Consider the following 144,179-nt stretch of genomic DNA (forward strand, 5'->3'; position numbering starts at 1 on the left):
TCGGACATATTCAATTCACGCAACGGGTTTTGTGTTGCGTTAACAAAAATTGATTCGATCGCTATTGTTCAATGAAACAGGTGACTACAACAAAATATCAACAATGGTCACCTATCTTCGAAGGGTTGACTGAATAGTTATTTATAGGTCATTGTAGAGGATTTTTGAGTATTATGAACCACAAATTATGATAAAGTTCATTGAATTCAAAGAAATGCATTTAGTTTTCATTGATTTTCGATACCGCGAAATAATTGATAGAACTGTATTACAGTGATATGTTTATTGAATTTATTAAAACTGATGCCATAATGAAAGAGATTTGTGATAATTAAAATAAGATAGGGTGGAAAAAGCTTGGAACTATTTAAAATAATTTTTGAGCAAGTGAATTTATAATTGAAATCTACATTTTTATTTTTCGATATGAACTGATCTACCGAAAAATTTGTTAATATTATTCACATTTGATGTGAATAATGTGACAGAAATTATTTATTGGCCAGTTTCACAATTATTTCCAAATTTGAGACCTGAAATCTGTCTCATTATTCGAGATGTGGTACGCCAGTGAAAATGTATACGGTAATGGTCACGTCATCATGTGAGAGAATAGGCTTTTGAGTTCTTCAGTAGTCTCCAGAGTTCTTCAGAACTCCTCAGAATTCATCAGAAGTCTTCAGAGTTCCTCAGAAGTCTTCAGATGATTATAAGTTGGAGTATTTCAGCAGTCAGATTAGTTTTGCGTTGGGTACCACAGTGATCATTTGGTCATTTCAAGGTTAAAAGTGGTGGGGGGAGGTTTTGAAATCGGCTTAAACTAACTACTCTTATAGAAGCACAAATCCCTCCACTCCAATCCTAGGTGAAGCTACGATGTTTCATTTGAAGTCATGATGCGGCTCAAGGTCATCTATCAAGGACATATTCGTTCGTCAAGGTCAAACTCCGTGCTCAAGACCCTATAACATGCTCATAGCTTAATGCCGTTTTAGGTCTTTGAGGTCATATGACGTGCATATAGCTCAAGATCATGTGGCGTCCTTCAACGTCAAGATCGAGAGCTGAGGGGAAAATAAGAACCGTCATCAGCACTCTACACAAGTCTTTTCATTAGAGAGATCAAGCTAGATGAAGAGCTCTGATAACCACTAAGCATCACAATTAATCTGCATAAATAGCAGTGAAGCAGACCGCATGTCAGCTTTCCTATCAATCTAATCTACTGTCAGATTCAAACTGGTAGAGAAAAGCTTTTGTCGAAACAACTACTTTCATATAAACATTGAATTATACAAACGAAAGGGTACTTATATACTAGCATCGTGTCATAAGTAGATTTAACTCATCAGTGACATGAAGTCGTAAAGTTATGAATGAATTGAGTGCTTCATCTTGTGATGTTATCCAAATTGGTGCTGAAGAGGTAATAATACACGTGCCTTATTCCGAAACATCGATATTCGCTGTTGAGGATGATAGGGTGCCATGTAAATAAAATATTATCTTTTTCTTTGGCAAATACACTGAATAGAAAAAAGTCTTTTTGCATAGTTCGATGTTCATATAGTAGCTGTTTCAATAGTTTTCTTTCTTGCGTGTAATTGAATGTAGTTGTTTCGAAATAACTTTTTCTTCCAGTTTGTATTTGAAAATAGCTTTTATAGGTGATCTACATATCGTGCATTCTTCATTCTTTTCATTTGTATAATTATCGAGAAGTATAAAACCAAAACTTTTCCTATATTATCCTTTGTTTGCGAGAACCCCTTCTCATTCGAAAAACAAGTTATTATTTGGCCAAGAAAAAAAACCGACGGAAAAGAAAAAAAGGTGGAACGGAAAGATAGCACTACAGTTTTAGTCTGATGTTGCTAACTTGACTAACGAAACGCGTGGCGAGATATATTATTTTGTTCTGTAATTTTCGTTCAATTCAATGCTCATTTATATGATGGAATTGGCCGGTACTTGATGACAATCCATAGCTAACGTATTATAAAAACACTTTATTGTGAGATTTTTACCAATTGTATGGCGAAAAACGTGTTGCGTTTTTGTAAAACTGTTTGATGGAAATCTCACAATGAAGTGTTTTTTGAATACGTTCATTTTGAAATAGTTGAACAAATGCTATGTTGACATATCTGCTGTGTATTTTCATTTATTTGACAATAAAACAAGCCCTCTTCAGGACATACTTTCATTAAAAAATCTTGACTTCCATAAGCCAATTCTAAAACATCCCAGCCATGGAACACACACTCTCTCGAAAATCTTAAGGTAGGTTCACAACACTTCCTTCCTTCTTGAACAATAATGTTATACATAATTTACAGGTCTAATCGGCTGAGCTGTGCAACTAATCTACCAGATCGTGTAGTCAGAACCTTTTCAGGTTTCACAACTTCAGAAGGAGAACGGTCAGTACTAAGTGCCCTTTTTGGACTAGCACCAGCAACATTTATAGGGTCTATTTGAAGAGCTTCCAGCTAAGTTTGCGTAATTATTACAACTTGAGTTGCTCGATGGATTAGGGTCACGAACGTTAATATCTATAGGGATACAATTGGGTAAGATGGATCATTTCGTCATACTTGGTTGTGTTCCAGTGTTGGGAATATGAAAAGCTAAATTTTCTGTTGAAGCGAAATATGTCGAATGATTGAGAATTTTTACAATTTTTGCTTTTTCCCATAACTTTGTCTGAGTGTTCTTAATATAAACCTGTATAACATTTATTCTTTGGTTGTGGGTGGTTGAACGGTGAGGATGATATTGAATGGTGCGAAAATATTTTATTTGTGACAGACAAGGTTAAAATATTAATTGATACGCGTTCGGTGACTGCTTGCTCCTCCTCGTTCGTCCCTTTCCATGGGCAGCAGGTAAAAGGTCAGGTTGATTCCACATTCGGGATATTTGGATGGTTACAGACCCCTCCTCGTGTTCTGCTCACGACTCGGGAAGGAACTCGATGAATCTTTGAAAGATTGATTCTTTCGAGGTCTTCTCCTCTTACGTAGTCCTACGACGGGCTTATTCTCTTCGTGTCCATAATATGGTGTCAATGTCTTCATATGATAGGTCCCTAAAGGAGTGTCCAAGGAATCAGGGGCTGCAACCTGGTAGCTTAAGGGTGAATTAACTTTAGTTATTACATAGATCCGTCTCGACGTGGATTGAGCTTCTTAGTTGTTCTATTTGGTTTTGAACTTTGAGTATGGAGTGTTACCCAAACTTGAGCTCCTTCAATATAAGGTGTAGTCGCTGTTCGCCTTTTATCAGCATACCTTTTGTGTCGATCGTATTGTACATCATGATTACTCCTAGCGTCTTGCCAAGTAATGGCCATACGTTATAAGTATGGAGTAATCTGTGGGACAAAATTATCAGAGTTCACGACTACTCGTAAATCATTTTGAACTTCAAGGGTTCTCAATTCTCGACCAAATGTGAGATAAGCTGAAGTATATGCCAACTGGCAACATTTGAGACCATGTCTTGTGGTCGTTTTTCACAAGCATCGCGGGTCTTGGTTTTAAGTCTCTGTTATTTCGTTCTACCATATTGGCTGTGGGAAGATGGAATAAGGAATTGTTTCACATTCAATAGGAAACAAACTTGCTGCATCACCTCGGAGATGAACTGAACTCCATTGTCCGAGATAAGTTTGCGTGGAGGGCCATATCTCATGTATATTTCTTACAGAAGGACTTTAGCGGATCGCTCTCCAGTCGCAGTCTCGAGGGCGAACAATTGAACCCATTTAGTACAAGTGTCTTCGACTATGAAGATCCATTTCTTGCCATCTTCGGATTTTGGGAGGGGTCCAAAAAAGTCTATTGCCATGGTTTCGAATCTCTGGGCATAAATAGGCATTGTTAGCAAGCCCGCGGGTTTCTGATTGCTTGCTTTATATCTCTGGCAATCCGCACAGTTATGGATATAATCATACGGTAAAATAATATTTTTTGCTACTCTGGCATATGTCCTCCCTACGCCATAGTGGACAGCAGTGGGATCATCATGATACTCCTGCAATATTATTTTTCTCTTATGAGATACTACAACCAACTGAGCTGCTTCATGATCATCATCATCCCAAGAGTATATATACAGCGTTCCATTGAAAATTATGTAACCTCTGTTAGTCCACTGGGTAATAGTGTTATCATTGGGATCTTCGAAGCTCCTAATAATTTTTGCGACATCTGGGTCCTTGAGTTGTTCTTGTCGAATATCAATAGCTGATCGTCTAGGCATCTCAATGGCAACCATAAACACATCGCAATGAGTACAAAGGGGTATTGAAAGAAAATCGGCAAGGACATTCTGCTTTCCACACAGATATTTTATCTAGAGATTATGTCTTTGTATTTGCAAAGCCCTTCTTGCTAATCGTCCGGTTGGAGATTTAAGACTTAGGCTGCACCTATATTGAATCCGATCCTATGTGGGACGACCATCGGACGTTCCGCGATCCGATGCAGTCCGTTGTAACTGCCTACACTGGACTTGGTTCGACATGATAGGTTAACAGTTAAAGTTGTGTTTTGGGGGTAATTATGAGTGACTCTGAAGATGATTTTTTGTGGTGGCTTAAACAAGAAAAGAATGTTCTCCTTATGGGTGCATCAGTTTGATGAAGTTAAATCTGAAGGGGAAGGTGAAAAAAATCTCTTTCAACATTGAAATTGTTTCTTTAGCAGAAGTGCCGTTTGTCATGTATTTTATATCGAGCCATTTTGACTTTTGATGTAACAAAATCAAAAACGTTCGGCCGTTTTTCGTGAAGAAATCGATAAATACCCGATAAAAGTTAGTTGGAGAAAAAGGCAATGAAACAAGAGGATTAGTACTAATCAGGTTTTGATGTCGTTGGCAAACATCACAGCAACTAATGAAATTTTCAACATCACAACTAATGCCTGGCCACCAACAATATGATCTTATCAACATTTTTGTGCGAACTACTAGTCTAATCAACAAGTTCAAAAACATGAAACATAGAGATAAAGGTGCTAAAACCTTTATCTTCATCTTAAAACCTTCGGAATCACCTCTAGAAAAATGTTTTTGAAGGATTTTGGTGCAGGTAAAAAATTGCAATTGTTATTAACAAAATGAGATTTAAAAAAACTCAAAAAATATTATTATTTAAGAAATTTTTAAAAAAGCTCGTTGAAGAGGGGGAAATTTCCGATAAAAAAGTCCCGACTCCCGAAACTCTATCTCCATTATTTATAATTTTAATTTGACTTTTAGAATTGGGTTCCGCGTGGCTGTTACGGCATGCGCGCGCTGCCGCTAAAGAGAGTTCATCAAAAGAAATAATTTTTTTATAATATAAAATGTCATTTAAAAAATTTGAAAAAATTTTAGTATCTTCTTAACACTTGAATGAATCGAGTCCCGTAGAAAAAAAAGTTTTATCACCATTTTTCAAAAAGTTATTCAATTGTTAAATAAAAAATTTTGAATTTTTTCTCAATCTCCGTCTGCATAAATAATGGGATAAAACGTATAAATAATTGCCCTATAAATTTTAAAAGTCGTGGAGCCTTTTTGATATATATACTTCATACGATCCTGCGATAAAAGTTCATAAAAATTTATTGATTTGTTAATTATTAAAAAATTGTTGATAACATTTTTTTTTCAATTGATATTGAGCTATGTCTGTTTTCACATTAAACAATGGCAGTTATTAACATAGGATATGAATTTTTTACGTAATTTGTTTAATTGTTTTAAGCAAATAGTGAAATTCAATATTTTTGAAAAATTTTTCTTTGCTATTTTGTTGTCTAGAGATAATTATGATTAAAAAAATTCCTATTTTAATTTTTAATTGTTTAAAATCGATTTTTTTATATTCCGATTGTTTAAATAATCAGTTAAGAAATAATTCTGCTTTTAAAAATCATAATTTACACTTTTAAATAGTTTGGCAAAAAATATTTTTTTTATTAATTATTTAATTGTTTATTAGTTTAACAATTTGTTATATACAAATACTGACCAACGTTATATTTTTTTTCTGAAGCAGAAAAAAATTATAAAAACAGCTATATATAAAAAAGTACCATTAATTTTTTTTATTTATTATAATTCTTTCTAATAAATAAAAAAAAAATTATGACACTTTTTCATATAAGGCTGTTTTTATAATTTTTTTCTGCTTCAGAAAAAATATAACGTTGGTCAATATTTGTTTATAACAAATTGTTAAATTAATAAACAAATAATAAATGAAATTTATTTTTTTTCTCCAAATCATTCAAAAGTGTAAATTATGATTTTTAAAAGCAAAATTATTTCTCAACTAATTATTTGAACAATGGAAATATAAAAAAATCGATTTTTAACAATTGAAATTAAGAAAAATTTTTTTTTTGTGAAAATCATAATTATATCTAGACAACAAAATAGCAAAAAATATTTTTCAAAAATATTGAATTTCTCTATTTGTTCAAAACAATTTAATAAACAAATTACGTAAAAAATTCTTATCCTATGTTAATAACTGCCATTGTTCAATGTGAAAACAGACTTAGCTAAATATTAATTGAAAAAAAAAATTATCAACAATTTTTAGATATTTCATTTTGCAATAGTTATAAAAAATCATAATTAACAAATTAATACATATTTATGAATTTTCATTGCAGGATCGTATGAAGTATATATATATCAAAAGGGCTCCACGAAGTTTAAAATTTATAGGCCAATTATTTATACCTTTCATGCCATTATTTATTCCAACGGAGATTGGGAAAAAATTTTGTTAGTTAACAATTGAATAAATTTTTGAAAAATGGTGATAAAACTTTTTTTTCTACGGGACTCGATTCCGTCAAGTGTTAAGAAGATACTAGATTTTTTTCAAATTTTTAAAATGACATTTTTTGTTATGAAAAAATTATTTCTTCTGATAAACTCTTTAGCGGCAGCTCCCGCATGCTGTAACAGCCGCGCGGAACCCTATTTTCAACGTCAAATTAAAATCATAAATGATGGAGATAGAGTATCGAGAGTCGGGACTTTTTTATCGGAATTTTCCTCCTCTTTAACAAGCTTTTTTCAAAATTGCTTGAATATTATTATTTTTTGAGTTACTAAGTAAAAACTAAATACCATTTTTTTTATCTTATTTTATTAATAATAATTGCAATTTTTCACCTGCACCAAAATCCTTCGAAAACATTCTTCTAGAGGTGATTCCAATTCCAATGAGCTATCGCTAATATTTTTAGGACCTTGAAAATCTCTGTTTAAATCTTATCTCTATTTTTCAAGTTTTTGAACTTGTTGATTAGACTATATGCCAGTATGCTCTTCATGAAAAAGTTCCAGAACCCTGTTACGTATATTACTGGGATGACAATTCGACTACCCAACATTAGACAATTTTGTTCAATTGAGAGTTCTTGTCTTTTTCTAAAATAAGGTGTGAATTCATCTTCTACTTTGCTAGGAAACCCTAATCTGGTAAAATCTTAAATTTCAACTAAAATCCGGTCCTTCTTAGTCTCATAAGCAATATCACCTGCATAGAGGGGTATTTCATCTAACAAGTTGAAAGAGATCAGAGAATCTGTGATATCTGTATTTCTGTCCATAAGTAATCTGGACAACCCATCTGCGTTAGCTATTGAGGAACCTTTTCTGTACTCTATTGATCAAAGTTATAGTCCATCTATACTCCCAAAAATAAATTGAAGTGGCTGATGATCGGTAAATAAAACAAACTTCCTTACAAAAATATACGAGTTCGTTGCTTAAGTTGAAAGCCTTCTGACATTCTGCCGACCAGTTTGACTCAAAAATGACTCCTTCTTTACATAAATCATATAGCGGCCTAACCTGTGTGGATAGCATGGGTATGAATTTTATATAGTAATTAAGTATACCTAAATACGATTTGAGTTCTGTTACGTTGGTTGGTGTTGGCGCATTTTTTAAATATAAATTTTTTTCCATCAGTAGGGTGGATTTCATGTTGATCTATAAATATGCCCTAGAAACTCTACATGATCTTCAAAATATTTACATTTATCTTTATTAACCTTAACGTTATATTCTTGAAAACGCCTAAATACTTTAATGAATTTTTTTGTAACAGTGATCTAAAGTTTCTCCAAAAACCAGGAAATGGGCGCGGTGGTAGTGCGCCCGACTCACGATCGGAAGACCGTGGGTTCGATTCCTGCCTCGACCAGATATTTTTCTCGAGATAATTTATCTGGTTGAAGCTGGGATGATTCTGCAACCGTGTTAGGAATCACACGTTAAAAGATACGACCTCGTTGGTCCTTAGCTCGCACAAGTTTCTCAACTTCTGAGAGTTGTCGTTCGTATGGGGGAGACAGCTGATTAACGGTAAAATAGATTTTTAAACAGATTTTAAAACAGATAATCAAGATAAGCTTTACAATTTGGTAATCCTGTCTAGATGGTATCCAGGACATTCTGAAAAATTCCTGGGGCCGCACTAATACCATAGGTCAACCTGTTATAAGAATAGAGACCTACATGAGTGTTTAAAGTTAACAATTCTTTATATTTTTCACTGACTTGGAGCTGTTGAGAAGCTCCTTTGAGATCTATTACACAAAAACATTTTTGACCACTCAAACAAGCAAAACTGTCCTCAGGAATTGGTATTGTACAATGATCTGATTATGATCTTATGATGCACTGTTTGGAACCTTTGGTGTAGTAATGAATATTACTGGAGTTTTTTTCCCAACACCAAATCGTTATTTTTAACACCTCGACACGTGTTTCGATCACCAAGTGATCATCTTCAAAGAGGAAGATTAAAACTAGTTAGTGTCCTTTCAAAGTCTACACAAATTCTTATATCTTCCAAATTATTTTTAGGAATAATGACTATTGGTCTTGGCCAGTTACTAAAACTTACTTTTGAAATGACACATTGTTTTTCCATTATCAATAACTCAGCTTCCACTTTTGCACGCAAGGCAAATGACATGTTATAGGCCCGATGAAAAATAGGTTGGGTACCTTCCTTGACTTTTAGCTCTACTAAAAAGTTTTGTATATATGAATTAGGTTGCTCTTCAAACACTTCTGAAAATGTAATTTTGATGTCAGCAACTAATTCACAGCATATTTTACTCACTCGACTGGCACTGACCTGACTAATTTGTTTTTCAACTTTTATTGACTCATTTTTATTTTGGACTATAACTTCATCACTCTCAATTTTCATTTGACGTGTAACTGGTGGACAAAACCTATACTCACATACTTGGTCATCTTGACTGATATGCCTCAGATTAAACTTATATTTCCAATCGGGACTGATAATATCTAGCCAATTTCTACCTAATAATGGTGTGGTCTTGTGTGGTCTTCTTTGTAGCATTTGAAGCACTCTCATACTTTCGCTGGGCAATTTTCAGGGTCATGTTTCCTCCCACATCTGAAGCAAGGTTTTACTTCTGACTGACGAGGTATTGCTTGTGACTGTAAATTCTTTTCAAATTTGATAGGACCTTTGCTTTGTGCCTTTCTGTAACTCATTTTATTGATGTGTAGGTACTGTTCAATTGCCCATAGCTCTCATTTGTCCTTCAGCTAGTTCCGTATCTACCGCTGTTTTAAAAACATTTGCCTAGATTAATTCATGTTCTGACAATAATTTACGCTTTTTGGCCTCTGAACGCAAACCACATACAAATTCAACCCTCAATGACTCATTTAAAAAACTGTTAAATTCACAATCTTGTGATAAGTTCTTCAATTTTGTGGCGTAAGACTTGATATCCTCTTCTTTCTTCTGCGGGGCACTATGAAATCTAAATCGTTCTGCAATGAATAACTTTTTTGGGATGAAATGGCTAACTAACATTGTTTTCAATTCATCGAACGATTTAGAGCTGGGTAAATCCGGGAACAATAGATATTTCAAAGCACCATATGCTTCTGCACCAATTAAGATTAGGAACATTGCTCTTTTCTTTTCATCAGTAACACTGTTACATACAAAAAGTTGTTCCATCCTTTCCATATACGACGAAATATCTGACTCGCTAGGACTGAACTACTTCTCGAGGTCCCTGATCCCGAGTAATGACTATGAGGACTGAACTTACTGTTACTGACATGAAACTTCCGACTAGTGGATTCAATTTCCCTCGTCGCCAATAATGCTGTGTATTTTCATTTATTTGACAATAAAATATGCCTTCTTTAGGACATACTTTTATTAAAAAATCTTGACTTCCATAAGCCAGTTCTAAAACATCCCAGCCATGGAACATACACTCTCTCGAAAACTTTCAAGGTAGGTTCACAACAATATCAACAAATCGTATATAATCCAAATAAGGGTTTCCAATAGTTCTACATTTTTATCGACCTTTTATGGGTATTTGTTACCTTCCACAATCTGAAAAATATAAAAATTTTAATGGAGAACTTTATACAAGTGTAGAAGGGCAAACTTTTTAGTTTACCGCGATAAGTTACTGCGTGAAATCAAAGTATTTTTCACGAAGCAAAATCTATTCATGACAGTTGCTTTTTGTGATGTAATTTTCAATCATTGCTTGAGTTTTTTTTTTTCGTGGAACTTGACGAATTCAGTTACCCATTAGGTACCATACCATAGTCAAGCTTGTAAAAATAAACAAGTGGATTCCACACAAAGTTCGAAAATATTTGAAAAATTGGACAGAAGTGAATTAAATATTAGTTGGTGCTCTCACTTACAAATATCAGTGATATATTGAAATATGGTTTTGAAAAACGAACATTATATTGAACATTTCTCGAATTCCAAATCGTAAAAAATGAACATCCAGATAATTATATGTCGGTACCGATATCATCAGATGTTTTCCCTTTCTTACCATTACTCCAATGAATCTTTTATTCAGAGTTGTGAAAGAAAGGTGACCTACCTGTTACACTCATTTACCTTTAATCAATTTGAAAATGCAATTTCTCTACAGAACCCTGGGATGAATTGTATATAAATTTCAAACGTTGCCAAAACAATAGTAGTTCTCCACATCTAATATTAGTTTTGCTTCAACCCTTGTATTTCTAAGTGAATTTAATAAATTCAGCGCATGATCACTCCACTAATCGATATCTTCACGACAATATTAGATTTCATTCATGTAGAATCCAGGTTCCGTCCAATCGTCTCTGTTGCCCTTTTCCCGTAGATTGATTTGTGACCTTTTTTAAAGCATTCATTCATCAAACAACTCTGACCAAAAAACCTAATAAGAGAAAACTCCGAAATTATGCCAACAGAATATTTGAATGAGAAAAGTTATATATTAGACGGCGAAAGAAGAAATGTTTCCGAAGATCGGGTAAGTACCAATTATTTCTTTTATTTGGGTTACTATTTGTTCAGTTGATAGAGCCCGCTGAGATATAATTTCGATAAAAAACTGAGAGGATTACTTCCAAAAAATATTTTCCAAACGATATTTTACAAAATAATTCAGATTGCCTCATGCCTCTCCTCGATTTCCATAAATTCTATTCGTAATTTAATAAATTAGTTTTAGAGAATGAGTGTGCCAGGTTATTAACTTTGGTGAAATTTGAAATAAAACAGCTATAGATAGATTTATTTAACCGCATTGGTTATTGTTTAGGAATGGATTGATCATATGTGAAAGATCATTATAAACAGGTGTTGAAGAAGTTTTTGGTTATAACTTTTGTAAGGAATATCGGTTTTCTTCAAACTATTGATCAAATATTGCATTTCTGTTTGAAAATTCCCGAAAATATCATAGTCAATAAATTCTTCATAGTTGCAGAAAATCCAAGTTTGATTGACAAAACGAAATAGCGGAAAACATGTCTTAGGTTATCCTGTATAATATCAAAAATGAAATGTGATATACCCTTGGATTGTGAATTTATCGCTTTATCAATACCTGTAATAAAAAGGACAGGTCCATATTTAAAAAAAAAGTTGATGGTGGCCATGTTGATACGAAACGTTTTATCGAATATTTGTCATTACATCGTCATAGTAAAATTCGAATACAATAACATTTTCTTTTTCCATTTTTTCCTGGTATAACTTGAGAAGGGCGAGAGTCCCCGTAAATTTTTTTCGACCACTACCTGAATGCTGGTTATTGAAAGTACAAGCAACATGTCGATATGGTCTCATTCTCATTACCTACATAAAAGAACGATTTCCACTTTGTCTTATGTGGTAACATTGTACATAAAACTTATTTGTGAATTATACATGTACTAAAATCTGTACACAAAACAACTCGATTAATTAAACGCAATAATTTGACAATAACCAAAACTAAAATTCGTTTCAAAAGCCTACTGTGTGTAAATTTTATTTCGATTCGATCAGTACCTAGTATTTTCTCCCCGACATGTTGCATTAGTCTTGTAATGTTTAAAATCACTAAACTTCATATCATGTTTAGTAGAAGTCGCTAGAACGAAAGTCTTTTGAATAGTTATGAAACTGTAGGTCAATGTTCACTTTGTAGAAAAGTATGATATTTTGAGTTACAATTACAATTACAATTTACAATTGAATTATTGACCAGAAAAATAATTCAATTGGATAAAAATCTGTCAAAGGAAAGAATATAAGCGTAATAAGAATGAAGAAAAAGAAATACCTGAATTTCACTAGTTCGGACTTCCATTGTCTATTATATAAAATGATTTGAAATCCCTGAAACAAGTAAAAAAGAATAATTAAAAAAGAATAGTTGAAAATAACAATTATATTAAGCAACAATAAACCTGAAATGAAATGATAGTAAAATAACCTACAAGTAAAAATATAATAATTGAATAAATAAAAATTAAAGGAATGCAAAAAGAAAATAATAAAAATAAAAAAGTGTAGAGATTCCAAGTCACGTTAGTTCACGACGTTTCGATTGTTGGTATCTACAATCGTCTTCGGGTGATGACCGAAGACGATTGTAGATACCAACAATCGAAACGTCGTGAACTAACGTGACTTGGAATCTCTACACTTTTTTATTTTTATTATTTTCTTTTTGCATTCCTTTAATTTTTATTTATTCAATTATTATATTTTTACTTGTAGGTTATTTTACTATCATTTCATTTCAGGTTTATTGCTGCTTAATATAATTGTTATTTTCAACTATTCTTTTTTAATTATTCTTTTTTACTTGTTTCAGGGATTTCAAATCATTTTATATAATAGACAATGGAAGTCCGAACTAGTGAAATTCATCACGAAACATTGTCAATCACCTTCAAACAAAAAGAAATACGTTTATTCGATTACTGACATATTGATGTCAGTAATCGAATAAACACAGAAAATTCTGTGTTTTTTCATATCTAGCTTCATTTTCGAGAAAAAAATGTATGTCACTTTGCATATCAAGAACACTTGCTTTGAAGACCAGTTTACAGTGATAATGTCATAGTTGTCAATTAGCAGTGATTCGTGAACAATTGTACTAACTTTGAAATTGCCGACAAGCTCTTTATTTATGGATTAGTGAATGAAAATGCGAAAAAAGCACAGATAATTTACCAGGACAGATATCTCAACAGAGTAATCTCATCTGTTAGAACATTCAGAAAGCAACATGCAAAATTATGTGAAACTGAGAGTTTTAATAGAAATGCAGGTGGTGAAAGACCAGACACTGTAACAATGCCTGAACTGAAAGAAGCTAATTTTAATTCGATAAAAGAAGATCCTTCGAATAGTATCAGGAAAATTGCACTGCAGCTGGAATTCAGACCAAAAACCGTATTGTCAGTTCTGATAAGACACCTACTATACCCATATCACATACACCGGGTCCAAACTCTACTGTCCCGGGATTTTCAGCCAAGATTAATGTTTTGCAGGTGGTTGATTCATACGATGTTACACAATAATAGTTTTTTACCAAATATTTTATTCACAAACGGAGCAAATTTTTCACGAGATGCTTTTATGAACTTTCACAATGACCATTTTTGGGCAGACATAAGTCCCCACGTCCTTAGAGAAAGTCATTTTCAGAAACGATTTTTGTTGAACATTTGGTTAGAAATGATTGGTGACTACCTGATTGATAATTTTTTTACCAGCAAGAAGAACAGGTGAATCGTACACGGACTTTTTTCGATATCATTTAACCATTTTGTTTAAATAAGTACCGATACTTGTAGAAGGCAACATGTGGTTAATGCACGACGGGGCTCCAGCTCATTTTAGTGTTCTTGCATGTGGGCATCTTGACATCACCTACCCTAATCGTTGGATTGGACGTGCAGGAGTTAAAATTGGTCAGTTCGCACCCTGATATGAATCCACTGAATTGTTTATAAAACTCCAGTACCAGATGTGAATGAATTGAGGAATCGAATAATTGACAATTGCAATTCCATAAGGAATACTCCAGGTAGTTTTGAACGTGTCAGACAATCAACAACAAATCGATTGCAGTCGTGTATTTCATCAGAAGCTGAACATTTTGATCATTTACTTCAAGATCGAAATTGTTAATTTTTTTCTATTGATTTCTATTTTATGTTGTCTATGGATAGTTTTCAGAAATGTTTTTTATCAAAAACAAAGCTTGATTTGAAGAAAACACAAGCGTAAAAAAAGTTGTATTTTCAGTTGCTCAATCTGAACAACTGAAAAATACAAAAAGTAAGTGACGTTTTTTTTCTCAATATTGTTGGTCCTATATCGTTTCTGCGCCAATACATTGCATATTTACATATGATTCTGCATCTCCCAGCTTTCAGCATCCATATAGTCCATAGGACAGTTCAGTCAATACACGAAAAACTCTTCCATGATTTTGAATCTGAGGATATACAGGGTGTCCCTGGACTTCCTCTTTTCCTCTCGGGAATGTATAGATGGGGTCAAAATATCACCAGTACTTCATATAACTTTTTTTCCTAAAATCCTTCGTTACCAAGTAACGGGCCCTCGAAGTTACAAAATGAAAAACGTTTTTCTTTGATAACTTTTCAAGTGAATATTCAAAATCATCCAAATTTTGGTAATTGACTAAACAAATGAATTCCTTCGATGAGCTTTCATGCAGGAGTCAGTTGTTTTGCTACAAAGTCAGGAACGGACTACCCCCGATGGTCCACACTCCAAAACTTTGAAGTGACAGATATTTTTCAATATTTTTCAACAAATTAAGGTTACTTGGACAATTTTATGAATAAAAGTACTCGTGTGGAAAGTCGATCGGAGCAACGAGTCTTGATAAAAATGTAGTTTCACTCGACGACATCAAACCCGCTCGTCCACCATTATTTGAAATGAATAATTATCAAAGCAGAAATAATAATGATAACGTTAATTCAACAACATTTATCCTGAGATGTCTACCATTATTCGAAAATATTAGTTTTTAAGGAAAATGGAAATGATAGGTAAAATGTTCATAACGAATTTTTATAATGCAAACACGTTTAACTAACGAAACTCAAGAGCCTCAAGAGCAAACAGAAATGAAAAATCCGCTACAGAAACTGCTCGATATGACCACCTTCTCTCTCTATACATTTTCTTAGTCTACGAAGACACCCTCTCTGTACTTGAAATAGCATTCCAGGGTCGTTTCGTATGGCTTCACAATGTAATGTTATTCTATTCAACAATGCATCTCTTGTGTGAATAGGTGTAGCGTAAACAAGGCTTTTTAGATGTCCCCACAGAAAGAAATCCAATGGATTTAAATCCGGAGACCGCGATGGCCATGAATATGGCCCACCTCTACCAATCCATCTATTGTGGAAAATATGGTTCAGATGGTCACGCACAATCAAATTAAAATGAGGAGGAGCGCCATCATGCATAAACCACATATCTCTTCGGGTTTGCAATGGAACATGTTTCAAAAGTCCATTCAAATCGTTCTGAATGAACTCCAAATAACGTTCTCCATTCAATCGGTCCTGTAGAACGAATGGTCCTATAAGATGGTTTCCTATGATACCAGCCCAAACATTCACGTTGAATTTCCGTTGGTGTTTGGTTTGCAATATCCCATGGGGATTTTCTTCGGCCCATATATGGAGATTATGAGAGTTGATAACTCCATCTCTACTGAAACCTGCTTCATCAGTGAATAAAACTCGATTAATAAAAGTCATATCCCCTCTTTGCCTATTCATGAACCAATTGGCATATTCCAGTCGTGCTGGAAAATCTTGAGGTGTCATGGCATGTACCTTCTGGATGTGAAATGAGTGGAGCAGTTGTTCCCTGATTATTCTATGAATAGTGGACTTGGATGTATGGAACTGTTCTGATAGATTTCTGATGCTCATTGAAAGATCATCAGCGACGGCTTCCAAAATATTTTTCTCCAATACAACGGTACGTACAGTCCTAGGAGCGCCCTCACCACCTCGTTTTGGCAAAACTGTACCTACAATAATATCGAAATAAAACAACGTGCTCAAATTAATTATCAATTATTACATACCTGTCTCCCTCAAGCTGCGATCGACACGCTCGAATGTTTCTCTTGACGGTACCGTTCGATTGGAAAAATGCTCGGAATACAGACGACGAGCTTCTGCAGCATTACAAAATGCTCGTCCATAAAATACATGCATATCTGCATATTCATTGAATGTAAACTGTTCGGCCATATCAAAAAAATTCAAAATATCCTATAGAATATTGACAATACAATGATAGTCATATGACAACGCACCACTCAACAAAACAAAATCGCATTCCAGTTTCTCATTTTTTATCAAAACTTTCTAAAAGGTTTTTTTGTCAACATCTGTGAAAGAAATATTATTCCCTGGATATTTTTCACCTGATCATGTGCAGCCGTTTTTGTAGTTCATTCGTTTGCTTTTTATTAGTATAGTAAATATTTTTTCCGTTGTGCGTTTTTTCAGCTGAATTTAGATTCGTGTTAAAGAATTTCTCCCATAAAATTATAATTATCAGTGAAACTCCTCAACAGTTTAGCTGTGAAGAAGAATTTGAAACATTCGAATGTTGAGTTTCATGAGATTCAGATAACTGATCAACACGAAATGTGATTATTCCACACGTATTATGTACATACAAAATATGGAATGAATTCGATATTTCATAGTAGAGTAGCTTGTTAGTTTAAAAACACCACGAATATACAGAACTTGATATTTCTTTTGAAAAAATATCTGCTATCACAATTGTGACTTAAACTTCCATATAGGTACTGTACTTTTTGTTTACGACTTCATTTTAGCATACTTTGTATTATTCCTGTTATAAATGTTGTTGAATTAACGTTATCATTATTATTTCTGCTTTGATAATTATTCATTTCAAATAATGGTGGACGAGCGGGTTTGATGTCGTCGAGTAGAACTACATTTTTATCAAGACTCGTTACTCCGATCGACTTTCCACACGAGTACTTTTATTCATAAAATTGTCCAAGTAACCTTATTTTGTTGAAAAATATTGAAAAATATCTGTCATTTCAAAGTTTTGGGGTGTGGACCATCGGGGGTAGTCCGTTCCTGACTTTGTAGCAAAACAACTGACTCCTGCATGAAAGCTCATCGACGGAAGTCATTTATTTAGTCAATTACCAAAATTTGGATGATTTTGAATATTCACTTGAAAAGTTATCAAAGAAAAACATTTTTCATTTTGTAACTTCGAAGGCCCGTAACTTGGTTACGAAGAATTTTAGGAAAAAAAGTTATATGTAGTACTGGTGATATTTTAACCCCATCTATACATTCACGAGAGGAAAAGAGGAAGTCCAGGGACACCTGTATATTTAACAAAAGAAATTGTCAAAAACCCCGAGTTCCTTCCTATTGAAGGGTATGCCAGGACGTAAAAAATTGGTAATATGTACAGCCTTTTCCTTTCATTTGTCTTCATTGGGGACAGAATAAGTATTGGAATATGATATTTCAATGATAAAAATGATATCGATAATAATGAAAGATCTCAAGAATGGCTGGACCAATTTTTATAATTTTTGTGTTTTTGGGTTTGACTATATCGTGAATAGGATGATAATAAGTATTGAAATATGATAATTCATCAATGGAAATGATTATTATAATGATAATGAATGAACTCAAGATCGACTGAAACAATTTTTATGGTTTTTGTGTTTATGAATTTGTCTACGTCTAAAAGAGGATTATAAGTATTGAAATATGATTTTTTATCAATCAAAATGATAATGATAATAATAATATTTAAAGAAGTCAAAAACGGACGGACCAATTTTTATGATATTTGTGTTTCTGGATTTGTCTTTATTGAAAATAGAACAAAGAGTATTGAAATATGATATTTTAATAATGAAAATAATGATAATGATAATGGAAGAACCCAAGAGTAGCGGAACCATTTTTTATGATTTTTGTATTTTTGGATGTATCAACGTCGGGAATAGAATAATAAGTATATGGGTATGATTTTTATCAATGAAATTGATAACAATGATAATAAATATTGATAATAAAAATAAAATTCAAGAAACGCCGGAACCAATTTTTATGATTTTTTGTTTTTTGATTTGTCTTCATCGAGAATAGAAAAATAAGTATTGAAATATAATATTTCATCAACGAAAATGATAATAAAAGAGGCAAAATATCAGTGATAACCGTGACGTGTCACAATGAAACGGAACTAACAGTTCACGTTCATTCTGGCAGTTCACGTACATTGTTTATTTGTTATAACAAAACGAAATAGTTCACGTTATATGGTTATATGATTTATTTCAGATCAGAGTTTACCGGTAATGAATTCGTTTCGTGAAAGAATTAATTCAATATAAATTCCCATTTATTTTATTATATACACCTACCATTTATTTTACTTCACTTAATAATTTTGTATCAATTTTAAAATCCTAAATCTGCTCATTCATTGACTGTTAGGCGAAAGAAAGTTTGCCAGGTCTGCTAGAATATGATAAAAGTGTAACTGATCGATGTATATGGAAGATATTTCAGAAAAACTATTATAAGCGGTCTCAATCAACGAAATATAACTGAAAACGATAATTTCGGAAATTTTTATCTGCTGTCAATGTGTTTCTGCGGGGGATTGTTTTTGTCAATAATGAAGTGTACTGTCGGCATCGGCAGGCGGAAAGATCAAAAGTGTCAATGTTTTTGTTCGCTATGTGGAAACGCTTTGTGGCTTCATTCGAAGTGTTAATCTGTGGTAGGTATAACATTTGGATTATCGGTACTACATAGTGCGAGAGATTCATGAATGAAAAAGGTATTTTAATTCGAAAAATAGAGTACAACATTTCTTGATACACTTGTATAGTCGAAGTAACTGGTATTGTGCCTACTTGAAGTGTCGGCGCACTCAAAGGCCAAAAAAACAATACAGAGAAATAAAACCGCTGTCAACTAGTCTACGTGGGCTGAAGAATTGGCGGCTCGTATTGGATGATTTTTACTAAACGAGTTTTATGATTGGCTGAAGAGTCATAAAATTAAATTAGAAGTCATGTTACGGTGACGAATAGAATTCAAGCCGTCTTTTTGTCAATGTTCAGTTCAGGAACTGATCACTATGCGAGTGTTGAAATTTGATTTCGGATACATTTCAATATTGAACACAGAGAGTATGTTTCAGTGTATATAAGAATACACATTTCAAGTTTGGTTTCGAGGGAAACAAACTATTACAAGCAACATCAGATTTGACCGAAATTCCTTTCTCAACAATACGTAAAATAGTCAAAAATGAACCTAATGAAAGAAGCGATGTGATACGGGATTACCAAAATCTTTAGATGTTCACCTAATAAAATCATTGAAAAAAAACAATATAGGACTTTTACAAAAGCAACGAGATTCCTACAACTGAAATCATAAGGAAGAAATTGAATACTTCCGGCCATAACGTGAGCTGCTGTGACAAAACTCTTCAGAATTGGATAAAGAAACTAGGATTTATATTTAAAATAATAAACAAACGTCTAGCAGTTATGGAAAGCAGAAAAATAATGGAATTGCCTAACAAATACTTAGAACAAATAACTAAATATAGAGAAGAATAACGGCAAATTTTCTATTTGGACGAAACTCTAACACTCATGACACACGACATAGTTACGAAAGGGTGGACTGATGGTTCGAATATGTACGCCTAATATGCCTGCAAACAAAGGATCGCGACTATTCATTGTGCATTGCGGAGAAAGTAAATAGTGCGTTCTGAATTCTTTGAAATTATTTGAAAGACAACTTGACGACTGCAATAATGACTATCATAAGAACATGGAAAGTAATATTTTTGATCCCAAATTTGGAAGCGAATAGTAAAATAGTTCTTGACAACGCTTCCCATTATTCGCGACAGCTCATCAAAGTACCAAAAAAAAAATCGAGGAAAGATGAAATACAAAGTTTTTCAATGGATATCAATTTGTATTTTGAAGATTACTATACCAAAAACCAACTACTTGAAGTTTTACAGAAAAAAACATTTTGTAAAAGTGTATTCTCTTGAGAGTATTGCTGAAACGTATGTACACACCATACTGAGACTTCCAATCTATTTTTGTGTTTTCAATTCCATCGAGTTGATTTGGGGAAATCATCAGGCGTAAAAATTATTTTCTAAAATTTGATCAGAAGTTAATAGAGCTAATAAACATTCATTTTCCATTGTCTAATATAATATGAATTGATTATATTGAAGACAACAGCAGTAAAAATAAAAATAACAGTAAAAATTTATTGGCGCTCCGGGGCGACTTCATCGATTACAGCGGCGCATTTGCTTTTTCAGCTGCAGGAAAACCCGGAAAAACCTGCAGCACCACATCATCTGAAGATTTTGATCTACCAATGTCCTCTCTCTCATAAAACAAAATGTAGGGTGTCTCCAGAGGCTCCAATAGATTCAATACATCGGCAGAACATTCATTTTTGATTCAAATGACGACAGTGATAATGAAACAGAGAATAAGGAAGAGAAATTATCAGAAGCTTTCGAGGAAAGTTAGTGAAGTGTTTTTCAAGCGATCGATTGTTTATATATGTGAGTAAGTAGTATTCAGGAGTATTTTCAATTATCACCCTGTTATTTGAATCCCTACTTTTCCATTCACCTATATAAACGAAATATTTATTAAATATAGTATTATAGTTGTTTCGTGGTTCTTGGGTTTTGGTTTCTCTTGGAAAATGGAAAGTTTTCTTTTATTTATGTATCAAGACGTTTCGCCCCTGGTTAGGGACTTTTTCAATTGTTTATTCAAAAAGTTTGTTGTAACACATTGGATATTTGACTGGTTTCCTGAAATGAAATACAATTTTCATTTCTATTGCCTTTCCTTCAAATTGGTACATTTGTTGAATGTTTATAATCATTCGTTTTGTACGTACCTTGGGTAACGAATTAACGAATCAACTGTCTTAAACAAATTTATTTTTAACAATATTTCACTATCACAACTAATTTATATACAACACTTACTAACTAAAGCTTAATTTATCTTCACAGTTGGATTCCTTTCTTTAAACGTCCCGTTTCGCCCCGAAATGTCATCCTTAGCGTGTGTCGATACCTGAAGAACTCTCCATATTTACACTGTGAAGTTCGATGGAAGTAACACTCTACAGTCTTTATGCTCGGTCGTGGAAGATGGTTACCACACACTGGATGCCGCTGGATCTGAAGATCGTTTCCAACATGCTTCTCACACTTCTCCAGTCCAGCCTGTCGAGCCCAGAGGCTAATTTCGGGATTGCCAACTCCACGAGATTCTGGTCGAGGATCGTCTCCTTCAGTCTAGTAAGACTCCTCCAGACATCTTCATAGGACGGTTTGTCTCGAGAATGCTTTTTGGTCACCAAGTGGAAGATGTTTCTCTGATCCTTCTTTAACTGTAGCACTCCTCCGACTTCTGGATTCTGTTTTCGTAATGTTTGGAGCTGACCGAATTTTTTGTTGAATACCACAGCGATACCCTTTGACATTTGGAGATCCTCTGCCACGCAGTGAGCTAGTGCGTAATCGACTGGAACCATGATAAGGTCTCGTGGCTATTCTCGAGTTACCCCATGTACGACCTTCTGTCCGTTCGAGTTTAAGGACATGAATTATTGGAACGTTATTCCATCCTCTGGTGGTCTGAGGGCGCGAACTTGGTCGTGGTTTCCAGCATAAGGAGCCAATCTATTAAAATGGACGACCCTAGGCTTTCCTCGAGGTGGCTTATGGATACGGTAGACGACGTCATAATTCTTTTTCATGATTTTGTACGGACCTTCCCACGAGTTCCGCAACTTCGGTGATAAACCACGGCGTCGCTTAGGGTTGTACAGCCAAACTAGGTCACCAGTTTTGAATTCTTCAGCATTCGCCTTGATGTCATAGGCCCCCTTCATCCTATCGCTGGCACTCCGGATGTTCAGACGGACTTGTTCATGAATGTCGTCCATTCTCTGCCGAAGCTTGCTGACATAGTCTTCCCCCGCAGTGTCTTGTTCTAGAGACGTCCCAAATTTTAGGTAGCAAGGAAGCCGTAGCTCTCGTCCTATTATAATACTGGCAGGGGTTTGGCCAGTTGACTCATGCACTGCCGAACGATAAGCCAGCAGCAACAGGTGGAGGTATTGGTCCCAGTCTCTTTGATGGTCAGAGACTACCTTGGACAAGGGGCGGTTTATAGTCTTATTCATTCGTTACACCATTCCATCGGACTGTGGATGTAAGGCTGTGGTTCTGGTCTTTCGAATGTCCAACAGTTTACATATTTCTTGGAACAGGTTGGACTCAAAATTTCTGCCCTGGTCCGAATGCAGCTCCAATGGGACACCGAATCGACTTATACATTCCTTTACCAGGACGTCAGCGACGGTAAAGGCTTCCTGGTTGGGCAGGGCATAGACTTCTGCCCACTTGCTGAAGTAGTCCATGGCTACCAGGATGTATTTGTTCCCATAGTGGGACTCTGGGAACGGGTCGGCGATATCGATGGCGATTCTCTCGAAAGGAATACCCACGTTATACTGGCGCATTGGAGCTTTCGGTCGTATCCTAGGTCCGTTACTGGCAGTGCATACAGCATACTTTCTGCACCAGTCCTTGACGTCGGCTTGACAATTAACCCAGTAAAACCGTAGTCTTACTTTCTGGAGGGTCTTCGTTACTCCCAGATGTCCTCCAGTGACTCCATCATGGATTTCTTTGAGCACCTCCCGTCGTCTGCTCCGGGGTACCACTGTCTGGTGCCTTTCTTCTGCACCGTCTTCAGACTCCAACACCTGCTTCAGAACCCCGTTTTCCAAAGTAAGGGAGTTCCATTGTGCCCAATAGGACTTGACCGCTGGCGAATAACCTGCTACCTCCTGCCACTTCTGATCACCAATTCTAACGAATTAACGAATTAACTGACTTAAAAAAATTATTTTTATCAATATTTCACTATCACGACTAATTTATATACAACACTTAGTAACTAAAGCTTAATTTATCTTCACAGTTAGATCCCTTTCTTTAAACGCACGATTCACTTTCTAAGTACAGACAACTTTTCGGGACGGAGAGCGACCTTTTTATATCGTCAACGGACGCTTCGGATCTCTCTGCGGATTTCGGGACACATCCACACCTCTCGCGCTGTTTCGCGATGCGACATGCGTTTGCTGACTGGGACATCGGTCAGGGCCGGCTTCAGATTCATTACACTTGCTCAAAATCATTATTCAAAATGTAAATAATATTAATGTGCTGTTGTTCTTCTTATTTGATAGTGATCGACAGGGAAACTTCTGGTTATGTTTTTAATGTTTTTTTGAGAGATTGGAATGAGCGTTGTTTTCTTGAAAATTAAAGGTGGAGGGTTGAGGGATCTTCTATGTGTGTCGTTTCGGTGATTGATAGAGATGAGGACGGAAATGACGTAATTATGTGTTGGGATTTGTGTATTTGGTTTTGTTTTGGGGATATGGGTGTTATTGTGTAAAGTGTGGGTGGTGCAGGTGCTTATAGGATGGTATGGTAAATTTGATTTAAGTTGTTTATGTCCCGTCTGTCATTTATTGTGTTTTGGTTTATTTTAATGTAAATCATTTCTTTTACGATTCTTCTGTTCAGTTTTGGTTCATAGGCTATAATTTTGGTTTCTGCAAAATTTGAGTTGTGGTCGTCTTATATGAAATGTTTGTTTAACGCGGTACTTGATTTTTTCATATATTTGTGTCCATGTATTCTGTTCTGTTCTGTTCCCCGGTATATATATATATATATATATATATATATATATATATATATATATATATATATATACCTGTCCCACATTTTATGTGACAGGCAATATCTGGTTTGTTGAAGGAGATACACAAAAATGTTTCATACAAAAGTTTTAGGAGTTCATGAGAGCTATATTTTGATATAATTTTTAAATATACAGGGTGTTTGGTGTCAGGTGCTACAGACCAAAATTCCATTTTTTAAAATAGAACGCCCTGTGTATCATTACATATTCAGATGCTACGTTAAATTCTGATATCATTTCATGTTTTGTTTTTGAAATTCGGTTACGGCGTTGTTGAGTTATTGCACTTTTCCTTAAATATAAAGTTTCAAAAAACGTATTTACTCGTACACGAATCCAGTCTTTATCTTTCATTAAATTGAACTAGACTACTACTGAATACAAAACATTATTCTCACCTCTACGATACGATATCGATATCAGTTGAATATAATATTGAATTTCTTGAGAATGTGACTAACTTGAGGGTGAATTGCTTTATTTTGCACAATTTCATCAAGTAGCTTATGCTTGTTGATGCCATAGTAACAAATGTTGTTGAAATGTATCTACTTGTTAGTTCGATTCAGTGATTCTTTGCAAAACAGTAACTGTGTTCTTTGTGCGAAAACTCCAGTATGCCTTTCGCGTTTAGTCCAAGTGATTGCATTGATATGTTATTAATTTTTGGGGAATGTCAGAAAAACTGCCGTCAAGCACAACGTCTATACCAAGAACGTTTTCCAGACAGACCCATTCCGTCACGAATGACTTTTTAGAGAGTTGTAGAAAAATTGCGAACTGGGTCATTTCCTTCTACTATAAAGCATCGTCATCATACGAGATCTGTTAGAACTGAAGATTTAGAGACCAATGTGTTCGCTTATATTATCATTCATCCACATGTTCCTATCCGTACTCTTGCAGATGAAGACGTTGTGAGTAAATCTAATGTACAGAGAATTCTGAAAGAAAATAAATACCACCCATTCAAAATTCAGTTGGTACAAGGTTTGAAACCCACGGACTTTGAACGACGACTTGAATTCATTGCTTGTATTCAAGTAATATTACATGAAAGTCCTAACATATTCAGTCAAATTTTGTGGAGCGATGAATCGCGATTCCACAATAATGGAGTTGTGAATCGACATAACAGTCACTATTGGTCTCAAGAAAATCCCCACTGGGTCCGCGAAAGTAATTTTCAAACTACTTGGGGTATTAATGTATGGTGTGGATTGTTCAATGGCCGCATCATAGGACCTTACTTTTTCAATGAAAATCTCAATGGATTGCGATATTTACATTTTCTAGAAAATGATTTGATCCAGTTGATAGAAGATATTCCCATAGCAGAACGACAAGGAATTTGGTGGCAACAAGATGGTGCTCCTCCTCACAATTCACAGGTTGTTACTGAATATCTGGATAGAACGTACCCAAATAGATGGATTGGTAATAAGGGTCAAATTCGGTGGCCGGCTCGTTCCCCAGATTTATCACCGCTTGATTTTTTCCTATGGGGTTATTTAAAAGATATTGTTTTCACTACTCCCCCTTTGAATGTGGATGATCTGAAAATAAAAATTCGACTAGCGTGCAGTGATATTACGCCTGATATTATAAGAGCGACTTGTACGAGAGAAGTGATTCGACGTTTCGAAGCCTGTATAATATCTAATGGGCATCACTTTGAACAATTTTTATGACTTATTTCTAGGTAAATACCATTCTTATGAAATGATTTATCAAGTTATATTATTTACATTGTTATTCATTAAAGATTTGTTTTCGAATACACCTCTTTCAATTTCGCAATTGTTTCATATTCAAAATGATTCCTGACTGAATTCCACAACTCAAAATTGAAACTATTACTTCGAACACCCAAAATTTTGACTAGTTTTCATGTGATCTGATGCAGAGAGAATAATTGTATGAGATATTTAAAAAAATAATAGGTCGTTCTCAAGACTTTACATTTTAAGCAATAACTCAACAAGGCCGTAACCGAATTTCAAAAACAAAACATGAAATGATATCAGAATTCAACGTAGCATCTGAATATGTAATGATATACAGGGCGTTCTATTTTAAAAAATGGAATTTTGGTCTGTAGCACCTACACCAAGCACCCTGTATATTTAAAAATTATATCAAAATATAGCTCTCATGAACTCCTGAAACTTTTGTATGAAACATTTTTTTGTATCTCCTTCAACAAACCAGATATTGCCTGTCACATAAAATGTGGGACACCCGGTATATATATAAATATATATATATATATATATATATATATATATATATATATATATATATATATATATATATATATATATATATATATATATATATATATATATATATATATATATACAGGGTCCTGCAACAGTGGCGCGGTGTTCCATATCTCTATATAGGAAGCAGATAGGAATCTAATTTTCTATAATATTACCTTATTGCTCGAGCTCGACAAAATAAAAATATTGGCGGTCACACCGCGTGTTCGTTTTTTTCTGGGCGGATCCCAACTGTGTCTTTTTAAACGGCAACCTATATTTTTTATCGCTTTTTCGGTTTCTTCATAGAAAATAAAATAAACTTTATGTATATCTGCACTTCGAAAATATTGACGGTTTTCGAGATATCTAGCATGACAGGTTTTTTTTCCAATATTCGTCACTCAGAATATTTGAAATTATAAAGTGGTGCCAAGTCCAGTTGAAATTTTTTTTTGGTCGAATATTCTACATTGGTAACTTTCTCAAACGATATATCTGAAATCGACCTGTGATATACAGGGTATGAAAAACCGCTTGCCAAATATTGTAAATGAAAATTTGCAAAATCTTCCTTAGATTAAATGGAACACCCTGTATATTATTGATCCATAAGAAGCGCCAACGAAACCTCTACAAATTTCATTAAGTATTCCCTATGGCTAAGTTCAATAGTTTTTCTTAAATGAGCATTTCTTTCGAAAAATGGTCATTTTTTCAAAGCGAAATCCATTTGACGACTGATAAAAATATACGAAAGATATCTTGTTTCAATTTTGTACATTAGAAGGTGTCCAAACAAATATTTTTTAACGAAATAAATGTATGTAGGTACCTATCACTTTTTGCTAAATGGAAAATTATTTTTTCATTGGATGCAGAATTTTCATAAATCGTGCAATATCAAACCAAACAAGTTAAAAGAAAGAAACATTATAAATAACTATTTTTTTCATTCATTCAGAGCTTGAGTTCTAGATATTCAAATTTGTCAACTGGCAAATTACAAAACTACAAAAGGGAGAGTTTAATTAAGGTTGATAATGAAACTTTTATAAAATATGTTCAACATGTCTTCCATTTTCTTGAATGCAGAGCTGAAGTCTATGTTTGAAAGACTGTTCTACCCTGCGCAAGACAGCTGGTGTAATGCTGCGAAAAGCATTCGTTATTCTAAGTCGCATATTTTCGGGAGAAGTTGGTGGCTCAACGTAAACCATATTTTTTATGTATCCCCATAAGAAAAAATCTAGTTTCGTCAAATCTGGTGATCTAGCGGGCCACCGTACAGGCCCATTCCGTCCTATCCATTTATTGGGAAATACTTCATTTAGATGATCTCTCACTTCTGCCGAATAGTGAGCAGGTGCACCATCATGTTGTAACCACATTCTATTGCGGAGGTCAAGAGGAATATCATCTAACAAACCTGGTAAATCATTTCGTAAGAAATTGAGATACATTGCACCATTCATATGTCCCTCAAAAAAGTATGGACCAATTACATATTCTCCAATGATGCCTCCTCAGACATTTATCGACCACCTATGTTGATAATCCACCTGTCTCAATAAGTGAGGATTTTCTGTCGCATAATAATGGTAATTATGTCGATTTACAAATCAATTTTTATGGAATGTCGATTCATCCGACCATAAAATATTATTGAAAAAATATTCGTTTCGACGAATTTTGTTCATGGCCCAATTGCAAAATCTCACTCTTTTCTCGAAATCAGCATACAGTAGTTCTTGATGTAACTGAACGTGGTATGGATGCAAGCGATGTTTCTTCAATACTCGTTGCACTGATCTCTCACTTATATCCACTATTTCCCCAATTTGTCGTTGACTCCTACTAGGATCTTCTTCAACAGCAAGAAGAACTTGCAATTCATTATCTTCATTAGTAGCTGGCTTGATGCGCTCATGTTTGGAATAATTAATAGATCCAGTTTCAACGAATCGTCCCAATACCTTTCGGAAAGATCTTTCATCTGGATGCCTTCTATCTGGATACCGTTGAGAATAAATTCTACTTGCCAATAAACAATTCCTGTCTGATTCACCTAATATGAAAATCATATCAATCAAATCACTTTTTGATAACAACATTCTGATGAAATTATACCGACAGTTCAACTTCACGATTGACTAAAAATTTCAATATTCATTTGCAGCCAAATATTTTGTTCTGTCATTTGCCACACTACTTGATTTCCAATAAATATTTCATTCGCTGAAAGGTTGTTTTAGACCGAAAGAATATGGCACAAATTCCGAGATTTTTGAAATTATTGTAACTATTCAAGAACGTCCATTTTGTGGTGTAATTCGCAACTTGTTTATCTAGCAACAGGTAATTTTAGGAATGGGCGATATTTTGAGGAAAGGGTATTTTTTGTATATTCTTATCAGTCGTCAAATGGATTTCGCTTTGAAAAAATGACCATTTTTCGAAAGAAATGCTCATTTAAGGAAAACTATTGAACTTAGCCATAGGGAATACTTAATGAAATTTGTAGAGGTTTCGTTGGCGCTTCTTATGAATCAATAATATACAGGGTGTTCCATTTAATATAAGGAAGATTTTGCAAATTTTCATTTACAATATTTGGCAAGCGGTTTTTCATACCCTGTATATCACAGGTCGATTTCAGATATATCGTTCGAGAGAGTTACCAATGTAGAATATTCGACCAAAAAAAAATTTCAACTGGACTTGGCACCACTTTATAATTTCAAATATTCTGAGTGACGAATATTGGAAAAAAAAAACCTGTCATGCTAGATATCTCGAAAACCGTCAATATTTTCGAAGTGTAGATATACATAAAGTTTATTTTATTTTCTATGAAGAAACCGAAAAAGCGATAAAAAATATAGGTTGCCATTTAAAAAGACACAGTTGGGATCCGCCCAGAAAAAATCGAACACCCTGTGTGTCCGCCAATATTTTTATTGTGTCGAGCTCGAGCAATGAGGTAATATTATAGAAAATTAGATTCCTATCTGCTTCCTATATAGAGATATGGAACACCGCGCCACTGTTGCAGGACCCTGTATATATATATATATATATATATATATATATATATATATATATATATATATAGTATATATATATATATATATATATATATATATATATATATATATATATATATATATATATATATATATAGCATTCTGTCATCTGAATTTGTTAGTCTTATAGAGATTTTAGTGTTTTTTAAGAGAAAATTCAGAGAAATAAGCATTTTAAGGTATGTATCAATCTGTAATATAGAGTACACAATCATTTTGTACAAATTTTGACTAAACTGAACCATACCATTTCAAATAATTGATTAATAATTATTTTTGATAACCTCAAATTTTATCTTAATAATAGATCTAAATCAAGAGCATTTCGAATCTAGACTTTCCTGATTTGAATTTGTTTATATTTTGAATGTATTGTGCAACGAAATCAATAATAATTGATATTAAATATTTTTTTACAGACAATGGTACATTGTTGGGCACCCGACTGTAAGCATTAAAATGTTTGAGAAACATGTAGATTTTTTAGCTTTCCCAAGGATTCAAAAACTAGAAACCGCTGGATTTACAAGGTTAGTAGTTAGGCTTGAGATGATTATATATTATTTTTTAAGTTGGCTAACAATCTAAAATTTGCCATAGACGAACTATACAACCAAGCCCTGGTACATTTTTGTGTATTTGCCACTTTGTTGATGGAAACAAAAATAATGGATCCACATTGTTTTCACACAATACTGGAAAACAATTTAAGTTTTCTTCTCCAGAAAAGAGAACAAGAAAAAGGAAAGTGTTGGATATGGAAGAAACTTCTGAAAATCCTACGTAAGTATTGCCAATAATCAATTTCAAATGTTTTCTTAGAATGTTGTTATTTCAGATATGAAACGGAACTGACTGATCCACAACCATCCACCTCAAAAGAAACCATACCCCCAGGACCTATGTCTGCAGAAATTGTTGCTGAAAATTATTTTCTCAAGCAAGATCTGCAGCAAGCATTACATAAACTGACCCATTTATCAGAACATTTTTCTTTTGAAAACATAAGGGGCAACAACAAATTGATACTATTGTATACAGGCATACCTACAGAAAATATATTTATGTCCCTATTCAATTTATTAAAAAACATAGATATAAATTGGTATTATAGTTGGAAAGTACAAAAATTGAACAAAGTGGATCAGTTATTGATGACTTTGATGAAAGTAAGACAAAATTTTCCCCATGAGGATTTAGCCGTTCGATTTAATGTGTCACGTTCATCACTATCGAATGTGGTAACAACATGGCTTCATGTGTTACATGAAATTATTTTCAAACAAATGATGTCAAAAATTTCACCGAGAAGAAAAAATAAACTTTGTTTGCCAAATTGTTTTAGCAGTTTCACGAACTGAAGAATCATTTTAGATTGTACCGAAGTGTATGCAAGTAAATTGAAGGGGTGTTTCTTGATCTAGCATGAAGGTTCAGAAACTAATATTTAGTTCATACAAGCATAGAAACATATGCAAGGGTTTGATAGGTGTAGCTCCAAATAGAGTAGATACTTATGTGTCATGCCTATATCCAGGATCAACATCAGATAAGAAGATAGTGAAAGATTGTGGAATCTCAGATCAATTTGAAGCAGGCGATTTAGTGTTGGCAGACAAAGGTTTTTTGATCAAAGACATTATGCCTGCAGGAGTTCATATTAATATTCCTCTGTTTTAACGATATCCCAGTTTACCCCAGAACAAGTGAGACAAACAGAATGTATTGCAAGAGCGAGAATACACGTGGAAAGAGCTATTCGAAAAATGAAAATATATAATATTTCAAACTTTATTTCCCAATTCACTATTACCGCATGCTGATGCTGTTTTTCAGGTTATAAGTGCTTTGACCAATTTACAATATCCTTTAATCAAGGAGGTAGAACAGTATCTTACTGAGAGTGAGACAAAATCTTAGTTTCATGTATTATTACCTAATTATAAGTATCTATCAATTATATTATGAATAATATTCAAATTTTTTTCAATCTTTTGTTCTAAAGTCAACATAAAACAATGCAATATACTGAATTATTTGTATGCTTTCGTATAATATACAGTTATTTTACTTATAGAAAATGATGTTAAATAAGAGTAAATTTATTTTGTATGGATAATCACAAAACGAGAAATCATCAAATCTCATCTAATAGTATTCTTCTCACAGATTGAATCTTCCATATACAATACATCATCATCCTTTTTCATTATTATTGTTTAATATAAAATCCATTGGGATAAGTTTTCTCAAAAATTGTTCCAGATATTGTTTAAATACATAATTACTTGGCTTTAAAATGAAATGAAATCTAAACATGCGATGTCTACAGCCAGACATTGCCCGAAAATCTTTTTGCAACAATGTTAAGGTTTTATGCCACAGATCAAACAATTTTGTTGATGTCGAATGTCAATTCGTTTTGAGCCCCGTAATTGGCTTATACAGCGCATGCTAATTTGGATTACATGTCATATGTCCCTTTTTTTGAATCATGCACGTGGTTTCCTCTTCAAGGAACAGGTGGTTTTATAATTTGTTAATATAATGATATATCATTAAATCTACTATATATTCTTTGTCTGTAACGTCCTGAGTGACATCATAGTAATTTTTCATATATATATATATATATATATATATATATATATATATATATATATATATATATATATATATATATATATATATATATATATATATATGAATTCCACGTGCACAAAATCGCAAGCATTAGCTAGTTTTTCAATTTTATTATATTTGGTATGTAATGACAAATTGCCTCAGAAGGAAAATAATTTGATGAAATCGAATGATGTCTCAAATAGTCTTAAGTTCACCCAAGACACACGTGATCCTTTACCAAATGTTACACTCATATCGTTTCGGTTTTTTCAATTTGCACATGACTAATGAGTTCAATCTAAACAGTTATCTTACCTAAATCATTGTCATAAAGTTTCTCTTCTGAACGATATGATATTTTATTGATTGGTACAATGTTTATATGCTGAAGCTTTTGAACTTGAAATTACCATAAGAGAGCTAGTTGCTTCGGATGCTAGTTGCTTCGGATACATCATTTGAATGTTCATGAGTGTATCAAATGATATGATTATTAGATGATAATGTAAGAAGTTATCAATAAGCCGCTCGAGAATTCAAAAGGAGAAATCCTGATAGTAGAGCTATTTCACATATTTATCTGTGGTAAATGAGATCAACAGGATTACAAATGAGGTGGGCCAAATAGAAATAGTAATAACATACCACAAGGATCCATGATAAAGTATGTAGTGAAAGGAATTAATTGAACCAATTAGATTTGCGTGACAGAAAAGTATACTGTTGTTTGATAAACACAAATTGAAACCATGCAAGCCAGAGTTTTCACCAGTAGGGTTTTGCTTTTGACTACAAGGTGGAAGTTCAAATGACGAAATATTCCGTCAACGATGAGCCGATATTCACACGAACTGTATGGTTTCATCTCAAAATGTGCGACATTGGGCTCGTGAAAATCTAAATTTCAGTATATATTGCAATATTGCATATTTGGAATTGGTCGCGGTGGTAATGCGCCCGACTCACGATCAGAAGGCTATGGGTTCGATTCCCGCCTCAAACAGATATTTTCCTCGGGAGAATTTATCTGGTTGAACCTGGAATGATTCTGCAACCGTGTTAGGAATCACACGTTAAAAGGTGAGACCTCGTTAGTCCTTAGCTCGCACAAGTTTCTCAACTTCTGAGAGTTGTTCGTATGGGGGCGACAGCTGTATAGTTGATTAACAGAAAAACAGATTTTGAAACAGATTTTTTTTCCATAACACACTGTGGTACACAGAATAATTAAATAACTGAGTCTTTCGTTTTACAAAATACCAATTAGAAAAGGTTTTTTGAATTTTTTGGAAGTGACGAGAGAAAATGAAAGTAAAAAATTTGGTCTGATGAAAATAATATATTATATAGATGAACGTGCCTGAAATATAATAATAATATGTTGAATTATTGATTAGTCACAAAAGCTACGAATGAGATAGTAGTGACCAAAACGAAGCCAATTTCCATTTGAAAAAACGGAACGCAAAAGTGCATTTTTCCACAAGTTCTGAGAATTTCAATTCTTATACGACAAAAAAATTCTCAAGCACTAGCGTTTGGCAAATCCGACATTTCGATTTCTCTCTCTGCTTCCTACGGATTCTATGAATCAAGTTCAAGTATCCACTTTCTCTTCACCTAATTCAATCCGATATTTGAAAAAAAGGAACTGATAAGTAAATTATACTCGGCAAACAGTGAAACCTCATAAATACGACAATCTTAGGTGTTCCGCTCTGCACCCACTTGGCCTTTGAGTTTTGACCTGTGGCTAGAATTCCGAAGTCAGTTATACGAACAATTCACGACTTTCAACGAAAATCAAGTCAACTTAAACCGAATATGAGATTAAATTCATTTTGAACCGTTACAAAATTCAAAAAACAAAAATCATAACAATTGGTCCGATTGTTCTTGAGTTCTTTTATTATTATTTTTTTATAACCGTAGTTTGCACTGGTCAGACTCTATCCCCCGAAGCCCCGATACATTCAGGAGGGCGCGCCAGCATTATCAACCAACGACCACTCCCCACACCGTAGGGTAAGTGATCATTGGGTTCCAACATCATGTGCCCTGAGCAAGCGCAGTGTGCCAAGAATGACAGACTTCTGCATCTGTCCGGCCTAAGGTTTTTGCCTTAGTCGGTATGATCTTAAGATTAGAGAGTAGAGAGGGCACCTTTCCACCAAGAACTCAAATAATCAGAACAACCATTTTGACAGAGTGGTCTGGATAGAGTCTTGCGGAGTTCAAAAAGAAAATTTTGATATTTTATTCTCCTCTTTTCGGAAGATATTCGTCCAGCCAGGAGCTGAAAACTCCACGATAAATATCGTTTGCTGTGGTGGTCGAGAAGGACTACATCAGGCTTATTAGCTTGTATGGGCCTGAGGGTGGGAAACGAATAGTAATAAATCGACTCTTCCCGTTTCCCACAACGGATTTAATATCCCACGGAGTGTGGGACAACACCGTAATAGTGCCGTAGATGGTAATATAGCACTCTTAGGGCCTCGTTATGTCGATGGATATAGGTTATTATTATTATTATCAATATCATTAATGATATATAATTTTCTAATACTCATTATTCTATTTCCGGCGAAGATAAATCCAAGAATATGAAAATTGTTACAGTCGCTCTGGAGTTTTTTTATTATTACGATTTTTATTTTTGAAATATCATATTTCAATACTTATTATCCCAATCCCGACAAATACATATCCAATAACACAAAAATCATAAAAATTGGTCCAGCCGTTTCTGAGTTTTTTATTGATATTGTTATCATTATTATCGATAGCATATCATATTTCAATACTCATCATTTTATTTCCGATGAAGACTAACCCAAAAACATAAAATTCATAAAAATTGATTCTAGACGTTCTTATAATAAATATTGTCATTGATGAAATATCATATTGTGATACTCATTATCCTATTCCCGACAAAGACAAATACAACAATTATAAAAAGTGGTTCAACCGTTTTTGAGTTTTTTTTTCCACCGTAGTGTGCGCTTGTTAGGCCCTATCCCCCGAATCCCCGATACATTCGAGAGGGCGCGCCAGCATTATCAATCAATAACCACTCCCCACACCGTGGGGTAAGTGATCATTGGGTCCGAGAATCATGTGCCCTGAGTAAGCGCAGTGAGCCAAGAATGACAGCCTTCTGTATCTTTGCGGCTAAAAATTCTGCCTTAGTGCGGCAAGCCGGTATGATTTCAAGATTCGAGAGTAGAGATGATATTATTCCACCAATGACTCCAATAATCAGAACAACCATCTTGACAGAGTGATCTGGAAAGAGTAAGCGGTGTTCGTAGAGAAAATCTCGATATTTCACCCGTTTTTCCTCCTCTTTTCTGACAATATTCGTCTCGCCAGGAGCTGAAAACTCCACGACAAATATCGTTCTGCTCTGGCGGTCGAGAAGGACCATATCAGGCTACGTCCCGGAGCGTAGGGCAACACCGGTGTCTCAATACCGTAAAAGATGGCACTCTCAGGGTCGCCTTATGTCGATGGATATAGGCGTAGACCGCATATGCTGGATATGCTTGCTGATAGCAAGTGCATTAGGGCCAGGGCGCCTCGCGGCAGGCCCTGCACCTTGTGTCACTGCAGTTATCTCTTGTGAGTGGCGTTGTTCCACCCCGAGGTAAGTATACGTCTCTCCGGCATCCAGATGGTGTAGGATGCTTCTATCTACGAGCTGCACATCCTCTCCGTAGTCCCCGCATCGTCCTCTTTTGAGATGTACCATTGTACATTTGTCTATCCAGAATTTCATACCGATAGCATGCGTGTACTCTTCCACCATCCTCAAGGACTGATGGAGATCCTTCTCTCCAGAGGCATAATGTTCAAGATCATCCATATAAAACAAATGGGTGACCTTGTGCCTCCGGTTTCCGGGAGTGTCACAGTTATACCCTCGAGTATTTCTGAGCGCAACAGATAAAGGCAATAGTGAGATGCAGAAGAGAAGGGGACTGAGGGAATCACCCTGAAATACACCCCTTCTGAAAGTGACCCACCCTGTTTCGACTCTTGCTTGGCCAGATGTTATGGTAAAGCGAGTTCGCCAAAGTGGTATCAGTTGTTCAATGCATCTCACTATTTTGTCGGGTACCGCAAGGCATCTGAGCAAATGCAAGATGAGCTTATGCGAAATTATATCAAATGCCTTACGGTAATCGATCCAGGCCATAGAGAGGTTACGCATATATTGTATCGAGTCCTGCGTTACACATCTATCGATGAGCAGATTCTCTTTACATCCAGCGACTCCTCTCTTCGACCCTCTCTGCTCATATATCCGTTCGAACACTCGGTCAACTGCGGTGAGTATTCGTGTGTATAAGATGCTTGTAAACAACTTATAACACGAATTCAAGCATGTTATCGGTCTGTAATTCTTAGGAATCGACAAATCTCCGCTTTTGGGGATAAGAACGGTCCGCCCCTCGACAAACCAATCCGGAATCGGCTGCTCTTCGTCCAGCCATGAGTTGAGAACTCTGGCCAGATGGCGGTGGGTGCTTGGTAGTTAGTGGGTGCTTGGTTATTATCATTATAATAATATTTTTCACCGTAGTGTGCGCTGGTCAGGCCCTATCCCCCGAAGACCCGATACATTCGGGAGAGCACGCCAGCATTATCAACCAATGACCACTCCCCACACCGTGGGGTAAGTGATCATTGGGTCCGAGAATCATATGCCATGAGCAAACGCAGTGAGCCAAGAATAACAGCCTTTTGCATCTGTGCGGCTAAGACTTCTGCCTTAGTGCGGCAAGCCGGTATGATTTTAAGATTCGAGAGTAGAGGAGACATCATTCCACCAAGGACACCAATAATCAGAACAACCATCTTGACAGAGTCTGCGGAGTTCGAAGAGAAAATCTCGATATCTTATCCGTTTTTCCTATTCTTTTCTGACGATATTCATCTCGCCAGGAGCTGAAAACTCCACGACAAATATCGTCTTGGTCTGTTGGTCGAGGACTACATCAGGCTCATTAGCTTGTATGAGCCTGAGGGTGGGGAACAAATAGTTCCAATAAATTCGGCACTTCTCGTTGCTCACAACGGATTCAATATCGTAGGGCAACACCGGTGTCTCGTCAATACCGTAAGAGTGCCGTAGATTGTAGTATAGCACTCTTAGGGCCGCGTTATGTCGATGAATATTGGCCGAGACCGCATATGCTGGACATGCTGATAGCAAGTGCATTAGAGTCTCGGGCGCCTCGCGGCAGGCCCTGCACCTTGTGTCAGGAACCTCTATACCCATCACGCGACTGCGGTAGACTGAGGTGTTGAAGACACCATCCCGGTAAGCCATGATGAACCCCTCAGTTTCCGACTTCAGCCCACTCGACCTGAGAAAAGCGAAGGTCAGCCGCTTTGATTAGCCAAGGTCTCCAATGTTATTGAAGAAGACCCCATGCATTGGCTTATCCTTGTGTTTCCGCAGAAGTTAGGTGATATCTGCGGCTTTTATCTGAGCTTTTTGCTGAACAGGTTCTAACTCGGTGACAGAATTGTGGTCACCTCGTTCAATGTCGAAAACTATACCAAGTTCATCAGCTGCTCGAGCAGCTGCCCTAGAGAGAAATGCTCCAATTCGTTCTCTCTCATGGCCATGGACCATGCAGAGAAGGGGATCCGAACTCCTGACGACTTTACAGGCTGTATCCAGCCCCATTCTGTCATGTAGACACTCCAAACTCAAAAGTCCACGGCCTCCCTGTTGTCGGGGGAAGTACAACCGTGAAACGGACGATTTGGGATGCAAACTCCTATCGAGATGCATCATTTTTCGGGTCTTTACGTCGAGTTGATACAGCTCCTCCCGAGTCCACTTCACTACTCCAAACGAGAAGAGTGAGATTGGAACGGCAAGCATATTTGTTGCACCAACTTTGTTCTTCCCCGACAGTTCCGATGACCAGATATGTCGAAGTTTGTGCTGATACTTGCCGCGGAGAGAGTTTTTCACTGCTGTTACCTCACTGCTGTTTAAGATCATCTATATAAAACAAATAGGTGACCTTGTGCCTCCGGTTTCTGTTGTGCCTCCGGTTTCTGGGGGTACCACAGTTATACCCTCGAGTGTTTCTGAGCGCAACGGATAATGACAATAGTGAGATGAGGAAGAGAAGGGAGATACAAAGATGTTATTATTATCATTATTATAATTTTCATTAATAAAATATATTTCATTACTCATTATCCCTTTTTCGTTTTCGTTCGCGCGCTCTCAGCCACGTCATGCCTGGGTTATGGCTACCAGCGGCGGCCGGCGTTATTTTCTTTCGGGCATGATTTACAACACTACCCCCTTTCCTGAGGTTGTTCGCCCGAACAACTTTCCAAGAGGAGACATCACGACCCATGTAAGGACTCAGCCTCTCTATGTGGGCCACTTTAGGCTTGCTTCTGGATGACAATTGGATTATGTACACCAAAGCGTTTATCTTTTTGGTTACCAAGTAAGGTCCTTGCCATGGTCTCTGCAACTTGGGACACAAACCTTTCCGACGTTGGGTTCGGTAGAGCCACACTGCATCGACCTCCTTGAAGTTGACTAGCAGCGACTTTCTGTCATGTCTTATCTTCATTCTGTCGCTGGAAAGCTGTAATTTCGTCCTGGCAAATTCGTGAACAATTTCCAGTCTCTCCTTTAGGTTATTCACATACTCTGAAAGATGTACATTTTGGGATTCATCGAAAAGACTGCCATACAATACATCTATCGGAACCTTCAGTTCCCTACCAGTTAACAACATGGATGGTGTGTAACCTGTCGTGTCATGTTAAGAGCTTCTCTATGCCAACAGAAAAAAAAGAACCTATTCATCCCAGTTTCTTTTGTTTTCGGAGACAAACATCAAGAGGTAGTTATTGATGGTGCGATTATGCCTCTCGACCAGTCCATTGGATTGTGGGTAAAGAGCAGGTGTTCTTGTCTTCTTTATTCCCAACAGAATCATCATGAATCCATAAATCCGATTCGAAGTTGCGGCCCTGATCCGTGTCTGGTAATTACATCCTACAACAGGGCTTCTGCCAACATTTTAGCCTCTTGGTTGGGTAAGGCTACTACTTCAGGCTTCTCGAAAAAATAGTCCATCACAACCATAAGGTACTTGTTGCCGGATGTGGTCATAGGGAGTGGTCGCAAAATATCAACTGCGATTCTCTCGAAAGGGTACCCACTGAGGTACTGCTTCAACTTTTCCTTCTGCCTTTTTCTCGAAGAGCACAGGTCACAGCGCTCACATCACTCTTCCACGTTTGGACGGCAATTGATCCAATAGTACCTCACGCATTCTCGGTAGAGTTCTATTTACTCCGAAATGCCCCCATGGAGTCCCATTGGAGCCTGTTATCCATTTCCTGCTGGCCGTGCTAGGAAATCTCTTGCCATTTCGGCCTCACTCCTTTGGCAATCCATTCTCGAACAGTTTTCAAGACGGCATTCTCCTTCTGCGCTATGATGATCTCTTGCCTAGCCAGGCTGTTAAGGACCGTACCACCCTATGGTCAGGTGATTCCTCAAACTGGCTGTCCATATACCTTGACAAGGGACCCTTACATGTTGCTACCCACCGGGTCAGAGGGAACCTGAAGCGGCGGGAGGTAGGAGAGCTTATCTCCCTATCAAAGCTGTCCATAAAGGAGTCTCTTTCCGCTACCTCATCACGTCTGGTGGCAAATTTCACTTCTGATAGCTAGGTATCCTTGTCCTCCTGGCGTTGGCAAAATTTGCATCCAGATGTCAGGCATGGTGTTCTTGAGAGGCTATCTGCGGTTTCGTGACTCTTTCCTTTCCGATGTTGAATTTCAAATCGTAAGTTTGTAACTTTTCGATCCACCTAGCTACTTGTCCTGATGTGTTCTGAAGTTGAAGAGCCATCGAAGTGCTGAGTGGTCCGATCTGATCAAAAATTTACGGCCCTATAAAAAGGGGTGGTAGTGATCCACCGCTTTGACCACTGCGATGAATTATTTTCTAGTAACGCTGTAAAATAGCTAATGACGACTTCTGCTCCCTCTTGTACCTGAGAAAATACTGCTCCTATCCCATGTTGGGATGCATCCGTGCATAGTATAAACAAGCCCTCCTCCTTTGGGTATGCAAGGACCGATGCGCTGGTCAAATGTATCTTCAGAGTAGCAAATGCTTGCTGGTGGTCTGGAGACCAAACGAAAGCTGTTCTTTTTTTAGCTAAGCTATGCAGCGATCTGCCGACTTTTCCAAAGTCCTTCACGAAACGCCGGTAATAGCTACAGAGTCCAAGGAAGCTTCCTACGTCGTGCTTGCTCTTTGGTGTTGGCCATTCTTGCACTGCCTTGCTTTTCTCCGGATCTGTTGCAACTTCTTGAAATTGATATGTGAATGTGCATTCCGCAGCCTCGTGAAAACACCTCAAAAGTTTGATAGATGTTCGTCAAAACTTTTTCCGGTGACTATAATATCATCAAAATAGACCAGGCTTGTTTTTCAGGTAAGTCTTCCCAACATCAACTCCATCAAGCGTTCAAATGTTGTGGGTGCGTTGCATAACCCGAACGGCATAAACTCAAACTGATATAATCCAAACTGATATAATGCCAATAAGGCAATCTTCTCTTTATTCTCGGGGCGCACGACCACCTGCTAATACCCGCTTTTCATATCTAATGTTGAGAACCATCTGCATTTGGCCAAGATGTTCGGGGTGTCATCTATTCTAGGAAGAGGGTAACTGCCCTTTCTAGTGACATCATTAAGCTTCCTGTAGTCTACGCAAAATCTCGTAGATCCATATTTCGTAGTAACTAACACAACAGGTGACGACTAGGGACTGTTTGATTCCTCGATTACTCCTTTCTCCAACATGTCCTTAACAATGGATGCAGATTCGTCTTGCTTTGCGAAAAAAAGACGTCTCGGTGGTTGACGTATGGGCTTGGCATCGCCAGTATCGATGCGATGTAGAACGAAATCCGTTCGACCAATAATTTTGCCCTTCACAAACATATCATTCTCTTCTTCGACGAATCTGGTGGCCTTTAATAGTTCGTCTTCAGACAGATGGTTCCACGTCTTCTTGGAAAAGTCTATGAGTTCCTTCACGAGTTATTGAGCACGCTGTAGAGAGACTTCTTCTTCTTAGATCCTGGCGATTTTCACGTTCGGTTCGCAAGTGCCTATTATTTGCCCTTTCTTGAGAGTCACCCTGTTATTATTAGTGTTATTCTTACTGGGATGGTCTGATTGTTAATACTCACCAGGGATTTGACCACGATAATTCCTGATTAAGAGCCGTTGGGTGGCTCTATCGATACTGTACTCAAGCCGCCAGGTCCAGCAATTTCCACTTGAATAATTTTCTCGGTGTTAGGAGAGATTCGCTGTTATAAGGCTGGGAGGGTACGTCGAACAAAATTTCACCATTTCCGACTTTCAGCAGTTTATTCCTTACATACACCACGAATCCGTAGAGGGACATAATGTCTAGTCCCAGAATGAACTCGTCGACAATGTTGGCCACTAATACGTAGTTTCTATTTCGGAATCTCCAAGCCTCAGTCTCACTTCAGCTTCTCCATAAACTGTCGATCTATCTCTAGTGGCTGTTTCCAGAACAAGTACCACTGATAATTTCTTCAAACTGCTTCCGTTGACATTACTGACCTCGTTGCTCCAGTATCGATGGTGAAACGGCACTGATGATTATTCAGAAATCCATCGATAATTAAGCTGTTACTGTTGCGTTCAATCATGGAAATCGAATACCGGGGGGCTTGGGATGAACCCAATGTAACGCAGGCTGAATTTGGTTTTTCCAAACCACGACACTCCAGTTCAGGTGATCTCGAACGCCTGTCTCTTCTTTTGTCGGATGTTGGACGTGATTGACCGTCCCTCCTTAAATGTCCGTCTCTGCCGCAGTTTTACCATTTAAGCCGTCCTCTGGCCTAGGGTGCAGTTCCATTCATCATATATTTCTTAAGGAGTTCTTCAAGACCTATCATGAGTCGATCTGTTCTTTCGTCTTCCTTTTCATTGATGGCCCTCACTAAAACTTCATTGTTATTGTGAAGCATTTTTAGCAGTTCCAAATAAATTCTACGGCATAAATGATGGCTTCATTCAATTTTTTATGACGTGCCATCCTCAATGACTGCTGTAGCTCTGTGTCACGAACCCCGTCGATGAAATTATGAACACTAATCCACTGGGTGAAGTTATCGAGTGCTTCTGGGTACACAAGTTTTACTAACCTTCAGCCTCAAACTCTTGCAATTTTTCTGATGGTCCTTGAGTTATCACCTTCAGTTGAGCTTGGTAGACTTGTTGAAGGTAGTCACTACCATATCTGACCTTCAAAGCTGATACGACTGCTTCATAATCCTTTTGCCGGTTCACTGGAATATTTTGCAGAATTTCCTCCAATATGAGAGCTGTTGCTTTCTCCTCATCTCTCCACCTATTATTTTCTGCAGCGGCCTCAAATTGTTTCCGATAAAATGTCCATGAAGATTTACCATCGAAAATTGAAGTTTTATTAAAACTACTGCTAGAAGGGCAAGATCTCGTTTTCGATATGCATTTTTCCACAGTAATCCTTTTCGATTTCGATAATTTTCCTGTAATTTTCCATATTCCTGTACTTCCCCTTAGTCATTTGGAAATATTTTAAATCTTCCAATAAATGAAGGTACACCTCATTGTCTTTTTCCAGGTTTTTCCTGAATATTCAGTAGTAATTCACGATCTTCATTTCTGCCTAACTTTTCTTCATCTCTTTTGCGTTCATCTTCCTCTCTTTTGCGTTCATCTTCTTCTCTTTTGCGTTCATCTTCTTCCCTTTTACGTTCATCTTCTTCTTTTTTGGGTTCATCTTCCTCTCTTCTGCGTTTTTCATTGTCCGCCAGGCTCGCTTGCAAAGCTCCAAACATTTTCTCAAGCTTTTCCATTCTGTCGTAATCGACACTCCTTGATTTCACCATAAAACAGTAAAATTTCAGTCAATTATCCCACTTCTGACACCAGATGTTACGTTTTCCCCGTTGGTTCACCAATAATTGATAATCAAAAATAAAATGTTTTTGGGGCGATTTATTTGAACATTGCGGACATTTGCAAATAAGAGAATCAATACTTTTTTTTTTAATTTAAGGACGATTATTAGTGCGGGTGTTCGAAAAATAAGAAATACTGTTTTGTTTGAAACTCTCAGCGGAAACATTTTTTATCAAACGGTTGATTGCCTACTACTTGCAGAAGCTATTGTTTCGTTAGCGATACATTGTTTTTTTTTCTAGAAATTGAATAATTTCCTTAAGCTGGACATATCACTTGAACTATGGTTCAGTTCAAAACGAACTATTAAGATTGGATCTAAACACTTGAGTATTTGTGTGGGAATTATCAAAGCGGCTATATTTTTCGTAAATGTATCAATGGTTTCCTGTATGAATTATATGCAACAACATAATTGGAAGCAGTAAGTGGACAGCATCTCATCAAATTTTTCGAGGGACACTCCAAACAGACATAAAGATCAGAACATTTTCCAAAATTCGTCAGCTGATCACTGTTATGTATAAATACATTGTGATTTTTTTGCCAAGCAGCACTACAGGAAAATCCTCAAGGCGCTATGAGAGTGGTGCCTGTGCAGAAGTAGCGATTCACATTGGATTTGTATCGCTGTAGATTAAGTCCATTTGGAAAAACGTTCTCAGGTAGTGTATTCCACATAAGCGAAGTTCCCCAAATGGAAGAGTTTTCGAACAGTGGACTTCAAGGTGTACTGACTTGAACCTCAAAACGATGAGCAGCCACAGTTCGTTGCGTATTTCTGGTATGTACCACTGTTGGTGGAATCAAATGTGCAATGTCACTAGAACACTTTTCGTGGAAGTATCTATAGAAACGAGACAGATCCCCAACCTTCGTTCGATGTTCCAGGCTATCAAGGTTGCAAGTGATGTTCGTGTCTCCAATCAGCCGGATGTCTCCTTTCTGGATGGAATCCATCATCTTCAGGGTATGCTTAGGGGTGGAGCTCCATACATAAGAACAATACTCCAAAGAATGTCTGATCTGAGCTTTACATCAAAATTTATATCAAAAGTTGTTGAGGTGTGTATAGTTCTCTGGTTCGGAACAGTGTTCCAAGTTTTTGAAAAGCAGCCTTTGCAATTCCAGCGACATGATCATGTCAAAACATATTGATGTCCATTTTAACCCTCAACAAACTCGGAGACATTTATCATTTTGGAGAAAACCGATGCCTGGGTTTTTGTGGCATTGAATTGAACCTGAAGTTTTACTCCAATTAGAAATCACTTCTAGATTCTCATTGAGATATGCAACCTCCTGCTACCGGTGAAGATAAGCATTTGCAGCCAATGTCCTGGAATCGAAATGGAATAGTGCTGTACTCAGCAAAGCAATATATTGGATCCTCCCTTTTTTCCAATGGGTCGTTGATATACAATAAAAAAAGGTTATAGACAATATGGATTCCCGGGGAACACCATCGTTGATAGTAAAAGTATTCGTGAGATATTCATCGATGCTCACTTGCAGAGAACGTTCTTTCAGGAAGCTGACGAGCCATAAAACAAAAATGATCTGACAAGCCATAGCATCAGAGTTTGGCTAGTAAACAGTCATGCCACACATGGTCAAAGGCCTCAAAAATATCGGGCGCAACAGCTCTTCACTCTTCATGCTTCTCGATAGCGTTAATCAAAATATGGGTGACATACAATAGAAAGTCGTCCGTTGATTATTGCTTTCGAAAGCCATATTGACGATCGCTCGAGATGTTGAAGCCTTCCAAATATATAAGGATATGTTTGTTCACGTCTTTCTCTATGATTTTCAATACCCCTCTTAGCGAAGCGATTGGTCTAAAGTTATTCGAAGGATTTTTCTTGCTTTTTTGGAAAAAGGCTGAACGCGAACAGTTTTCCAACAAAAAGAAAAAATCCCTTCTTCGTAAAACAAATTGAAAAGTCCTGAAACTACTGTTACGAGTTCATTTGCGCATTTTTTGTGTATGATAACGGACATTTGTATATGATGACGGACACTTCATCAGGACACGACGCCTTCTTGATTTTGAGTTGTTTCAAAATTTGTTTGACTAGACGTTGTCGAAAACATTATAGATTCTAGTGTGGGAATAGAAAATTGACTGTGGAGTGGGACGCCAATTTTGCTTCCAGTAGATTTGCTTTTTTATGGCTGCTGTCGCAATTGAAACATCCGCTTGTATTAGTGGTGAAATTGTAGACCGATCAGAAGGATCAAGACCCGTTGGAAGTGGCAAGCAGTTCATCCCTAATTCTCCGATTGTGAAATTTTTTCTTTGACTTATTCTAATTTTGCAGCATCAACAGACCTAGTTCATTTTTGGGCATTGGGATTATTGCGCCACTGCCGGTAGGCGAGATTTTTGGAGGCGACAGCTTGCCCACAATTTGTGTTGAACCAAGGTTTGCCTTCAGATGTTCGTTTGATTGAAGAAGGAATATATGCATCCATGGATGATAAAACAACTTCCGTGACTGCAGAAGCAAAAGTTGATGGATCATTAGAGCTGAAACAAGCATTCAGCCAGGGGAAATTCTGGAAATGGTTTCGAAGATCTATCTTTGCACGCAGCATATCTGTAATGCAAAACTTTGCTCGGCTCAGATCGTTCCTCAATATTCATCGATAATCAACTCAACACTGAAATGGAAACCTACGTTGACTATGTAAATTTTTGGATGATTTGTTAGGTATAAATCCATAAGACTAGCATATTCTCCATCACGGCCGGGAACCCTCGTTAGTTCATTATTGCTTATTGCAAAAGCTTCAGCTCCGCGACTTTTTTCATCGGTAATATTTGAAAATTTGAGCCATTCGATATTATGGACATTCAAGTCATCGAATATGGAAAGTTAGGAACTGAGATGATGTATCTGCATATATTCAATGGTGTTTATAAGTAATGAAAATAGTGACCTATATTGTGTCTTGCTTGGTGGTCGATAAACACAGCCTATGAATTTAGTGATCTATTGTGATATTATTTTAAACCACATTACATCGAAGTTTTGAGGTTTGAGTATTTCCTCTCTTCGACAGGAGATATTGCTTCGGGTAAAAATAGATATTCCAAAGATACACCTCAATCGGGAGTGGAAATCATAACCAGGATATAGAAAATTGACGGGATTTGTTGAAACACTGACTTTGGTTTCTATAAGTGCAAGAATATAAGGACTTTTTCGTCCTCCAAAAAAATAGGGTAACTAGGCCTGTGTCCGGCCGTTTTCGTATCTCATTTGCCGTAGCGGCTAGCTGGCCTCCCAGACCTGAGCTCCAGCAATTTCAGAGCTCAGATCCTGTCTGATGATCGTGGTCTCTTTGTTTGGTTTGGAAACTGGCGCCGCTATGAAGTCTGTTACGTCGTTCAACGGGGGTGGAAGAGAAATTTGGTTTTGGAATGAAAGTTAAACCCCCCTTCGGTATATTCCAAAACCGTATTGGTAACAAAAATATTTTTTTTGGTCACTGAAAAGTTTACTCAAATGACCACTCGGATAGCTCAGTAATTCGGGGGTGAGTATGGAGAATAAATCCACCAAAGGGTGCTGTTCTTGATATTTTACAAAAACTTTATTGAATCTTTAACAGGTTTCAAATAACATACAATGACAAATATCAAGAGAGAATATGCAGTGTTTGTATCAACCCAAAGTGGTTTTGAGGGGTATTTCTCAAAGCAGATTAATGTATATATACATATATATATATATATATATATATATATATATATATATATATATATATATATATATATATATATATATATATATATATATATATATATATATATATATAACAGAAATGCTTCCGTGCCTGTGTGATCATACCTGATTTGAGCACGTTACTTAACAGGAAACAAGTTCAATAAATCTATCAATAATAATTCTATTCTAACACCGAATCAATTACAAAACTCAGTTATCACAAATTTGCTACAAATCAAAGTCACACTGAATGATAAGGGCAAAATAACAGTTTGATGCAGCACTTCCTATGAATTAGAGGCGGCAAATCATGTTAAGGCAAGTCTCTAGTACTCGTAAAGCGTTAAGGATGCTAATGATTACGCAATGTGTTGTTAAACAAACTGAATCGGTGTCAAGCACAGCTGCGGCAAGCTTTAGGCATTCATAAAACTATAATAATTGATGCCGCGGAATGTGGCAGGATACAGCGGAATGCAACAGGATGCAGCGTGCATGCAAGCTCACGATGGTATTTCCCAGGTTGTGACATGTATTGCACCAGTTAGGCCATAGCAAAAAGAAGCGGACTCACCCGAATAAATCAAATGAATAATGCTACTGCTACTTATCATGCGGCTCCGTGATGTCCAACTTAAATGCAATATCTAACAATGGCGGCTGGTGGTCTGAAGCGGCCGTTTCGAGAGGCTAGGGCAAAACACCAAATCCGACCTCTTGTCGGGATCCCGTACCAGCAAACTCCTTGTACTCGTACTCGGGACTCTCGAGTCTTTCCCTTACGAAACCCAAAATACTTTGGAATGCAACAATTTCTCCAAATTGTTAACAAAATTAGGAAAGACCTCTTGTTTCTTCCTCGTCTCCACGAACCAACCTCTCTTCTCCTCTTTTTTATCCCCTCCTCTCATAACCTATTTCCGCCTTTCGAATTCCTATTTATTGAAATTCTTCATATAACACTTTTTCTTGCCTTTAGACTCCCTATAATTGATCAAGGTGATTGTTTGAATGTTCATAACGGTCACCTTTTACGTAACACAGCTGCAGCTATTTTATAATTCGCCTGAATCAAATTTTACCGCCAGGAAGTAAACCTGACTAGTTCGGTAGTCGATCTTTCTCGACCGGCTTGCGAACTACGAAGGCAGCAAATGACACCTATGACAAAGGCAACATCTAGGTTTTGTTTACTTTTCCAAATGCGTCAATTGAATATCAAAACAGGAATGCCAAGTAAGTATTGACAATTGTAACATATTGGCCTTCCCTCTACACTCATAATTTTCATCTCTTTATATAAATGAATGAAGATATTTTGACTTTCCTTCCTTTCCTGCAGTACCAAGTTTGTTTATAATAATAAATTCCTTCAAAATGTTCTTAATCAAAGGTAGACAACCAACCCTACTTGGCAGTTGTAGTGTGGGCTGCCTATCTGAACTGATATTAGTGTATTTACATAGAATAAAATAGCCCAATGTTACTTGGCGGGAAACCGGCACGTAACAAGTCACTACCAAGTTCCTGCTGTCCTAGCGCCTGGCGCCCTAGTCCTCACACTAGGGCGCCAGTTCTGGTCGCGTTCTAACCACATGGCGCGTCTGTGCGTTGTGCATTCGTTCTGTCCTTCGTCGATTGAATTTCCATCTTCATGTTCCATATCGTTATATCGTCGCCTATTTGTCGGAATTGATAATGGTGTATTTGCTCGACATTTTTCTGTATTCACAGAATGACTATACACCATGTATACTTGAATGTTTGGTGTGTCTATTACATAAGTAGACAACACTTTTTCGTGCACAATCTCTCAGCTCCTCACGATTGGACAGAAAGGCCGGTACAGGAGGTGGAAAACTGTTAGTTTGCCTTTTTCGGGAGTGTTCTCTGCATGAGTTTTCGAGCGCTGTTTCGTCGCCGCGGCCGATTTTGGTATCAACGCCTTTGCTCTAAATTCCACATCACGCGAAGCCCTAATTCGCTCTTTATCCTGGTATTCATTTCTCGTAGATGATGTCCAGTCTTATTCCTTGGCGTCTCCTAACGATCCCTTCGTTGATTTTTCAAGTCCATTATTTGTGTATTTGGAGTATTTAACGCCTTAAATCGCTTTAGCACAAGTAACCTATTTCGTGACGAGTTTTGCGAATTGAGGACCGGCTCGTCTTTTTTGACATTACAGTTTCACTAGCTTTACGTCTTCTAGGAAATTCATCAGTGCTTGGAGTTTGTCGCTGTGCGACCAGCGAATAGGCATCTATGGCCTCGAACACAAGGATGACATGATTTGCAGGAGACAGCCCCAGACTAGCTGCTCCCACTGGAGTTCGTGGAATACTAATTCTGCTGAGCACAGATTCCTAGAGGGTTCCACGTCGCTCCGTTGAAGTTGCACTCAGGCAACTGAAAATGTTTCATTTAGGATTCATTTGGTCGAAACTTATGACCTCGCGATTTGGTACTATTGTATGACGTAGGAGTTGCGCTCGCGCTTACCTGACCCTAGTCTGCATTTCGGTTTCCAAATATTACCTAAAATGACTCTAACGAGGAAAGAGTCAGGAGAAAGGATCCAAGTTAGGCTAATTTTCAATTTCAACTGTGAATCGCGAAATCTACTTTCTCAGCCAAGGCCTACAGGGTGAACCGAACTGAAATGTGAAGGATCGCGGAAACTAATTCGTTGAACTGCACCCTAGATTGAGGGCGTCTCGCAGGAATGTTAAAAAAAATTTGTTGCCATGTTAGAGGTCCAAACGGTCAAGTTGAGTCACTAGTCCGACGGACTGATCTCATGATGGTTTCACCCTCTTGGAATTTAAGCCTACCTTCAGACCACGGCTAGGGTGTCACCGTTAGGTTTCAGCACAGGGTCAACATGCTCGAGCAACTTTAGTAAGGATCTGCTTTTGCTTTGCAAGGTTTGGTGGAACTATTTCCAATGACGGAGTGCCAAAAGAAAACATAAACGCTTAAAGACCTTGAAACTCAAAAATATTACTGCGACTGAACTGGTATACTGAAAATAAAAACAAATTGTAGCGCTCAAAATTCTCCTCAAATATATTTGTTCCAAATCATAAACAATAAAAAAAAATAAAAAAACAACTCGTTACCTCGTAGATCAATTACCAATTATTTGGACAATTGCCGCTAACCTTCAACCAGTGGAGAAGGGAGTGGTTCAATCAATCTTTTATAATGGGCGCCACATGATTTTTTAATTGTCCAAAAAAAAGTTCTTAGAAGTTCATCACACTCAAATCATGAAACAATGGGATGGATCAGGCGAGTAATTGACAACATGGATAGAGCAATATCTATTGTAGTAATACTAATAAACAACATACACCTGGTAATATGAGATTGAAAATAAAAGTTCATATTCTCACATCCAAAAGCAAAATCTCGAATATAATAGTTAGCAGAGATCAACCGTCTTCTGTTATTGACTGCTTTTATCTTCCGACCGTAGCTTAAGCTACGGCATACAATAATATGAATTAATAATACAATTAGAGAAATTTCCCGCTTATTTCTAGGTACTTGCGTTCCAACTTGACAGGTCCTTTGGTGCCTGTGAGATTCCAAAATAGGTACCAAACTTGCCAGTCACGTCAAAATTTCTATGCTTGGTCAGTAAAACCAAATTAGGCTAGGCAGACAAGATCATGATTTTCTGATTAGTTGACGAGTTTCCAAACCCAACCATAAAACCCTTCAGAAAGAATAGAAATCAGTTATATTTCGTTAAATAAAAACATGAATTAATGAATATTATCTTATAGTCAAACTTCTGATTGTGTGCGCTTATTTATTCTAATTTTTCACCCTGTAACCTGGTGGCTATTGTACTAATGATTTACTATCTGACTCAAACTAAAACCTTTATTTTTATTATCTCCGGGTATATCACAAACATTTGGCAAATGAAAACTGAATGCAAAATTATTAATCGATATCAAAAATGAAATAAAAAAAATTGCCATTTTCCACCCCTGATTTATTATAATTCATTTCCCGACAACTAACTGTAGAGAAATCAGTCTCCCTCAAAACAGAAAAAAAAAATAAATCACATCACTATAAGTCATGATCGCAAAAATGATACTACCTGTATAAAGTAAAATTAAAAAAATAAATAAATATCTCTCTGCTATCGAATTATTTCAATTTCAAATAATTCTAGTACGAAATAGTTATTTCCTTTGACAATTTTTTTGTAAAGATTCTTATTATCTATATTTTCTCCTACAAACTAGTTACAACCCCGTATATATAAAAGTGTGCTTGCTGACATCATTTAGACTCAGAAGCAATAGAATAATTTAAAAAAATATGATGATAACCCTCTATAATTGATTGTTTCCAACTTCAGTTCTATAAAATCCCTCATTCCAAAACCCAACTGGTCCAAGCAAGTTTCAAGGTATACCTTTTAGTGTGTTTTCCGGAGCTTTTTGATAATTCGGTGAATACATGAAATCATGGTAAATACATATGTAATGGAATATGCAATGAGTATTTAGATCAATTATTTCGATCAAATTCCGAATGAAACTATAATTTCAAGTATTTGCAAGTGAAACCTACATATTCAAAAAAATCAAAATTATTTTTCAGGGAAGCAGCTTCGACTCCAATGAGCATGCCTTTGATGACATGAAACAACTGATTTCAGTGAGTTCATGAAAATGAGAAAAAATAATAGCGAATTGACGGCATTTTTTCCAGGAAGAAGAGAATGAGAAAACGAATACACTTCCCTGGGCTAGTTTCAATTTCATTAATTCTATATTGGGCAGTGGGGTTATAGGTAAATTCAACTTTAATTTTGAATGTATATTTATTTTACATTGTATAGGTTGTTAGTTCCCCCAAGTCAATGGAAGGTCAGACATAAGTAATAATAAAAAATAAACGTGGTATTATGTTGTTTCAAAAGGTTTTTCCGATTTTAAGAGTCTTCTTTCAACTGTAGCATCTCAGTGGATAATTATTCAATTTAATCGAAAGAAGCACCATTTGAATCAGTTCACTTTTTTCAACGTAACATGAGTCGACTAACTGCACCAGATTGAAAATTGGGTGTTTGGGGTCCAATAAAGTCGACGAAGACCGTTTTTGTCGGGTCCTGAATGGCGAAAGTTCTACCGGTGGAAAGTTATCGAAATATTCGAGAAAATGGTAGTCGGTAGTGGGATCTGGGAATAATGATGGGTGAGGCTGAACTTCGACGCTCAATTTGTTCAACTTTTGAACGTTTATGTTATTCGTGAACTGTGCGGATGGTCGTTGCCGTGGAGCAGGATCGAATATCTTCTGTTGACCAGAGCCGGCTGCTGTTGTTACAATTTTCGATATATTTCTTCTATTTCTCCACAATAGGACTTTGGTGTGATGATTTGGCACTGTTACAGAAATCTATAGTGAGTCACACTAGCTGCTGACCACCATACAGTAACAATGATCGTCTTTACTTGGTGACCTTTTGCCCTTAGGAAGTGCTAGGGTGGCTAATTAGTGGTGGCTTGAGGCCGGTCAAGGACTTCTCCCTACTACTCGATTTTGACCTTGGATGTCGTTATACAACCTTCAGCTATGTAAAAGGCCATATGACCTTGAACATGAAATTTGACACTGGGATTCGAGACTGTCTTGGGTACTTGACCTTAGGATTCCACCTTGGAGGACGTCACACGACCTTGAGATATGTGCATGAAAAATGACCTTGGGACTCGACTCTGTCATCGACATGAAGTCGAAGTGGGTATGAGCTTCCATAAAGAGTTTGGTCTGAGTGTTTTAGTCAGTTCATATTCTCCTAATAATCTCTTGATTCATATAATTTCATTGAGAATGTATATTTGCAACGAATGTGGAAAAGAAGTTTCACTCGTAGAGACAACCTACGTAGTCAACAGTGGAATTCCTGTACGTTAGTGAATTATGGTGGACCACCAACCAGAAATGATGGAGAGCTATCAACATCTAAGAGGAGGAGGTTAACTCCTAATACACCTCCAGCAATGCAGACGACGATTATATCTAAAAAAAATAGTTCTGGATGTTACGATTCTTGAATATGATTGAAAAACCTGACGCTTTTCTCAGCATCTTTTCAAAAACTACACCTCACGATTTGATATCCACAAATTCCACAAAGTTTGTGAAGATCAAATAGTGAAGTGTAGTTTTTGAAATTACTATGGATATTCATCAAGTAACGGCCAAATCAATCAGAAAAAAAATTCTCAGCATCCTTCATTCACTTGGAATATGATTTCAACTATATTTTAAATTCCAAATAATTGTTGTATTTCTTGTATCTTGAAAAATTGTTGTTATACCTGATTCTCCGCACATGGTGCGGAAACACATTGAGAAGCGTATGGATAAAGCGGCGCTGTGGTGAAATATTTTGATTGTTTTGGTAATTTTTCCCAATCAATAATATCACATGTGCTCAAACCTAGTTTGGTGTGGTGATTTGTGTCTGAAATTTCTCCTGAACAAGATATGGAGATAACACCAATGTAGGATCGAGAGCAAAAAAGCATTCATTGATTGCATATTTCAGAGTATGCATATTGCGAAAAATGAGTGGAGAACAACAGTCCGATATACCAAAAGAGGTGTATCACATGAAATTGCATCTGTTTGGGATAAGCTACCACAAAGCATAGAAAATAATTTGAGGGTTTGGAATATTAACACTATCAAAAGCAAGAGTCCAACGACAGCAGTATTTACAATGCCAATGCTGATTCACTATCAAGGAATATACTTGGTAGGTAAAATAGCTCATCAATCAAATCTCCGGGTGGGAGCTGATTCGAGGGCATCATCCTGCAGGAGTTATTCGAAAACTACAGTTCACTGGTAAATATCTTGGTAACTGCAGTTGCTAAGAGAACCACTAGCAACTTGAAAATATATTTCTGCAACATCAGAGGACGTAACTCATATATAAACAAATAGTCTCCATATTCTTGCACTCACAGATACCAAAGTCAGTTCTTCAACAAACCCTGTCAAATTTATATATCCTGACTATGATTTTCACTCTCGATTCAGACGTTACTTTGGAAAATTTCATTTCATCTGGAACGATCTCTCTTATCAACGAGAGGAAATGCTGGAACCCCAAAACATTAATGTTATGTGGTTTGAAATAATATCACATAAGATCACAAAATCCATATGCTGCGTTTAACGAATACCAAGTGATGCACAATATAGGGCATTGATTTCTTTACTTTGAAACACCATTGACCGTCTGCAATGTCCACAATATAGAATAGCTCAAATTTTCTCTCAAACCAGGCGTGAGGCTTCTGCAATAAGCAGCAGATTCACTCACATTATAAATGAGCCAACCTGGATTCCTGAACATGATGGAGAATATGCTAGTCTTCTGGATCTATACCTAACAACCAATCCAAATATATACATAGTCCTCGTATGGTATCTGTTAGGATCTTTTGGTCACAAACTCATTTCTGTGTTGAGTGAATCACCAATAAATGTTGGGAAACAATCTAAGCCGTGCAAAGTTTGGCATTACAGATCTGCTGGGTGGGAGGATCTTCAAAACTATTTTCGAAATTTCCCCTAGCTAGATGTTCGTTTCAGCTCTAATGATCCATCAACTTGTGCCTTTGAAGTCACGGAAGTTATTCTATCATCCATGAATGATAGTATATTTTTCCAGTGAAACGGAATTTCAACGGAAAAACTTAATTCAACAAAGATTGCTAGCAAACTGTTGCTTCCAAAAAGCTTGCCTACCGTTAGGGGTGCAAAAATTCTAGTACCGAAAACCAAACCAGGTTTGTTGATCCTTGCTGAGCTGATACTTGCAATAGTTGCAAACTCACAATGAATGAAGGCGAAGAACTTCACAATCAGAGAATTAGGGAGAAACTGCTTGCGAAACCCTACAGGTCTAGGTCCTGCTGGTCGGTAGCTAAAGCTGTCAATCGAAACTTGAGAGAATTCACAATTCCACCACTGACACAAACGGATGGTTTAATTGCAATAATACCCATAGAAAAAGCAAATCTACTAGCTGAACAATTTGAGTACCATTCAACAGTTGATTTTTTGGGAAAGAATATATATATATATATATATATATATATATATATATTATATATATATATATATATATATATATATATATATATATTGAGGAGTGCCTAGAAGATGACAGTACTACCAACTATCGAAAGCGCTCGCAGATAATTAATAGAAGATATAAAGCTTCAAATCCTTTTTGTAGAATATATAGCTTTTCCCCAGCCTGCTAACGAAGTGGTAGAAGTGACACTTCTACCACTGGAGAAGTGTCACTTCTACCCATTGGCACGGCTGGAGAGGAGACTCGCATCATGCATCCAATGGAGTCAATCAGAACACGCAGGGCGCTTCACAGGATTAGGCCCCTAAAGCCACAAGAACTGGCTTGTTTGGATGCGGAGGTTCATAGTGTTCTAACAGAAGAGACTGACTTCTGGCAAATCAATACCGCCGTGTATAACGTCGTCCAATCGCTTTTCGAATCGGAAGGACGAAATCCCAGCCTTGTGGTTCGGAAGATTGAACGGCGTGTGCACAAGATGGAGGCTAAGATCACGTCGGCGAGATAACACGTCTCGTATCCAATGTGTGATGGATTTCAGGGCGGCCAATAGGCCTTTCACGAACGCAATGCGGAAATAGCCGCCAATCTACGACGTATCTATCACACTTTGAGTCAAGGCGTACTGCTGACCACCAAACAGCACTGCATTGATAGGATACGAATGCTAGTGGCTGCTAAGAAGTCACTAGTGAGACGAGTGAGAGGTATAGCGGAAAACCTTAGGTTCCGCGAGAAACCTCGCTTATTCCAAGAGCCTCCACGTGTTGTGGATAATCTGCCGACCGCTAATCAGGTGGAATCCTTCTGGAAGAATATCTATGAACACCCGCAGCCACTCAACTCACACTCCAGCTCTAGCGCAGTTCGAAACTTTCAACAGAGAATTTCGACAGCCTGAGCTCAATGAACTGCGCAACCCGATAACCCCTGATGACGTTCAATGAGCCCTTGTGGGTTCCAAGAACTTTGCTGCTCCAGGCCCAGATGTGCTGAATACTTATTGATGAAAAAAACTACCAAGCACCCACCGCCATCTGGCCAGAGTTTTCAACTCATGGCTGGACGGAGAGCAGCCGATTCCGGATTGTTTTGTCGAGGGGTGGACCGTTCTTATTCCCAAAAGCGGAGATTCGTCGATTCCTAAGAATTACAGACCAATAATATGCTTGAGTTCGTGTTATAAGTTGTTATCGATAGATGTATAACGCAGGACACGATACAATATAAGCGTACCCTCTCTATGGCCTGGATTGATTACCGTAAGGCATTTGATACAATTTCACATGAGCTCATCTTGCATTTGCTCAGATGCCCTGCGGTACCCGACAAAATAGTTAGATGCATCGTACAACTGATACCACTTTGGCGAACTCGCTTCACCATAACATCTGGTCTAGCAAAAATTCAAACAGGGTGGGTCACTTTCAGAAGGGGTGTATTTCAGGGTGATTCCCTCAGTCCCCTTCTCTTCTGCATCTCACTATTACCATCATCCATTGCGCTCAGAAATACTCGAGGATACAACTGTGGCACCCCCGGAAACCGGAGGTACAAGGTCACCCATTTGTTTTATATGGATGATCTCAAACTTTATGCCTCTGGAGAGAAGGATATCCATCAGTCCTTGAGGGTGGTGAAAGAGTACACGCATGCTTTCGGTATGAAATTCGGGATAGACAAATGTGCATTGGTCCATCTCAAAAGAGGACGATGCGGGGATTACGGAGAGCATGTGCAGCTCGTAGATGCAAGCATACTACACCATATGGATGCTGGAGAGACTTATACTTACCTCGGGGTGGAACAACGCCACTCACAAGAGGTTACAACAGTGAAAAACTCTTTTGAGTTTGGAGTGTCTACATGACAGAATGGTACTGGATACAGCCTATAAAGTTGTCAGGAGTTCCGATCCCCTTCTCTGCATGGTCCGTGACCATGAGAGAGCAGGAATTGGAGCATTTCTCTTTAGGGCAGCTGCCTGAGCAGCTGATGAACTCGGTATAGTTTTCGACACTGAACGAGGTAACCACAACTCTGTCAACGAGTTGGAACCCGTTCAGCAAAAAGCTCAGATAAAAGTCGCAGATATCACCTTACTTCTGCGGAAACACAAGGATAAGCCAATGCATGGGGTCTTCTTCAATAACATTGGAGACATTGGCTTATCAAAGCGCCTGACGTTCGCTTTCCTCAGGTCGAGTGGGCTGACGTCGGAAACTGAGGGGTTCATCATGGCTTGCCAGGATGGTGTCTTCAACACCTTAGTCTACCGCAGTCGCGCGAATGGTAAAGAGGTTCCTGACACAAGGTGCAGGGCCTGCCGCGAGGCGCCCGAGACCCCAATGCACTTGCCATCAGCATGTCCAGCATATGCGGTTTTGGCCTGTATCCATCGACATAACGCGGCCCTAAGAGTGCTGTGTTATCATTTACGGCACTCTTACGGTATTGACGAGACACCGGTGTTGCCCCACGCTCCAGGTAATATTGAATCCGTTTTGGGGAACGTTCCCCACCCTCAGGCGTATACAAGCTAATAAGCCTGATGAAGTCCTTCTCGAACACAAGAGCAAAACGATATTTGTCGTGGAGTTTTCAGTTCCTGGCGAGATTAATATCGTCAAAAAAGAAGAGTCCTTGATTATTGGAGTCCTTGATGGAATGATGTCCTCTCTACTCTCGAATCTCAAAATCATACCGGCTTGCCGCACTAAGGCAGGAATCTTAGCCGCACAGATGCAGAAAGCAGTCATTCTTGGCTTACTGCGCTTGCTCAGGGCACATGATTCTCGGACCCAATGATCACTTACATCACGGTGTGGGGAGTGATCATTGGTTGATAATGCTGGCGCGCCCTCCCGAATGTATCGGGGCTTCGGGAGATAGGGCGTCAGAAGGACACTAAGTTGTATATTCGCTAATAATGATCAGGTCGTCACGGACATCACATCAAATGGAAGGGGAAGAAATGCAGCATTTATCAACAAAGATAAAACAAAGATGGAGTAATATGCTGGAAGGGCACTAAGTTGTATATTCGCTAATAATGTTTTGGTCATCACGTACAGCACGTCAAATGAGAGGGAAACGAATACAGAATGTATCGACGAAGAAAAAAACAAATATGGCGCCACGTTCCAGAAAGGCACTAAGTTGCATTTTCGTTAATGATGATAGGATTGTCACGTTTAGCACGTCGAATGAAAGGGAAACGAATGCAGACGTTTCAATCTGTCTTACAAAAAAAGGTGAATTATTGTTGGAAGATTGCTCACAAGTAAGGATAAGTGTTCCACAACATTTCGTTTAGGAGCCCGAAAATTCGCAAAATGAAATTTCATATGACAACGCATTGACTTTATTCATCTTCTGATGGTGCTTACTTGATTGCGTTAATTTATGTATTTGAGACACATTCAGGGATCGCACGTTAAAACGTTGCAGCCTCGTTGAGCTGTCTTGTTTTTTTCTCGAATAGTGTATTACGACGCACCCTGTACACTTCAACGCCATGTTTTTCTCTTCAATGATGTATTTCGAGACACATTGTATACATTGAGGTATACCACGTTGAAACGTTACAGCCTTGTTAAACTGCCATGTTTTTTACTCAAATGATGTTTTTTATTTCTTCTTTTTTACCTAACCTCACCGCCTAATAATAATATACGTTTAACAAAAAAAGAAAATGAAACGACAACTATAAGGAATAAATGCACGCAAACCGGTCGAAACGCACGCAAAACGCCCCAAACGCATGCAAAACGGTCAAAACGTACATGAAACAACGTATTTTGAAATGTCTTTGTCGAATACTCCGCTCCCCCCATTGGCCCCATGTTAACCCCACAACACGTAACTCCTTGACACCTTTGAATGCCATCTCCTGCTTCTCCTGATGATGCTAACTTGGTTAACAAAGATACCATTTAGTGTCCTTCTGTTGTTGGAATGTACGTTAAAATGTCCTCCTAGTCATCTCATTACCATACAATTTTTATCAAGTCGTATTCCTAACCGTTCATGCCTGATTTTGAAACCGGCAACGCTACGTCATCCCATAAACAACGATTTATTTTACAACCACCAACACCGAACCTGTCATGCTGACATTGGCGATGTATCACCTCGATACCATCTCCATCTCTCTTTGCGTCGATTACGTCACACGTGTCTCTCAATCTTACACACACACTTTCATATGAAACATCAATTCTTTCCCAAATCTAAATATATTTTCCTATCTTCTACAAGGAAATGACGTTACAATTTCCCTGAAATTCTACGGAAATCTAGAAATGAGGTTAAGTATAGAAAATTAGTCAGTTTCGGTCCCGACATAACAACCGCTATAAATATCAACAATTCGCAATTACATCCAATATTCTACCTTGATGTCGAGGCTAAGGACAACGTCTATCACGCCGACGACTTAGGTCCAATTTTTATGCCGATAAACTTTTTTCATTCGGATATCCCTCAGCTGCCAATGACTTGTGACTGGTATGTGACAAGGGGGCTCAGGGGGCGAACACCTATCTCGAGTTAGGTGTTCTACAAGGTTCTGCTCTGATGTCATGAAAATTGAAAAAAGTTTAGCTCCATAAGAAAATACATGGGTTCTCATGCTAGTAGGGCTTTGTTCATCTACTACATGGATTTCAATTTCCCACTGTACGCGTGGTAGCTTCTGATTGGTCGACTGTATAACGCCAAAAGTGGAAGAGTGGACTCTGAAAGTCTAAGGCCAATTCACACAGAATGGACGTCTGGCAGAGACGAGGCGTGGACCTTTGTCCCTTCCGTGTGAACTTGGTGTGAGGTGCAAAAATCGCCGGAATGAACCTGCTCAAATTTGCATGTGTTTTCCATAAGGAATGAGCCAGAACTCCTATTGCCATTTTATTAGCGAGATAAAAGCTCTTGGCTCCTACCGAGCAAGGTCCAAATTGGTAGCAAATTGCCAAAAACGATTCTCCCCAATAGTAAGACTTAAACTGTCTCTGGTGTGGATTCTTGGTCACACTGACCTGGTAGACAATGAGACTGCTGATTTCCTTGCGAATGAGAGTGCTGCAAGTAGCTTCATCGGACCAGAACCTGTCATCGGATGATAAGAATATTCAAAGACTTCTGTCAAAAGACAGAATTGGCTCACTCCAAGGCGTTCATTCACTCTCCAAAGTTTGAAACCAAATATTTGTTGGACTGAAGTAAGGATGAACTACGATGTCTAACAGACTTCCTCACAGGTTACTGTCGTCTGAATCATCATATGAGGAGACTTGGACTGTCAAAAGATAGTGTGTGTCGCCTCTGTTTGGAAAATGATGAAACAGCAAGCATATACTTTGTGCCTGCCCCGTTGCGGACCGAATCAGGTTTTCAGAGTTTCGTAGAACCACACTTCTACCATCTGACCTGAAAGATCACTCACCATATATACCAATCGGCTTCGTTAAAAAGCTGGGTTTATTTGGTCGAGTTTGAATAGGAGTGGGCCACAACAAACTTGCGGGTTGCGGTGTAGAGTTGAATAGACCCACAGACTTTTGACCTAACGTAACATAACCTATCTTTTGATGGCATTCGTGTTTCATTTTGTCCCACTCCTTCTGGTGGTTGTTATTTTTCTCTACTTCAAATATTGACACTTTCAAAACTAGAAAAACCTGAATACTGAACAAAATAATTTTTGTGGAAGAGAGTATATCGATATTCTTTGGATATTAACCTTCCACAATCTAAAAAATAGAAAAATTGGTATGTATAATTCCCTAGCACTATTATTGAATACTTCAAGTCACTGATGAATGAAACATTCTTCTTTGTGAAAAATACTTTGAATTTACGCAGTAACATATGGGAAATATAATGAAAATAATGACTACCCACAGCAAATTAATAAACTAATTATGTTTCACTGAAAAATAGTTGTGATTAAATTCAAAGTTCTTTCTCTTCGAATATTTCTTCCAGAATGAAATAATGAATACACTACACGCTCTTCTAAGTTTGAAAATTGCAGTGAACTCAGATCATTTTGCTTTTTTGGCACCTTCATGGTTGATATATTTTTTTTTCATGCGTTTCATAATACTAATATAGATTCTTTTGTTTTCAGGAATACCTTATGCACTTCACGAGGCAGGTTTTGGTTTTGGAATCCTTCTTTTGGTTCTTGTGGCTTTTGTTACTGATTATTCGCTGATTCTGATGGTGAGAAGTGGACATATTAGTGGAAAATTCTCCTATCAAGGTATTATGGAAGCTGCTTTCGGAAGACCAGGGTATTATCTGCTTGGTATTCTTCAGTTTGCCTATCCATTTGTTGGTGAGTACATCAGCTTGGAGGTTGAAGTTCGATATAGCCAGTGTAGTATCACTGCATATCATAAAACAAAGTTCCCCGCCACATCTGTTTATCTGTTTGAACACGTTAAACTCTAAAAGTACTAAACGATTTTTCATACGGTTTTTATCAATAAACGGAGTTTATGAATATAAATCATTGATACTGTATGAATTTCTTAACATATCATGATGTTATTCGTGGGAAGTCGGGGCAGTGATGTTACCCAGCAGCTTTCATCGCTTTCTCTCTTGATCTATAGCAATCATTTACAATACATATTGTTTTTCTTCCATAGGTCTAGATTAAGTAGAAGATGATATATGTATATTTCTCAAGGTCAGCTTTCTATATCCATTTTGATATTTGGAAAATTGAATTTTTATCAATTTGAAAACTATTTCACGATATTATGATCTATCAAATGAATACGTTAGTTATCTCAAACATTTCATGTACATTATAATTGCCCTTCATTCCGTTCTAGGAAGTTATTGCACTATCGCGGGAGAAAATAAATTCTAGTAGGTTCATAAATCGATACATAATGAATAAAGTTTCGTTTGTTTTACATTTTGAAGGCTGATGTCGCACTTTTGTTTTGTCTATTTCAAAATTTGAATCGATGACTGTGAATATTTTTTTCTAGTGGGTTTTATTAAAGCACCGATAATAATATTACTTACAAGCTGGTATGACAAAATTTAGTCATATTGATGGGTTAGAATCGCCAGTTATCAATAAATTCATATATCAATGAATGCTCGAATTCGATTCGAAAGTAATACCAGTAGACCTTAAAAGTTTATGGATTAATTTCCATTTTTAACGAAAACTTCATTATTGGGTAATACTATGAGAGCAACCAGCATATTAAAGCCACGAGTTCGTAAGACAAGTGGTTTCATCTATTGCTGATTGCTCAAAAATGAAGTTAGACTTTGGAAAATTGCACATTATTGTGAAATAACTTTTAGGTCGAGTAGCATTTTTAAAAGTTCATTTCTCACCCAATTTATAATACGTGAGTGAAATATTCGTGTTTTTGAAATATCCTTCAGAGAAATGAAACAGCTAAACAACAGTTAAACCAAGTTCATAGAATTTCTGTAATTATTATACGAGTGAAGTTTGGTACACATTTTTTTTTCAATCTGGAATTCGTATTCTGGACTGCACTTGATAGCTCATTATAAGGATTTGAACAATGTGTTTTTTGTGTATCATATTTTTTTCACACACTCTGATGGGAAATTCTCATTTTATTTTATATGACAACCCAACGGTTGAAAAGTTAGCGGCAATTGTTCAGAATAGAATACTGGAAGAAATATAGTACCGACCAATAAGATAATTGATCTTTTTAAAAACATCCGCTTGATATCAGTTCAGGGGAAATTGGCGCTCAACAAAAATTGTTTCTGAAAGCGTATTTTCAAGTATAATTTCAGTATTTCATTCAGTTTAATGTAATTTTTTATACCATAGATTCCAGATATTCAGACAATGAAATTCTAAACTTGTAACATTTACCAAGGATGTTCATATCTGAACGATAGTTAGTTACATTTTTTTTTTCTGAAAATATACTCTTGTAAATTTATAGAAAAACTTATTTTCAATAATTTTTCAAATTCAATTTTTTATGTTTATTACGAATAAATAGTGATATATTTTCTTGATTGATATAAAAGACACTTATATTGTTGTATAACTCCCTTTTTTCCATCAGTATACGTTTGTCGTTCATTTAAGGAAAAGGAAAATGATGTGCAAATGCCGTATTGGCTTACAAGAATAGTACAATACAATGAAATACAATTTATTCACCAAATATACAACTAGAGTATGAACGTAACTATTGCTAACAGTAAATGGTAGTAAATGAATACGAAGCACCCACATCAAATCAAAATCAAATCAAATCACTTTATTTCTTTAAGCCAACATATAGAGTTGTATAAGAAAGAGTCATGGTTACAACCGCATGGTAGTACGGTCGACATTTGAATGAAGAAATGTACAAAAGGAAAATAACGGTACCTACATTAAGGATTATATAACATCACGAAACATGTTTACATAATAAATATGCATATACATAGTACACAGAATATTTACTTTCATAAAAATACAGATTCACATTAAAGGAAAGTTCGAGTTGAAAGTATTCATTTAAAGAATATAGACATTTCTCAACCAGGTATCCTTTGAGTTTTTTTTAGAGTACGTTCATGTTTTAAACTTTTGATGGAGAAGGTAAGTTGTTGAAAATCTTTGCGCTGATTCGAGCTGGAGCTTTATAGGAAATATTGCGTTTAGAGAGTGGTAATCGTAAATAATCCTTACGACTTGTGTTGTATTCGTTATTTGTGAAAAACAAATTCATATTTTTGAACCCAAAACTGCAGACTCCAAATACGTAGAGGCATGTACAGGTCAGAATCTCGAATCTTTTGAAGATTTTGTGACAAGAGTGATTTTTTTCACACCAGCAATACACCAAATAATTTTTTTCTGAGATACGAGGACGTTATTCGACAATGTAGAGTCTCCCCATAGGCAAATATCACACCAGATGTAACATTATGAATTATATTATTTTGAAATAATGTTTCAGACACATTCTTAGAACGACATCTGATAAATGATTCTAACCATTCCAGACAAATACCTCTAATACCATAGTTATATAACTTTGATACAAGAATATCGTGGTCCACACAGACGAAAGCTCGACTGAGGTTACAGAAAATGCTCATTTGGACCTCTTCTTTTTCTACATGGTTTATGAGATTGTCGTAGAACTCATAGATTGCGCTAGTTGTTGATTTAGCAGGTCGAAAACCGTGCTGGCTATTCGTCAAAATATTATGCTCATAAATGAAATTCATCAGCCTGTCCAAAAATCTATATCTGAAAACTTTTAAGAAACAACTGCATATCGTTATTGGTCTATAATTTTCCAAGTAATCGGGATAGTATTTTTTATAAATAGGAATGACTTTTCTTTTCTTGAGGGTTGTGGAGAATTTCCCTGTTTCGAATGAAAGATTCAATAAAAATGTCAAAGGTGCTATTATAACATTCATAAGTTTTTTTAAAACGAAAATGGATATTTCACCTGAACCTGCGGATCTTTTATTTTTCATCCTATCACTAAGCAGATTGAATAATTCATTAGGTGAAAACGGTCTAGTGGGACATTCGAAAAAAAATTATTGAACAGAGCAGATGCAAACACTGGGTTTTCCACTTTTATATCATTGCGGGACACATTGAAATTTTTGTGTCCTGTTTTGTTTTTATTGTTCATTTCGGATATTACTTTCCAAGCAGTTTGATCTGGATCATCAGAGATGAGAATATCATTTTGAAAGTATTGTTTCTTTATAGATTTTAAAAGTCTAGAGTGTCGTTTTTGTGATTCTCTGTAAAATCAGCCAGCACCGGGTATTTGTTTTTCAATAAATGAAGATCCTTCAAATTACAACTAGAAATTTTGACATCTATGTCCACCCATTTTTAATGATAGGTTTACTACACACTCGTCGTAATGAATAACTAATGTTAAAACAATAGAAGACTATTTATATGAAAATATCATATGCATGGTCATCATCACTGCAGTTTCTATTTCGGAGTGCAGTTCTGAAATTCTTGTGAGATTCTTGTATGGAACGAGAACGAAGTATCTCGAGTGTTTTGGGTGGTTCCTGAAATTTCATGGAAAATATATCTGTGTATCTTTTTTCATCATATATAGGTTCTTTTAATGCAAAAATCTGGTATAGTTTTATCCTACTGATAATGAATATTTGTATTAATTTTATTAGGAATGTGAACATATGGGAGAAGTAATTTCAATCAATAAATTGAAGAATTTTGTTAAAAATTCAAGTATATCGCACCAGTTAATGTATTATCAAAACCAACAAGGTCTGATAATTTCAGAATGATATTTGTTCAATAGTGAGTATTTTACCAAATCGCGTATTGTATAAAAACTAATTTCAGGTAACACAAATAAGAACGATAAATAGAGCGCCCAGCACTGTAATAGTACTTGGTGCATTGGATTCAACAGGAACAATAACCCTAGCACCAGCCCGGGTATTGCGACCGTTACCACAGGGCCTTTGACAATGTCAACCGCAGCAGCAGACGAAACGTCAGGCATGAAAAGCTGCAAACTACGGCCAGAAAACGCAGAAAATAGATTTCATACAGTTATCTCCGTGAAAGTTCACATTCTTCGATAATTTACAAGGAGTAGATTAATGAAGTATCTTTGAAATGTAAAGGAGGTAACAAGTTTCAAATTGTATTTGTAGTTGTTGAATGAAGCTATTAAATATAATCAGGCACTTAAGTATACCATTGTTATTCACTAAGTCTAATGTAGTACACTGTATACAAATAGTTGTACTGAAAAAAAAGGAAGTGGAATCAGTAATATACAAGTAGGATATAATCGGGACAAGATAACGGCGAACGAAGACATAGGGAATCAATAAAAGTTGCTAAAACGATGAGAGTAGTGATTGATGATAATAAAAGTGGTGTTGAAAGTAACGAGGAGTAGTAAGAACAAAAGAAAGAGAAAAAATAATCACCAGATCCTTTGCTAAAACATTTAGACCTAAACGATGAAAAAAGTTTCATATGAAGCACAAATTGCTCATAGTTTATTACAATATTTATACAATATTTAATGAGTCGGTGAAATTTTATTTCATGATGTTTGAAAATTCAACATAGGTAAAATAAACTCAGATAAAATAAAATTATCATTCACTACGTAGTTATTATATAAATCAGGCATTAAAATAGTATGAAAAAGCTTGAAAGAGCTATTATATAGTGCGAGTCTCTAACATGGAACAAATTCACTAAATCAAAAGTGTTGTTTCTTTTGCTCGGACACTTCGATTAGTATTTCAAAGAACCCTTATTTTCATGCAAAAAAATTAAACAGTGTGTTTCAAATATGAGATATGATTTCATCGATAATTTGTTAAATGACAACCCTGTTTTTTTAATGACTTTTATTAAAGGGTTCAACAAGTTGCACATTCCTGCCAAATTTTAATTTTTTACTCCTTGTCCTTCAAAAGATATTTAAGAAACATTATCTAATTCAAAAAAATGAATTCAATTCAATAGTCTTCCTTCAATAAATGCTTAGAATGTCAGGGATACCTGACAGTGGCATTGTCATAAAAAAGTTATAAAAAAAAGTAAGGAGAGTAGTATCGCATTCCAATCATATTTGTGCACAAAAACTGTTAGTCGTTTCACAGTTTGTTGTTCGCCATTAGTAAAATGCCGTACTTAACTGAAACACATAAGATTGAAATTTTAATGATGATTGGCTACGGAGATAGGACAAGAACACAAAATGAAGTTATCCATTATTCAGAGAGAAGTATCCTGATTTACCACCCTTATCGCGAAGTACCGTAAGCAAGATCGAAAAACAGTTCCCGGAAAATGGGCATATAAGAAAAACAAATAATCATTGTCAGGGTGCGCTCAGTGAAGAGGTCAAAAAAATGTTCTTCTCTCTGTCGAAGAAAATCTCCATGTCCCCACTAAGCAGATAGCTAGGGAACTCGAAATTAGCCATTCTTCAGTGGAAAGAGTTCTTAAAGCTGAAAAATTTCATCCATATGAAATAACAATCTTCCAGGAACTCACCGAAGATGATCCACCAGATAGAAAACTTCAGTTTTGCGAACAAATGATGGATTTACTAGACATGAATGTTGTACAAACAGAAAACGTTTTATTTTCTGACGAATCAACGTTTATGTTGAATGGTGTAAATCGTCAAAATCGTCGTTATTGGGCAGACAGAAATCCACAGTGGATGAGCGAAGGCCACACGCAACATCCAGAAAAAATCAATGTTTGGGCAGGGATTAATGGTGATCGAGTTATAGGACCGATTTTCCAAGAAAATCTTACTGGAACAAGATATTTGGAATTCTTGCAGGAGGACCTAGTTCCGAATTTGGCTATTTTGTTCCCTTGTCCTATAGAACCTGACGTCCCGAATAGAAACATCTGGTTTCAACAGGACGGCGCGCCTTCTCATTTTACGCGACCTGCCCGTGTGTACCTGAATGATGTATTTCCAGGCAGATGGATTGGCAGAAGAGGACCCTATGAATGGCCACCTAGGTCTCCGGATTTAACACCTTTGGACTTTTGATTATGGGGTTACTTGAAGAGCAAACTTTCAAGACCAAACCGGCAAATATTGAGGATTTAAAAGAACAAATAAGACAGGAGTGTAGGCTAATTTCCGGCGAAGTAATCAGAAATGTTCAAAACGAGTTTCAGTTACGTTTAGGGTATTGTCAGTTAGTGAATGGACAATATTTTGAACACTGGTTAAAAAAAGACTATTGAATTGAATTCATTTTCTGAAGTAGATAATGTTTGTTAAATATCTTTTAAAGGACAAGGAGTAAAAAACTGAATTACGTTTTGCGGTTGATTACAGTTTCGTATTCTGTCCAATTCAAATCTCACGATGAAGTATTACTTGATTATAAAATGATTAATGAGAAATTTAGCGTCTTTTGATGAAAAAATCATGAAAGTGGCTCTTATTCTTCAGAAAATGTTTTAAATTCCCCAATTTTCTTTTTCAGCTATGGTTTCGTATAACATCGTGGTGGGGGATACTGTAACCAAAGTTATAATGAGGCTCCTAGGAATCGGATCTGATTCGTTCTTCGCAAAACGTGAAGTTATAGTTTTCATAGCTACTATATTTGTTTCTGTTCCACTCTGCCTCTACAGAGATGTTGCCAAGTTAGCCAAGATTTCTTTCCTCAGTCTCATCTGTATAGTCTTTATCCTATTTTCAATATTCGTCAGAATTGGATACATTAGTGACATAGTGTAAGTGAAACATTTTTTGAAAACAATCAGTTATAGAATATAAAATATCTTGAAGTACAATTGGGTATCTTTGGTAGAAAAACCTAAACTAACAAAAACGTGCAAGTACTCTAAGACGGAAACTGGAGTGTAATTGTTATTATATTACACTGATATGTAAAAATATTAGTGGATGCGCGGTTAACATTTTTTATAAGAAAACGTATTTTTTTTCTGAAATAACTTATGTCAAGATAAAGTTACATACATATTCTTATTAATCTCCACAGGTTAATCTCCGGACGTGCTTCTATTTCATATGCCTTGTGTAATGTAATAAATTGATGGTTTTGATTCAATTCAATGTTTATTTTCTTCTTTTCATTGCATATTGATGATCATTTGTTTTCTAAAATATTCTTTTGATATCAATTCGTTTTCTAGTTCTTTAGTTATCGCCGAATATGTTCCTTAGTCGGTTTATTTCATTTACTGCTCCATTACTGCATTCGTTCAAGCACCACCAAATTTTTTTTTACTGCTCAATATGTTTTTGAAATTTGTGTGACAGTCATTTTTTTCAAAACAATTATGATATATGATGGAATTGGCTGATACTTGATGAAGATCCATAACTAACGTATTCAAAACACACTTCATTGTGAGACTTTCACTAAACAGTTTTACAAGAAGCTGTTGTATGGCGAAACACGTGTTGCGTTTTTGTAAAACTGTTTAGTGAAAATCTCACAATAAAGTTTTTTTTGAATATCGGGCATTGATTCATTGGAACTTATTTCGGCTGCGACTTTTTTTGAAGTTGGGATTTTATTTCAAAAAAAGAACAGATGGAATTATCTACGAATAGCATAATTGGTGCAATCAAGTTGAATTTGTTTTTGTACTTTAGTTTCAATGTCTTCGAATATATTATCACATTTACCTTCAGGTTTTGAGAACACTGTAGAAGCTAGATATGAAGAAAACGCTAGCGAATAAAAAGTTGTATTTTGAGTTCAATAACATAAAAAAATGGAAAACTGCAATAACAAGTCAGTGGCGTACTTTGTTATCCCAATATTGTTGGCTGCGGTACCCACTGAGGCATCATTGGACCTATTAATTTCAATCTACTCAGGACTAAATAATTCACTTACAGGCCTTTTTACTTCAAATAACCGTAGCAGATTTCAACCAAATTGGTGTAAGGATATTTATGATATTTTATGAATTCGGTTTATTTTTATTCAACGCCCTGTGTTTCAGAAACGAAGCAACTCCGAATATATGTTCATGGGAACTTTTTTCTCAAAACGACCTAACGAATCACTTTCTGAAGTTTCGTACCGTAGTTGGGAAACACCCTGTATAGAATAGTGTAGTGCTCCATGATATCTGTTTAAATCCCATAACGAATGTTATGGGATTAAAACAGATACAAAATGGGAAAGGGTGATTTTCGTGTAATTCAAGGTTCATATGAAAGTAATTGTTTCGAGAGGATGTTTTTCATGTAATCTAATATTCATGTGAAAATACTCATCCTAAAAGGATTTTGTCTTCCATTTTGTATCTAAAAAGGAACCTCTATGTATGCACCCTGTGTATCCTTATAGAAAGTTTTCAATAGTTCTTCGTATTCTTCCATATTTTTTTGTTCAATGATGGAGAAGAACAAAGCCAAAAAATGTTTCCCAAAAAAGAAAACAGCGGAATATTTATTTTAATAGATAACGCTGTGTGATATTCGTTTTCTTATTTATTTCATGCCGATATTTTCAGTTAGGCAAAGTAGGGCCTAGTCCACGGTTATTTGCGACGTAACAGTGATACATCATAATGATTTTACGAATAATACAAAAATGAATCATAAATACGAAAAGGCTGAATTTAAATTCAAATAATGAGACCAATGTTCCACAAGCTTTTCCCAGAAGTAATGCGATTTCTTGTGGAAAATCCTGAAGAATTGTAGCTTCATGGAAAACAGAACAATCCATCAAAATATGCTTGACAGTGATATGAATATTACAAAAATAAAGTTTGAATTTTGAAATATTTATCGATTCAGACATCAAAATATTAAAAATTATTTATGCACTGATTCCCTTGATATTTTTTACATATGTCTCTTTTGTAAAACCCTCTATAGTGAAAATCATACAATAAACTGTATTATTGAGTTTAAATATGGACGTTTTTCAAGTATCGGCCAGTTCTATTCAAATTCTCAACAACTTATTAAAGATTTTGGTCTCAGTTACCTCAGCACCCTATATCAATTTTCAGTCCTCAACATCCAGATTCATGGAGGTTCATTAACAAGGATATTATTCCAGCAATTGGTATTATGGCTTTCGGTGAGTATTCTTAGTGCCTCATTTATGAAAGTATTGTTCATACATGATAACAACCAGAGCGTTCAGCTATTTTTGTTTGTTTCTGAGCTAATGTCAACACGATTTTTCCACTTGATATTCGGTTTTTGTACAAGTGAAGTGATATGAAGTGAAAGTCACCTTCAAATAATTCCACTTTGTTTATATGTTTCAGTATATCGTCAATTGAATTTGAATGAGTTTATTATTCAATTTCGGGTTTATTAAGGAAAGGTAGAAATTTTTTGATTGATTCGGCCGTTACTACGTTATAACTTTCAACTAACTAACTTCAACTAACTTGATGTAGGAGTAAGGTAATATGCTTCAGGTGATCATAATTGAAGAGGTACCTCACGTAGAGGTTTAGGTAATTGGTTGGAGGTAGTCAATTATGATTACCTGTAGTATATAAATATTAGTTTAAGAAGCAACTTGTAGTATTCAAACAACTGTTGATAAAGCTACTGTGTTAGCAAAACATGTGATATATTTTTCAAATGAAGATTGTGGAGATCAAATCGTGAGGTGTTATTTATGAGAAAGGTAGAAAGCGTTATTAACCATTCCTTATGGAAAAAACAAGTGCAAATTTGAGCAGGTCCATTCTGACCCTTTTTGGACCTCGGACCCAGTTCACACCGAATTAACAAAGGCCCGCGCCTCGTACCTGACAGACGTCCATTCTGTGTGAATCAGGCCTTAAACTTTCAGAGCCTATTCCTTCACTTTTGTCATCATTCAGTCAATCAATCAGCTACGCTACGCTACAGTGGAAAATTCAAACTATCAGAAGAGGAGCAAGGCCGGTTCTGGCCCACTTCAAGGTCATGCGTCGTTGGTAAGTATTTCAGAGAGACTTTAGTGAGTAGAAGAGAGAAACGTGTGACGTAATCGATGCAGAGAAGGATGGAATGAGTATCGTAGAGATTCAAAGAGCGTGGACCCCCTTGGAATTCCGCCCCACCCCTCGGGGCCCCTTGTCGCGTACCAGTCACGTGTCCTAATTAAAAAAGTTTATGGGTATGAGATTTGAACCCAGGACGTCGGCGTGGTAGGCTTTGTCTTTAGCCTCGACACCAACGTGGAATATTAAAAGTGATTGCGTATTGTTGACTGAAGTCAATGCTGTCATCGACAGAAAAAAAAACAAAGGTGGCGCAACATGTCAGAAGGACACTAAGCCATATCTCCGTTACTGATAGTTGGATCTTAACGTGTAGCACATCGAATGAAGTAGAAACTAATGCAGAATGTATCGACAAAGAAAAAACAAAGACGATGCCAGCAGGGCACCAATTTTCGTTAATAATAGTCGGATCCTCACGTACAGCACGTCAAATGAAAGGAAGACGAATGAAAGGAAAACGAATGTAGAATGTATCGAGAAATCAAAAGCGAAGATGATCGCAATATGTCAGGAGGGCACTCAGTTGTATGTTCGCTAATGATGACAAAGAAAAAAACAAACAAGATGCCAACGAGGCCCTGAGCCGCATCTGGTTTTCACTTCCGGTCGTTTGATTTCAATGACTTTGACATCAATGGATTTGTTTAGATGTTAAGAACTATAATTAATAATTTTCCAAAGCCAAAAGGACCTCATTCCTAACCGTTCGTGCCTAATTTTGAAACTGGCAACGCTACATCACCCCATGGTCAGCGAGTTATTTTACAACCTCGCCCTAGCGACGTATAACCTCGATACCATCTCCATCTCTCTTTGCATTGATTACGTCACATGTGTTTCTCACTCTAACACACACACACAACTTTATATGAAACATCAATCCTTTCCCAAATCTAATGAAAATTTTTCAATTTTCTACAAGGGAATGACGTTACAATTTTCCCAAAATTCCACGGAACCAAAAAAATGTGATCAGGTATAGAGAATAAAGTCAATTTCGGTCCCGACAAAACAAACGCTATGAATATCAACAATTCGCAATTACTTCCAATATTACGTCACACGTTTCTCTCTTCCACCCACTGAAGTCTCTGTCTGAAACACTTACCAACGACGCACGACCTTGAAGTGGGCCAGAACCCGCCTAGCTGATTGGTTGACTGAATGACGGCAAAAGTGAAGAAGTGGGCTCTGAAAGTCTGAGGCCTAATTTACACAGAATTGACGTCTGGCAGAGATGAGGCGCGGACCTTTGTCCATTCCATGTGAACTGGGCCTGTGGTCTGGCAGAATGGACCTGCTCAAATTTGCATGTTTTTCTATAAAGAATGGCTTAGAACTCTTGCAGCTATATTACTAAAGACCCATTCTGAAAATGTACTTTATTTGGGTTGAAGATGAAATTTCAAAATGAAAATTTTTCAGGAGATTCATCAAGATGCATGAAACATCAAAATCTGATTTTGATGTTTTTCTATGTATTTTTTATTAGGCGTTGAAAAAGAGGATGGCTCACCATTTTCAGTTGTTTTCAGTTTACGAACTATCGTTTTAATGCCGCCCAAACTCACACACGCAGCTTTCGCACAAAGCTATTGAACTTTTTTCAGATCCATGCTTATGCCATTATTAGCATCTCTTTGCATGAAATGAAGTTCATTAGCAATCATTTCTTTCGATCGACCACACAAAACTTATCGTTTCAATTTTGATTCGAATGTCATTTCCTTAGAACAAAGACTTCTGTCACGTTCTATACTTGTCGTTATGATCGAACTCCGATCGTCTTTAAGGGTTTTCTACCGTGCGCATCTTAGGGAAAGTCCTAAGTCAAAACGAAGTCGCTTTCTGGATTTGACAAGCTGTAACTATTTAAACATTTTGAAACATTTCAGGTGACTAAACTGATTTCTTCCACAGAATGTTCATCACATTAGATATTTGATCTAGCTAGACAATGAGTAATAATTTCATACACTACACCTCACGATTTGATCTCCACAAACTCCAAAAGTTTGTGGAGATTAGATGGTGAGTTGTAGTTTATGAAATTACCATGGATCTTCATCAAGTAACGGCCGAATCAATCAGAAAAAAAAAAAGAGTTTGATATATTTATTGACCTATTGTTGTTGAGTTCTATCACAATTGTGCTGGAGTTTTGGCATGTGTGAATATACTTGTAAAAATTTGTTTGATTAAAAAAAATCAACTGAAAATAATTTTCAGCATTCATGTGTCACCATAATACATTTCTGATATATGGATCTATCACAGATCCCAACCAGAAGAAATGGGAAGTAGTAACTCATGCTTCTATAGCCACCAGTTTATTTGTTGCTATTTTATTTGGTATAGCTGGATATACAACTTTCAAAGCATATTCTCAAGGTGAGTTTTTTTAATAGCGTGTTCACGTTAAGTTGTTACCCGGATTGTAAAGATTTATATTTGTAACTATTATATGATAACCAGTTCTATTCAAGTTAGTCAGAAAATTAAATGATCCCGATTCTAAAACAAAATAAAAAAAATGGGATAATGTTATGGATTTGATTTGAAAGGGTTATATTTTTAGGAGTGATTAATTTTTTGGGAAAGAAAGTTTTTGGCTTTCTACTACTCCATCTGATACAAAAAAATGGATGAGAGAATCTTCCAAAGAAAGGAAGGATTAATCAATTTGAAAATAAGTAACTCTATACATGAATGTGTAGATCACGCAAAGGAGTAACTTTCAGACACAAACTGAAAGAAAGTCCTCCTGAAACAGCTACTTTCATATAAACATTGAATTACACGAAAGAAAAAATTCTTTCGAAACAAATACTTCTATATGAACACTGAATTATACAGAAGATACTTTTCTCTATTCAGTTTGTATATCGAACATTCGTGGAGGAATAAGAATCAGATATCATTCACATGAGTTCTACTTTGAATGAATGGTAATAAATTGTACTCACATGGAACACTGTCACCCTAACTGGTATACACGTGTTTCGCCTTAAGACACTTGCCCTAAGGCTCTTCAGTACCAAATTGGATAACATTATAGAAAATACACACACTTCATTCATGAATTACGATTTTGAATGTCACGGAATAAGCTTGATCTGCTTATGTCATCGATGACATCGTAATGACATTCATTCACCTATTTGATTTAATCCCAGCCATGAGGAATCTTATTTGATTTGAAAGGGTTATATTTTTAGGAGTGATTAATTTTTTGGGAAAGAAAGTTTTTGGCTTTCAACTACTCCATCTGATACAAAAAAATGGATGAGGGAATCTTCCAAAGAAAGGAAGGATTAATCAATTTGAAAATAAGTAACTCTATACATGGATGTGTAGATCATGCAAAGAAGTAACTTTCAGACATAAACTGAAAGAAAGTCCTCCTGAAACAGCTACTTTCATATAAACATAAACTATAGTAACAATTTATTGGAAGATTTTCACCGGATAGTTCACAAAACCATAACATGTGTCGCATTACATTGGGTATGATCCACCCAAGAAAACGCTTGTGAAAGCTATTGGATGCGAAACACATGTTACGGTTCTCGTGGTTTTAAAAACTGTCCATTGAAAATTTCAAGAAAGTTTGGTAGATATCTGGTAGTAAACCAGTTGCAAAATTCTTCCCAATCTCAATCTTGCATCTTGAAATATATGCATATCAGCGGTATTCGATTATATTTCAAGCAGATCTTGTATAGTAAATCTATCCGACACTGATGGATAATTGGACAGTTTTTGACTAACTAATGTGGGTAATATATTAAGAAAATATTGAAGAGGGAAAATTGAATGAGAAAGGACTAGTAATCAAATGACATTTCATCCAAATCGACCATACTATGTAATCCTGTTCAACTTCGAGGGGAGAAACAATAAATGGCGGGTGTTGAATACCTAGGTATGATATAAGATCCAAGACTGTGCTGGAACCAACATTTACAGAGGAAACAAAAAAGACTCGGCTAGCACTGATGCTGGCCAGACGTACTTGAGGGAAGACACGAGAGTTGGAATCAGAGATATATTTTGTTATAATCGATAGTGGCTGAACCCATAATAAGAAATGCTTCTTTGATTTGGTAGCCAAAGATGAAACGAGCTACTGCTATTAACAAACTGAGCATGTTGCAAAGACTTGCATTCTGTAAATAAGTAGAGCAATGACGATTACACTAATGGGACCTAAACATATAAACTAGTAAAAAAATGGTTCAATGGTTGTCAGAAAACACAGTGAAACAATTAGGCTGTAGTGTCTTCCACAGAATAATTTCCAAATAGCAAATAAAAACAATAATTTGATTTACAAAAAAAAAACACTTTCATGAATTTTTGAATAACAATTTAATGAAATTAATTGCAAATATAATGAACAACCACATAGTCTGTCAGAATTATTGCTACATCCAAATGTTGAAGTGATGGATTAGTTTTCTTGGCTTTCATAACTCAATAAAAACAGGCAGAACAAATGCGACAGTGTGGACCTGTGGCATATTTTGCTATCGATGATGATGCAGATAGGTAGATGCGAAGTAGGAAATTTGAAGCGTTCTCAGTACAATACAACACTCTTGGCTATAGCACTTGTAGATATAACTTTTTTCAACATTATTTTTGCCTGATGTGATGTTTTTTATTTGCGATGCACCAGTCTATGAATTTCCATATTCTCGAACACTTTGCATTCACAACATTTTTATTAATTTTTCAGTATTCACCACTCTATAAAACATCCTAGACTCTGAGCACTCTAGGTTCATGAACTCACTTTCATTTTATTCCGCTGGAAATACGCTACATTAGTTCGCACTTTCCAACATATGCCAACAATAGAATGTTTTTAAAATTCATTCTTTGGTATTTTCACAGCACTCTCTATAACTTTTTAAATTTTCTATATTTCTCATGAAAATATATAATTTTCTCGATTCTGCATAAGAAAATTCGTTTTCAGTAATAACAGTTAATATTTCCAACATCCAATGTAACAACTTTTTAGATATTGCTCATTTATTATCTATTGATTTTCATGCTATAGTTGGAACACTGTGTCTTAAGCACCCTGGGCTCACACCTTTTCCTTTTTTTTTCAGCGTCTGAAAAAATACATTCAACACCCTAATTTTTTTATCAAGTAGACCAACACAGTATAATCATCATTTTCTGCCAGCTATAACGTGTCTCACAAAATTCATCAATTTATATACTGAACTTAAACACTCTGTATAACGTTCTAGATTCTCAAGTGAACACTCTAGATCTCACGAACTATTTTATTTCATTTCTATTTTCATCCAAAATTTGTACTCTGTATTAGATAACAAATAATTCAACACCCTTCATCCGTTATTTTCTGTCTGAAATGATTTTTCAATATTCCATGCACCAGATCAATAGAATTGTCATCCACGCCGTATTCACATGTTTTTAAATTTTCTCAGTATTCATCACTTTCCATAAGTTTCTAGATTATATGCTGTCTGAGTGCAAATCACCGGCATATCAACGTGTGATTATGGAGGCAAGTATATTACTAACGAATCACAACGACCGGAAGACGTAATAATGAAAAATGTACTATTTCCCATTCTCATATTCTTGATCTGATGGAATCCCTCAAGGAGAAAGCAATCTATAGATAATTTTTTTTATGAATATTATTATACATATTTCTTCTTTAATGGAGAATAATTGACGAAACTGAAACAAATCTTCTTCTTGGTTTACGATGAACTGGAATACTATGTTTACCAAAAAAATATCAAAAACAATATTTACATTAAGATAAACTATTCAAATGAGTTGATGTACCCCAAACATGGACATTTTTGAAAACTTAAACCCATACACAGCGCATCAACACCAGACAGACTGTGCTGTTTTGACCCGCCATAGGTCCCATCAGTGATGTTAGGCTGAACCACAAGTGCATTTCTTCGAAGGACAAACTTGAGTAAGAGAGGGCGATGATATCCCAAAGATGCTATCTATGGGATCGAAAAAAACTCAATTCCGGAATATTAAAAATAAACACAGCTTCCCAAATCTTTGCAACTGATCGACTACGCGAATCTAGTGTATTTTTGATATTCGTGAATTGAGTTATCTGACTGAATACAAACATCAGCAACTTTTGATGCTTCATAAAGCTCAGATCAGACCTTTATTGGAATATCGTTCACATGTATAGAGCTTAGCCCCTAGGCATACCCTGGAGAGTTTCTTCAAAATTGGCTTTATTGATCAACTTAATTTCCATCAAGAGTCACATAAACATTCCAGTGTCGCTCTAACATATCAATACCACTTTTTAGAACGATCAATTTTTTACCTCAAAATAAGCCTCAGTTTCAGCAATAACCTGAAAAAAATTTCTTACCGGTGAGTATTTTTTGAGGTCTGCAAACATAAAAAAGTCGCTGAAGGCCATACCTAAGGAATACGGTGGAGGCGGAAGCAATTTTAAGCCTAATTCATGAAATTTTGCCATTGTTTTGATTGACGGTGCGTTGTCTAGATGAAACAATCTTTGTTTCTTTGCCATATGAGGTCGTTCATTTGCAATTTCGGCCTCCAAACGCTCCAATAATATTCACTGTTGATGGTATCTCCCTTTTCAAGATAGTCGATGAATACAACATCACGCACATCTCAAAATACCAAGACCATAACCTTTCCAGCCGATTTTAATGCTATTTTATGTTTTTTGTTTCCTGGTGTTACTGCCTCATTTGAACGTCCACTGCGATTTGCATCATCGGTGTCTCTACGACCAAGTTTGAAGTCACCAAACCAACGTTTAATTGTTGTTTCTGATAAGGCGGAGTCCTTATAACACTATTCAGGCCATTGCTTCGCTTGTACAGTTTTTTTTTCATCAAGAAGCAGTTTGAAATCAAAACATGATTTTTTTTGATTCATTGTTTTGAAAATAACAAAAGTAGTGTCACTTTTAGCACGATTTATTATAAACCTATGAGTAGAATATGACGAAATTTCAATAGCTTTCTGTTAGGCCCGAGACTTTTCAGGTCAGGTAGAATACGAGTATGTCGAATATCTCCAGGCTGAGGGTTTTTCAGCCATTCGTGAAGAAAATTGTCGAAAAGCTGAAATTTTATCCGTATTCGGTACATTTACAAGACAAACGCCATCTACATTTTCCGGTAGTATATATGCTAGTCACGCATATATTCCAATATATATAAAAGAGTAAAAGTTAAGTTTATAAAAGAGAAGACATAAATAGTAACAACTTAGAAATAAATAAAGATAAAAAATATAAGTAAGTCAGTTAAAAGATATCGTTACTTTCACTCATGAATATCTTTTGAAAAAGAATGAGTCTAACAATGCATTTATGGTTCAGCCAAGCACCACTAAAGAGACCAATTATATGTCAAAACAGCGCTGTCTATTGATTTATTTTAGGTGCTGGTTTATATCTAGTCAGAAAAAGCACAAAAATGAAAAAAAATGATTTATTGCTTTCATGATGATTATTCTATAACTTACATTACTTTTAGTTCCTTAGCTGAAACTGTTAAATGTTTAGGGGATCTTTTGGAGAACTATTGTTGGGACGACGATCTCATGAATGTTAGCCGCTTGTTATTCAGCGTCCAAATTCTTCTTACTTTCCCGATTGAATGTTTTGTAACAAGAGAAGTCATTGAGACAACGATAATAGGAAGAGATCCCAATGTACCAATGTCGGAAAAGCTACATTACCTTCTCACTTTGAGCATTATCGCAATTACCTATGTTATTTCAATTACAACCTATTGCCTTGGTGTAGTACTGGAACTGAACGTGAGTATTATTTAATATTTTCAGGTGTGCTTTGGGTGTAGTGATATATTGAAGTAATGATAACAGAAGAATAGACACCGGCGTTGTCATATTCAAGATTTTAGTTTTTGTTTAGCAATCTTCAGGTAATTGATGGCAGTTATGCAAAATCAAAATTTTGAACAACTCGTCCTACGGTCTGTAGGCGATAGCAATTATCATTGAAAACTGGGTATACTACCTCGAATTGAACGGTATAATTTTTTTTTTATGAAAATCTGACAAAAATTTTCTAATACATATCATAATAAAAAAGTTTCGTTGTTATTGGTTGACTCTCATATTCAGTAAGAAGCGATATTTCATAAGTTAACTGAATTATTTGAATGATGATGTCTCTAAATCAAAGGAACACCAATAATTCACTTCGGATACAAATCGCTGTTGATTAAATTCATTTGGGAAAACCATGTCAGGAAGTTCATTTGACAATAAGGCCGTTTTGCAAATGAAAGAATTTCTAAAAAATGTAGTTCAAATGTGATAAGTTGGAACTGATATAGTTCAATGTGTGTTCAATTGGAATTCCAAACGCTAGGTAGCAGTACTAAGCTGAACGCTTCTCTGGGTGGAATCAAACGGATTAGGTCAGGAGTGAAAACACATGAATGCTGAGAAAAAATCACCTCATAGACAATATTCAGACAAGTGTTGCCATAAGATTTTTTTGTAATCATTTGGACAACTTCATTGAAAAAAGTATTATTATTGTTGGAAATATACGAAAATTTGTCCTAATTTGTTAATTGTTAGATTAAAAGTACAGTTATATCGTGCAACAACATAATTGAACAAAGAAAATCAGACGTTAAATGGTCCATTTTTTGTAAATGATATCCTGAGGCTCTAATTCAAAGTACGACTTCACATTGAAATTACTGGTGCAAATATGGGAATAATATATAACTTCTGGAGTAAAGGCTCCATGGAAGTGAATTGGCTTGTATGTCACTTTTAAATGAATCCATTTTATACAGAGATTACAGTTTACCCAATTCATATTTTCTGCACCTTTGAATTTGCTACATTTTGGGCACAAGTTAGAAATATCAGATGAAAATTGTAATAGTGAGAGTTGCGAATCGTAAACATATTTCTTTATATCGAAAGGTTCAGAAATTGGTTGGGTACTATGAGTTTCTGAGGAGAGTATATCCAGAAGGTATAATAGTAGAATATTTGCTTCAAAAGTAATTTGTACCGACCTCTACTTCCAATCTTTCCCTTCGAATTTTTTGTCTTATACAAAGCTTTTTTTATCTTTGTAAATTTGAAAGGACCTGGAAAACTTTCAAAATAATTCCTCATTTTCTATACTTGTTTTTCTATATGGGTCAAATATTTTCAAGGATTCATTAGCACAATTTATTTTGAGTGAAACATTTTTTTTCATGTAAGTGATAAAGATTGATTGTAGTTTTTTCAAAGGAAAAGGCTTAACCGAAAACGAGTCTTTTTTATGAATCAATAAAAAGTATACCTAGCTATGCATGATGCTACATCTACCTATTTTATTTTTTCCAATAATTATCATTCCTCAAATATTAGAAAAACTTTCAGTTATACTGTTTCGTTTCTTTCTTGAGTTTGACAATAATTGACTACGATGTACAATTGATCTCAACTTTATTTCACTCCTACATTGACAATACAACACAAACACTTTGAAAGAAACTTCAAAGTAATATTCAAATGTATACGACCTTATTAAATCACTTCGTACCGTACTTCCAACTAGACTTTTCGATTTGCATGTTGGTTGTATTCATATATGGTAATGAATATCTCTGGAAGCCGATAGGAAAATCCCTGGAAGTTTCTCGAAGCGACTTGAGCACGACCTTGACCAAGTCACAATCGATTGACGACAACCAGCGGCGGTCGATGTGATTCTTTTTTCAGGATATGATTTACAACAATACTTTGACACATGTTGTTGGTTTCCAGTATGTTGAAATCCTGAGAAATGACAAATTTATCACTTGTAACAAAATCATCTAACCTAACCAATAATAAAAACAGAATTCAGTGTACCTACGGTTTATTTTATCTTTAATTTCTCAAAATTGATGACAGATGGCGGTTTACTGAGAAGAAAATTAATTATTCGACATAGGGGGGTGATTTTTTTATGACTTCAATGATTTAAAAACGTTGAAATTTTTCATTGCCATTTTTCAATTTCTCGTAGTTAGGAACAAGTGACAGTATTCGTAGAAAAAAATCAATCACCTCATGATGGAAATTCTTTTTCTATAACCCCATTATTTTAAAGACTAGAAATGTATTCAGTATATCACTTCCTCATTAACATTTTCTACTAGGTCATATTCAGTGTTCAGTATATCATCTTCCGAAAAAAATGAATGATTTTCTTCCAAAAATTATTGATATTTTCAATACATAACTGTTGCAGTTGATAGGATACTCGCAGTCGTGAAAGAAAGCATTTGCATTGTAGCTGAGAAAAGATCGAGAAAGAAACCAGAAGACTGCTAGGCTCAATAACTGAACTGTAAATTCCAAATATCTTTTTTTTCCTAACGCCTCTATTCAAGAACTTTGGGAAAGTTAGAGTAGTGACTTTATATCTAACTGAATATTGGATATTGACATTACATTTACTTGCAAAATTAACTGACAATAAAAATATTTATAGTGATAAAGTTACTGCAGTTTTGTCCTATATGGACATTTTCAAACTTAAACAATAAACTAAGAATGATTCATTACATTCGCTAATATATACCATTGAGGTACTTGATTGAGTACATGAATTTACAGTTCACAATGCGCATGTGCCAATTTAAAAACCGGAGAGTAAATTAAATCGATTTGGTCATTTAACAGGTTGCACCCGCAATGTTTATGCTTGTGAATTTCCAATGATTCTAAATAATTGAGTTTGCAACCCTTCCTTGCATAGTGCAGAATTTCCGTATCGTTTAGATTCGGAAACTTGTGGTTGCATGCCAAGGAATGATTTGAAAACGTCGAATCATTTTTTCCCAGTCTGAAGGACCTTTCATGTTCAGCATACCGTTTTTGGAAATTTAGTCCGCATTGTCCCACATAAACAGTATTACATTCCGGACACTTAAGCTTATAAACTCCAGATTTTTCCAACTTGTCGACCTTATCTTTGGCATTGAAGGGATAACCTGGCATGTGGTCTGAATGCTACTTCCACATTGTTTTTTCTGAAGAAACCTGCGATAATTTCTGTTCTTTTTCCAAAATATGTTAGCGTTACCCATTTCTTGATTTCTGGTTGTTTGACCTGAGGATATATTAATCTGCAAGTGAATTTCCGACTTTGTTTCCTGACTAACTTCTGGATAGTATCTGCGTTGAAACCGTTATTATGACCTATCTGTGTAATTGTACCAATTTCCCTAGCTAGATTGTCTGCAAACAATAATAGAGATATAGGGGCATACAAGATAAATGTTATTCAGAACCATCCATTCTCTTTATTAAACAGCAGAGACACCGGCATAATGAAAACTATACAACAAAAATAAGAAATAATGATCTTGTTTTCACGAAAGCTGATAAATTGAATGCCATAGTTATCCTTGAACGAGAAGCTTATGTTCAGAAAATTGAGTCAGACATTCGAGATGAAAACCTTACAGTCATCAAGAAAGACCCGACGAAAAATAGTCAAAATGAACTAAAAAACTTTCTCTTGGGTACTAAAATTATTTTCACGGAATCAGAGAAACGGAGAATCACCAACATGAACATCTCTTGCCCTAAACTGTATGGCCTGATAAAAACACATAAAGAGGATAACCCCATAAGACCGGTAGTTTCGTATATAAATAGTCCGGTAAGAGAACTAGGAATTCGTCTTAACAAGTTATTCAAAAATATTACCAATTTCGTCCCACCTCACAGAATTAAAAATTCACTGACTTTAGTAGAAAACTTAAGGAACCAAACCACGCCACATTATTCAATTTGAGTTTTTTCGATGTAAAGAGTATGTTCTCCAACATACCGTATAAAGAGTGTAACCCCCTCATTTTAGACATATTAGATAAAGCCAAAGTGGACCATATCACTTCCTTTGAAGTTTCAACAGCTTTCGATGTGTGCCTAAATCAGAGTTACCTACAGTTCAACAACAAATTCTATAAACAGGATTCAGGTTTACCAATGGGCTCACCCCTCAGTCCACTTTTAGCAGACATATTTATGAACAACTTGGAGACCAAGATTGTAAACTCCGACCTGGGTAAAAAACATTCATTTTTGGTACAGATATGTAGACGATATTCTTGCCTGTTTCAGAGGTACTACACGACAGCTGAACCAATTTATGACATTCATGAACAATCTCAATAGCAACATTCAGTTCACACTCGAAACAGAGATAGATAGACAAATAAATTTCTTAGACCTGGTCATTACACACAATCAGAATAAATTCGAGTTCAATGTTTTCAGAAAACCTAGCTATACAGACATCAATATCCCAAGCGATTCTTTCCATCCAGACAGTCATAAATTAGCAGCCTACAATTCAATGCTGCACAGAGCATTCTCACTGCTTTTGTCTGCAGACAATCTAGCTAGAGAAATTGATACAAATACACAGATAGGTCATAATAACGGTTTCAACGCAGATACTATCCAGAAGTTAGTCAGGAAACAAAGTCAAAAATTCACTTGCAGATTAATATATCCTCAGGTCAAACAACCAGAAATCAAGAAATGGGTTATGCTAACATATTTTGGAAAAAGAACAGAAATTATCGTAGGTTATTTCAGAAAAAACAATGTGGAAGTAGCATTCAGACCACATGCCAGGTTATCTCATTTTCTTTTCAATGCCAAAGATAAGGTCGACAAGTTGGAAAAATCTGGAGTTTATAAGCTCAAGTGTCTATAGTGTAATAGTGTTTATGTGGGACAATGCGGACGGAATTTCTAAAAACGGTATGCTGAACATGAAAGATCCTTCAGACTGGGAAAAAATGATTCGACGTTTTCAAACCATTCCTTGGTATGCAACCACAAGTTTCCGAATCTAAACGATACGAAAATTCTGCACTTTGCAAGGAAGGGTTGCAAACTCAATTATTTAGAATCCTTGGAAATTCACAAGCATAAACATTGCGGGTGCAACCTGTTAAATGACCAAATCGATTAAATTTACTCTCCGGTTTTTAAATTGGTACATGCGCATTGTGAACTTCAAATTCAGGTACTCAATCAAGTACCTGAATGGTATATATTAGCGAATGTAATGAATCATTCTTAGTTTATTGTTTAAGTTTGAAAATGTCCATATAGGACGAAACTGCAGTAACGTTAGTTACAAATAAAAGTGGTAAAAAAACATAGAAATTTTCATTTCTCTTTTCATCATGATCTCCTATCACATAGTAACGGCTACATCCATCAATTTAGTGATAAAGTATATACTGAATTCGAAAGTGGAATTGTTGTCGATTGAAAGATACAAAATCGAAACTTTATGAATGATACCGAAAATATTTTGCAACTGTTGAATAATCTGTTAGTCGAAGATAATAACCAAAATATTCCAAACATGCCTCCAGTAGAGCCTTTAATATACGACTGAAACCTTTTAAAATCTAATTTAGAAAATATCAAATCCTACGATGGGGAGAGTAATAATCTCGAAAAATTCATAACCCTTTGTCAAAATCTGTTGAATGATTTTGTCATATACGAAGATGCTGCTTTTCAAAAATGAACTTGAATGCATCTAATAGAAATAATTAGGAAAAGTGGAAGCAATGGTAGGAAATAGGGTGGAATTGAAAACTTAAAAAAAAACTGAAAAATTCTCTTAGCCAATGTTTTTCATATGACAGAGAATTCTATTGTTCAGTTCAAGAACCCACATGGTATTGTGATGTCAATTTAACCGTACTTCAAAAATTATCTCATATCGATTGTATGACCCACGATTAGTTTACCGCCAGTTTGTGATATTACGAATGAAATTAATGATTATATTTCATTCCAAAACCAACAATTGTGCATAAGAATTGTGAAGTTACTTTATAAGACGGTTAAGTACAAGTTTTATGATGATACTTATAACAAATTGAAAATACACTAGCAATGAACATACTCCCAGTTCATTTGAAATCAAGTGTCCTGATTGCTCGAAAACTGTTTACAAACTACTATACATAATATTTCAAGCTTCAACGGTCTAAGCCTTAGACCGTTTATATATTATAATTTGGAAAAGTCCACTACTTGAATAGAAAGTGCATAAGCAGGGTTTTATAACATACGGGTAAAAATTATAGATCATATAGATCAATCTAGGAAAATATTGAAAATTCACAATAATGAGAATGTTTACCTTGTCGTTTAAATAGGCGTCACAACAACGTTGTAATAGGTATTATGAGAAAATATATTGCCAAATATTTACTAGCACTTAGAGCAGAAAATATTGAAATTCTCACAATTTTAGCTTGAGCTTGCAGCTGTTCAACGCATGAAGGACTTCAAACCACGCTGAATTAAATCACTATAGAGGAAGAACCGCTCATCAAATATAAAAATGGTAAAATTAATCGAGCAGCATACGCCCCCTCTACATGACCAAATAATGTTGACATGAATGCATTGAATCAATAATTATCTGACATTTCATCATCAAAAAATAAAGGAACTAGAATGGATATTATTTCTAACTCATTAGTAAAACCGGCATCCAAAGTAAACCCCAAAACAGAGGTAGACTTGGAAAAGGTACACACTTCTGCCAAAAACCTATATTGACAATAACAATAGTGGACCGATCTTTGAACACTCATAAAAATCAGCTAGTTATGACAGTTGGAGACATAGACAAAACTAAATTTCGGCAGAAAAAATTATTTAAAAATTTTTGACTATACATCACCTTCTCAAAAGTTGAACTCAAAATTCCAATCAGAACTTTTGCATGGGAGTATTTGAACCCCGGACAGCATTTCGCTCTGTACTCTAAAAACTCAACTTTCAGAAATATTTTTCGTAACTATCCAAAATTTTATATAAAAAAAGAAAGAGATACAAATTACAGAATTATGAAACAGCAACAAAAATTAATTGGCGCTCTGGGGCGACTTGATTGATTTCAGTGGCGCATTTGCTTTTTCACCTGCAGGAAAACCCGGAAAAGTCTGCAGCACCACATCATCTGAAGATCTTTATCTGCCAATGTAGGGTGTATCCAGAAGCTCAAATGAATTCAAGATATTGCCAGAATATTTAGTGATATTATTATCGTCAAACTTAAACCAGTCCGTTTCATCTCTGAGCAATGCATAATAATGTCCAGATTCAACGCCAGAACCACAGAGAACAATGACTGTATGGAGATTATATTTTTTTGATTGATCGGACCGTTACTTGATGAAGATGCATAGTAATTTCATAAGCTACACCTCACGATTTGATCTCCACAAACTTAATTTGAAACATATATCACGACAGTGATTTCAAATCACTTTTGATAAAGCTACTGTGTGAGCGAAACATGTGATATATTTTTCAATTGAAGTTTGTGGATATCAGATTGTGAGGTGTAGTTTATGAAATTGAGATTATAATAGTAGTCTGCTGGATTGAAGGTTCATCTATTTTGAACCATCGTAAGAGTTTGGTGCTTCGGTCAGAAGTAGAGTCATGATTGAATATTGACTGGTGAAGATTGACTGATGACTCAGATATACTTGTTGTCCTATAATAGTCAGTTAGTTTGGCGCTGTATCCTGCGGGAGAAGATAATATTAGGAGCAGATAGTTGTTGGTTCACATATGGATCAAAAACACCTTCCGGTTCTGGTGCAGGTGTTTTCAGTCGCAGACCCAGGGCAGAGTTATCTACCTGCCTAGGAACTTCTGCGACTGTATTTCAAGCGGAAATTTACGCTATAGAATTGTGTGCGAAGAGATTGGATAAATCTAACCTCACTCACAAGTCAATAAAAATACTCTCGGACAGTCAAGCGGCGTTGGAAGCTCTTGGCTCCCACCGAGCAACGTCTAAATTGGTAGCAAACTGCAAAAAAAGGACTCTTCTCGATAAGAAGACTAAACAGATTGTCTCTGATCTGGATTCCTGGACATACAAGCCTGGAAGGCAATGAAGCTACTGACTCTCTTGCAAAGGAGGGTGCTGCAAGCGGCTTCATTGGTCCAGAACCTGTCATTGGCATCGCTTTGGGCTTTGCCAAACAAACACTTAACACCTGGATGGCAAGAAGAGTTATAGACTTCTTGCAGAATCTTTCAGGATTGGTTCAATCCAAGGCGTTTATTCACCCTTCGAAGCTTGATTCCAAATAGTTGTTGGACTACAGTAGGGATGAACTACGATGTCTAACAGGTCTTCATACAGGTCACTGTCATTTGAATCATCACATGCAGAGACTTGAACTGTCGGAAGACAGTGTGTGTCACCTCTGTCTGAAAAATGATGAAACTGTAGAGCATATACTTTGTGCCTGCCCCGCCGGGGACCGAATCAGGTTCTTTGAGTTCGGCAGATCCGTATTCTCATCATGTGACTTGAGAGACCACTCACCATACAAACTAATCGGCTTCGTTAAGAAGCTGGGTTTATTTGTCCGAGTGTGAATAGTTGTGAGCCACAATAAACCCTTATGGGTTGCGGTGGAGGGTCGAATAGACCCACTCACTTTAGACCTACCTACCTAATTTGGCGCATATTTGGCAATAGAGTTGATCATCACCCGTTGTACGTTCTACTTTCAGATGACTTAACAATAAGATTTGAACGGACTGGTTATCAGCCATATTAGGAAACGCTTGTTGAAGTTCCAGAAAGTGTCACACGTTTTCGCTACCCCTTGAATATGTTCCATAAAGTCAACAAGTGAGGATGGATGAGTAAAAATGTCATTAGATTCACGATAGTATTGGCCAAATTCAGATTCAGATTCTGTATCAACCATTTGTAGCCAAGTTGTTCTTGGATATGGCAAGTCATATTACACTTAGTAGCACATTTTTATTGTTATGCAAACAAATTTTGAAAAATCCGAAATTCAATAAATTATTTTGAAAGTACAATATTTATCCAAGGGGCATATCTACTTACAAGTATTAAAATAAATTAGGCATTTTTGCAATAGTTCATAAATTATTCAGCATTTTTCAATTTTTTTCTTGAAAAGAGGAAGCGATAATTTTATATATATATATATATATATATATATATATATATATATATATATATATATATATATATATATATATATATATATATATATATATATATATACTGGGTGACCTCAGCTGTTGCAGTTTGGGTTGATAACCCCTTTCTAAACCCGTGTTGACTACCGGAGAGAATGTTATATTTTCCCAAAAAATGTGTTAGGCGTATATAGCGTATATAGATTCCTCTTTCAATTACTTTGGCTATTGGACTCAATGTCGTAATTGCTCTATAGTTTCCAATTTGTTGAGGGTCACCGTTCTTATTTACTGTGGTGGTTTTTCATATTTTCAAGATATTTGGAAAATGACCAACTCTCATTGTCATATTTATAATTTGAGTGATTTAGAAACTGAATTCATTCCGACAGGCTTTGATAAGCACTGTTGGTAGCTCGTCATAAAGGATATTTAAGAAGGTTCAGTTTTTCAGGTTTAAAATTATGTTACTTACTTACTTCGTTCTGGTCATATGGTTCGTAGAAGAATGAGTTCTATTAGTTTCAGGTAATGTGCAATTTTCGACACTAGGCATATTTATCAATTATTGAGTTTGCAAAGTAATCTGCGAATAGGTTTGCGATGTGGCATGTATTTACAATAATTTCGTTAGTTAAGCAGATGTTGATTTCGTTATTCAATACTTTCTTGTCATCCAGCTTCAAATTCACTAACTCTCCTAATGGTTCTCAGCATTCAATATGAGATCGCTATAAAACTTTTCTTTTTTGGCTCAAACTTGTCATTTACTTGTCAATTTTCGAGACATAATGAAATTTGTTTTTGTATCATTTGTATTTAGCTTCGTCGGGGGACAAAGACTGTCTTGCAGTTTGCAAGTCTGTGTCCGAAATGAGGTCTACTGTTCTTGGAAATAAAACTATTGTCTTCTTCATAAAATAGTTTTGTTGCGATCCCACTCCCACGTGGACATCCGGTCCACCATGGACTCCAACCGGCGTGAATGGGAGCAGGTATTATAAACATTTTACACAAACACAAACAATTTTTATCAACACAATACGATTGCTGGCTCGTTATATCACAATACAAACTGAATTCCGTCTCCAAAAATGGCGTCCGCGTACCTTCTTTGTGGACGGTCGCTATCGGCACGTCCGTCCACCACCACATGTGAAACGGAACTCCACTTGTAGAGTATATTTATATCGTCTGATGTCGATAAATTCAGTGGTTCTTTATTGAAATAGTGTTTGAAGTTGGAAATAGTATTTTCGTTCGTTATTCGTTTTTGGATGTAATTTTCGTTGATTTTGTTGTTATCATTTGAAGTCTGCCAAGTGAGTTATTGGGCATAATGGTCTGAGAATCCCGGGTCAAATACCTTAGATTCGGCATCATTTGATATATTTGTCATTATATAATCAATTGATTAACAGCTGGTGTCTCTGGTAGTTGTCACAATCCTGGTGTATTCAGTCACCATAGACTTCAACTTGATAACATTCCATAATGTCTATGAGTTTTTTTTAGTTTATATTGTTTACCTTGTTATCCATTTTGATGTATAGATCACCGCACACTATGGTTTTTTTCGAACTACATAGCAGCGGGGATCGCATTTGTCCCGAGCCAGGGTTCGTCAAATACTTGTATTATTCCGCCTTTCTCAGCGATTTCAAGGGCCTGTTGCAGCCCGGCAAATGATACCGTTTCTCATAGAGGATGCTTTACTCCCATTGTAAACTCTTCGACTATTTTTGACTCCCGCCTGTACACTTGTCAAAGTTGTTAGCTTTGCCGCGCTCACCTCCAAACTTAACAAAAAATTCCTGCAAGACTCACCTCGGTATTGTCTATATTCTGTTAAGTTTTGTCTATCCCGATCTGGAATTTTCAGATCTCAAAAATGGTTGATCGGACCCTTCTTCAGAGTTGCCCAATCTGTCGTTGTTTTTAAGTAATTAAGCTAGGAGAATTCCAGCGCAAAATCCTGTGTATTTTCTCATGGAGCTCAATTCTGGCGTTTATTGGACCTCAGGCCCACTTCACACGGAAGGGGCAAAGGTCAGCGCCCAGTCTCTGCCAGACGTTCATTATGAATCAGAAGCTACCTCGCATACAGCGAGAAATTCAAACCAGTAGATGAACAAGGTGGATTCTGGCCCACTTCAAGGTCGTGCGTCGCTGGTAAGTGAGTCGGAGAGGAACATTAGTGATTGGAAGAGAGAAACGTGTGACGTCATCGACGCAGGATGCAATGAGTATCGTAGCGATTCAAGCGTGGAACTCGGCCCCCTTAGTATTCGCATCACCGATCGGCCTCCTTTGAGACTCCGCCTCGCTTCTTGGCCCCCTTGTCACGTTTATAGTTATGAGAATCGAACCCGGATCGTCCGCGTGGTAGACATTGTCCTTAACCTCTATATCAATGTAAGACATTGAAAGTAATTGCGAATGATGGGTATTTACAGCGTTAGTTTTGTCGGGACCGCATTTTTTTGATTTCCGTAGAATGTTAGGGAAGTTGTAATCGTCATTATCATGTTGGAGAAAGGAAAATATTCTTATATTTGGGAAAGAACTAATATTTCATATAAAGATGTGTATGTGTGTGTAAGAGCTAGAGACGCGTGTGACGTAATCGAGGTTAAGAGAGATGGAGATGGTATGGAGGTTTTACGTTTCTAGCGCAGCAGGTGTTGTCGGTTGTAAGATGAATTGGTGTTCGTGAGGCAATGTAGTGTTGCCGGTTTCAAAATTAGGCATGAACAACTCGATGAAAATTGGAAGCGCGAAATTGATATATTAATAATAATGAATCAATGTGTATACAGGGTGCGTCATTTGGAAAAAAACATGACAGTTCAACAAAAGTCTGGCGTTCCAACATGTCACAAGAACACTGAGCCATATCTTTGTTTACCAAGTTAGCATCATTAGGAGAAAAAGAGATGACACCAAAGGTATCGAGGAGGTACGTATTGTGGAGTTAACATTCGAAAATGAGGAAAATGAAGTATTCGACCGTTTTGCGTGCGTTTTCGACCGTTTTGCGTGCGTTTATTCGTTACCGTTTCATCGTTATTGTCGTAGCCATTATCATATTTCAATATGACATTCATCTATCACTTAACGCGTTTCGCTAACCAAATGAGCATCATCAGGAGATGACTGAAGTCCATACTTTGTCGTATGAAGGTTCGTTTTCCGAATTTTCAGACTCCTGAACGGAACATTGTGGAACACTCAGGTTAACTTCTGATACAGAGTGATGTCGGTCAGCTATTCAGAATGGAGAAATCAAATATTGGTCGGTTGATTGTGTAAGATGGAATTATATTGGAGAATGAGAGTCAAATAATAATAATAGTGATGAAACATAAAAACTTTGAAAGTGACGTAGTCAGCGTGGGAGGTGGTGACGTGGTAGAAAATGTATGATGATTTGTTAAAATGAATGAGTTATTAAAATAAAAATGGCGCAACTGTCAGGAAGGTACTAAGTCACATCTTCATTGATGATAGTTGAATCTCTACGTGCAGCACATCAAATGTAAGGAAAACAAATGCAGAATTCATCGACAGAGAGAAAACAAAGATGTCAGAAGGTCATTAAGCCACATTTTCGTTAACAATAGTCGGATCGTCATGTACAGCAAGTCAAATAAAAGGAGAAGAAATGTAGCTTCATCGAATCTATCGAAAGAATCAATATGATCAGAAGGCATGACCCCCTTCTTAGTAAGTAATTTAACCAAGTTTTCAGGTAACTCAGAGAACTGAACTTCAACATTAGGAAACTTTGTCAAGTATGATGCTAACATATCCAGAGATAAAGTCATGAAGCGGAAAGAATCTGGAGTATCATCCACATGTTTCGTGAAGGAAATGTACTTTTCTTTAGTGATCATTCAAGTTTTCAAATCTCGGAATTTGTCTAACAGTCATTGGAGAATGAATTTCTCCAAGTTTCAATGCTTCAGAATTGTGAGGATATGATGAAGTACGGTTAGCACTTTTTTGCACAGGATAAAGTGCTGAGATAACAGCCCATGCAAAGCAGGCCTTATCGTCTTTTTTCACATTTATGCAAGCATTTTCAGCAAAATTTGAGGTGGAAGTTCTATGAATGATGACCCCAGGTGCGGTGTGAACTTATTTATATTCACACCCAAGTTCACGATCTTCTTCAACGCCCAGCCGCTGTCCCTTTCTTGAAACTTTTCTAGCTCTCTAAGTATTGGTGTTGTAACGCCCTCAACGGTTGGTTGAACCAACCGTTGAGGGCGGTTGAGTAGTGAAGTTCTTGTACTCCTTCAGTACTATGTCCCCCTCCACTATCTCAAATTCTCCGCAGAAGGTGGTATTAACCTTGATCAGAGATCAGATGTTCGAGATTGAAAATCTCATTAGGACCCCTTAGCTTTTATGGATGACTGCAAGGCTCTCTTCAAGCGGCGAATTCGGAATGCTCTGAAGAAGGATGAATCTATCAAGGTAAATACCACCTTCTGCGGAGAATTTGGGATAGTGAAGGGGGACATAGTACTGAAGGAGTACAAGAACTTCACTACTATGAACTCTCCCATATATAGAGACACCGCCCTCAACGATTGGTTTGATGAAAAAGTTACAACACCAATTCCTAGAGAGCTCTAAGAGTTTCAAGAAAGGGATTGCGGCTTGGCATTGAAGAAGATCGTGAACTTGGGTATGAATATAAATAAGTTCACACCGCAGCTGGGGTCATCATTCATAGAACTTCCACCTCAAATTTTGCTGAAAAATGCTACATCCTTCAAAATGAATGAGAAATGTTCATTATCCTACCTACATACCTCACAAAGGAGAAGAAAGCTAGACTGATTCAAGATAATTATGATTAATCTGAAACTCCAGTTCGTTATCACTACGTATGGAAAAAAACCTATCAAGAATTTTATCGAAACAGTTGAGTAAGATACATGGTCAGAAGTACTTTTGTGATCGCTGCCTATATTACTTTCGATCCCAAGAAACACTAGAGAAACATACTGGGGATTGTCAGAGAATCAATGAAACATCCATCAAGATGCCTGAGTAGCGTAAAAACATTCTCATGTTCAAAATACATAAAAATAAAAAAAGGGCCCCTTTCGTGGTATACGCCGACTTAGAATCCGTTTTGAAGCCTACTGATGAACCTGAAAAACCTCAACATCATATTCCGGCAGCTGTGGGTTACTACTTAAAGTGGTCATACGATGACACTCTATATTTCTATAGGGCATGCCGTGAAGAGGATTGTATGCAGTGGTTCGCTGATGAGATGGGTCAACTAGCTGAAGATATGGCTACAGTGTGTTGGTGTCCATACGACATCTATATGATTGTAGAGCAAGAAGTTGAGTTGCGAAAAGCTACACACTGCCACATCTTCGAAGAGCTCTTCATTCTCGAAGACAAGAAAATATGCGACCATAACCATCTCATACCATGTGATAATTATCGTGGCACCGCGCACAAAGGGTGTAATATAAACTATAAAGATAGCGTAGTTCCTGTAGTCGTTCACAATTTGCTATGATGGACATTTAATCATCACAGATATTGCATCTAGAATGAGGGGTACGATTGACCTGCTACCCATCACTAAAGGAAAGTAATTTCCTTCACGAAACATGTGGATGAACTCCAGTGCAGTTTCGATTCATCGATTCATTCCGCTTCATGAATTCATCTCTGGATATGTTAGCATCATACTTGACAAAGTTTCCTAATGTTAAGGTTCAGTTCTCTGAGTTACCTGAAGACTTGGTTGAATTACTTACTAAGAAGGGGGTCATGCCTTATGATCATATCGATTCTTTCGATAGATCAGATGAAGCTTGCTTGCCCCCTACTGATGCCATCTACAACAAATTAGAAGATGAAGCCTGCCCCCGCAGACTATATCAGTGATCCCAGAATGTGTGGAAGAGTTTCAATTGTCAGACTTTGGGACAGATATCCTCCTCCTCGCTGACTTATTCGAACAATTTCGTGCTAGCTGCCTCAGGACTCATAATTTGGACCCTGCCCATTACTATACGCTACCAGGCCTTACATGGGATGCGATGCTCATATATATAAAGATAAATCGGAACTACTGACAGATCCTGACATGCTTCTATTTGTTGAACGAGGAATTCGAGATGGACTCAGCTAAGTTTGTTCGAAGAGAAGAGCTCATGTAAACAATAAATATTGCCCTTTCAAATTCCTGACACATACCTCATGTATTTCGATGTAAACAACCAGAATGGGTGGGTGATGTCTCAGTATTCACCATATAATGGGTATGAGTGGTGCGATACCAATATTGACGTTTCATCAATATCCGATGAGAGCGATGTGGAATATATGCTTGAAGTTTATCTGGAGTATCCTAAACATCTACATGATTCACATAAAGACTTGCCATACTGCCCTGAACATATAAATCCAAAAACAAAAAATACTCCCAAATCGATAAAAGAGCTCACCAAATTGATGGCTACTCTCCAACACGAAGCAAAATATGTGATTCATTATCGCGCCCTCAAACAGGCCATTGCTAATGGTCTTGTCGTCACGAAAATTCATCGAATACTTCAATTCAATCAATCACCATGGTTGAAGTCCTATATTGTTTTGAATACTGAGTTGCGAAAAAGGGCAATGAATGAGTTTGAAAAAAATCTCTTCAAGCTAATGAACAATGCAGTATTCGGGAAAACGATGGAAGACATTAGAAAAAGAGTTAACATTAAACTTCTCACCAAATGGGCTGGTCGCTACGGAGCCGAGGCCTATATTTCAAAGCTACAGTTCAAAAATTGCATGATATTCAATGAGAATTTGGTGGCAGTCTAACTGAGGAAACTGCGAGTATATCTAAATAAACTGATACAAGTAGGACAAGCTATCTTAGACTTGGCAAAGACTACCATATACGATTTTCATTATGACTATATGCGTCATCGATTCGGAGATAATTGTGTAATTCTCTACAACGATACAGATAGCCTGATTTATGAAATATGCAATCAGGATCCTTATGAAATCATACGTCAAGATTGTCAAGAATTTTTTGATACCTCGGATTACCCGTACACTAATCAGTTCAACATTCCTTTGGTAAATGAAAAGGTTCTCGGGATGATGAAAGATGAGAATAACGCAATTCCGATGACTGATTACGTGGGCCTTAGATCAAAATTGTATACAACTAGGATATTGGTGACGGAGAATAGTATCAATAAGAAGCGTTAGCAGTTGGTAAATGATGGCTATGATGAGGAAGAAATTATTCAAATGATCTCATGCTTGGGGGTTACCAAGAAGACAAAGGGAGTGAAGAATAAAATTACTTCCGATGATTATGTGAATTTCTTAGATAATTGGAAGAATATGAGTGTCATCCAAAATTTGATTCGATCTGATAAACATCAAGTACATTCCATTGCCCAATACAAGATTGCCCTACGCTCCCTTGGGGTCACTATTCTACCCCTCAAACATCAAATGCTATGGATATAGATGATTAACCCATGATTACTAGTATAGATGTATTTGGCTGCAGTTCAGCTGAGGAAAGATTTATATATAATTAATGGATGTTCAACTAACTACTTTATATTATCAGTAAATTTGAAGTAAAGATATTTAAAAAACTTTAATGGCTGTAACCTTCGTTGTCGTAGATTGAAACGGGTTACTTTGTTACTTAGGAACTAAATTATGGGCTGCCGGAACTCAGCGGAGAGGGATGGTGGGTAAATATAAGTCCACTTGGAGGATAAGTGTATTGTTTCTTCAAACACACCAAGCTTGTGGTGATTACAGGCTTATGGCCCAGAAGTATACTTTTGGGTTCACAGATATAAATGTAAGCAACTAATGATTAAACTTAAGGTGTGGTAAATACATGGTTCCTTCTAGAATTCGCAATTTGTACCGCAATGTTGATTCGAGGTCGTGCGGGAGGGTGTAATACATAACAGGAAAGACCTTACATGCATGGGATATGGGAGAATAGTCTCCAGCAGCACGATCCTACCGCTGTACGCAGTCCACTCAGGCAATGATCTTTTCCATGCAGAATACTTGCTCCTCGGAAGACCGTAATCAGAGATATAAGGGGTGTAGTGGTCTAGCCTTGCGAGAGATATACCAGGATATAGTTCAAAATATCGACTTGAGGTGGTAATAAGAAGGCCTAAAATGAGATTAAGGTTTAGATGGATATACCCTTTAGGGTATGTTCGGAAAGTGGGTTCTTACCGTAGTTGTTGTGTGGCCTGAAGATTGGAATTTGACAAGAGAACGGGTACTTAATAAAAATCCCCAATACTGTGGGCGAGTTATTCCTTTAGATAACCCAAATATAGTTATTCCCGTATTGAATTTTGGTTTCTTCAAATCCACAAAGTGATGAGCTCAAAATTCTTGCTCCAGAGAAGATAACCAAACTCAACTCTCATTACCAGAGGAAAAAAACCCTTTTCTTTTTCCTTTTCTTTTTTTCCCTATCAACGTTATTCAAGGTCGAATTATTCTGATTGTCTTTAGGCACAAAAAATTGAACTGAATTGTTTTGAATGTTATACAGGGTGGATGCTGTGCATAAATATATGATTTCAATACATTACATTTCTGTTATCTTATAAATCCGCTCTTGCATTTTGGGAACCGTAACAACCCCCCCTTTCTTCAAAAAAAAAGTCTGGGCCAACCGAACCAATGTTATACATAACAGGATCACTTTATATCTGAATATATATGTCTCAACCTTCCACCTCATCATCTGAATCGTTTACGACCAGGGTGATAAGATCCTTGAAATGGTGAATGGACCTTCAAACCTTGGGGCGAACTTAGAGGTAAACCCCTGTGCGGCCTTAGATAATGCATAACTTCGCTTCCAAACCTTTTGATGCAGTTGAAATCGTTCATCACGACGCCTCAAATTATATCGATGACGACTATTATCATATGCTCGTTTTAGCTTAGCTGATATGTCTCTGAATAAATCATCCAAAACCTTGGAACGTATTGACGGATCGAATGTGTTTTGATCGAGGGTAGGAGCCAACGGATGGATATTTGTTCCGCTCAGCTGTAGTTCCCTACCAAACATAATAAAATTTGGTGTATGTTGAGTCACCTCGTGTCTAGACGTGCGAAGAGCCCAAGCAACCTGCTGAAGATAGCGGTCCCAACATCGATGATTCGAGGAGACGTATGACGTGAGAACGGTCTTGATAACTCTATGGGACCTTTCTACCGGATTGGCTTGAGCATTGTAGTTGGAGATGTGAACTGGCGAAACATCATACTTGTCAAATACCTTGGTCAGTTCCCGACTTCGGAACTGTACGCCATTATCCATGATGACTCGTTGCGGAGCCCCAAATAAAAGCACTACATTTTCCTTGAATATTGTCGAGATTCGGGAAGTGGTAGCCTTTCGCAGCGGGAACAACAAAATGAATTTGCTAAAGATGTCCAACACAGATAATATATAGCTGTAACCCGAAGCCGATCTGGGCAGAGGGCCTACAAGGTCCATGCTCAAGACTTGCCATGGTCTGCTGGTAGTTGGCGCAGCACTTAGTATCAAACCGTTTGGAGGTTTTTGTTCAGGCTTGGTGCTGAGGCAAGTGACGCAGCGTTTGATATACCGGGCAATATCATGTCGCATTTTTGGCCAATAATATTTGGCTCCTATGCGAGATGTAGTTTTATACACACCGAGGTGACCACAAGTGGGAGGATTATGATGTTCTTGTATGAGTGCCGCTCTGTCTTCCCTTGGGACTACGACGAGCCAGTTATCGGAGTTTTCTCGTAATTCTGGGTAGACTCGATTCACGTGTTTGAAAAGGATATTGTTCTCAAAACGCCACTGAGGAAATTATTCTGGGTTGTTTGTCACCTGAGTACACATATTCTTGTACCAAGTGTCTTTTGAATTCTTAAGTGTTCCATCAGACTCCATTGCGTCCACACAAGGTACCGACCTGGACAGAGCATCCGGAACCACGTGCTCCTTTCCCTTCCTGTGAATTATTTCGAAATCGTATTGTTGGAGTCTGACCGCCCACCTAGCGATTCTGCCGACGGGATCTTTGATCTGGTTCAGCCACTTAAGGCTGTAGTGATCGGTAACTACTGCAAATTTTGTACCTTCAATATATGGTCTGAATTTTTCGATGGCAAACAACACAGCTAAGCATTCCTTTTCTGTGGTGCTATACTTTCTTTCCGCCTTCGACAGTGAACGGCTAAGGTAACTGATCACCTTCTCGCCATCATCACCCTGCTGGGTGAGAACAGCTCCGAGTCCAACATCTGAAGCGTCTGTCTGCACCGTGAAAGGTTTTGCGAAATCCGGGCAGGTTAAGATAGGTGCAGAAATCAGATGGTTCTTGAGAGATGCTAGGGCTTCCTCACAACTTAAGTCCCACACAAATTTCTGACCCTTCCTCAACAAATTGCACAAAGGTGCTGTGAGTGACGAGAAATTTGGTACGAATCGTCGGTACCATGATGCAAGACCAATCAGTCTCCTCACGTCGCTCACGGACTTGGGTGCTGTGATTTGTAAAATAGCTTCTACCTTAGACGGATCAACCATGACTCCCCCTGCTCCAACTACGTAGCCAAGATAACGTAATTCCGATTTGCAAAAGTGGCACTTTTCTCGATTAAGTGTGAGACCGGCCCTCGTGAGCCGGGTTAGTACTTCTCGCAACACGAGGTGTTGCGCAAAAGTAGGGGTACAGATGATAACATCATCCAGATAGACAAAGACATATTGTTCGAGATCTATCCCGACTACACGGTCCATGAACCGTTGCCACGTGGCTGGGGCATTATGGAGGCTCATTGGCATCCTGCGAAATTGATACAATCCTCGGTTGGGCACCACAAACGCTGTCAGAGGCTTTGACTGCTCAGACAGAGGTATTTGCCAATAAGCCGATTTTATGTCCAGGGTGGTGAGGTAATGAGAATTTCGCAATTTGTCTAATGTAGCACTCACCATTGGGAGTGGGTACGCGTCGCGAATGGTGACCTTATTGAGCTCCCTGAAATCGACTACAAACCTATAGCTCCCATCGTTCTTCTTGATGAGTAATATAGGAGACGCCCATGGTGATTGGGAAGGCTCAATTACTCCGTCCCGAAGCATCTTTTCAAGCTCCTGATTAACTTGTTGTTGCAGGGCATGTGAGAGAGGGTAATATCGCTGGCGGATAGGTGGATGATCCGTGCGAATAACATGTTCGACCAGATTCGTGCACCCTAATCTATCCCCCATCTTCTGAAAAGTCTCTTCAATAACTCCATTCAAAGTCTGTAGCTGTTCCATAGTGAGGGAATCGATTGAGGCTAGTGCCATAGTGGAAGGTTGTAGCACATGTTGATCATTCCTGAAACACCATTCACCCGAAAACATATCGGGGACAATCTCCATAGCCCTCCAGAAATCCATCCCTAGTATCAGTCCATAGTATCACAAACTTACATCCAAACTGATGAATTGAAAAAAATTAAATTAGTCAAGTGTCACCCTGTACAAAATTTACGTTAATAAATAATTAACTAAAAAAATGAGATTAATTTGGGACCACCCTGTACAAAATTCACTTCATAAACAAGTAACTAAAAAAAATGTAATGAATTTGGAGCCACCCTGTACAAAACTCGCTTCATAAACAAGCAACTAAAAAATGTAATGAACTTGGGGCAACCCTGTACAAAATTGACCTGTATACCAATCAATCGAGAAAAAATGAATGGAGAAGCCACTCTGTAATAACAAACCCCAAAATTAAGATTGTGGGTATAAGTCAATCACTATAATAACTAATACTAACTAAATTAAACCTTACTAAAATGTTCAGTTACTTAGTTATTAATAATTCAATAATAGATTTGTTGAAAATAACTGTGCAAAGCCTTTCACTTAAGTTATGTGTGATGCTAAAGTGAATGACACCTTAGAGCAAATAACCTGTGAACCGACCTCAAGCTCTCTGCAAAAATTTGCCTCGTGCAATTTTCTACCTTGGATGAAGAAATACAGATTTAAAAGAAGAAGAAGAATCTTTGAAAATGACAACAGCGACAGTGACAAATATAACTAACCACAATGTGGAATTTATATATGGGATAAATGTAAACAATCTACATTAGTTAATAGGAACCATTCCCAGAAATAACCTAAACATGAAACCTAGAATAACACACGTTAAGGGCGCCAATTTGTAACCTTCGTTGTCATAGATTGAAACGGGTTACTTTGTTACTTAGGAAGTAAATTATGGGCTGCCGGAACTCAGCGGAGAGGGATGGTGGGTAAATATAAGTCCACTTGGAGGATAAGTGTATTGTTTCTTCAAACACGCCAAGTTTGTGGTGATTACAGGCTTATGGCCCAGAAGTATACTTTTGGGTTCACAGATATAAATGTAAGCAACTAATGATTAAACTTAAGGTGTGGTAAATACTTGGTTCCTTCTAGAATTCGCAATTTGTACCGCAATGTTGATTCGAGGTCGTGCGGGAGGGTGTATTACATAACAGGAAGACCTTACATGCATGGGATATGGGAGAATAGTCTCCAGCAGCACGATCCTACCCCTGTACGCAGTCCACTCAGGCAATGATCTTTTCCATGCAGAATACTTGCTCCTCGGAAGACCGTAATCAGAGATATAAGGGGTGTAGTGGTCTAGCCTTGCGAGAGATATACCAGGATATAGTTCAAAATATCGACTTGAGGTGGTAATAAGAAGGCCCAAAATGAGATTAAGGTTTATAAGGATATACCCTTTAGGGTATGTTCGGGAAGTGGGTTCTTACCGTAGTTGTTGTGTGGCCTGAAGATTGGAATTTGACAAGAGAACGGGTACTTAATGAAAATCCCCAATACTGTGGGCGAGTTATTCCTTTAGATAACCCAAATATAGTTATTCCCGTATTGAATATTTTGGTTTCTTCAAATCCACAAAGTGATGAGCTCAAAATTCTTGCTCCAGAGATGATAACCAAACTCAACTCTCATTACCAGAGAAAAAAAACCCTTTTCTTTTTCCTTTCCTTTTTTTCCCTATCAACGTTATTCAAGGTCGAATTATTCTGATTGTCTTCAGGCACAAAAAACTGAACTGAATTGCTTTGAATGTTATACAGGGTGGATGCTGTGCATAAATATATGATTTCAATACATTACATTTCTGTTATCTTATAAATCCGCTCTTGCATTTTGGGAACCGTAACATGGCAGCAAAATGTATCGATACTTGTAGAATGTAATTGTGAATATATTAATGGAATAATTAAATATCAGTGAATATTTTGTAGTATATTTTTGAATTTATGAATAATTTTTGTACGTTAGAAACTTCCAAACCCATCCCCTTTTCCGGTTCAACTAACATTCACTCATAACTAACAAGATGCTATTATAGTCTACGAGTAATTTTAATCTACTCGAAAGGTGAAATACTGCTTCTTTACGTGGCGGCGCCATTACGAATCTATATGATTCAACCAAAGTAGATTGATTTTTAATTTATACTAATATCCTAAGTGACAACTCTCTACACAGAAAAAGTTTTTTGACTGATTCAATTTCAATTGTTTGACTAAATAAAAATTTTCAAAATCTGTGGATGGTTATTTCTTTAAACTGACACGTAATGTTACATTACACATCATATGGGTTTTTGGAGAAAATGGGGTTTCAAAAATACGTGGTTTGAGCGCGTTATATTTTTATGAAATTTTTCATGCGATTTCCATGAGGAAAATGATCGCTTCATAGTATAATACGTCACACACATATTGGCATTACCTACCCTAATCACTAAATTGGACGTGTAGGACTTCAAAATTAGCCAGTTCGTAGTCCTGATATGAATCCTCCAGATTTTTTATTTATACGGCCATCTTTCGTTTATCAAAACTCCTGTACTAGAAAATGACTTGAGGAACCGAATAATTGACAGATGCAATCTATGATAGTGGAAGAGCAATTGAATGATGACTTGTCATCATGTAAATTGAACTCGCCTTTCATCTTCATATAAGAAATGAACTGATCCTTCTTAATTTGCTTCAACAAAATAAAAAAATCCAGCAATAAATCCAAAGCAATCTGGACTATCACAAATAATTTTACAGGGAAATCTAAAAAACAGAAACAATTAGAAATCTCTTATGAAGGTCATTTAACCACGGATCCAAAGATTATCGCAGATCTATTTGGCAATTACCTATCCACTGTTATTGAAAAAAAATGACTGAACATTTCGGAAATAATATATCGAAGTCGTGCACAACCTCCAACAGCATAAGTAATTCTCTTGTATTCATATCGGTCACTAAAGAGGAGGTAGAAGAAGTTTTCGCTAACTTACCTAATAAAAAATTCACTGGATTAGATGAAATCCCGGTTGATATGATAAAAAGGTGTGCTTGTATTATATCAGTGAATTCAGGCACTTTTCCTAGTGTTCTGAAATCGGCTGCCATCATTCCCAAATTCAAAAAAGGTGATACGAGCAACATAGAGAACTACCGCCCAATTGCTCTCCCGAGCATATTTTCCAAAATCATTGAAAAAATCATTTGCAAAAGAAATACAGATTTATTCACAAAGCATGAAATACTTGCGGATTGCCAGCATAGTTTCCGCCCTGGCTTATCTACCGAAACAGCCATAACAGAACTTGTCCAACACATTAATGATCTGATGGACAAAAATGAGTTTGTAGTTGTCATATCGTTTGAACTAACGCGAGCATTCGACACGGTTAATCGTAATTCCGTCTCCGAAAAAATCAACAACCTAGGTCTACGTGGCCCAGTGAACGACTGGATAACGTCCTTTCTTGAAGATCGAAAGATCATCGTGAGAATCGGTAAAACCAAATCGAAGGAATGTGATTTAGATCTTGGAACACCGCAGGGAAGTGTCATGGGTCCCTTGATCTTCCTTACCTATGTCAATGACTTGCCTCATAACATAAAGGACGGTAGAGTTTTCTTGTATGCTGATGACACCTCTATTGTGGTGTCTGACACTGATCGCCAAAGGCTACAGCAAAAAACTGACTCAGTTTTGAAAGATTTTGCGGATTACTGTATGAAGAATACACTAATAATGAATCGAAGTAAGACAGTAATAATTGAGTTTCACACAAAACATGGAATACCTTCTAATTTCACCTTTGAAGTAAATAATAATATTGTTGAAACCTCCACTTCATCTAAATTCTTAGGAACGCTCATAGATTGTAACCTAACATGGGAGGATCAAATACAAATAGTATGTAAAAAAATCAACAAAAGCTTTTATATTTTGGCAACACTAAGAAATATTTTGAAAACAGATTCATTATTACAGGTTTACTATGCATTTGTGTATTCCACAATTTCCTACAATATTATAGTATGGGGTCAGGCATCAGACATAACAAGAATTTTTGTTGCTCAGAAAAGAATCATAAGGTTTATCTTCAACATTAGTAGTCGCCAATTATGCAGACAGGTTTTCAAAACTAAACGGATCCTCACGGTTACATCAATTTATCCAATGAAACTAATAACATATATTTTCAATAACAAACATTCATTTCCCATTAATAGTGATTCACATTCTTACAACACCAGAAATAAAAATGATATCAAATTGAACAAGCCCATACACTCCTATCACAGAAAATCTCCCATCAATGCAGGCTGCCGTTTTTTTAACTGTCTTCTGAACGAAATAAAATACGCGGGATCCCTGGCGGTTTTTGAGTATAGACTTAGGGAACTCCTTATCAGAGAATGTTTCTATATTGTTGAGGAATTTGAATTACACTTTTCAATTTTGAGATGATATCGAAGTGTATTTTACATAGTCTATGTTAGTCATCATTGTGCTTGTTTCGTCCTGTTTGTCAATTAAAACTTAATGACATTGTTTTTGACTTATCCTATCTAATGTTAACAATAGTTGAAAGGATTAATTGAAAAAAAAATTAGAAGATAATAAAGACGATATTATTATCATTATTAGAAGATTATAAAGACGATAATATCATTATTATTATTACATGAGGAATCGGTATTTTTGAACGTGTCAGATAATCAATGACAGATGGATCGCAGTCGTGTTTTTATCGGAAATTCCGCCCATTTACTTCACGCTCGAAATAGTTCAATATTTACTTTTGGTCTTCACCCCACCATCAACTGCACACAACTTCACGCCAATCTAGCCAGTTTTGTGGTGACAGAGTGATAGTGAAACTCCAAACTTTAGGGCCCCTTCAGGTTTGATAATAATTTGAACTGCTGCTATTGAATATCACTTATAGTTGTTCATAACCTGATAACATTGAATTTCAAGTTTTTTGAATGTTTTTTCTTTGTTTTTGCAATTCTTTCTCAGCTATTCCACATTAGACGCCCGATATTATATTTTCCATAATCAGCAAATGAAATCATTTGAAATGAGTACCCACATCGGCCTGTTGCAGCTAATAAAACTGAAATAGATAATGAGGCCCTTTTGACTTCGAAAAATGATCAATTATGTTTATTGACATCTGAATGAATTCATTGATGCCAAAATAATTGAAATCGGGTGACCGGAAGTGGCCTGTTTTTGATGGATTCGAAACCTTCTCACGATAAGGAATCCAAATATAAACGATGATTTTTTCATTACCGGATGTGTTTATTTTTGCATGAAACGTAAAGATATGTCAAAGTCATATGTCAAAATTTTCATATTTTTTTCCCAGATCTCTATAACTGTACATATACTCCTCATACGAATTTCGAAATCATTGCATTACATGCATACCTTATGCCCCTTCCATGTGCTTTACATAATAATCTGTCTGCGGAAATGTGAACTAGTACCCTTTTTCAAATGACGTTATTTTTGAGTTCCCCATATGAATTCTATACCCCTTCTCCTTACATTTGAAGTGCTGCACGGTGAGATCCAAACATTATTAACGATGATGCGGCTTAGTGCCCCGTTCGCATCGTCTTTGTTTTTTCTCTTTGTCGATGAACTATACATAAATTACCCTTTCACTTGATGTGTTGTGCGTGATGATCTTATCATTATTGACGAATATATAACTTAGTGCCCCTCCAACATGTTGCGGTCATCTTCGTTTTTTCTTTGTAGATGAATTCGGCATTTGTTTCCTTTTCATTTGATGTACTACACGAGATGATGTGCCCTATTGGCATCATCTTTGTTTCTTCTTTGTCGACGAATTCTGCATTCTTCTCCGTTTCATTTGACGTGCTGCACGTTGAGAACAAACTATCATTAACGAAAATACGGCTTAGTGCCCTTCTGACATGTTACGTCATCTTTGTTTTTTTACTCTGTCGATGACTTTTGCATTCATTTCCCTTTCATTTGATGTGCAGCACGTTGAGATTTAACTATTATTAACGAATATGTGCATTAGTGTCCTTCTGACATACTGAGCTATATTTGTTTTTTCTCTGTCGATGAATTTTGCATGTATTGCATGTATGATGATTTCAACAAATCATCGTACATTTTCTACCACGCCACCATCTCCCACGCTGACTACGTCATCACTATTATTATTATTATTCGACTCTCATTCTCCAATATAATTCCATCTTACACAATCAACCGACAGATATTTGATTCCTTCATTCTGATTTGCTGACCGACATCACTCTGTATCAGAAGTTAACCTGAGTGTTTCACAAGGTTCCCTTCAGGAGTCTGATAATTCGCAAAATGAACCTTCATACGACAAAGTATGGACTTTAGTCATCTCCTGATGATGCTTACTTGGTTAGCAAAACGCGTTAATTGACAGATGACTGTCATATTGAAACATGAAAATGACGACGACAATAACGATGGAACGAATAAACGCACGCAAAACTGTTGAAAACGCACGCAAAACTGTTGAAAACGCACGCAAAACGATGAAAAACGCACGCGAAAAGGTCGCATGCAAAACGGTCGCACGCAAAACGGTCAAAAACGCACGCAAAATGGTCGAATACTTCGCTTCTCACATTTTCGAATGTTAACACTCCACAATACGTAATTTCTCCACACCTTTGGTGCCATCTCCTTCTTCTCCGGATGACGCTCACTTGGTTAACAAAGATATGGCTTAGTGTTCTTGTGACATGTTGGAACGCCAGACTTCTGTTGAACTGCCATGTTTTTTTTTCTTAAATGATGTTTTTCGACGCACCCTGTATACACATTGATATCATATTTTAAACCGACATGTTTTTTCTTGAATGATGTATTTCGACGCACCCTGTACATTTCGACGCCATGTTTGTTTTCAATGATGTATATAGAGATATCTTGTATACATTGACGGATCGCAGGTTGAACTGTCATATTTTTTTCTTAAATCTGATTCATTATTATTGATATATCATTTTCGCCCTTTCAATTTTCATCGAGTTGTTCACGCTTAATTTTAAAACCGGCAACACTACATTGCTTCATTAACAACGATTCATCTCACAACCGACAACACCTGCTGCGCTAGAAACGTAAAACCTCGATACCATCTCCATCTCTCTCTACCTCGATTACGTCATCTTTATATGAAATATTAGTAATTTCCCAAATGTAAGTATATTTTCCTATCTTCAACATAATAATGACGATTACAACTTCTCTAACATTCTACGGAAATAAAAACAATTCGGTCAAGTATATAAAATGAGTCGATTTCGGTCCCGACAAAACTTACGCTGTAAATACCCATAATTCGCAATTACTTTCAATGTTTTACATTGATATAGAGGTTAAGGACAATGTCTACCACGCGGACGATCCGGGTTTGATTCTCATAACTATAAACTTTTTTAAATTAGAATCACGTGACACGGGGGCCAAGGAGCGAGGCGGAGTCTCAAAGGGGGCCGATCGGTGATGCGGAGTACTAAGGGGGCCGAATTCCATGCTTGAATCACTACGATACTCATTGCATCATGCGTCGCTGACGTCACACGTTTCTCTCTTCCACTCACTAATGTTCCTCTCTGAATCACTTACCAGCGACGCAAGACCTTGAAGTGGGCCAGAATCCACCTTGTTCATCTACTGATTTGAATTTCTCGCTGTATGCGAGGTAGCTTCTGATTGTTTGACTGAATGACAGTAAGAATGAAGGAGTGGAGGTGGTCTGAAGTGGGCTTTGAAGGCTAAGGCTCAGTTTACACATAATGAACGTCTGGCAGAGACCTTTTCCCCTTCCGTGTGGGCCTGAGGTCCAAAAAACGCCAGAATTAAGCTTCACAAGAAAATACATGGGATTTTGCGCTGGAATTCTTCTAGCTTAATTACTTTTTTAGCAACTCATCTGCCTCTACAATTTGCTTAGCAATGCCTCCCAATCTCAAACGTACCATTACCATAGTTGGATCATTGTTTCATTTCGCTGAGGCCGCAGTATCCTCAATATCCGCACGAACTAGATTACATTCGTGCTTCCACAAAATATAGGCAGGTTTTCCAAGCTCAGATTATTCGGCGGACCTCTCGTCGCCACGACGTTTCGAGGCGGAGACTTCACGTTGCTAACCGGTATCGTTATCACTTCTGTTCTCTTGTTTCCTGATTAACAATATTTCCTCGCTAAACACACAATTCTGCTTCCTATGTTATCAATATCAAAATACTCGCAGAAGTATCAGTCCCACAAATAGTAACTGTAGATCGACTAACACAGAAAATATCAATATAACAGTCCAACTAGACTCATATCGTAAAATACCTATGATTGAACAGTCAAATATCCTACTTAGGGATTTTCAATATCCGTATTAATTGCTAACCAGCGGAATAGTCAATACCAAATATTTTCTAACCATGTTTGTCATCCGATATAACCAAACTCATTGTCATATCCCAAATAATACCTCAACTCATACCTACCAGAAACAATAACCACAGTTTCAATAGCTGACGCAGCTCAGTCAAGGGAGTGGTCAAAAATAATTACACACATTTTTAAATGGCAACCAAATTCATTCTTCTAGTTCAAATTATTCTTTGACTCATACATTCGGAAAAACAATTAACCAAAGCTTCAGTATTTCACGCAGCTCAGCCGAAGGAATAGCCTAAAACAATCCAACAACTAGAAACGACCCCATATGCCTAAAATCATTTGTCCTAAACTCTCTTTGACCATTATCGTACCTATTGACATTCGTCAAGACTCGGTACTTCAAGGATGAGAATGAGGTACGATGTATCAGATGGAAATTATTCAAATACCGGTCACACCAGTATGCACGCTAACGGACAACTTCCCACAACTCTTCAACGGTAAAGGAGTATATGATGAAAGAATGAGCAAAAAATTGGGAAGGGAACAACATATCTTGTCTGGAAACGAGGGACTATTTCCAAACAAGTAACGTTTATCCCACCCAGCTGGATGTCATCAACCAATTACTGAGTTATAAGATAAACTTAGATATATATTTATATGTCATGCTACCGTGATTTTAATTACATGCGGTTATCTGATTTATGATATTATCAATTATCACTTAAATCATTAGTTACACATTTACTGCATGTAGGTACCAGCAAACTTTAATCCCCTTATAGATTTGTCAAGGCGGAGGATTGTTTACATTTTTGAGATTTGACCCACTTTTCGGTTCATCATACCATATAACTGTACAATATCCCATTGTTGAACAAGTAACACGAAATCGAGTATTATTGATACTCTTCAAAGAAGAACGTCTGTATTCCAAATGTAAAATAGATCAATACCAGGAAGTCAATTCTTCAGTGTTGATCATAATTCTACAATCATGTCAAATCCAGATCCATGATACGAAATACGAAAACGACATTTACGTGAATCAAGGTAAATCTATGCTTTTATGTAAATTGAAAATAACCTTGATGAACTGCACTGAATAAACAGAATAGCCAATCAACTGAGACCCATTCAGTCGCAACAGAACCAATGTCCTATAACACCTATTTTTGAGACTGAAGGATTCAGAATTCAGTATTCAGTATATCATTTGTTTATCAACATTTTTCACTTGGGGTCGTATCCGGTGACAAGAGACAGTCTACAGTAGAAAACATTAATTTGCCGTAGATGGGCTGTTTTTTAATGACGCCTAATTTGCCGTAGATGGGCTGTTTTTTAATGACGCCATCATTTTGTACTTTATCACCTTTTTATTTTCCACTTGCTTATAATCGTGGACAAGTTACAGTTCATCAAAAAAAATCCATCTGATCTGAAGGGTGTTTTTTCTATGACTACTTCAAAAAATTCAGTATTCCAGTATTCAGTCATTATAATACAATATAATAGAAGCTTATGATGATATTTTTAAGTTTGAAGTCGATTCTGATTGTTTGCCAAATAGTGATCTTCATGAATCATGAACTGTGTGGTGTGAATTGGACTCGAAAGTGGGGAGTGAGCGCTAGCTGTTAGATATGTACAAAGGCATTTACTATACCATTTTAAAATTTTTAGGGAGTTTTGGCAGCTGTTCCTCTCGCATATGTGTTACCAGCTTTGTGCTACTTGAGACTGGAGGAAGGCTTCGTGCTTTGTAGAAAAAAAATACCAGCTTTAGGAGTTGTTATATTTGGACTGACAGTAGCCGTACTGGGAGCAATTCTTCTCATTATCGATTTTGACCAAATCGATACTTGCTTGGAAGGAAAAGTGATGGAGTATTGCAATTTGACTCGAAATTCAACCATCGAAGATTGAATATCTACGTGACATTCACTAAAAGGCCTCGACTGCAAACTCGAACACGACTAAAACATATTCTAAGTAAAACTTGACGATGACAGTATATATTTTTTGAAGAAAACTTACTCTTTATTTGTTTCAATAATCAGTTTTAAATGTGTCCATACTTGCTATTATTCAAAGCAGAGTTGGGTACTTTGTTATTTGATAAAATTTTTCATAAATTTGGCCCCCACTGATAATTAGGAAATACTGAATTTTTCGTTTTGGACACGAATTATATATTTTTCGAAACAACTTTTTCCATACCAGAACAAATGTACTCATTCTCGACGTGCGTTTCGCCAACCAAGTTACCATCATCGAGAGATGACTGATACTGAGTCTTGCAGTTATGCTATAGTTTTTATGCAGTGTGAACGTAATAGTACTCACGTTTGAACATTTGGAACGAACAAGATATCAAAAACGAAAGAAAGTCAAGTAAAAAGTAGGTATAGGAAGTAAGTATTCTTTGATAAGAAAGGCAGTACCTACTGTTGTATCGCTCATCGCTGAAAAGGCACTACCAACTATTTTACAAATGAAAGAGTTTTGTGATGCATTTTTCAATAACTACTTCAATTCGCTATATTTTTTTTTAATTTTTAATCAGATCAGCCCTCACTGACTAACTAGCAGTTTCATATTCATAATCTACAAACAAACTATATATATCATTGTTTCAAGAAAAACTTTCATTTCAATGAATGTTTGAAATGTTCACCATTCACTTTCTGCCAACAGACAATAATAAAGCTTGTTTACAAGTTCATTTTTTACATTATGATTTTTTCTGGAGTAATTTGGTTAGGAGCACCTCTCATTCTATCCACTACCTCTGGAATAGACTGCGGTTGTGTAAAATATACTTTAGACTTCAGGAATCCTCACCAACGTCTGACGGCGTCATATAAGGTCATCCAATAGATCATTCTGAGAGACCACGTTTGCCTATTCATCGATTTTGATGAATGTCATTAGTGAATTTCGAACCAGCCTGACATGATGAATAGGTACTTCATCTTGCAATGACCTAACATCATTTGAAAACTCATTCGAGTTTGTCAATTATTCAAACCGGTAGACAGGCAGATGTAGTCCCTTGGCCCACTAGATTAGCCTCTGGATGTTTTTGAGCGTATACGTGACATACGAGTATAAATTGTAGGATTCCTAAACGCATTTCATTCCAGAACTCATTGATAGAAACAGAGGTATTTGTAACAATATCGCCCCAGTGCCAGAAAAAAATGTGTAAACGAACTTCAATACTGTCAGGATTTCCAGAAGTAAAACTGTGTTACATGGATGATTGAATTACATTACCTATCCAACGAACCAAAAAATTGGTATCGTTCCTAGGCAACGAATGATGCAATACTTTTGCCTTTCTTATCAATAAGTACTAAAAATGTTATCCCTTTACGTATATTTTGTCTGACCTCGATATGTTGTTCAGTTCAAAAGTTGAGAGCGAGGGACGAACAATCACAATGATAAGAAAATGAGCATAACTAAATGAGTATCACTGAAGTAATTACTAGTATTACTTGGTAATACCATAAGTGATACAAGAAATCAATGTAGTGACACTTATTCAATGTCATTCATTATGTGAGGTGATGGTCCGTATGAATGTATATAAAAACTATAAAAACTGTTACGAAGCTGTAAGATTTAGTTTCGGTAATTCCAATATCAAAATGGAAAAAGTGGATGTTTCTGCATTTTTCTGAAATAAACTAGAGATTATATATACTCGTTAAGGCAACCGCACACTACAGACTTTTTGTCGGCCGATAGTTTAGTCTCGTTGGGTTGGGTGGAGGCACACTACTCAAACACAACTGTTCGGTTCGGTGCGGGTGCGCAGACCACCAACTGAAAAGTCTGAACAGTTGCTGATGTATATAATATTTTGGCGCGTTGTATTGAAAGTATTGAAGAATGTTATCGAGGAAAGCTTGTTTTCTTCTGTCTTCAGCATTCATTTCACCCCATGTAGGAACAACAATTGCACATACCTCATCCCATAGATTCTTTTTAATAATAACATCGGAATATTCTTTCAATGCTTTATTTTATATAATGCAGGTCGCCTTTCAACTTTCGCAATTGAAGTTTCTACTGAACATTCGGCAATATTCGACATAATTATAAAAAGAAGTAATTAAAACGCAAATATATTCAAAGATAAAGTAGGTACTAAATAATATTTGATATCAGATATCAACAATGGAATGTAGAGTGAGGAGTCTGCAGGCACCGACTGTTTAGTTGGTGAGTCTGCGCACTCTCATGAACACACAGTCTGATTAGAACTCGGCCGATAGTTGTCCAACTTTGTAATTGAATCAGAATTGGGAAGCCTATCCAACTTGTTTCTAATTATTCAGTCGGCCGACTGGAATCGCTTAGATGTGCGGACTCACATTACGATTCTATACTAATAAGCATCCAACTAAACTATTGGCCGATAAAAATTCTGTAGTGTGCGCTTGCCCTTAGTGTTGAACTGTCTGACATACAGCATAATTCATTTATAAAAAATGTTGAAACACCAAACTACTCCAAAATTACGTACTTCTACTAATTGAAATATTTTTTGAAAAATGATAGATATAATATATAGGTATATGGAAATATTTCAGATCTAGTTATGTAATGAAATAATTCGAAGAAACTGTGTGTATTCTTCTTCAGCAAAGCAGTGATAAGCTATGCGCAATTATAGAGCTATTACTAGACACTGTCATTTTACATGATACCTGAACGAAATTGGACTGTATGATGGAGATTTATCTGTAGGTAATGCACCAAACGAAACATATAGTCTGTTTTATGTCAATGCGGGGCACTAGATCAAAGGAGGACAGCACAAAACTTGAGTCACACAACACACTAAATTGAGTCGATAGGAATATGATAATTGGAAAATAAAGGTTTTGGCTTTCTATTTCTCCATCTTCTTCTCCTGAATAAACTGAATGAATAATTTCAGTTAGTTTAACAATATGCTCAATTTCTCATTCATAACTTTCTCGACTTATTTCAATAATTTTTTTAGTATACAACAATTTGTTTCATTTCTCACGCATAAATAATTCCTGTTGATTTTTCAATTTAATTTTATTATTACTGCTTTTGCACCAGCTGCATTGATACTATACTTTCGATTCGGTGATTTTTTTATTACTATAATATACAAATTTCAAACATTAGAAATGGCAGAAAACTGAAGATATTTCAATAAGTTGCAGGACCAAAACGAATGAATTTCCTCGGTTAAACAAATAAGTCTGCAGTTTTAGTCATCTCCTGTTATTGCTAACTTGATTGAAGAATTGCCAGTCGAGTGAAAATGCTTTTGGTCTGGTGTGGAAACAGTTTCTTCTTCAAATTCATTTTACGAAAGAGGTTTCAAATTCACCTGTCGAATTGTTAACTTGTCGTCAATGAAATAGTTGACAAAAAAGTATTATCATGAATGAACGATGGAATTTCGGGAATGAAGTGTACTTCTGTTATTGAAAAAAAATCAAAGATATTTTACTTTTTAGTAGTATGTTTATAAAGTAACATGATTTACAGTATCTCAACTGGAAGATGAAATTATAATTTCGATGAAAGTGGGGATGAGAAGGCAAATACAACTACAAGAATATAAGTAAAACTACAAAATAATAATCATTGGGCAGAACTGTATAATGTATTATCCATTTTTCTCTTTGTCTTCTGCAGCTGAATTAGTTATTATAATATATATAGTACGCTACCGGAAGTAAACGATTCGGGAACGCCTCTGTGATTTAATGTGATTCGTGTAGAGCGCAATCATTCTAGTATTTAACAACCAACCAAAAATAATTCTATTTTTGAGAAAACTGCTAGAATGGGGAAAAAAGCTTTTGGGATTGGGATATGGACTATTCCAAAATAGGGTACTGGTTTTCTCATAACAGTTCGTATCAACCCATAATACAAATAATCCTAGAGTATTATACCCAACTCTGACAAGCATCCTGATTCTTTGCTTTTTTATGATTTACCTAAATTTTTGGAAGGTTTGGAAAAATTTCCTTATGAAAAATTTCAGTTGATCAGAATATGTTTTTTCATCAAATTTCAATACTTTCATACTCTTAGATTCCATACACCCATAAAAATGAGAAGAATGAGAAATATTTCACGTTGACTACAGGCGAAGTTTTCTGTTTAAGATGAATCAGTAATAGTATTGATAAAAAAATTATACAATGCTGGAAATATCGTTGAATCGCAGTCACTTGAAAATGAAGTTCTCTCCTGACAATGGACGATAACGTCAATCAATCAATGTCAATGAGAATATCCATTACATCGCATTGCACTTTCAATGGAAGTTCGATGCGACACACACTGTACATAATTTTATTTTATATTATATACAACAAAAATACGGTACTCAGTATATACATACAATATAAAATAAAATTATATACAGTATGTTTCGCATAGAACCTCCATTGTAAGTTCAAGGTGAAAAAATCCAGTTATAAAAAATGCCCCGTATATAAATTTCAGATTGAATTGAAAGATCTGAAATGAGTAACTTTCAGACACAAACTAGAAGAGAAGCCCTCTCGAAATAGCCACTTTGATATAAACATTGAATTACACGAATGGATTTTTCTTCTTTGCATGATCTACACATCTTTGTATAGAGTTACCTTTCTTGAAATTGATTGATTTTTTCTATATTTAATAATAATAATAATAATAATAATAATAAAAAACAAAGTAGCTGCAACAAATATGCTTGCCGTTCCAATCTTACTCTACTCCTTTGGAGTAGTGAAGTGGACTCGGGAGGAGCTGTATCAACTCGACGTAAGGACCCGAAAAATGATGCATCTCTATAGGAGTTTGCATCCCAAATCGTCCGTTCCACGGTTGTACTTCCCCCGACAACAGGGAGGTCGTGGACTTTTGAGTTTGGAGTGTCTACATGACAGAATGGTACTGGATACAGCCTGTAAAGTCGTCAGGAGTTCGGATCCCCTTCTCTGCATGGTCCGTGACCATGAGAGAGCAGGAATTGGAGCATTTCTCTTTAGGGCAGCTGCTCGAGCAGCTGATGAACTCGGTATAGTTTTCGACTCTGAACGAGGTGACTACAACTCCGTCACCGAGTTGGAACCCGTTCAGCAAAAAGCTCAGATAAAAGCCGCAGAGATCACCTTACTTCTGCGGAGACACAGGGATAAGCCGATGCATGGGGTCTTCTTCAATAACATTGAAGACCTTGGCTTATCGAAGCGCCTGACGTTCGCTTTTCTCAGGTCGAGTGGGCTGAAGTCGGAAACTGAGGGGTTCATCATGGCTTGCCAGGATGGTGTCTTCAACACCTTAGTCTACCGCAGTCGCGTGGTGGGTATAGAGGTTCCTGACACAAGGTGCAGGGCCTGCCGCGAGGCGCCCGAGACCCTAATGCACTTGCTATCAGCATGTCCAGCATATGCGGTCTCGGCCTATATCCATCGACATAACACGGCCCTAAGAGTGCTATATTACCATCTACGGCACTCTTACGGTATTGACGAGACACCGGTGTTGCCCTACGCTCCGGGGGATATTGAATCCGTTGTGGGGAACGAGAAGTGCCGAATTTATTGGAACTATTCGTTCCCCACCCTCAGGCTCATACAAGCTAATAAGCCTGATGTAGTCCTTCTCGACCACCAGACCAAAACGATATTTGTCGTGGAGTTTTCAGCTCCTGGCGAGACGAATATCGTCAGAAAAGAGGAGGAAAAACGGATAAAATATCGAGATTTTCTCTTCGAACTCCGCAGACTCTATCCAGATCACTCTGTCAAGATGGTCGTTCTGATTATTGGAGTCCTTGGTGGAATGATGTCTTCTCTACTCTCGAATCTCAAAATCATACCGGCTTGCCGCACTAAGGCAGAAATCTTAGCCGCACAGATGCAGAAGGCTGTCATTCTTGGCTCACTGCGTTTGCTCAGGGCACATGATTCTCGGACCCAATGATCACTTACCCCACGGTGTGGGGAGTGGTCATTGGTTGATTATGCTGGCGCGCCCTCCCGAATGTATCGGGGCTTCGGGGGATAGGGCCTGACCAGCGCACACTACGGTGGAAAAAATAATAATAATAATAATTTTATTCCAGTCAGATCACAATTCAAACAACAAGACAAAAAAAACACAGCACATGTATATATAAAATCTTGAATAATAGTAAAAATTATAAAGTATTATTCTGATAATTATCACCGGTCATATAACTAAGAGTATATATTTGGAGGACTCGTAAATATACACAGAGAATCGAGTAACAGCAAGGCGTATTAAAGTTAGATTTCATTCAAGAGAAATATCATGCATTGCTTTTTATATTGAAATTTGGTCGCAAAAATAATTTAAAAAATTTTACACCATATATTGATTATCAAAAAACTGATAACGCCATTTCTATTTTCGAAAGAAACCCTGTTCGAAGTTGAACGTTTTCATGAGAATATTTCAAAAATATAGTTTGCTAATACTACATATTTCTCTTCCAAAAACACGAATGCTTTCTCAAAATAACTTTTTAAAATATGTGGTGTTATGGGAATACACCAAGTCAAAAATATAGTGTGAAAGTATATTTTTTTCAACGATGAAATTATTCAGAAAAAAAAAACGATCAAATTATCATTCTATGATGAAAATAATAGGTACTGAAGATAATATAACATTCGATGTAAAAAATCTCAGACTAGTCAATTTGAAAAGCCAAATATGTGGACATTTAAAATCCTTATACTGAATATTTTTGTATGAATTTTTTTTTCAAAACAAATTTCTATAGAGACGGATGAACCGATTCACTGATATTTCAGTGAAAATTTTTAAATCACTATGTATTGGATATTATCCTTTACTTTCTATGGGTGTTTGAAGAGGGGAAAATTATTTGGTACTCCGTCATTTCCCAATGTCAATTTGAAGAATTTTATTTTAATATGAGCAAATATATTATTTTTCTTTCTCATCAGTATAATGAGAAACCGTCAAAAAACCTGTAGTTTCAGAAGATGAAAATTGGATTTAATGAATGCGAAACGAATGGTATTCATATTCACAATTATTATTCAACCATATTTCAAACTGTGAGCAAGTTAACTTTGGAGGCTAACATAATCTAAATAATTGTAGAGTGGTTGAAACATTGATAGAAAAACATATTTTGTCCTGATGAACATGAAATAAGAGATTTATATATTTCAACACCGAAATAACCTAAACACCGGCACTGGTGTATTCTTCATTAACCAGACAACGTGGCAATCCTATTAATTACGAGTATTGGTAGAATTTGTAAGTTTCAGAATTATAATTTTTCAGAAAGGGTTATTAGTAATATCCCGCATATAAAATTATTATAAAGCCTTATACCTGCATATGTAAATATTGATTCTTGTTGCCAAATGTAATTTGTGATCTAACCATATATTGATTAGTTTTAAGAAACGCCTCTTGTAGATATACTGATAATAGTAAAAACAGATTGGAGCTTATTTTTTTTTAAATGTCAATAGCTACTATCCCTGGAGGGTGTTGTCAAAAACTATGTGTGTAAAAATATTCATGAACATTGTGAACATTACAACACAAATGGTAGATAAATAACGGCCATATTTATTTACTGAATGAAGAAGAGCCAACATAATGTGATTGGTTTTTTTTCCCAATGTAAATAGGTAACAGTGGCAAAATAGGTCGTGAACGTCATAATTTTTTAGTCATTGTAGCAAGAGATCATCCTATTTGATCTTCTGATTATGTTTTGTGGTTAATTCTACGCACATTGTTGCTTTTTTTTTCTGAAAACAGATGTAATACTCCCTCACTTTGACCACTCTAATTCAATTAGTAATTGAAAACACTTTATGCGAGTTTTTTTTTAAACAGGTATATGTGATTTGGTCACACCTGCTTTTTCAGAATAATCAGTTACAGAACCGAAAATATTTGAATTAGATTCATTTCACATCACAAGTTTTCAATTTCTCCCAATAGAAATTGAAGTGATTTGTTTTGACACCTTTGAGCGGTTTGGAATCAGAAAATTTATCTTGCTGAAAGGAATTGCTCAGTGTCGACTAAACGTGATCGGCTGAGAGTCAACAAGTTGCTCAGATAGTATCTTCACAGAGCAACTGATTTTTTTTTTAATGAATATTTTTGCAAAACTAGATACAGAAAAGTATGTTGTTCGATTGATGATCCAATTTTTTTGTAAAAATTCATATTGAAATTGTTCAAGTTTATTGAAAATGATTTAATAAACCGAAACCGGTCGTAACAAAATAAACACTTAGTGGAGGCAATCCAACCATTCAATTAATTGCTTTCATTTTTCAAATTCACTGATAGTGAAAACACCATTTCACGATTTAGGGTTAATTTTATTAAATTTGTTAGCACTTTAATAATTACTCAATAAAAACATGTTTTGAATTATATTTGTCAACTTTCATATCTGGTAATTTTATTATACCAGTAAGCGAAAAATTAGACAAAATTATGCCCAATTCGAGGTTAAAATTTGATATTTTGATCCAAAATCTACTCACTATTAAATGAGAAATTGTGAAATTTGTTTGGTATAAAACACAAATTGTTCAAACCGACAAAAATTTTCAATAAATAACATTTAAACAAAAATAAAAACTAACAACGATTAAAACAAGTCATCAACTGGCCCCAAAATTTAAGAAATTGTCGATGACTTACGATTATATAGGTATCTCTTTTCATTGTACTGAGTGCACGCTATAATCCGAATTTGATTAAAATCAAGAGTCAACTGTATTGTCTTCTTTTTTCACTTGTAGAAGAGATGTATGTATTCTATCACATATTTTATTGATAACGCATGTGCATTCTTTCGACGGCCTCACTGTACAACAATATGTTATACAATACGAATTGTAATAAATAATATTTTACACGATCGCACCCCCAAAGATATACAGTATTATATAATAATACATACAGCATATTTTTCTAAATAAATATTGGTGTTTTCATATTCAGTTTCTTATATGTATGTATAGGGTATTAAAAACAATTGATATAATTCTTATGTATAGTAAGCTATAGGATCCCAATAAACTGAGCAATTCTTTTTGAATCATAATATTTGGATAAGTTGTTGAAACTGAAAGGGTGGAAAAATTATGTGAAAGCTAATGTTCGAGAAATAAAAAATAACAAATTCGTTATTAAATTGGTGATTGAATCAAATTGGAAGAGGAAAATGTGAGAATAAGAATTACATATTCTGGTTGACCTATCACAAATTTTGAGCTCAAGGGTTTTTGAAGTTGATTACTAATTTCTTAATTCATTTTGTTAGTATAGTGATTTTCATTCAGAAAACTGAAATATTCAATATTTGACGTACCTGCCATGTATATAATGAACCACCATACATTTTTGGCCATTCATTCATTTCATCACAATTTTAGTGTAGGAAGTGAATATTTTCCAGAAGCCAAATAAATTTTGTGTACTACGATATTCATAGTATGAGCTGGGTGTATTGTATCGTGTAAAGAAACAGTTATTGCCTAATGTACTAGTATATATTTCAGCTAAAAGTAGAACTAGAAAAACATCAATTTCTTGTATCTACGCTCAAGTACCTATTTTGTTACTATTACATGATTTGCGGCTGGTATGGATGTGATGTTAATCTTGAATGCCTTATTGCTATTTTGAATACTATTATAATTATTTGATGATGATGATGATGACTTGTTATAAATTATATCAAATTAAAGTTCGAAAAATAAGAGAAAAAAATTGAATCTAGCTTTTATTTGAGACTTTCCTGAAATATTCAACAATTATTTTTGTTTAATCGTCCTGAGAATTATTAAGCATAATGTTCATGACATTTGCGAGTATCCACTCCCCGAAATGAATCAAATATGAGGGAAAAATGATTGAAATTTCAGTAAAAACATATGAAGAGGCACTGTTTCATTTTTGTTCGCTAAGTAAAAAATATTAATATTTTTTTGAAGTTTTTCGCCATTAGTGATCCAGAAGACCAGTTTCAAATTAGTTATACATGATCGGGTGTGATTATGCTGATGAAATCATCGAGTGTAGAGTTCACTGTACAAAGAGCAACTTAAAAAAAAACTGTCTGACAGCAACACGTTTTTTGGCTACTACTGTATAATGTGGAACGTGAAATTTTATTTACTAGACTCCTTCCAGTACGAACTCTCTCAATAATTTCTGTACAACAATAAATCTTTGAGAAGATAACCATTCATATCCTTACAATAATGAAGTTTTATTACAAATTTATGTCTTACATTAGAGAAAGTTTCTAGGCTGATTTCTGTGAAAGCACCTATTATTATATTATGAGCGGTTATCTAACAGAATGCTGTTAGGTAACCCACAAAAATCTAAGGGCGTCATATCAGGTTATGTAGCGAGCTATTCCATGGAGCCACGTTTACCTATTCGCTGGTTTGGTTGATTGTCATTTAGCTACTTAAGAACTAGCCTGTCGTAATGAGGATATACTTCATCTTGCTGGAAGGTAACATCAGTTGGGAACTAATATGAACATGAGTCTGTTAATTGTCCAAACCAGTGAATGGCAGACGTGATTCCTTATTATGTTGCTTATACTGTTGCTGACAATATCATCAAGTCTCTGCCAACATTATCAAAAAGTAAAATACTCAATTTCAGAAATTTTTCAGCTCCTTTCAGTTCTTTCTTCTCAGGTCAGGTAATCAAGGAGGATGTTCCAGACGTCATAAGGTCACTGAAAAACTCCAAGACGCTAATAAATTCAATAGTGACGTAATCAAGGAAACGTCCAGTATACTGTTGTACCCATTTACTGAATTAATAAATCAAATATTTTCAACTGGGGTCTTCCCAGATGCATTCAAGTTCTCAAAGGTTATGCCGTTATTCAAAAAAGAAACCCAGCACTTTTAAACAATTTTCGTCTCATCTGAATAATATCGGTCTTCTCAAAAATGATCTGAAAAATAATTAAACATTGGATCTACTCTTATTTTGAAAAACACAAGTTTTTTGACGAATCACAATTTGGATTCCGTAAAAAAAGTTCCACCATACATGCTGTTTTGGATATCGTAAGAGCTGTGGTCGAGGGACTTGAACGGGACACTTATACGTCAATCACGCGTTAGCAAGCAGTAAATTGTAATGATTTAATATCTCAATATAAACTTGTAAAGCATGAGGAGCCACAAGGATCAATACTGGGGCCACTGATATATATATATATATATATATATATATATATATATATATATATATAATATATATATTATATATATATATATATATATATATATATATATATATATATATATATATATATATATATATATATATATATATATATCATATATTACCAACAGCAATGTTGGTAATCCTGTTTTGGTTTATACTGTCAATTTTCCATGCCATGCATAGCCGTTAAAATAAAATTTCAAATCCTTTAAATGTTACTTCTGAATAAGTTTTATATATATTTTTTCTTTAAACCATAAAAATTTAATGTGTGACACTTTTCTACATAATGAAAAGTACTAAGTTTGTGTTTCTCAGTGAAACGTTCGACTTTTTACTATAACCTCAAGTTAGTAAGTACTTTTTTATCTATTGTTTTACAATTTTGCTTCAATGTTATCAATTTATGGTAGATGTCTTGATGAAGGGAATAAACATTCTCGAAAGCTCGACCATATAACAAAGAGTATTCTTTAAACAACAACCCAGCAATTTTGACAGCATCCCCAACATCCCCAACATTATATATATATATATATATATATATATATATATATATATATATATAATATATATATATATATATATATAATATATATATATATATATAATATATATATATATATATATATATATATATATATATATATATATATATATATATTTGTCAAGCTTTCGGTATATTTCACACCTTCGTCAGGACAACTACAATAATGAGATTATATATCTTGTAAAAAATATATAAATATGAAGAACTTACTAACGTGAGAAGAAAATATAAAATGGTTCAAAAACAGACTATCGATATCAGTTCTTTTATTCATGGAATGTTCTTCGTTATTGATATGTATCATTTCCAAAAATATTCTTTTAGTTGTATTGATTTTTCTTTCTAAAATATTTGTTTTTTAAAATTCATTTTATGATCCTCCGAATTAACATGTGCTGTTGATGCACAAGAATTAACATAAGAATAACATATATATATATATATATATATATATATATATATATATATATATATATATATATATATAAATCGAGAAAGGTTAATGCAGTCAAGCTGCTGAAAAATAATTCCATAAAAATCAAAATATGAATAGATAAGTACTTTCTGATCCCATATTGATTTCAATTTAAGAGCCACCGGTAGACAGCTGTTTCAACCTATTGGGCATCGTTACTACAGGGTGGGCGGTCCTCGATTGAAGACAAAATGTGAAAAACCAGAAAAGTACTTGATAAAAATAGCTGCGTAAACGCGAGCGAAACATAAGTGGAACATTGGTACACACACAAGTCAACTTGCCAAGTTTTTATGTCAGTGTTGGTGGTTTGACCAATCAACCGACAACTGCGGTTGCAGAAATTTGGGAAGCTAACCTGAAATGCCATCGGAAAACGAATCCACATGTTTCTAGAAATGATATGAAATCTAGAAAGGTTAATGTTGCTGGAAAATAATTCCATGAAAATCAAAAAATAAATAGATAAGTACTTTTTGATCATTCTCATATTGATTTTAATTTAAGAGCCACCGGTAGACAGCTGTTCCAGCCTATTGGGCATCGTCAGTACCGGGCAGGCCTGCCCGGTACAGACGATGACGAAATCAAAAGATTTCAACAATGATGCATTTTGAGTTGAATTTTGTCCGACCTTGAGATTTGTCGCGTTCAAAATTTTAGATGTGTTGGCCTTTTCACGTCTGCACTGTATTTTTATCTTTACAATGAAACTTAAGACAAGAAAAACATTGATTTGTGGGTGAGTGTCGATGAAAGTTAATTTAGTAATGATGAACAAAGTGCCTGGGACTCGATTATATTCAAAGCGGCTCGACTGCATGTATGAAACTTGGGGGATGTTACTTCCATGATTGGTCCTTGTTCACGAGATGGAGCTGTTACTAGTTAAAAATCTATCAGACGACGGTTTCATATATATAGTTGAAAGGAGTTGAAATTATTCGAGTTCCGGGCACTTTGCTCTGTGGTTCGGAAATTTTCTGTGTACAGATGATAGGTAATACTTCAATACCGGTCTGTACGTGATCTAATCGAATAATTTCAGCATTGGTACTTCTGCTGGATGAACGTGAATAATCTCTTGACCATGTATGATTTTTATAGTCCTGATAAAATGAGATTTAGCTTCATGCCATTATTTGTAGTTAGTGCATATGAAAATCTTGGAGGAATTCTCAGGGCTTGTAATCTGAATCACAACAAAATTTTGTTCAAATAAAATATGGCACGAAAATGAAAGAAATTTCGAACCTTTCGAATTCCTTAACGGCTCTCGTTAAATTTTTTTTTATAGCAAGTCATACATTTATGAGTGGTATCAATTGACCCCCAAGAAATTCAGTAACGGCTGTCGGTTTAAAAGAAATAAGGGATTTGTAAAAATGAAGTCAATTGATAGTAAAGTTTACTTTCCTCAAGGGTCCTTTCTCGTGACCTATATATGAGTGGAATAAAAACATTTGAATTTTTACTGGCAGCAACAGTAGTAGCAAGGCGTTCATCTGATTTATGTAGGTTGAACTATATTTTATTTCGTTAACCGATTCAATAACCAACTTTGTTTATTTTCCGAGGTCATTTTTTATATGCGTGTTTCCGGTTTCCTAACCAATCCTTTCTCATTTATATTTCTTGGAATGTTATGTTTTTAAATTCTCAAGATGAAAATCTACATCTGAACTTTTCCGAAAATATCTTGTTGCACCGCATAATGTAAACTTCGAAACATTGATGCACCTCTTGTGATGTAATTGTGACTTTTCGAAAATATGCTGTATAGATAATTAATAAACGGAATATATTTTATTACGAATGCATTTTTTTTCAAATGCATCCATTGAATCAATCAGGAATCTTTCAAATCTACGAAAGTACCTACTGAGTACCTACTGATATAAATAGAAACTTGAGGAGTAGGAAGGAAATTTCGTTTATAACTACAATGGGTACAAATTTTCTCAATTGAATGAACACCTTGTAGATTTTTATATTTTTCAATATTTGATATGATTTACTGGAACTTTTTAAATCATCCCCTAAAAAAATAACGGCGGTCGCCGCTGGTCGTCATAAATAAATTGTGACGTGACCAAGACCGTGCTCAACTTGACGAGCGCTCGCGACCGTCCAACCCGCTTCAATGGACTTCTGAGGAATTCTCTACCAATTTTGTAATAGTTCGTTTGCCGTATATAAGCGCGACCCACACCAAGGTCGTGGGAAAAGTAGTCGATGAGAAGCTTGAGGGAGTTGAAGGGAAATTTGAAAAGGAGCTTGAATGAGTCGAAAGAAAATTTGAAGAGGACCTTGAATAAAAGCTTGATGAAGTCGATAAAAAGTTTGAAGAGGTTCTCCGGGAATTTCGGAAAGAATCACCGAACCCGAAAATGATTACTGTGGAAAAATGCAAATTGGAAACAACATCTTTCCCTTCTGGCAGTAGTTTTATCAAAACTTTGAGTTTCGATGGTGAATTTTCTTGGTCAATTTATCATAGACAATTTTAGGTCGCATAAAATGATGATTGCGAATATGAGGAGGAAGCAACAGCTCTCATACTGTCACTACGAGAAAAGGCCTTTGAAATTCTGTAAAATATTTCAGTCAATAGGCAGAAAAATCATGAAGTAGTTATATCAGCTTAGGAGGTCAGGTATGGTAGTGAGCAACTTCAACAAGTCCACCAGGCTCAACTGGAGGTGGGAACTCAAGGCCTATCCGAGACTCTACAGGAGTTTGGGGCTGAAGTCAAAGGTTAGGTAAAACTTGCTTACCCAAAAGCACCTCATAACTTCATTTACTGGAATAATATCCATAGTTACATCGACGGAGTCCGTGACACGAATTTGCAGCAGTTTCTGAAGATAGCACGTCATAAAAAGTTGGATGAAGTCATCATTCATGCCGTAGAATTTGAACCTGCCAAAAATGCTTCGTGACAACAACGAAAAGTTCTTGTTGTGTTGTTTGTTTGAAATATGTTTTTTCCGTTAGCCAGCTATCGCACCCTTACCAACAACAACCCTCAGAAGTTCGAACTTGTGCGAGCTAAGAAATAATGAGATCTCATTTTTTAACTTGTGATTCCTAACACGGGCCATCAATGAAAAGGAAGTCGAATGAACAGATCGACTCATGATAGGTCTAGAGGAACTTTTAAAGAAATATTTGATGAATAGAACTGCACTCAAGACAAGAGGGCGGCCTAAATGCTATAATTGCGGCAGGAAACGTCATTTTAGGCGGGGTTATCGATCACGTTCAACATCCGACAATAGTTCGAGATTACTCAATCTGGAGCGTCGGGGTTTGGAAAAACTGAATTCAGCCAGTGTTAGGGGGACATTGGCTTCTGCATTCCAAGCACACAGGTATTCGATTTTCAGCATAGGACGCAACAATAAGAACTTAGTTGTCAACAGATTTTTAGGTAATCAGCAGTGCCTTTTCACCATCGATACTGAAGTGGAGAGGCCAGTAATAAGAGCCGACATCTCCAACAGAAGCAGTTTGAACACGTTATCAGTATTACCCTTTTCGGAAACAACCACTGAAGATAGACTGACGAACTATGGAATAGGATCAGTACTTCCTCAGAGGGACTAGTTGTCATTAGCTTTCCTACTAAGTCCCTGAGAATATCTGAAAAAAATTACTGCGTCCCAAGAAAAGAGCTCCTCGCAGAGGTCAAAAGGAAGGATCAATACCACTTCTTTTTATATGGCCGTCAATTCTTGATCAGGTCAGACCACTCAGTACTTGGTGACTCTTTTTAAAAACCCCCAGAAGAATAAATGAAGCATGATTGAAAGTTACGAACCTATGATTCTTAAATTCGACATCATGAAGAAAAGAGTCAAGAAAATGCCGAAATACTCTCAAGAAGACCGTGCCTGACATCCGGATGCAAATTTCGTCAACAACAGCTGGGCAAGGATACTGAATTATCAGAAGGAGAACTTTCCACCGAACGTGACGAGGAAGTGAGCATATATTCCTTTATGGACAGCTTTGATAGGAAGATGCGCTCTCCTCTGATCCGGAAGATAGCAACCTGTAAGAGTCCCTTTCACAGGGATACGGACAGAAGATGTGAAGAATCACCTGACTATAGTACGATCGTCAACAGCCTCCGAGGGTGACACTACCTTGATGGCGATGCAATATATCATCGCAGCATAGGAGGAGGATTCGATCCTGCAAATTATACGAGAATGGGTTGACGAAGGAATGAAGCCGAAATGGCAAAAGATTTTCTAGCACAGGCAGTAGAAAAAAAGTTGCGGGTTCTAATGGGACTCCATTTGCATTCGAGATGACCCCCACTCAGCAGGAGATGGGAAAGACCGAATGAAAGAACTCACAATTTCCAGATAATTCTTTCGAAGACGTGTATCCCAAATATACTGGAACAGCTCCACGATGGTCGTACGCGGAGCATTTCGGAGTATATAGAACTCTAGCGAGAGTGCTTGGTAGGTACTATTGGACCAATATGGCCAAGATGTGGAAGAGTGGTATTTACGTACCAATACGGTTCGTTCTCCTTTAAAAACATGCGCGGTCGCAGAACTGTATAATTTGTTTCAATATTCACAAAATATGAACGATACGGATCATACCGCCTGTCCTGAAAATCTGAAGTTTTTAGCCAGAATTGAAAATAAATAAATAAAATGAATACATATATAAATAAATTATTGAGTCTATGAAAACGAATTATGTACTCTGCCTACCCATAAAAAAAGTATCACTTCAATGATAAAAGTTACTGGGTCGGTAAGGGGCAAATCTAAGAACAGGCCCTACCAACATATCTCTATATGTCTTGAGAGTAACAGTTCTCACTATACCATCCTTACCTGGATGGACTTTTTATATAACTGCCTGAGGCCAATGCAAAGGAAGAGAACAATCACATTTAAGAACCACTACGGTACCTATTTCTGAATTTGGAGACATATTTCATTTTATTCGAATCTAAAGAGTATGTGAGTATTGTAAATGCCATCGCTATCAGAAATCTCGAACCATCTTATCAGTCAGCTGGAAACGATCTAAAGGACGTGCTAAGAAACGTTTGAATGCTTGCAAAAAATTAGGTGTCGATAGGGAACAGACTAATTCCATGTGAACCGCCTTGACACTCATGCAAACAAATAGACACACATAGGCCTTCAGACTTTTCTCCTTCCTAGAGTGATATCAACTGGAAACTGTAGAACTGTAAAAAAACATTTGCCTGTCTGACTAATTGTGAAGGTGAATCAGCCATGAGGCGGTTTATTGCAGTAGGTTTTAACTAAAAACAACGGTTAGGTTGTGCTCTAATTATTTTTCTACCGGCTATGATCCGATATTTCTGTCTTAGAATAGTTTCCAATAAATGATGACTGGTATGCAAGTTATCTATGTGATAAAAATCCATCAACCTATCGATGAATTTACCCTTGGAAGGCAAACTAATAGGCCAAATCTGATTGGGATAATCGACCGTCAACCCTCCATGAATGATCTTGTAGGAAAGGTTTCAATTCACAAAACCTTGTCGGGCCTTTCATGTTTTTAGATTACGGTTATTATTCTGATGAAAATGTTTTTGTTAGACCATTTTAATCAAACGCAATTCCGCTTTTCACAGATCCGCTGCCAAAATAGTTCTATTTCGTGAAGGAACTGTGGAGACTGTTGTCCGCAAAATGTGTGACTTCAAAAAACACCTAAGGGATGATTTGTCTAAGGGATGATTTTCCACTATTTCTTCAGTAAGAAGTACTCCTTCCTCCGGTACTTGTTCTCTCACTACTTTCGAATCCATTACAGGCCAATTCTCTTCCGCTGAACTAATCCAATCAGGTAACGTTAACCAACAAGAATGGTTTATTAAGTGAATAGGAGTTACGCTACGTGAAAGACAATCTGCCGGATTGGTATCTCCTGAAATGTGAAGCCAAATTGCGTTTGGTAACTGCTCTCGAATATGTTTTACTCGATTGACCACAAATTTGACTCGCTTCGTATAAGTAACTATTAGAAAGGAGATTTGCTGCACACAATTCCAATCTAGGAATTGTTACTAACTTGAAAGGTGAAACTTTAGACTTGGCACGCACCAAATTGACGTTGACATAACCATTGGATGTTATTGTACGTAAATATACCACTGCACCTTAACCATCCTGGCTAGCATCTCCAAATGCTGAAATTATAACTGGATTATCCGCTTCTGCTCCTATACCTACTCCTAAATACCTGAAAACTATGCAACTCCGACCATTCAGATCTGACCCTATTCCAACGCCTGGATATTTCATCTGGGGGTTCGTCTTCCCAACCTATCTCTCACAATTCTTTAACCAACAGTTTCAAATGAAATATAAAAGGACCAATTGGGTCATCACATCGAGCGTTTGATGACAATTTCTTTTTCTGAACCTTTTGGATCTGGATCTGACGTATGAAAACTCAACATATCCACTTGAGGATTCCACTGCAAACCTAAAATTTGTATATCAGTTCGGAAAAGTACCGCCTTCAACAATTGTTTATCACTCGGTATTTTTTTCGACAAAGGATTTGAATTTGTAGCCCATTTGGTCAAATCGAAACCGCCCGCCGCGAATATTTTGATCGACTCCTCGACTGCCTCAACTTCAGTATTCACGCTAGACACCAAGTCATCAATATACAGGACCCTAAGTATGATCTGGGAGATGACAAGAAATTGTTCACCTGTCTCTTCTATGAGTTTTCTAACCGTGTAGAAATTTCATAAGATCGAATTTCATCCGCTGAAAAATTTACTTTGAGAAACGTCGCAAATGGAAAAATTTATCTCCAAGTGAATAACCAACTATCTATTATAAAAAAAACAAAAAGGACTATCTTCATATTGTATTTTTTTCCCCATATATGTTTCTTATAAACACTGAGGAACACTCTTTTCATTTTATATATATATATATATATATATATATATATATATATATATATATATATATATATATATATATATATATATATATATGATGTGTTGTTTTTCCGGGTGTTCATCCGTTGTGTACTATTCGATAGTCGACGTTTCGCCATCATCTCCGATGGCATTATCAAGACGAGTTACTGCTTCGCTTCGAGAGGTGTAACTGTTACACCTACATTGTAATATATATATATATATATATATATATATATATATATATATATATATATATATATATATATATATATATACCGTAATTTGATAATATAATTGTGAACGAATATATGAAAATATATTAATCAACTCAAATTTTCCAGACCTAGAAGTAGATAATACCCAAATAGATTGAAATAGTATTCAAATTAATGAAAGACAAATAATAATACAAAATGAGAATATTTCGGAAAATAAAAGAACCTATAATAAAATATTGAAACAGTCAGATGTAGGAAAAAAAAGAACGAATATTATTATGGGATACGATATTAATAGGCATAGAGAAAATTTGTTTTACCCATTCGGGTAAACATCACAGATTACAAAAGGAAGTCTAATGAATTATAATATGAGTAAGAGAAAAAGTAATGAAGAAAATATGACATTGAGCTCGGCGAATACTAATCGATGGCCCAACTTAGGTGCAAGCAATAATAAAATAGTCAGAAATGACGACGAAATAATAAAAGAATTTGTAGAGAAATTTCACAATATCCCGCAGGAGGCAAAAGACAAAATACTTCACAAAATCAATTCTATAGATAATAAAAGTATTAATAATAGTGAATCAGATTCACAATCAGAATATTGATTAATAATAAGTTAGGAAAAAATGACAGGCGAAACACTTGAAATATCATAATGGAACATTCGAAGCGTCAAAGCTAATAAACATAATTTAATAGAATTCATAAAAAAGGAGAATCCAGAAATTATACATCTAAATTAAACATGGCTGAAAAGAGAACAATTCTTTGAAATTAAAAATCACAATATAATTAGGGAAGATAGAGGAGATGGCTATGGAGGCATAGCAACCATTATTAAAAATAATAAAATTTTGTAAAATCTTAATAGATAATAAATTAATTTGTGACCAATTTCAAATAATAATAATAAAAATAGGAGAAATAAATATTATAAATATGTATAAAATTCCAAATTACAATATAGATATGGAAACACTTAACCTAATCTTTGAAAAATTAAATGGAGAAATTATATAAATGGGGGATTTGAATTCTCATCATCAATTATGGGGTAGTATACAAGAAAATATTAGTGGTGAAAATATAAAAGAAATTATAGATAATAAACAATTAGTAGTCATGAATGATGGTTCCAATACACGTTTCACAAATCCGAATGAAAATCCAAGCCCAGTGGATATATATATATATATATATATATATATATATATATATATATATATATATATATATATATATATATATATATATATATATATATATATATATATATATATACATATATATATATATATATATAATAGAACATTAATGGGAAAACCACTACCAATATCATTGAAAAAATACAATGTTTTAGGATTCCTCAAAACAAACAAAAACCCAAACGATCCCCACAGTTATAGATCAATTTCGCTAGCATCTTGCCCATTGAAAATACTAGAACGGATGATTAAATTTAGATTAGATTAGTATATAGAAAAAAATCAATTATTATCAAAATATCAATTAGGGTTCAGAAAAGGAAAAGGAACAATCGACTGCTAAGCATTTATAATTACTTATATACAAATTGCTTTTGGATTGAAACAAAAAGTTCTGGCATCATTTATTGATATAAAAGCTGGCTATGACAATGTTAATATTTTCAAACTTTACAAATATTTGATTATATATAATATACACCCAAACATGGCTAATTCAATATTTAAAATACTAAAACAACATAATTTATTACACCACTGACAATGACGGGACAACACATGGACCACACATCTCAACTAAAGGATTACCACAAGGATACCGATTGAGTCCAATACTCTTTAACTATTATTTGTCTTCTCTCTTTGATAGAATACCAGCACATAGCAAAATTATAACTTATGCATGTGATATAATTATCATAATTAACGGGGAACAAATAGAAAACATAATTAGTAAAATGAATAAAATTGTTAATATAATAAACGATTGGATGAATGTAAACGGATAAGAAATTTCTACAAATAAAAGTAAAACAATGTGGTTTAATTCAGGGAGACAACAACAGAAATCGACAACTATAAAAATAGGGAATGAAAAGTTAAATAATGTTTCAGAAATTGAATATTTGGGCATGAAGTTTACATCAAATTCAACATGGAATAAACAAACCAATGAGATAGTAAGCAAAGCTAGCAAGGGGTTGAATGTTTTGAAATATTTCTGTAAAACTTGGTGGGGGGCAGATCCCAAAATATTAAAAATGACATTCAATGGACTTGTTAAATCCCATTTAGATTATGGGTCTATCTCACAAAAAAACTTTAACAAATTTAATAATATCCAAAATCAAGGTATGAGGATTATAACAGGATGCATGAAGTCAACTCCAATGAATGCCTTTATGGCTGAAACTGGGGAGATGAATTTAAATTATAGAAGAAAATGGTTAGCATGTAGATTTATAACTAATTAAATAGATCAGGATTTCCATTTAATGTACTTAACCAATACCTTAACACATATGATAGACAAAAAATTAAATTATTGGAAAAATAAAAAACACCATATCTGATTGACGCATATAGTGAAGTTAAAAATTTTGAAAAGTATATTCACAAAAGCAAAATAATTTCATGTTTCGATTTCGATCTAGAAGTATATCTAAGTGAACTAAAAATAATGGACTTCAAGATTAAAAAGCATGATCCAGCTAATAAAAATATTTTTTATCACTCTATAGCCCACATTATTGATGATCATAATTCCATTCACACGGACGCATAGAAAATAATCAAAATGTAGGGTCTGGGATCCCAAATATTGAATATTCATTCGCGATCAGATTATATGATATAATAAATATATGTGAGGCTGAGCTAATAGCAATACAGAAAGAAATTATGTTATGTATAGAAAAGCAGTTGAGGAATAACATTATTATAACTGACTCCAAAAGCGCCTCACAAAAAATAGCACAAAGTAACATTTCGTCAAAGATGGACTATATATCCCTAACTATTCAGAAAATGTTATTACAAGTAGAACAAAAAACATTCAAATTTTTCTTGCATGGGTTCCAGGTCACTCAAATATAACAGGGAATGAAAAAGTACATATATTAGCTAAATTTGGAACTACATTAAATATACCTTTGGAAACAAAAATATATAAAAAGACAACTTTGCTTATTCCTAAACAAAAAATATTTACCGAATTCAGAAACCAGTGAAAAACATATATAAAAACAAAAGGTATATATGGCAAAAGTCATACAGAATACTCGGAAACAATATGGTATAATCAATTTCCCTATCAAAACAAGACATATTACAACCAAAATAAGGATGAAAACAGGTCATTGTTTAACAAACAAGCATTTACACAGAATTAAAGTAAAAGACAGTCCATCCTGTGAATGTTTGCAAGGTGAAACGTTGGAACATATTTTTTTCGAATGTCCAATCAACATTATACCAAATGTCGATATGTATCGGACGTTTATTGAACTTCCCCTGAACTTCCTAACAATTTTGAGAAATATAACACCAAAAATAGTTAAATTAATTGATAATTCTTTAGCATATAATAAAAGAGAACTAAGATAGAGGCAAAAAAAGGAAAAAAAATAGATACAAAAAGAAAAGAAAATAGGTTGGAAAAAAACAGTATACAAAGCAAATTTTCTTATGTAGGATCCCATCTTTAACTTTTTCCATCCTGGGTGCATTCTATCCGAGGCAGAATTTCGGTTTGTGTTAATGCTTCACTGCTGCCCTGAAGCAAAAAGAGTCTAAACCTACTATAAATAATGGTCTAGCACACAGAAAAAAAGTAAGAAGTACTCCTTCCTCCGGTACTTGTTCTCTCACTACTTTCGAATCCATTACAGGCCAATTCTCTTCCGCTGAACTAATCCAATCAGGTAACGTTAACCAACAAGAATGGTTTATTAAGTGAATAGGAGTTACGCTACGTGAAAGACAATCTGCCGGATTGGTATCTCCTGAAATGTGAAGCCAAATTGCGTTTGGTAACTGCTCTCGAATATGTTTTACTCGATTGACCACAAATTTGACTCGCTTCGTATAAGTAACTATTAGAAAGGAGATTTGCTGCACACAATTCCAATCTAGGAATTGTTACTAACTTGAAAGGTGAAACTTTAGACTTGGCACGCACCAAATTGACGTTGACATAACCATTGGATGTTATTGTACGTAAATATACCACTGCACCTTAACCATCCTGGCTAGCATCTCCAAATGCTGAAATTATAACTGGATTATCCGCTTCTGCTCCTATACCTACTCCTAAATACCTGAAAACTATGCAACTCCGACCATTCAGATCTGACCCTATTCCAACGCCTGGATATTTCATCTGGGGGTTCGTCTTCCCAACCTATCTCTCACAATTCTTTAACCAACAGTTTCAAATGAAATATAAAAGGACCAATTGGGTCATCACATCGAGCGTTTGATGACAATTTCTTTTTCTGAACCTTTTGGATCTGGATCTGACGTATGAAAACTCAACATATCCACTTGAGGATTCCACTGCAAACCTAAAATTTGTATATCAGTTCGGAAAAGTACCGCCTTCAACAATTGTTTATCACTCGGTATTTTTTTCGACAAAGGATTTGAATTTGTAGCCCATTTGGTCAAATCGAAACCGCCCGCCGCGAATATTTTGATCGACTCCTCGACTGCCTCAACTTCAGTATTCACGCTAGACACCAAGTCATCAATATACAGGACCCTAAGTATGATCTGGGAGATGACAAGAAATTGTTCACCTGTCTCTTCTATGAGTTTTCTAACCGTGTAGAAATTTCATAAGATCGAATTTCATCCGCTGAAAAATTTACTTTGAGAAACGTCGGAAATGGAAAAATTTATCTCCAAGTGAATAACCAACTATCTATTATAAAAAAAACAAAAAGGACTATCTTCATATTGTATTTTTTCCCCATATATGTTTCTTATAAACACTGAGGAACACTCTTTTCATTTTATATATATATATATATATATATATATATATATATATATGATGTGTTGTTTTTCCGGGTGTTCATCCGTTGTGTACTATTCGATAGTCGACGTTTCGCCATCATCTCAGATGGCATTATCAAGACGAGTTACTGCTTCGCTTCGAGAGGTGTAACTGTTACACCTACATTGTAATATATATATATATATATATTATATATATATATATATATATATATATATATATATATATATATATATATATATATATATATATATATATATACCGTAATTTGATAATATAATTGTGAACGAATATATGAAAATATATTAATCAACTCAAATTTTCCAGACCTAGAAGTAGATAATACCCAAATAGATTGAAATAGTATTCAAATTAATGAAAGACAAATAATAATACAAAATGAGAATATTTCGGAAAATAAAAGAACCTATAATAAAATATTGAAACAGTCAGATGTAGGAAAAAAAAGAACGAATATTATTATTGGATACGATATTAATAGGCATAGAGAAAATTTGTTTTACCCATTCGGGTAAACATCACAGATTACAAAAGGAAGTCTAATGAATTATAATATGAGTAAGAGAAAAAGTAATGAAGAAAATAGGACATTGAGCTCGGCGAATACTAATCGATGGCCCAACTTAGGTGCAAGCAATAATAAAATAGTCAGAAATGACGACGAAATAATAAAAGAATTTGTAGAGAAATTTCACAATATCCCGCAGGAGGCAAAAGACAAAATACTTCACAAAATTAATTCTATAGATAATAAAAGTATTAATAATAGTGAATCAGATTCACAATCAGAATATTGATTAATAATAAGTTAGGAAAAAATGACAGGCGAAACACGTGAAATATCATAATGGAACATTCGAAGCGTCAAAGCTAATAAACATAATCTAATAGAATTCATAAAAAAGGAGAATCCAGAAATTTTCATTATTCTGGAGAATCCAGAATAATGAAAATTAAAAATATATGTATATATATATATATATATATATATATATATATATATATATATACATATAAATTTTCAAATTTTCTTATGTAGGATCCCATCTTTAACTTTTTCCATCCAGAAAAGGAAAAGGAACAATCGACTGCTAAGCATTTATAATTACTTATATACAAATTGCTTTTGGATTGAAACAAAAAGTTCTGGCATCATTTATTGATATAAAAGCTGGCTATGACAATGTTAATATTTTCAAACTTTACAAATATTTGATTAAATATAATATACACCCAAACATGGCTAATTCAATATTTAAAATACTAAAACAACATAATTTATTACACCACTGACAATGACGGGACAACACATGGACCACACATCTCAACTAAAGGATTACCACAAGGATACCGATTGAGTCCAATACTCTTTAACTATTATTTGTCTTCTCTCTTTGATAGAATACCAGCACATAGCAAAATTATAACTTATGCATGTGATATAATTATCATAATTAACGGGGAACAAATAGAAAACATAATTAGTAAAATGAATAAAATTGTTAATATAATAAACGATTGGATGAATGTAAACGGATAAGAAATTTCTACAAATAAAAGTAAAACAATGTGGTTTAATTCAGGGAGACAACAACAGAAATCGACAACTATAAAAATAGGGAATGAAAAGTTAAATAATGTTTCAGAAATTAAATATTTGGGCATGAAGTTTACATCAAATTCAACATGGAATAAACAAACCAATGAGATAGTAAGCAAAGCTAGCAAGGGATTGAATGTTTTGAAATATTTCTGTAAAACTTGGTGGGGGGCAGATCCCAAAATATTAAAAATGGCATTCAATGGACTTGTTAAATCCCATTTAGATTATGGGTCTATCTCACAAAAAAACTTTAACAAATTTAATAATATCCAAAATCAAGGTATGAGGATTATAACAGGATGCATGAAGTCAACTCCAATGAATGCCTTTATGGCTGAAACTGGGGAGATGAATTTAAATTATAGAAGAAAATGGTTAGCATGTAGATTTATAACTAATTAAATAGATCAGGATTTCCATTTAATGTACTTAACCAATACCTTAACACATATGATAGACAAAAAATTAAATTATTGGAAAAATAAAAAACACCATATCTGATTGACGCATATAGTGAATCAGATTCACAATCAGAATATTGATTAATAATAAGTTAGGAAAAAATGACAGGCGAAACACGTGAAATATCATAATGGAACATTCGAAGCGTCAAAGCTAATAAACATAATCTAATAGAATTCATAAAAAAGGAGAATCCAGAAATTTTCATTATTCTGGAGAATCCAGAATAATGAAAATTAAAAATATATATATATATATATATATATATATATATATATATATATATATATATATATATATATATATATATATATATATATACATATAAATTTTCAAATTTTCTTATGTAGGATCCCATCTTTAACTTTTTCCATCCTGGGTGCATTCTATCCGAGGCAGAATTTTGGTTTGTGTTAATGCTTCACTGCTGCCCTGAAGCAAGAAGAGTACACAGAAAAAAACAAAGAAAAGTTAATGGAAAAATAGAGACAATACATATACAAGGAAAAAACATGGAGTACAATATTGTGTAATACAAGACTTTTGTACTCCCCGGACAAAGTTTTTGTTACAGTCAACACTGTAATAAAAAGAGTACTGGTCATAATAGTGCCAAACCTGGAAGCTTGGATCAAAATTAAAAGAAGAAGAAGAAACAAATATATCTGAACATTTCTTGACTGAGACGCCAAATGTTTCCTTAATATTATTGAATCCGATCACAAAAAACGAGATTACACAATCACATCATTGACGATAAAAAATATTCACAAGCATATGAGTCAACCTCTGGTACATATCATCAACTTATGTTTTACATATGGGAAAGTCCCGAAGCAATGGACACAATCTATCATCACTCCAATCTTCAAAGCTGGCGATTCCAGTCAGCTTACAAATTATAAACCAATACCGTCAAACGGAGTAATTTCGATCATGCGGGGAAAAATCGATCAAGCACGCCACTGCGAAGAAAATAGCGCGTAAAACGGGAAGGGTGCATTTTTATATAGTGGACAACTGTCCACTGGTTCAGTGAGATTTTAGTAGTGATCGATTGCAGAGCGCTCAGTGACACATAAGGTAAGAACATGTAGGCACACGTATTTATAGAAGATTGAAAATTGGCTAAAATTTAAACATGCGAAAACGATTGATTCCACAACTTACAGCTTGTGCGAAGGAATAGATTTCGTAATAATATGGGAAAACTTTGTTATTTGTGAATGTGAATAATCAAAAATAACACTATAATTTAATTTTTTTAATACTTTATTGGAGGTTTAAAAAAAACTATTGTTGAGGGGTAATTTCAATCACTGTCAGTTTCAGAAACACCTATGTTATTATTTTCAATTCAAGAAGTAATATTTTAAGTTATATTTATTGTGTAGTACATTAAGGTACACAGAACAACCTGTACAGTGTTGCCAAACATATGGCGATGTCCTGTTTAGTGAAAGAGTCATTTTATGTCTATATTAATTCTGTTTTTATTTGTTCTTAGATGCCTCGACCCTATCAGAAAAAGTTTGGACCCCGGGGAAAAAAAATTATGACGAATTATTCCTTCAGAGGGCAGTGGCGGCGGTGAAGCCAGATAAAATGTCAATGAGGGCTGCCGCTGAACAATTTGCCGTCCCTTACTCGACACTCAATGATCACTTTCACGGACGACATAAGCTGAAGTATGGGAGACCGCCCGCCCTAGATGCAAACGAAGAAAGACTTTTGTCCGAAATCCTGCAACTTTGCGCCAATTGGGGATTCCCCTTAAAGACAATCGACATCAAGCATATTGTAAAGCATTATTTAACAAAGCGTTGGTTGACAGAACCAAGGTTTATAGAGAATTTACCTGGAACAGATTGGTTTAATGGTTTTATGAAGCGAAATCCCAATCTCACCATAAAACTGGCAGAAAATACGAAACGAGTTTGAGCAGCGTTAAGCTACGAGTCAGTGGAAGATTATTTCCGAAATTTAAAAAATGTCATAAAGGATATTCCATATTCTAATATTATCAATTATGACGAAACGAATTTCGTAGATGACCCCGGTGCTGTGAAAGTAGTTTTAAAAAAAGGCACCAAACATGCACATAGGGCCATAGATAGCACGAAAACTAGCACTACGGTCATGTTTGCGATATCAGGGGACGGCACGATGCTTTTACCATACATTGTCTATAAGGCAAAACATTCGTATGTGGGATGGACTGAAGGGGGTATAAAAGGGGACAGATACAATCGCACTCTCAACTGGTGGTTTGATTCCACCATCTTTGAAGACTGGTTCTATTCTATTGCTTTGCCGCACTTCAAAAAGCTAGACGGAGATAAAGTTCTGATCGGAGATAATTTAAGTAGCCACGTCACGGTAAGCGTAATACGAGAATGCGAAAATAACAATATTAGGTTTGTCCTCCTTTCATCAAACTCGACACATCTGCTACAACCTCTGGATGTAGCTTTCTTCCGACCTCTTAAGGCTGCATGGAAAAAGGTATTAGAAACATGGAAGTTGAAAAATAAAGGAGTACTTCCCAAAACTGTATTTCCGAAGCTTCTTAACGAGACTGTCTGTTGGTCTCATATCTCAAGCCAACTCTATTGCAGGGTTCAAGGCATGTGGCATCGTGCCATTCAATCCGGACGCTGTACTTAAGAAAATGCCACGTAAAACAGTTGACGATACCCTTGAAATATCATGGACAGGTGCTATAATAGACCATCTTGAACAACTTCGGACAGGTCCATCAAATACTATAAAACGAGGAAAAAAACTGAATGTATCTGCAGGAAAGAGCATAGGGACATCGGATGTGCTAATAGCTGAATCCAGATGCACATCACAAAACATCAACACCAGAAGTGACAGTAAAGCAGAAGAACCTGAGCAAGCTGAAAATAAGAATATAAGTGACATTGAGTCAGAAAAAGAATTGGATTTAGAGATTGTGGAGTCAGAGAAGTCATTCACAGAAGAATACGAAATAGGAAAACCCTCTACCATAAGCAAAAGCTTGGCAGATGAGCAAAACTCTGATACTTTTATTGTAAACGATTACGTATTAGTGAAATTCAAAACGAGCAAAAGATATAGACATTTTATTGCCAAGATTGAAACTATCTCAGGTGAAGAAATTACTGTTAATACAATGTGCAAGAAGGAGTCAAAGAAAGAGTTGTTTTTATGTATCCGCAAATTCCGGACCTATCAATAATTACATTAGAGCAGATTAAAAGAAAGGTTAACTTGAAAGGAGAAAAACGTGGAAGGCACAACTTTCATCTTCGCGAAGAAGAGCAAGGTCTTCTGGAATGAGTTTTAGTATATTCTTTTACCAAAGCTATTTCTTACAGCTAAGAATTTTATATTTTTCATTATATTTTATTGAAGTGTTGACTGAATCTATATACCAATGTAATATTTTTCGTAGATAGGTAATAGAATTTGTGATTAAATTATGTTCCTATGTTTTTCTATCATTTTTAGTTGTTTTGTTAAGTTATTTTATATAAAGATTACATGACTATCAAAAAAAAAGCATTTTTCTATTTTTTGATGGATTAATTTCACTAAAAAAGAAAAAACATGTTTTTTTTTATTGTACGTAGATCAACTTTACTTTTTGAGAGGGAAAAGTCGAATTTTCTATGCTTTAAAACAGGTGATCGACTTTACCCAAAATGCGGGGTTAAGTCGATCACACTTTGAATAAAAATAAAAATTGAATGGGAAAAGTTACGAAAATGATAATCTCATTTAAAAAAATTCAATCGTTTAGGCGCTAGGATGAGAAAATCTTTAGTTTTGATCGACTTTACCCCGTTTGACGGTATCCGTAATATTTCCAAAATATTCGAACAGGCTCTAAAAACCGAATGCTCAAATTTTTCAAGATCCACAATGTCATAACCGACAGACAATTTGGATTCATAAAAGGATCATACACAGAAAATGCAATACTTGATTTTCAAGAGCACACGGTAAAATCCATGGACGAATCAACTAAGTGCCTGGCGCTCTTCCTTGATCTCGCCAAAGCTTTCGATACTGTTTCCCACAGTAAACTGATTGATACACTGACAAAATATGGACTCAGTACTTGATCTCTTATTTATCTGAGAGATACCAAGTAGTGAAAATTGAAAAAGAAATTAGCTCAGAGTGGAAGGTCGAGATTGGAGTATCACAAGGAATGGTATTGGGTCCGATATTGTTTCTTGTTTATATGAACGGTATTGCCAGGATGAATGAATTTATGAGACATCTAATATATTATGTAGATGACACAGCTCTTATTATCACAGGTGATAATTAGAGTTTTTAATTATTAGGCGGAGTCGGGTTTGAAAAAAGTATTACTATGATTAAACAACAATTCACTGAGTTTGAACATTAAGAAAACCAAATACATAACTTTTTTCCCATCCATAATTGACCAACCATCCCAATTTATTCTTAAGATACATACTTTCACCTGTGATAACGATACATGCAGTTGTCCGATTTTAGAAAAAAACATCATCGATAAAATACTTAGGTATTATAATAGATCAACACATACGCTGGTCTGAACACATATTCCATGTGACAAAAAGGATAAGAGCATTAAGTCACAAATTTTATATTCTGAGAGAAATTATCTCAAGAAAAAACATGATTATTTTGTACAATAGTCTCGCTGAATCAATCATCAGATGCTGCATAGTCGCATGGGGTGGTGCTTTCATTACCACATTACAATCTTTACAGACAGCACAAAACATCTTGATTAGGATTATACTGAAAAAAGATAGATTATTCTCAACTCTATTAGTCTTAGAAGATACCAACCTGCTCAATATAAAAACACTGTTCATGTACCAATCATTACAACGAATGTATAGTACGCATAAAAAATTCACGGTGAAAGAAACAAGAATGACCAGATCGACACTTAAGAATAATTCAAGTTCACTCTTTCAAAAAATCTTCAACACAAAGTTCATTTATGTATTTCGGTCCAAAATTTTTCAACCTCATCCCACCCGCCCTCAGAGAAATAAAAAAACCCAAAACTTTCAAAATACAAGTGAAAAAATGTATATTACTGAACCTCGATAAATTCCGAAAAAAATCCTATAAATAAAATTTAGTAATGGTATTTTTATTCCATTGATTTCGTGATTCACCCAAAAGGCATAAAAGAAAAATCAATCCCTGTTGTCTCCATGGGTTCCTCCTCATTATTATAAGTAACTTTTTTTTTGATTGATTATATATTCTATACTCGTAACTAATTTACATATAAAACAAATTTGAAAGCAACTGAAAGGGTGCCGAAATTCAATACAGGCATCTTTGTCTAGGCAATTTCTGCTCCCAAGCCAGATGCTTCTATATAACAGTGACCAAAATATATGTGTTGTTATCAAATGAGTTAATAAATTGAATTGAATCAAACCGCCAAAATAGTCTTTGGAATCTACGATGCTTCTCCGTAATAATTATCTGACGATACATTTGGCGCAAATCACTTGTTATAGCTATTTTGAATAATCTGAAATTGATCAATAGGGTAACGATATCTGTTTGAAATTTCAGACCACTATATAACAAATCATTGAGAGAAACAATCGAATTTGAAGGAAAACTCGCATCCAAAACTACTCTGACCGGTATGTCAATGATAATAATCAAAGTAATAACTTATCTTTAGCCAAGATTACATTTACATTCGTAAATCACAATTTTTATACCCCAAAATTGTTTTCGATTTCTATTCTGATAGATCAAAATGAAAGTTAAAAAACAATAACAATAAGGCACCGATAAAACCTATTTAAAATATTTCAAGTCAAACCCGAATGGAAAAGGAACCGAGATTAGAGATCAGCAAAAAACTAAATTTTTTGCGACTCGCCCTCTAATACACCAAAATGATACCTTAACACCGCCAGTTACTTTATTCAACTGAATTAACAACTCCACCGATCAGAATTTCCGATAATTTCCTTATCCTGTTCGAAGGATGAAAAAAATGTTGCAAAAATTACGTAATTTGGTTGAAAAAGTCAGAACTTACCCCAAAAATCTCACTAGTTACATTCTTCCACTCAATATATTGGCAATTAGGAAAAATAGGAAGGTAAAGTAGTAAAATGGAGGAAATATGAACTTTAATCGAAAGATCGTCCGAAAATTGTTCCCAAACAAACAAATAACTAAATTGACATGTACCACGAGTTCTGTCTTTCAATAACTCAAGAAACATACTCTTTTTACGTACCAATATGGTTCGTTTTCATTTTAAAAAATGCGCGGTTGCCGAACTGTATAATTTGACCCTGTATTGACGAAATTTTACGTACCAATACGGTTCGTTTTCTTTCTAAAAAATTCACGGTTGTCGAACTGTATAACTTGTTCCTATATTTACGAAATTAGTAAATTTATTTAGTTTTGGCATCTTCGTTTTGTGGGAAAAAACTTCAAGAATAGGTAAGTAGTGTAGCGATTGGAACACTCTTCTCTTCACTGTGTTCAACGCATGCGAAATCATCAATAGAATAGGCCACGCATGTCTCTTGCATGTATGTTGCCCAGTTTTCATACCAATACACCGAATTTTTTTCCCTCCCTTCTCAACGGCCCACTTCTTCTCATCAAATTTCAATTCCACAATTTTCTTCTCTCAGCTGGTGGCACGGGGGAGGAGCAGCGTACTAGCCCGGGAAATACTTTGCATTGCTTATCCAGCCACCCTGACCTTTTTTGGTGATAATCATGTCCAGGTTCAAAATCTGTTTAAAATCTGTTTTTCCGATAAACAGCTGTCGCACCCCTACGAACGACAACCCTCATAAGT

The 144,179-nt window shown here is 35.8% G+C and overlaps 1 protein-coding gene and 1 long non-coding RNA gene across 3 annotated transcripts; both read left to right on the forward strand.

The window, feature by feature from the left end:
* The first annotated feature begins 7,146 nt into the window (after nucleotides 1–7,146).
* Nucleotides 7,147–115,382, forward strand: LOC111505717 (putative sodium-coupled neutral amino acid transporter 11). 2 transcript variants are annotated; one of them, XM_074183419.1, is made up of 9 exons: nucleotides 7,147–11,360; nucleotides 51,703–51,759; nucleotides 51,814–51,895; nucleotides 61,353–61,562; nucleotides 68,243–68,495; nucleotides 70,764–70,834; nucleotides 73,992–74,153; nucleotides 79,348–79,604; nucleotides 110,402–115,382. In XM_074183419.1, exons 1-9 carry the CDS (start codon nucleotides 11,289–11,291, stop codon nucleotides 110,642–110,644), a joined length of 1,407 nt encoding a protein of 468 aa, XP_074039520.1. In that variant the 5' UTR covers nucleotides 7,147–11,288; the 3' UTR covers nucleotides 110,645–115,382. The 2 variants fall into 2 exon arrangements, with proteins under 2 accessions (XP_074039520.1, XP_074039521.1); XM_074183420.1 differs by lacking the exon at nucleotides 7,147–11,360 and adding an exon at nucleotides 47,531–48,312.
* Nucleotides 29,755–30,891, forward strand: LOC141485955 (uncharacterized). The gene is made up of 2 exons (XR_012467554.1): nucleotides 29,755–30,423; nucleotides 30,479–30,891. It is a non-coding gene; the product is annotated as an uncharacterized lncRNA (long non-coding RNA).
* Nucleotides 115,383–144,179: the final 28,797 nt, after the last annotated feature.

This window comes from Leptinotarsa decemlineata, unplaced genomic scaffold, assembly GCF_025532065.1.
Source record: "Leptinotarsa decemlineata unplaced genomic scaffold, Ldec_3_MD MMD2_tig00026340_RagTag_RagTag, whole genome shotgun sequence".
NCBI lineage: Eukaryota > Metazoa > Arthropoda > Insecta > Coleoptera > Chrysomelidae > Leptinotarsa > Leptinotarsa decemlineata.

Coding starts and splice junctions, on each gene's coding strand:
- LOC111505717 (XM_074183419.1), top strand. CDS start 11,289: ATGCCAACAGAATATTTGAATGAGAAAAGTTATATATTAGACGGCGAA. Junction 51,896..61,352: donor ATTGGGCAGTGGGGTTATAG/GTAAATTCAACT, acceptor TTTTGTTTTCAG/GAATACCTTATGCACTTCAC. Junction 68,496..70,763: donor GGATACATTAGTGACATAGT/GTAAGTGAAACA, acceptor ATCAATTTTCAG/TCCTCAACATCCAGATTCAT.